Genomic DNA, 105588 nt, shown 5'->3' on the forward strand with positions numbered 1-105588 from the left:
ATTTTACTAACTCAGTGTGCATTTAAGGTTCAGTTAAACTTTTGAATACATTTTTGCACAGTAGGAGGGCTGTGGATTTTTGTCCCCCATCACTTGCATGGAAAATGCATCACAATGAATGTTTCATAGCTAGTATGAACAAGAGGAATAATTACTGGGGATTCTCTTAATATTGTGGCTATGACAAGTCAAAAGGCCTCTTACAGGAGATAGATAGGAAAAGAAATCAACAAGATTATCAGATTCTCTGTTCTCTGATGCTACAAAAATTAGTAACTACAGGCCAATATCAAACTTGCCATTTTTGGGGAAAATCATTGAAAGGGTTGTTTTCCAACAAATTCATGCTTTTATGATGCAAAACAATCTTTTTAACACATTTCAGTCTGGATTTCTGCCACACCACAGCACTGAGACTGTACTTATTAAAGTCTTAAACCATATACATCTGAACAATGATGCATGCAAATCCTCTGTCCTGGTATTACTGGATCTCAGTGCTGCATTTGACACAGTTGATCATAGCATACTACTCAATAGACTGGAAAGGTGGGTGGGACTCACTGGCACTGTGCTACAATGGTTCAAATCTTACTTACAAGATAGGGACTATTTTGTGTCAATTGATAACTATGAGTCTGAGCGAACCAAGATCACATGTGGGGTTCCTCAAGGGTCCATTCTCGGACTGCTTCTATTCAACATCTATATGCTACCCCTAGCTCAGATTATGGAACATTACAAAATCTCCTATCATACCTATGCAGATGACACACAACTGTATATTCCAGTGTCATCACATGACTACAGTCCCTTACTTTCATTGAGTAACTGTATTTGTCAAATCAATGAGTGGATGTGCCAGAACTTCCTCCAGCTAAATGCAGAAAAGACAGGTGATTATTTTTGGCCCCAAAAGTGAAAGGTCAGGTCACCTTGGCTCCATGTCATTGACAGCTACAAATCAAGCCAGAAATCTTGGTGTAATTATTGACTTGGACCTGAACTTTAACAACCATCTAAAGCTTATCACCAAATCTACTACCACCTGAAAAATATAGCTAGAATTAAGGGTTTTCCGGAGTCCTTAAAAATCCCAGGAAACTGGACGATATTACATCGGTCCTCAGATCACTACACTGGCTTCCTGTGAGTCAAAGGATAGATTTTAAAATCTTATTGCTGGTCTACAAAACACTGAACGGTCTTGGACCAACATACATGCTAGATCTATTAGTTCCGTACGCAGCATCCCGGCCCATCAGGTCATCTGGAACCGGGCTGTTGTGTGTCCCAAGAAAGAGAACCAAACAAAGTGAGACAGCATTTGGTTAATATGCTCTTCATCTGTGGAACAAACTTCCTGTAGATCTGAGGTCTGCTCAAACTGTCAGCTCCTTTAAATCAGGGCTAAAAACGTTATTGTTTATTGCAGCGTTCTCTTAAATTCAATACCTACTTGCTGGTTTTTATTGCTCCTGTTTTTTGTTTTTTTTACTTTAAACCTTATCTGTTCTTATCCCATTTTTTACATATTTATCTACTTGTGTTTTATTCTTTCTTTTAACTTCTATCAATAGATCCTTTCTTTGCTCAAGAACAGAACAAGTGAGGCTTTTTCTTTTTTTCCCCCTAATAAATAATGTTTAAATGTTGCACTTTTTATAATGTGTTTCCAGCTTTTGTAAAGCACTTTGAATTACCCAGTGAATGAATTGTGCATTGAAGATGGCAGAAGTCCAATAAAAATAGTTAATTTGGCAAAAGATAATGGTGGTAATGCTGAATTACCTTGGATGGATTCCATTCTTCATTAAGACCCAGTGGGAGAGTAAATGACAAACAGAATCTATAATGTACAAGTTACAGCTACCCAAAGCTGCATTATTAGGCCTATACAACCTTCTGTGAACATCATTACTCAAGAACTCAGAGATTCAATAGAAGCTTCAAAGCTTTATTTAGAACCATGATCTGAAGCCTGGCTAACTTACCCATGATGGCCTGTTTGATGCTGGAGTGGACAGGTAGGATGTTTTTGTGGATCAGCTCCATAGGGCCTGGCCGGTGGGAGATCTTATCATTCAAACCGTCGGTTAGACGAGATCTCTTAAGCTGCAGCTGCTTGGCCTGCAGTGACGGCTCTGCTGATGTCTCTGGACATTAAGTGATGGAAAGATGTTTGATCAGTGTGCTATAGGGAATCTTTGGAAGTTATTTGTACGCTACGAAACACTCACCCTCCAGGATGTGCATCCTGATCAGTTCAGATCTCTCTGGACGACTTCTGATCTTTCGCTTGAGATAGTCCTCAGTCTGGAGATAAAGAGATAAAAAATGAGACACTATGAGACAAATGGTTGTCATTTTTTTCCAGTTCGGCTCATGATGTTTTTTAGTTTTCACCCAGTGTCTTCAGTCATCATACCCTTTTCTCTACCACATGATTGTTATAGTGTTAGCATGAGAATTTCATATGTTTGGACCTAGAGACAGAATGAACAGCTTGAACAGGCCAGTTTTGACTCTAGTGATTGATTTGAGGGTTGCATACTCACCCGTGCTCGTTCCAAACATCGTCTCTGCTCGTGGAAGCCAGCTGAACTTTTCAGTGCTTGAAGAATAAAGAGAGCAGAGTGAGAGTGAGAGTGAGAGAGAGAGAGAGAGAGAGAGAGAGAGAGAGAGAGAGAGAGAGAGAGAGAGAGAGAGAGAGAGAGAGAGAGAGAGAGAGAGAGAGAGAGAGAGAGAGAGAGAGAGAGAGAGAGAGAGAGAGAGAGAGAGAGAGAGAGAGAGAGAGAGAGAGGTATTAACATGGCTGTCTGTTGATTCATGCTACTGAGAGGAAATGGAGAGCAAAATGGCTTTGAATGGCTCTTTGCCTCTTCAATAGGTTTGAATAGGTTGACTGATGGTGAGGATTATTCCTCCTTATATTGCCAAATCTTTTCCTTTTTCAGTGTAGTAAATGCATGCTTGCACTGTACCAGCTCTCATGCTTATAAGCCATGACAGAATTAAATGCGTAATAGCCTGGGTAGTGGTCCCATAAAGAAGCTCTGTAGAAGGCCAAAAATCACAAGGTCAAGGGAGAAATCTAATGGGATGGACTCTAATGGGAGCCTATCTACAGCAGTGGAATTAATGGAATATCTTCAGCATTCACTGATTACTCAAGAAAGACTTTCAGTAGGCCTTTGAATATGCAAACACCCAGGGATTACTGGTACTGGAAACCTAAAAGCCCAAGGGTTGTCGTGACACCATACTGATATCACTACAGGCGTTAAGATTTCTCTTCTAATACATTATGACTAAAAACAAAAAAGAATGAACATGGACAATTTAAGAAGGGTGGAAAATTGCTGAGAATGATACATTTTCTTTTGAGTAACATAGAAGAAATGTCACTGTTCTGAGACACATACAGTAAGTACAGGTAATAAATTAAAAAGACTATTCAATATCAATTATCTCAATTACCCATTATACAATACAATACTTTGATACAGTAACTGTCCACTGGATAGCTGGACATTGTATTTTTAATGTAAAGCAGATGTTTATTTGATGACTATTCACAAGTTCCCATTAACGAGGCAAAAAAAAAGTAGGCTAAGCATTTTTTGCAAGTGGATTAAAGAGAGAACTGGTTATGCAAGTGGTGGTCAACACTCTCTGGGCCCTACTTGCGCCCCGTCCACAGTGGATGGTGGGCACAACCCATGTGTCTTTGTTAGTTTCAGACCAACAGAGTTCTCATTTTCTCACCCTGCACCTACATTGTCTAAATAGCAAATGCATTTGTACCAGTCTGTGCACTTCAGGTGTGTTGTTCGTTGCTAGTTTGAGGCCGTGGAAAGCGATTGCTTTGTTATTGTTATTTTAGGGGTGCATTATTAAGATTTGAACAGGCGAGTGCACAATGCGTGTACACTCTGCCTGCTACACACTCATACAAAAAATATAAATAAAAGTACATTGACATATTTAAAAATACATGTCATAACGGTAAGTCTTAATATTTATCAGAGGTAATTAATTGCAAAAAAAATGGATTAAATGAGAATGAGCCTTCCACTAGCTACTGTGTATGTTTGTTTGGGGGGGGGGGGGGGGTCATCACCTTGGAGAGTGCTGCTGCGGACAGTCTTCACAACTGGATGAAAGGTTGACATGATTAAAACCGTTTCTGAACAATATTTAACGCATCATTTTGAGATGACATTGACCAGGTTTACATACTTTCAACAATTAAAACCCTGCTGAGTTTACCTGTTACTCCATGACTGAACAAAACCTTTTTAAAGAGAACCAAAACTGTAATTAAAAGATGAATAAATTAATCCAAAGTGCCACGGCGTCTGTGTGGTGCAGCTGCATGCACGGTGACCTGATGGGAGGAGACACGTGAAAATACAGCACAAAGCGAGTTGTTGGTGTTTTTTGTGGAAAATGGGTCTCAGAACTGCAACGTCTGCATCTGGAGGAAAGATGCTCCGCTGACACTTAGTGACTTCATCAGCAAGAAAAGCATCTGAACATCTGTGGTTAAAAAAATCTGTATTAATCTGTTAATGAATGTTTGGAGCAGCTGATGACACCAGGCTGCTACAGTAGAACCACACACACCTTTACACTCATCAGACCGGTCAGTTATATCTTCATATTCTTCCTTTTTATTAAATATCGAGTTAGCAGCTCATCAACTAACTTTCTTTTCAGCAAAAGTAGCTCATGTTTTATTCTTGAAACCGATTGCTTGACAAGTGCGCCATTATACTAACAATGCGCCAAAGTGTAAGAAAACGTGGATCTGGACACGCCCTAAAGGCACTTGCGCCACATGCTTTACACCATGCGCTGAATGAAAGTAGAAATTTAAAGTTGGTATGCAAATCACTTTGTGGTCTTGTTTTTTGTTTTGTTTTCAATGCATCTACGCCTCTGACATGGCTGATCATTCACCATCACAAAGGGAAAACACTAGCGCAAAAATGTTCTATATTAAAGTTCATGAAGACTGCTATACCATGTGTGAAGTTACAATAATAATGTTTGTTAAAAGTATCCTCGTGGGTTGCAATGTACAGTATATTATAAAGTTATAACGTAGTTTTTATCCTTTTGCATATTATATTGTTGAATATTTATGCATGCAGATAAAATTATAGTTAAATAAAGTTCTAAACAACTAACATAAGATGACAATTTCAGACAGCCACCTACACAAATGCAGAAAGTACACGTTGCTATATGCTATGTGGTAATTAAAGGATAGGTTCACACTTTTTCAAATCTTACTGTAATTATACGTCCTGTTCATACTGGCCATTAAGAGATGCCTTTATAATGCACTTTCAATGTAAGCAATGGGGGACAAATTCAGAGCCCTACTGTATTTAAAAAATGTATCTGAAGCTACTGTAATATGAAGCTTCAGCAGTCCAAATGAGTCAAATGAAGTCCATATGTTTCAAAGTTACTGACTTTATAGGGCCAAATTTCCTCTTCTTTTATTGTCCTTCCACTACAGCTCAACAGGGAAACACTGTTGAGAAAAAAAGAGGAACATTTTTACTAACTGTAATGGCAGAAGATATCAACTTTATTTGACTAACTCAGACAGCGGAAGCTTCATATTATCTTCAGATAAACTTTTAATACTTTTTTGCTCAAAATGAGAGCTGCAGATTTGGATCCCAATCACTTGTAAGTGCATTATAACAGGATCATCTAATGGTCAGTATGAAAAGGAAGAATGATTACAGCAAGAAAAACAATTGGGTACATTGTTTTAAGATAGACTTGAAAATTTGTGAACCTGTTCAGTGATTCTGAATGCTTTTGGCTCTCTGCTGGCACATTGGAACTGAGAAGATACCGCGTTTCCACGATGGATGTAAACATCTTCAAATTAAGATTGAGTGTCAGCACTTTAATTACATACTCACAGTTTCATTTCAAATCCAATGTGCCTGAGCTAACACCAGAGAAAATGTGTCGCTGTCCTAATACTTTCTGACTGCACTGTACATACACACACACACACACACCAGTGGTGTGACTGGATTAGCAACCCTTGGGCGACACTGCTGGTACCTGCTCAAGCCTCAGTTCACGTCGCTGAGCACTGTCACACTGCTGGTACACACTCACTCTTGCACACCCTCAGGACATCAACCCTCTTAGACCTCTCACCCATCCACTGGGGGGTTATGTGGCCTCCTTTAGGGTGTATGAACCTGCCTGTCAGTCAGCTACATGGGAAATGAGCGGTGGGATGGAGGGAAGGATGGATGGATGAGCACAGAGTTTTGAGAAAGGGGACAGTGAAAGGGATAGAAACAGATAGGAAAAAGATGAAGAATCAGAAAACGGATGGAGGGAGGATGGGGTAAAAGAGATAAATGGGGAGAGGCAGCTGAAAAAAAAATGGAACAACAGACCGAAGGGCAAATGAAGAGGGGAAATCGAGAGTTGTGGGGTGAGGTCAGAGAGAAAAGACCCCATTATGTGCATGAGTGGCTGCATCATGGCTTCTTGCCACCCTGCAAAAGCTAACCAACATTCCCAGTTTTTAAACTCTGAGAGCACAGAGCAGCATCACTTCTTCTGGCAATGGCTGTCTTTTTATGTTCAGTGTACTGCTGACTAGGCTTTGTTTTTCTTTGTGTGTTAACAGATTGGCTTGTGCTCAAGAGACTCTGTATTTTGCTTTACTACTCCACAGGTCAGCCGTTTAAACTGGCTGATATATCTCACGATGGAACAACAAAACAACAAGACAATTAGAGGGAACATTCAAAAATGTAATTTACTGATGTATTAGCTGATGTTTTCTCTTCTTGTTTTTTGTTTTTGCTGCTGTCTCTCAATCTGTTGTTTTGGGTGCAGTTTTTTTCTGCACCCAAATTAACTTTTTTGTCTTCTTCTTCTTTTTTTTTTGTCTGGACAGACCCAGGTCAGTCCTGAGCTCTGGATGTAGCGGTTGTGTCTGCTGCAGCACACAACGCTAAACTGCCACAAACCCAGTTAGCACCAGGTGCAGTTAGCATTAGCAGCCTGAACGTGGCCTATCTCATGTTACATATTAACATTTTGGCTTTCATATTTTAAGCAGTCACAGGTACTTAAGTCACTAATAATAACATTAATTATTGCCAACAACTGTGCTAACTGTGTAATTAAACTTAGCAAGCTAGCTAGCGTTTCTATTTTCACGCTTTCCATTAAGTTCATATGTTTTTAAGATGAACCCTTTTCTTTTTCTCTGAATTTAGGGCCAATAATACAGAAAACTATACACATAAGCCTGCACAAAATATAAAAAATGTGAATAATTCATTTCTGACTTATAATTCTATGGCCACAATTTCTCAACCTCAAGAAAGAGCTTCAGTAGTCATAAAATGACCAAAATATCCCTGCTGTCGCCAAAACATGCCAAGAGTTTATTGTCAGTACAGACCACTGATGTAGCCTTATCAAAAGTAACAAGTCTATTAGAGTTGCTTTAGTAGAGTGCAGCTCCACCTCCACCAGCTAAGTAGCAACACATATAATAATACAGTATTTAAGCACAACTCATACTGTACATGGTTGAATTGCATCAGTAAAGCTAACAGCTGCTACTGATCAAAATTTTGCAGAAATGTTTGTCCCCATTTGAAAATAGCAGAGACTTTTAAATTATCACCGTATAAACTTGCTAACATTAAATAAATGTGTGACTAAAGCTAAATGGCTTTGCATGTCTTAGTTTTAACTATGTCTGCAAGGGGGGCAGGGGCAACAAAAAATTGCAAAATATGCTTAGCGCAAATGAATCAGCTGAGTTTCACTGCATGTAACTACCAGCTTTGTGTCATTCTGATCTTTATTTGGAGAAGGCTTCACTAGTGCATTAAGGTTTAGCTTGGCAAAAAGCACATTTACTGAACTGAGAAACTCTTAATTTACTCCTTTATCTCTTAGTGCATTTGTGAATGTGTGTGTTTTTTTATGTTTAAAAAAAAACAAGTGTTCAGTTTGTATCTAGAGCATGCAGCACTTTAGAAAGAGTATAAATAGCATGATATGTAAAGTATCACACTGTGGGCTTATTATAGAGCTGTGTTAAATGAACACACCCTATCACACGCCACGGACTACAGCGACCTAATGTGCAGCCACAGACACACACAAACACACACATATTAATGACTGGAATCAGCAAATTTTCATTAATAATGAAATAAAATAAAATAAAATAAAATAACCAAATAGAAAGAGTGGTGTAGTGCCATAGAATAGTCTGAACATGCCAGGAGCTAAGATCTGCACTAAGCAGGCATTTGACAGATTATTTATGTTGGTGGGATTGTGTAAGGAAACAGAAAGCAAGATATAAAGACACACAGAGCAAAAGGCAGGTGGACAGTAGGCAGAGAAACACAAACTCCACCACTGCAAAGCGAGGTGTCTGTGAGACTGTCGACACAGAACTAAAGAGGGGGGTCTCCTCTGTTGTCTGATTTGTTTATGAAAGAGACAAAGATGATGTGGTACTTTGATGACTTTGAAAAGGAGATGAAAATGGACGATGAAATAGAGGTTGAAGAAAGGCGAAATGTCAAGGAGAGGTTTCTGTTAAAAGAACTCACTGCCAAAAAGAGCAACTAGGAGAAAAATGAATAGGTAAAGGGAATGAAAAGACAATCTAATATAGAGAAAGAGGTTAAGACTGTCAATGAGAGCAGAAATGGGAAAATAGAGGAATGAGGAAGCATGTGGCTGAAAGTAAAGGAAAAGAGGAAGAAATTTGATGATAAGACACTCAAGAAACATTAGTGTATGACAATGGTCATGTGACCAATGTGGGAAGCTGAAATGTTACTTTTAACCACCTACAACCTACTACTTGTTCAAACAAATGATCAATTACATCATGACAACAATCATCACACCACAGTTTTTAACAGTTGCATTCCCTTTTAAACCACATAACCCTTACAATGCAATATATTTTTATATTATTATATGAATCCCTATTCATCATATTAATCATATTTGCCTCTGTTATTAATATCTCACCTGTTCCTTAGAAACATAGAGTGTATTTCCTTTAATACAGGGCTTGCTCTCTGCCCAGGCTTTAAGGGACATTCTATAATCCCTCTAAACACTGCAGGAGATATGACACTGGAATGAAACAAGTGCCTAATAAAGCAACAAGCCTTTGGTTAAAAGGCATTGAGAGGCATGGGCTAATTGGATGAAACCAAGCAAAAACGACACATTTGATCTTCGAACCTAGCCAGTTTCTACAAAGCAGCGGAGGGGAAGAAACACATGTCAAGACAGACGAGAGCTGTGATAACGCTAACTGCTCTGGTCACACTCAGCCTGATTGCAGCTAGACCATGGTGTCTCTCCCACCCACACACACACACACACACACACATATATATGCTCACTCTGCAGATAATACAAAACTGAGTGGCAGTTTGTCCTCTAATTGTTAACAATGGCACATTTTAATTCACGTCTTTCCATTTTAAACTAGCTCTCCAGCTCATTATTAATGCTCTGTCTGTCTACAAAGATAAGAATTGGTTGTTGAATTAAAAATGTTATTTATAGTAAAGAGGAAATAATATGAGTGTGTATTTGTGATGCAGAACACAATATATCCCTGCAACAGCTGGATGAATGCAAAAAATAGTGAGTAGTGTAAATAGTTTTTAGGCAGCTTATTCAAGCATTTATAACTTGCTGACCCAGAGTAAATAATAGCAGATATGACGCACAGCACAACAGTCTTCCTGTGTGACAAATGTGTGAAAGAATTGAAATAAACTGTGAGATGTTTATGAGATTAACCGTTAAAGGCAGAGTATAACTTTCAGTATTATTGAAAATCGGTTGAACTAGTGTACTTACATGAGCTGCACCAAGCTTACAAAGACACTCTATTAAAAAGAAATGTAGGTTTGTACAATCAGCATCACCACATGCTGCTATTAATACACGTGTAGCATCAAGGTGATGTCTAATAATGAAAGTGACAATTTAAACAGTGTACTTGAAAACACAGAAAAGTGTTTTATTGAATGGATCAAATATAAGATGTAAATTAAAGCCTCTAAACTTTTTTTTGTGGAGGGAAAAAAATCTCAATCAGATAAAAAGCAGTTAACGGATGTACACGTTGGCAGTTGAGGTATGACCTTGATTCACCTAACCTTGAAGACTGAAACTGCTGTCTGTCAGGAGATGATGCCACCGTCTTAACCTCAATCCAAATCACTTCAGAAACTGTCTGCTGTGCAGCAAGTCATAATGAAGCTAAAAGGACCTGAGAGATTCTCACAGGGGCCAGCTGAATGAAAAACCTCAGCGTGAAGCAAATGACAGGCTACACTCTGTTGCCAGTTTATTTAGGTTCACCAAGCTAAAAACAACTAATGGAGCTGAACAGAACAACCCTGCAACCCTTCAAGCTTCAGTAAAGTAAAAATGTCAAACACTTTCTGCTTCCAGCTTCTCAAATGTGAAGATTTGATGGTTTTATTTATCATACATGATAGTTAACTGAATATCTTAAAGTTTGTGGACTGTTTGTTCAAATGAGTAGAGTAAACCACTGTAACCATAATTACATATGACTTACTTTACAGTACAGTATATAAGATCTGTTTTTAACTTATAATCGCATCATTGTCTTCAAATGAATAAAAAAAAATAGCCATGAATGAATGGACAGGCCTTGCCAGCTAATACATATCACAAGCCATGTGACACATAAACCAACATAAGGCTAACATTGTGAGCAATTTAAGTGTCTGTGGCCCCTGAAAGAATTTTAAACTTTTTGTACAGGAACCAAGATTTTTCTCAAAAATGTAGTGCTATCTACTTACGAGGCATTATCCCCTGGTTGACCAACTCTTCTCTGCTCCTCCTCTGTTGTAGCTTGAGCTGGAGAACTGAACACCAAGACAGAAACAGACAAAAACAAGAATGAATGGAGGGCATTACCAAACCGGCAATACATCATCGCAGCCACGGAAAACCACGTAAGTTGTGACATTACTCATAAAATTACATGCAAGTTTAAAAAAATAAAGTCAATACGGCTGCAATAGATGCAATTAGTAATGGTATGTTTCTCTGAAGAGAGGTTTCCATCTACCCTGTTAGCTGCTGATGATCAAACTGTGGTCCTCTCTGAGAAAATGTACAACGTTTATCTCACACAGTACAAAAGGAAAGGAAACACACATGCAGACACAGACACATCAACAACTTCCTGCTTCAACTGTTTGATTAAAAAGCAGCACACACATTTTACCGCTACAGTCATCTCATTACCACAGAGACATAGAACGTGTGTGAGAGAGAAAGAGAGAGAAAGGAAAGAGAGCTTCATGCATGTTTTGTAACTTTGTGATGATGTATTTTTCTCCAGACTAAATGTATCATAAAACGAAGATACCCAGCTTCACATTTTCTCAGGACAAAAAATGTCTGTATTGAAAAGTTGGACGACTTATATTCCAAGATGAAAATGTGAATTGGCAGGAAATGATCAGCAGCTCTACTGAATCTGGGTGATATAATTAATATTAAAGTGCAACAAAATAATGGAACTGAAAACGTTTTTGGTAGAGGCTTCTTTTTCACACAGTCTGCCCAGCCACAGACAGCTTTAGCTCACACCTTACAACTACAGCGTGTTGGCCGAGGTGTTGCATAGCAGGTTATAATATGTTCTATGTTATACGTGATGACAATTACAATAATAAGGTCATACTTAGAATAAAGCATATTGACCTCAACGACAGTGTACATTATATGCTGGATGCACACAGTTAATGATTATATTCAACTACAGAACAACTACAGAAATATACCGAACTTATTCTACACATTGAGGATGGTTGTCTGGTGAGCAAGAGTGTTGAAATCACTTTAAAGTGATTATACCATGAATGCAGCATGCGCTTTGTGTGGGACTGAACGAAATCTGGATTTGCCTCTTAATTTAACCCAGATCCTGTTTGAATCTAAAACTTCCTCTCTTGAGCCTCTCATCTACTTTTTCCAACTTCTCTCTGGTCCATTTCCCCAGTGACGTTACCCCTGATCTACCAAACTACAGTATGACTGTCTTTCTTTTCTATTTTCTGTCTCTTTTTGCATCAACTAAAAACAAGCAAGCTCTGTCATTCGTTGCTCCCTTTGTCGTGCCCTTGAATTGGCACTCCGAAAACACTGGCAGGAAATGAGAGCGCTCATCTTTCTCATGCATCTGCCCCTGTTGTTACACTTTATTGCTTATCTCAAGTCTACATACGCACTAAATTCTACATACTCATTTTTGTAATTACTGTTTTTTCCACTACAGTACATTTTCTGTCGCCCAAGTTAAATAATGAGAGTGGGCTCCATGCAGACAGTCTTTATGTGTGTCCTACAGTAGTCTGAGATTAAAAAAAACATTCATATTCCTTTGATTTCTGTGACGAGGACGCGACTGACGCAGGATGGTGCAGTTTCTCCCCTTGGCAGCAGGAAATATTTAACTGGCTCCTGCAGGCAAACATGGGCAGACTAACAAAACAAACACTAACTCAGATACTCATTACAAGCATGCATAATATTTGCACACAAACATACACATGAGTGCATATTAAATGTGTGCAAATACAAGCACGCAGTTTAAAACCTACCCTTACAGCTGCATAGTGTGAATACACATACAGGATCATGAAACAAGCCCACGCACGCTCTGCATTCACAGTCTCACACACACACACACACACACACACACACACATACACACACAAAACACTTCTTTTCGAGGCAGATGATTTGTGCCAAGAGTTGACAGGCAAGTGATGCAATGTGCTGATACAGAATCTATTCTGGGAAAGTGTGCTCATTGCTCAAATGCCACTACATAACAGCAAGTGTACCATCACTTAAATAACAGTTTAATGCAGACTAAGAGCAATTCAATCATCACACACACTACACATGACTACATTAAAGAGGATTCTTAAATTTCCTATACACAAGGGAGTACAAGTCGTAACTATAAAACTACTATGAAGGCAGCTCACATTATGCTGATAGGAGGTTTTGTAATTTCAAAAACAATAATACATTGCATTTTCAGTAGGACCACAGTCTAAAAATTATACACACTTGCACTGATACTGAGACTGACATCACAACATACTGAGTCAAATAGCTGTATTAAGTGTTTGTGACGATTGACTAATCTAGTATTGTGTACCTTTTTTTTTTAAAATTTTTATAATTTATACCTATGTATGTATTTGTTACATTTTGTTTTACAAAGTTAGGAAAGCAATGTCTAAGTCAAGCCTGATTTTTGCCTTACACATAACAGAATGATCCCAGTCTCTTCCACACAGTGTTTGGAAGTGTTTTTCTTTAGACCCGTTTGTCTTTTATGTAGCAATTTTGTTAATCAAAGACAAATCTTTCTTATAGGAGACAATAAAAGTAATCCTGACAAAAGTTAAAAACTAACAAACAGGGATGTGATGGACATGTACAGAGCAGTATTCAGTAGGCTATAGGATTGACAAACTTGGCTAACTGCTATGCAATTTAACATGAAACATCTGCTGCACCACAGTTTGCATTGATGGTTAATTAGTTTAAGCATCATTAGAAATGAGGGGAAAAGAGACGGGGAACAAAATAAAAGAAGCATCCCTGCCAAACACAAACCAGGGATGTTGAAATTATGGCTTAAACCCCAGGCTGACAGGGTGCCCTAATTGATGTCCATTTTAATTGTAATAAATATCTTTTCAATTTTCAACTCTCCATTCTTCCTCACAGACTTTTTTGGCCCATCACGTCTCAATGGATAACTTATATTTTTGTTTATCTCTCGTCTTCTGGGAGAAACATGAGGAGCAAAACCTGGCGATATCATTATCAACTTTTTAAAAAACAGATTCAATTGCTTTTATCTAATTTGGTTTAGACATTGACTGGAATATGTTAATATCTGCTTTATTTCTCTGTGATCACATTATTTAAATATTTTTTATATTTTTTACAAATAAAACCACTATTCCTTTTCTGCTTGTTTCTGCATTGCTAGTTTTGGCCAGTAGAACAACACTATTGTGTACTCTTTCTTTCTGCCCCTAACCTGTGGTCCTCCCCTCTCCCCTCTCCCCTCTCCCCCTTCAGTTTTCTATTTGTGTCCATGTTGTAACTGCTAGGAGTGCAATGCGTCTGGAGAGCCAGCTTTAAAAGCTACATTACTGTAAATTACCAACACACACACACACACACACACACACACACACACACACACACACACACACACACACACACACACACACACACACACACACACGGATGTAGTAAAGACAGTGGAGCTGCACTTGGGGAAAAGAAAAGAGTTCAGTCACCATGTTATCTCATGTTACACAATAATGTCTCTTTAAATGTTATTTTAAATAAAATCGTAGTCACATAGAAATGAAAATCTATTACAAAAAACTAATCTAAACAAAGCCACAGGCTATAAAAAGATTTAAGGCTTAATTTACATTTTTAAAAATCTTAATGCTCTTGAAATATTATTTTTAGAAGTTGATTCAATCAATGTCAATGCAATTTTTGACTTCTCTGGAAGTCTCTTGAAGTTCGCAGAGCTTGCCCTTTCCTAAATCAGTCCAAACTGCTCTCTGTCCAGCTACTTTGGTCCAAGGCCCATGTCGTTGCAGTCAACAGGTTGTTGGGTTCATGTGCTCAAGGCATTAGTGTGCTATGCCCAGGCTGGCTGAGACCCAACTGTAACCCAGCCACTAGTACAATATTTGATCCACTTTACACCTCAGCACAGAAAATACACCTTAATGACACTCAGAGGGAGGCCACACACCTAAATGAATTACTGCAGGTTGTAATATACTGGTTTTGGGGTTTTTTAATTGACAGAAACCTGCAAGTAATGCATGAGCGTACACTTACTGCCATCAATTGCTGCATTTTTGTTCCACTTTAAGTGTAATTATTTCGAAGAATTAAACCAACTAGTCACAACCATTTTAAAAGTATTACATAATATAAATGTTGGACGGTTACAAGCACTGACACACAACAGGTATCCCACCTTGTCGGAGACTCTGACAGGCCTGGCGCTCTAATTCAAATCGTATGGCTCTCTCATCCATGTTGCTGCTGATTGGCTGAGGCCTGAAAGTGACAGGATCAATGCGGACAAAAGGCAGGTGTTCCAGCATGGTGAGTGCGATCCAGCTAAGAAATTATTCTGAATGGGACATCCACAAAGAGAAACAATGAGAAAAGGAAGCAGGCGATTGGTTACAGCTTAGTCCAGGCGTTGGTTTTACGCAGCAGTCGCAAGTCTGTACATCCATGAAACAGAGCAATTGAATCCTTTGTGACAAAAGTCAGTTGCTGGACATAGTTGTAAGTGAAAAAAAGGAAAATTATTCTTCAAAGCAAAGAAAAATATGGGAGGAAGTGCTCTGCAAAAAACAAGCCCTTCTTTTCAAAAAGTCCTTGATTAGATTCAATAAAACAACTCTTCAGTCTGCTCTATAATGTATCATAGAAATAAAATTAAAAGGCAACATCTAAATGCAAAAGCTATCAGAACTACTTCACAGCTTTAGAAGAGCTTCTCCTGTATTTGCTGCAGCTACAGGACTGACTAAGACGCGTGCATGGTCGTGTGTGTGTGTGTCAAGTGTCGTGAATCCGTGATCAGGCAGTCTGTCACAGCTGTTGCTGTACTCAGTCATTCAGCAGTTGACAGACACAAACAGGCACACACTAGCGTACAGGCAGAGCCCCTTACCTCCTCACCAAATTCCTCTCACTTAGCACTTCTGATCTGAGCTCAGTGTGGTGTCAGTGATATGCACCTGTGTGAGCACCTCTCTGCCGTCAAACCCCCAAACTTAAAATCATTACACAGACATGCACTAAAACACCTGCTGCTGCTCTGCATGTCTGCCATCTTCACTTTTTCGGTTTTTCAGCCCATCTGTCTGACATTTATGTTTTTAAATGTTCTTACTAACCATGTTCAAGCAAGTGTATTGAAAATCAGAAGGATAACTTGTTTAGTACAGTTTAGATGTAACACTCTTGTTACAACTTGCGCAGCACCAAACATTGTCAGATCAACTGAAATGCAGATCTTGACCCCTTGAGCCTCTGTCAAGTAAACAACAGGAAGCTATTCCAAAAGGAACAGTTTTTTGGATGTACAGGAATGTTGACATTTGATAGGCCGCAGCTACTCATGCATGACAAGCTTAGCATAAGAGTGTGCTGAGGGCAAGCTGCTCTTACTCAAGAGTCATGTGCTCTTCAGAGGGTAAAACTTGACAAGGACCATAGATAAGTCAATCGTGCTCAACTAAACCTTTTGAAATCTGATGACAAGAGAACAATCAGCAACAGATATTCTAATGAATGCAGTCAGGCTGACGTTTCCAAATTGTCACACAAATGAAAGTACAGTGAAAACTGAACTGCATCACAGTGGATGGAATTTTAACAGGTTGACTCCTAATAGTATCAACCAAATCCACAGTAAATTGGGGTTAGTTTTTTAAGCATTAAATCTTGATCTTGCATGTGATACAATTTTTTAGGATTTATACTCTATAAACTGTCTTTCCTTCTTGACTGCCTTCGTCTCTCACTGCCTTTAAGTCAGTATAAAGCACCTGTTCGCTTCCATTGACAGTTTCATTCATCTCCATTATTAAAGCCCTGTCCCAGGTGACATCAGATAATATGATGTGACATTAAAAGATGAGAGAGGGCCCTTTCAAGGTGAAAAAACAAAGCGCCCTTTCCTCATCTGTCACTTAGCATTATAATGAACCAATGGTGCTTGTCATGTTCACATTACGATGATGAAAAAAATATGTAGCGACGGCAGTGATTCAAAAACAAAGATAAAGAAAGCGCCAAGTTTATACATTTGTGACTCTATTACAGACAGCAAGCATAAAGGACTGTTTTGCTGAGCTGTTTCACACAAATAATGTTCTGTGTATCTATATGTTTATGTTATATATGCAGGATGATGTGTCTGTGTGTGCGGTTTTGTAACTGAGGGTGTTAATATGCAAGATGTGGTGTCCCCAGGCAATGAACTCCTCAGTCTGACAAGAGAGGGGAAAACGAATCAGGACTCTGATCCGCCATTACTTCAGATAAGGCCCCAACCAAAACGCTGGCAGGGATAATCCTGCTTTGCTGTGTGTGTGTGTAGGTGTGTGCGGTTGTTTAGTCTCAATATGTGTGACAATGTGTTTAACTCGTATGCACACTGGTGTGACTGTTTAATTCATCTAAAAGCAAGAGTAAAACTGCATTTAAAAATGCTTCATCGTTGTTTTAATCTAAGTCCATTGAAGTCTCTAAAGTGTGTCTACTGAATAACAGTGTGTCCTCCTATCAGTGATAAATACTGAGAGAAAAGCCACCAAATTGCTAAGGGCTCCAAGTGGGCCGTAAATCTCTTTCTCTCCCACACAGAGAGCTTGAGGTTTGTCTATCAGGAAAGGCAGATGTTAAACAGTGTTTATTAATAAACTGAAAGAGATCTCAGAGTAGTGGTTTGGAGAGGTGAAGTGTTAAAAGTGATGTATTTGTTTGAGAGCTGGACTTCCATGTTGCCATCTGTTTTCTTCAGGAGTGCTTGTGGAGGTAAAAGTGGGATTTTGTATCTGTACAATTACTTGAAGATCTCTGTAAATGCTATAGCATTTGATTAAAACAAATCTCAACTGAGGGATATCTGTCCAAGCTGAGCAGGCTCCATTTCTTGGTTGCGATGTGGCTAAAAGTTATTATGAAAGTTGATATGCGGCCTTGTGGAATCTCCAGGTCAAGAATAAACTCTCAAGCTCAAAAATTATTTGGGTGCCACTCACTTCAAGATTCACCCGGCCATTCATCTAAATCCTATCTAAATCTAGGAAATTGGTTTAAGTCTGCAGCCATGCTAGCACTAATTTAAGCTAAATGCTAATGTCACAACGTCAACATGCTCACAATTACAACACCAAGATGCTGATGTTTAGTAGGTATCATTTTTACCATGTTCACAATGATAGCTGCGATAGTTTTAGCATGCTAACATTTGCTAATCAGCAATACACACCAAGAACAGCTGAGGCTTGTGGAAATGTCATTAGTGCCAGATATTAAAAGTCCTACGTACTGGTGATGTTTTGACCTGATTATAACACCTGATGAAAAGTCAGAGTATTGCCAAAGTTATTACAATCTATCCGGAGAGGGACATAAATGTGTGTACCAGATTTCATGTCAATGAGACCATCCAGACATTTCAGTCTGGACCAAAGCAGTGGAGCATCCCTGTAGCATACTGCTACTAGTATGGCTAGTATGTTTAAGATATCCATAAAGCCCGTAATATATAGAAACTGTAAAGACCAGACGTTACTTTTAGTCAATGAACCTGATACAAAGCAGATTCAATGAAAACAATTTATAGCGTTTTGTGCCTAGACACTGTGAGACCTGTGTGCTTGGCCCTCTGAGCATTACAGCATGTCTGGCTAAGATGTTCTGTTACAGTATGTCACCAAGAGGACATTATGAGATTTGTGGTCAAAAGTCATTGCCAAAAGCAGTGGCCACATGTAAACTGTGTGTGTGTGTGCGTGTGCGTGTGCGTGCCTGAGTGTGTGTGTGTGTGTGTGTGTGTGTGTGTGTGTGTGTGTGTGTGTGTGTGTGTGTGTGTGTGTGTGTGTGTGTATTTAAAACAGAACCCCAACAACCCTCTTAAAGTAAAACTAAATTAAGGCATGACTCTTAGTCTGCAGTGCACAGAGGAATGGTCCCACCTACAAGACATCAACATAATACTACTGGATGCACAAGCGTCCTTTATGAGGCCATGGATTTGGTTCTCAATAGTTTCATCGTTGATTTGATATCATTTTAGCCATAAATTGTTTAATGGGTGAAAATTTAAATGTACTCTTATCTATAAATATTACAGGAGTAACTAAACTCTGACTATGAAATTTGTTATTTTCATATTTCCCACTGTTATTAATTCCTTGGAAGACATGTTCACCTCATCTACAGTTTCATCACCTTTACTCTTCCTGAGACAAGACAAAGCTGTAAACAAGTGTCAAATTAACTCCTAACTCCTCGTCTCCCTGGTGGAGTTGTCATTCATGTTATTACAACGGACTGTCCAATAAACAAATTACTACTGTCTATTAAGTTACTGTGATTTGTAATATTGAGATATACTGAGATGTCTAATATTTTATGTACTCTGTGCTGCTTACTGCTTTGTGTAAATTATCAAATCAGATGGTCCATTAACTTTTAAGAGGAAGGGCACACTGTATATTATATATCCTGCTTTTGCTCTGTATCTTTTCTCCGCTGACTCTAGGCTTGCACCCTATCCGCCCAACCTGATGCAACTGATTAAATCAGATGCCTATTTTTCAAACCACTCTATTCCCCACACTCCACTTTATATCAGTCTATCTCAAATATATCTTTCTTTTCAATTTTTTTCAAGCAGGCCACCGAGGAATGATACAGTCCAAAATGAAAATATAGTTATTAAGTATTGATCCACATGTCAGTCAAACTGACATCTGTATGAAAACCAGGGACAGAATGAGTTATGTCCATCTCAGTTTTTCTTCAAACTGTGGAAAATAATAGAAGCACATTTTGACAGCTATAAAAGGTGCATCAAATGTCTGTGTGTTTTATGGCAATAAAGAGTGTTGTAAATGGAGCTTAAACGTTTATGAGGTTGATAATTATTCTGTGTTTTTCCACAAACCCCTAACTAATTTAAGATTGAACTCTTCCTTTGACCTTATATTTAATTTTATTCTTCCATACTGCCCCCAACTTCTTCAGCCAATACCTTTTCTTCATTGTAAATCACCCCACCCCCGACCCCTCCTCTGATATTACATCTCTCTTTCCTCTTAACCTCTGTACTCTCTTCCACTGGTTTAAATAGCAAGACCAGCTGGTCACATCGCTATATCCAGAACCTCTTTATCTGTGCACAGTGGGGCTAAGGTTCCTCATAAAAAGGGTCCCCTTACACACACACACACACACACACACACACACACACACACACACACACACACACACACACACACACACACACACACACACACACACACACACCACGGAAAAGTTATTCAGGACTAATTAATGGGGTTTATGGGGATCTAAAACTAATGGTCTTATAATGGGCTAATTCTCATTTGTGTCTATGATACAAAAATGCTGGTTGTAGTACTTGTTTTGGCCAGAAGGTGGGCACATGCGCTATTTTTGAGAAGGGGGACTACTCTGTGTTTTCCTGTCTCAAACACTGGGTAACTTTCCCACGTTTCAGATTACTGCGTCAGCTGTGTACTGTAGCACATACTGTATGTTCCTATTGCACGCCTGAAAGAAGAAAAGAAAAAAAAGAAAAAACAAAATAACTTCTCTTCTATCTGGATCTCTCTGTATACATTAAATATTTATTTATACTAAAGACTTTAATTGGTCAAATGCTTGTGCACCACTGAAGGAGAAAAAAAACAGAAATAGTGCTGTAAATATCACTAAGACTCTTAAATTTTACTCATCTACATTCAAAAAATAAAAACTGATAATAAAGGTTTTAAGAGAATGGTTTAATTAGTCTTCGTGTGAAAGGATCATTTATGTGAAATGATCCATGTGAAAGGATCATTCATGCTCAACCGACAAAATCAGTCAAATGGGAAGTGGTTTTATTTGCATGCTTCATCAAAGCATCTTAGCACATGATAACTGGGCTATGTTTTGCAAACAGAAATACACACACAATTTGTCACCATTAATGCCAATGTTGGGTAAATCTTAAATGTTATCTGTACATGCAAACAAAACACATGCAAATCCAGCTAAATGTCTCTAGCTAGCGGAGTCTACGTTTCAACTGTGAAAAAGAACCATGGCTGTTATTTTAGGACCATCACTTGTGTTGAGTTACAGCAATCATGCCAGACCAATGCACATGTATACTGCATGTGCTGTTGCAATATGCAATATAGAGTATGTGTTGATTAGCTAGGTGGAGGGATGCATTGCTGTATCCAAGTCTTACAGTAGTTTTTCAAATCCTACTCGTAGACACTTAAAGCCATACACAATCATAAACAATAGCAATGTATTTGCACTACTCTTTGCAACAGTATCAAAAGAAAAAAATGAGGGACTTGGTTGCAGTTGGTTGCAGGCCTCTTATGCTGGACAGTGACTCTGAGTGTGTGGAAAAGTTTCAGAAATAGTGAAGTGTTCCTTTAAGAACCTCAACTAATAAGCATTATATTTATACTACCACACAAACTCAGACACAAGCCTTGGTGTTTGGGTCAAGTACTTTGCTGTTTTACCACCATTTCAACATGTGCACACTGAAATATGGTTTGTGAATATAACCTGTTTCTCTCAGTGGTTCAAGCCTGTGTGCGTGTGCCTGTGTGTGCTCTGTTTACAATGAGGTAATGCGAAGGGAAACCTAGTATGTCTGAAATGTAAACTCAGCTTGTAGCTCTAAAGATACTGGAAAAAATGACACACCCTCTCTTCCTCTAGAAACATTTGCTTGACAAGTTACTCATCTGAGTTTGCTAATAAATACAAAGAAAAAAGCCCATAATCATGCACAACAGACCAAATCAGTCAAATGAGGAGTGGTTTTATTTGCTTCATCAAAGCATCTTAACACATGATAACTGGGTTATCAGTAAGTTGCTGTGTTTTCTGTGCCATTTAAAGGACACTTTTATCAAACATCTTACATATGATTAAGTAAAAGCATTTAAATGTTGTTCTTGTGCACAAAATGGCACTTACCATTGTTCCTCTCTCTAATTGGCAGCAGGTTTGGGGCAGGATGCAGGGACAAATCTTGCAGATCATTGGTCACAGCTTCACTCTGAAAGCTGGTGATGGAGGCATCAGCATCTGGTCTCTGTGATGAAAAATACAGCCCAATCTCTTAATGCCTCATAAGTACGCACTGTCTTAACACTTCATATGAAAGCTTTATTTCACAGTTAGAAGTGCCTCCTGGGTTTTGTTTACCGTATATGGTGATGCTGATTCTCTGAGTCTTTTTGTCTGAGATCCCTGCTCAGAACCCTGTAAGGCGGGAGATGTCAAGCCTATAAGATATGATAAGAAATGTGTTCCTGTGTGCTCTATAAAACTAGGCCAAACAGAGAGGTTATAGCTCTCAGCCTGGGGCATATCATGTTACAGGTTGAAGCCAGCTCACAAGTGTTTAGAATAAAAAAAAAAAAACACAGAAAGACATTCTCTCTTGTGAGTCTCTTATTTAATTGCCACTACAGTCTCTGTGGTGACAAGGGAGAAAGGATGGTATATGGACCTTGGAAAGTGAGGAAATACATAAAAAAAGGAAGATGAAGGACCAATTGTCACATTTCATCTTGTTTAGGATTCTCTGGTCTTTTCTCAAATCAAAAGGTTAATGAGTAAATTAGGAACATCAGATCTTCCCTGCTGTTTGTATGTCTCCAGTAACTGAAGCACTATCATTCATCAGATCTTACCATTGGTGCAAATCTTTGTTTCAAAGCCAAATGTAACACAAACTAAGCTACTTGTACCCCACAGCATAAAGCTTAGTAGACCCCATGTAGTCCTGCCTCCCTGAATCTGCAGCTCTTTCTGTATCTAGCCTCTCCTTCCCCTCCTTTTACCACAGCTCTGACACATACACAGGTCCGTCCCTCTATCTCACTCTCTCTCTCAGTCTAAATGACTCATTCTTAGCTATATGAGCCTGTAGTTAACAGTGAAGACATAACATAGGTAACCAACACCCTGGTGTCCCTTACACAGATAATGTTATGCCACTATGTCGTTATGGCAACTCCCCATAAACAGGGAGAGATGCTGGAACAGTGAGGCTGATGAGCTGCTGTGTAAAATAAATAAATAAATAAATAAATCAACTCCACAAAAACCAACACATTACATAATAAACCATGCACATGCACAAACACACATGATGAAGTGAACAGTGGTGTGGATATGGTCATAATAAAGTACTACAATGAAACTGATCATTACAACAGATGCATAGAAGAAACAAAAACACAATGTTCTTCTTGAAAAAGTCTTGTAAAAGTAGAGAAAGCTCAAATGGTTGGTTTATCATTTTAATACAAGATTGTGAAAGTAATATTACTGCTTTTACTTTGTAACGTGTGTTGAAAGGAATGATCTTTTTGATTATCTTAAGAGGCTCACTGCTTACTACTCATCCTGGCTTATGTCCAAATATTTTTGGGATGAGCAAAACATGGCAAGATGTCAAGAGTCACTTATGGCTTGGGGCCTTCACTTTCCTGTGTCTTGGGAGATGTATAACTCTTGTGTCAACATACATGTACACATACTCTCAACATACTGTACATGTGTATGCAGTTGTATGTCTGTATGTAGTTATTTGGCATTGGCTGTTATCATATAAGCTGATCATTTCTTTATTCCTTCAGAAACTATAGTAGCTACATTTGTTCTTTGCTCACTGAGATGAGCGGATGCCACCCTGTGTATGCTCTATCTCTTGTGTTTTGTGTATTATTTCATACATGTGTGACGGCCCTGGGCCTCTATGGTAGAGGGGATGGTCTGCCTTGCCTGTTACTCCTGTGTTTCTCTCTTCCCCTAGATGGTCTGGTCCCTCCCTCCTCATCAAGTGATTGAGATCACCTGTTGGGAGCCTTTTTAAATCCTGGCGTGCCAAGATGTCACTCTCTCACTCTCTGGCCCTCCTGGAAGGCTGGTGCCTTTCAGGCTCCTTATGTTTAGTTTAGTTTGTTTTATTGCGTTAAGAAGTAGCCTTGGTTCATGTTATTTCGATGTTAAAATTATTGTTTGATTCATTTTTGTTAACTTTAATAAATTACTTTCATTTGAGCTCTTGCCGTGTGGTCCTCCCTGCTTTGTTGTGCTCTTAAACGAGCTGGGCATAACAAGTGGGGGCTCGTCTAGTTAGAACCTGGGAAATGTTATAGTTTCTGATAAGTTTGAGCATTTGGCTTTGGTTGGGAGGCCCACCGGAGTAGTTCTTTTGTTTAGATGGAACAGGTAGAGTTTGAAACTTTGCTTTAGTTTTTCATGGTGTTAAACTGCATGTGATCGGTGTAGCCAAGAGACTGGTAAGTTTGGGTTATGCGGTGCATAGCTGTGGGATGGTTGTAGCTGAGTAGCTGGGCTATTTTTCTGTCTGGCAGGAGCATTTTCTTGTGTCCCCCAGGTAGGCTGTAGCAGCAGTTATCTCACAAGGAGAAGCTGTTGGTTTGTTGTTTTCAGGGCTGTTTGTTATTTTTGTGTGTTGTCCGCGCGGCTGGCAGCATTTGGCTCGGGAGCACCCCTAAGTATTGGCTGGGGGCAATCTGCCTTCCCCAATACAGACGGTTTGTAGGTGCATAAATACCCACCGCCAGTACACACATGAAGACTAGGGAGCAGTTAGTAAGTTTGGGCTAGGCAGTTAGGAGGGGGCGCTCCTATCACTCATCATCCCTGCGGTTGTGTGCTGTGTGACTCAGGCTGCCTTGTGGTTGCTTTTTGAATAGGTTCAGGTATTTAACTGGATGTATTTTTGATAGGGTTAATGATGGACACTGACCATAGTAATCCGTTGGTCTCTGAGTTTTTGGAAAGACCAGCTCGCAGTACATTAGCTCAGTTTAGAAAGTCAGATCTACTTGAGTTGGCTACATTGTTGGGATGGTCAAAAACTGATCAGGTGCCACGGAAGGTAGAGCTAAGGGACATCGTGGAAGGGTTAGCGGTGTCGGCCAAGCTTTTGACGGTGGTTCAGGTTCCAGTGGCTCCATCAGTTTCTGAGCTTTTTGGTGGGACTTTGTCTTTTGACCAGTATATGCAGTTGGAGAGGGAAAAGGCAAACAGGGAGAAAGCGAGACTACAGTTTGAATTGGAACATGAGAAGATCAGAGCTGAAGTGGCCTTGGAAAGGGAGAGATTGCAGGTTGAGCAATTGAAGCTAGCGCTGATAAGGGACGGTAAAGCACAGGAATCGTTGTGGACTGGAGGAAGAAGTGAGTCTGCAGGGGGGCGTAGTGGTTTGGATATTGCTGAGAGCTTGCGTATTCTCCCGAAGTTCGATGAGAAAGACCCAGATACATTTTTTGCATTGTTTGAGCGGGTGGCAGATGGTAGAGGATGGCCAGATAGTCACAGGACTCTTATGTTGCAGTGTGTTTTCACTGGCAAGGCCCAGAGAGTTTTTTCTGCCCTTAGTTCGGCTGAAGGTGGCGATTATGCTACAGTTAAAGGGGCGGTTCTGAAGGCGTATGAATTAGTTCCTGAGGCGTATAGGCAGAGATTTCGAAATTGGAAGAAAGGGGACAAGCAAACACACATTGAATTTGTGCAGGATATTTTGGCCCATTTCTCTCGCTGGTGTTCTGCCTCTGGGGTGGACAATTATGTGGATCTCTGTGACTTGATTGTGTTGGAACAATTTAAGAGTTCTTTGCCGGCTCATCTTGCTACATACATCAATGAAAGGAAGGTCAAAACAGCATCGGCAGCGGCAGTTCTTGCTGACGAGTATGTTTTAACACATACTGGTGGCTCAGGTTTTGGTCGGGCCCACAGAAATGAGCAGCAGAGGGATGATTTCAGGGGTAGGCCTAGTAGGAATCTAGGGGTTGCCCAAGAACCAGTTCATCCATCAGTGAGGCATGTTCCAGGAACAAATGGGAGGTTTGATCCAGCTAGGGTTTGCCATGTATGTAAAAACAAGGGACACTGGAAAGGGGAGTGTCCAATCAGTAAGACAGGACAGACATCAGCAGATTCTAGTGTATATGTTAAGTCTGCTGGACTTGTCCTCTGCACAAAATATTGAGTCTGAGTCGGGTTTTCCTGGAGCAAATTCTTCATCTAAAAGTGTTGAGATGTATGCACCATTTGTTTCAGAGGGCTTTGTGTCCTTGGATGGGAAAGACAAGACCCCTGTTAAGATTCTGCGAGACACTGGGGCTACTGAGAGTCTCATTGTGGAGGGCATTTTGCCTTTTTCAACCGGTACTGCTACTGGAAGTAAAGCTCCGGTAGTTGGGGTGGGGTTGATTCCACTGTTGGTTCCGGTGCATCATTTTCATTTTTTCTCAGATCTTGTTTGTGGAGAGGTAGATATGGGTGTGCGTCCCCAGTTGCCAATCCAAGGAATAGACATTATTCTGGGGAACGACTTGGCTGGTGCAAGGGTCTGGAAAGATGGTCCGCCCCTAGTGTATGTGAGTTCACCCTCTCAGGTGTCTGGAAAGCCGGATGATTGTGCTAGGCAGTATCCTAAGGTTTTTTCTCCCTGTGCAGTGACACGGGCAAGAAGTAAAGCTACGCTAGCGCAGACACAAGGGTCTGAACAGATTCAGTTTTCTCAGGCAGGGGATTCTGAGAAAAAGGGAGTCTTGCCTTCTGTCAGCAGTCACAAATTGGGGTCTGTGAGGCCATTAGCCACATTTGAGGTGGTGCCTGCAGAGGATTTTGATGTTCCATCAGAGCCTATTCTTACAGGGAGACTCAACAATTCTGCATATTTGAACTGTTTGGACAGTCAGTTGAGTTATTTGTCGGATACTCAGCAGTTAGATGTGGTGCAGTTGTTGCATTCTCACTTGTCTCTCTTCTCAGATACTCCCTCAGTTACCAACCTGATTGAGCATGACATAGAAGTAGGGGATGCTCGGCCTGTTAGCCAACGTCCTTACCGGATGCCTGTAGGGAAGCGTCAGCGGATGGAGAAGGAGGTAGAGTACATGTTACAACATGGAATAGCTGAGCCAGCATGCTCCAGCTGGGCTTCTCCATGCCTGTTGGCAGATAAGGCAGATGGGTCTGATAGATTTTGCACAGATTTCAGAAAGGTAAATGCTGTCACCAAACCTGATGTCTATCCAATGCCTCGTATGGAGGACTGCATCGATCAGGTGGGGGGTGCAAAATTTGTGACTAAGCTGGACCTTTTGAAGGGGTATTGGCAGGTGCCATTGACAGCTAGGGCTAAGGAAATTTCATCATTCATCACACCCTGGGGGTTGTTCTCATATTCTGTAATGCCTTTTGGGCTGAGAAATGCCCCAGCAACATTTCAGCGCCTTATGAACAGGGTTTTGGCTGGTTTGTCTGGGTGTGCAGCATATTTGGATGATGTGGTGGTGTTCAGTGACACCTGGGAGGCCCATGTTCAACGTTTGCAGGCAGTGTTTGACAGGTTGGTTGAAGCAAATTTGACTGTGAACTTGACAAAGTGTGAATTTGCAAAAGCGACAGTGACATATCTGGGTAAGGTGGTAGGCCAAGGGGTAGTTCGTCCTGTGCAGGCTAAGGTGGAGGCGATCGCTAAATATCCTGCACCAACATCCAAAAAGGAACTGATGCGGTTCCTAGGGCTGGTAGGGTATTATCGCAGTTTTTGCTGCAATTTCTCCACTGTAGTGGCTCCAATGACGAACCTCTTGAGAAAAAATACTCCATTTATCTGGTCTCCATACTGTCAAGTGGCTTTCACGGGTGTGAAGAAACTGATTTGTTCTGCTCCTGTCCTTACAGCTCCAGTGTTTGACAGACCTTTTAAGGTACAGGCGGATGCAAGCAACATTGGTGCTGGGGCTGTTCTCCTGCAGGAAGGGGTGGGGGGAATTGAACATCCAGTTTGCTTCTTTTCACGTAAGTTTAATCGTCACCAGTTGAATTATTCAGTTATTGAAAAGGAGACATTGGCATTGATTTGGGCACTAAAATTTTTTGAAGTTTATGTTGGTCCATCATTGCCGGTGACAGTTTATACAGATCATAACCCTTTGACTTTTCTGTCTACTATGCAGAATGGTAACCAGAGGCTTATGCGCTGGTTGCTATTTCTCCAGCCATATACATTGCAGGTATGTCATGTGAAAGGTCGGGATAATGTGATGGCTGACGCATTGTCTCGAGCTCCTGTTTGATGTACCGAAGACCTTTTTCAGTAGGGGTCTTCGTTTTATGGGGGGGGGTGTGACGGCCCTGGGCCTCTATGGTAGAGGGGATGGTCTGCCTTGCCTGTTACTCCTGTGTTTCTCTCTTCCCCTAGATGGTCTGGTCCCTCCCTCCTCATCAAGTGATTGAGATCACCTGTTGGGAGCCTTTTTAAATCCTGGCGTGCCAAGATGTCACTCTCTCACTCTCTGGCCCTCCTGGAAGGCTGGTGCCTTTCAGGCTCCTTATGTTTAGTTTAGTTTGTTTTATTGCGTTAAGAAGTAGCCTTGGTTCATGTTATTTCGATGTTAAAATTATTGTTTGATTCATTTTTGTTAACTTTAATAAATTACTTTCATTTGAGCTCTTGCCGTGTGGTCCTCCCTGCTTTGTTGTGCTCTTAAACGAGCTGGGCATAACACATGTGATTAGTATTTTCAGACAATTTCCATGACAGTGACCTGACCTTTATATTCAAATTATATTTTAACACAAATTAGTTGTTTTAACTTAATATGTTACAATACGACATTTACATGTCTAAATACTAAGCATCATGTATTAGACAATACTGAGTACAGCTCTAATTCAGTACATCTACCGACAAGGTCATTAAATAATGCTAATTGAATTAAATGATAAAAGCTATACCAATACAAAAAGCTTTTCCAACCCACTCTCCCCCTAGAAAGTATTGTTTAGGCTTTACAACAATTTTTGCTGAGTTCATGCATTTTTTACTATACGTCCCAATATGATTTACTGCTGAGTGCATCACATAATTAAAAGACTGATCCTCAATATTGGTGCCATACAAAATAATATGTGTAAGATGAGAACATCAGGAAATCATCCATTTTGACATGTTAACATATTATTTTTTTATAAATACCTTCAACAGACAAGATATATCCAGAAACCATCAACCACCTATCAATTGCTCCACCATACCCTACTTCTTTCTCCTTGAAACAAAGACAAAAGGGACAAAGGCTGTTTTCATGTTCATGATCTGTGGCTGACTCATTCTGAAACACTCTTTCCCTTGTACAGATCTGACAAGACTGGACTGTCATTTTTTCCATTGTAAGGATATAAATATATTTAAATTGAAATCACAACTCCATCTCCCAGCTACAGGCAGTACAAACATTACATAATATCACTGACTATAATGTAAAGTTGCTGTGTAGCACCATTAAGACATTCTAACAGTACAGGTTATTTTTGTAATTTTCATGGCCTTTTCTGTTGATTTCAGAAAACACTGACCTCTGGCATGGTCTGCAGGCACTACCACAACATTTGTGAACTACAACTAATAAATCAAATTTTCCCTTCCTGAAGTAGCCCCAAACAGGTTTATGGTTATGTCTGCGGATATGGCAACTGATATGAGCTCTACTCTGCTCTTTGCTCTTCTTGATTCACAAACACATCTGCCTAAATGTGTTTGAGAGTCTGGCTTATAAGAAGTGGCTCTGTTTCTGAAACCCTCTGAGAGTGGCTCACTGCATCAGGCTAATTGAAAAGTCAAAAATCACTAAAGCAAGGACTGGGGGGGTGTTGTGCATTTAAGTGTTCCTGCAGACTTTCACCAGTCTTCCTGACACAAAGATTAGTGCCAGTGACACTGGCGAGTATGCCAGCAGAACTTCTTCTCAGGTGGTTGAATAGCTTCAGAAACTCCCTCCTACAACACCTCTCCGATGTCAGATATGGGAAGCTGTGTGAGACAGTTTCTGTAACTTCTGACATCTGACAGTCATATCTTTTTCACAATGACTTTTCACACATATGATCGGTCAGCTGTGCAGAGGCGAGAAATTAGCTGAATAGAAACTTCTCAGGTCCTCTTTTTTCATTCTTGACACAACTATTTGTGTCGCTGTTCATGTGAACAAGTACAACACTATAAATACCAGTGGTTCAGCCAGACCACTTGCTAAGCCCGTACCAAGTCCCATAGCAAATGTAGCAGTGACACCTTCAGTCCTCAGTCTGTGTCTACACAGGGTGTGTTCAGGTACAGTATTGAGTGTAGGTCACCCATATTTTGGTAAAGCTCAGAGCTCAAAACACTACTCTTCTTACACATGTAAAACAGAGGAAAATTGACTAAAGTGTAAAAAAACCCCTGCTGGTTGCGATTACACTCCTATGGCAAAGACTGATGCTGCTCTCCCCCATAAAACTGCAGCTACATATTTTTTATACAGATAGAGCAAACATGATATTATGTGTTAATCAGTGAGCTTTAGTCGTGCTAGTGAGAAGACTTTTTTTTTAATCTTTTAGCAGAACCATGAAGCTGTTTCCCCCTGCTTTGAGTTTTCATGCAAAGGTAAGCTAACTATCTCCGGGACAAGACAGTGAAATCAGCAGTTAAGTATATTTCAAAGTGTTCTTTATTAAAACTCACAATGTATCAAACCTGCCTGTTAGAACTGCTTTCAAAAGAAAGGAGAATTAATATTAAATATTAGCCTTCATCAGGGTCATCACCTGATGAATAGTAAAAAAAAATGTCTTCATCATGGAGGATGGAAGTGACCCTGAAAGACATTTGGTCAGTAAAGCATGATGAAATTTAAAAAATAAAATAAAATAAAATATAAATCAGTCCATTTCACACATTTCAACAGACTGAACTGTTCATCCAGGCGACAAGAACATGACTTCTAAAAAGAGTCCATCAGCCCTGGACCCCGAGAAGTTGGCCAGGCAGCTGAGCAACCACCAGATAAAGAATGAGGCTCTGGGATTATAGGTTGAGGTGATGAAGACTCATGTCCAAACTGCAGAGCAACACATCACCTGTCAGGAGGAAAAAAACACTGAGCTCTCCACCAGGCTGGAGAAAATAAATCTCTGTGGAAACAGGTGGAGCTTTTAACCACCAAGCTCCAGGATGAGAGGGGCGAGAGACTAACTGATCTGATCTGCTTCAGACAGAGAGGGCCACCCATCAGGATGGACAGACCTCCACCAACCTTGAGCTTGCCACTCAGCTCCAGGCTGAAAGAGAGGCAAGCCAGGCCCTGCAAGTAGAAACTGCCAAGCTCAAAGAAGAGCTGAAGGGGCAGAAGTACAAGGCCCTAGACAGGCTGTCTATCTCCTTTTAGAAAAGGAAATCTCTTAGGAGAATTTACCAAGGGTAAAAAAAGAAGAACTCAGTGTGGAAAAGAATCCACCACTTCCTCAATTTAAGGAGGAAAAGGAAAGAGAGTCTAAATCTATCAACCGCAGTAGCTCAGCCCCCTCTCTCCATACTTAATGTTCAAGAGCAGTTGAAAATAAAACAGCCCGCTGTGTTTGCTTTTTTGATCCAGTGTTTCAAGTAGGTGGACAGTTAAACATTAAAGACACTGAGAAATTGGCTAAGATCTACAACCAGAGCTTCATATTGAAATCCATATTTACTAAACAAAATCTACAGCGAATAAACTGACGTTTTAGTCAAATAGGCTATCTGATACAGATTTTCTTAAATAAATAAAATGTCAAGTTCGAGTTCCACACATAACTTATACAGTAGATATAGATATTTATTTTGCCAGTATTTCACTTAGAGTAGGCAACAAAAGTGGTTAACTGCAGGTTAAAAATAAATAAATAAAGATAATGATCATCTTAATGATAATGATCACAGATTAATTAGTAGCCCTGTATAGTTAACTATCACAGTAGAAACACCACACTGAGGGATTTTCCCTCTTTTCTGAGAACAGGCTGACAAAAGCGACACTGCCTTAATTCATGTATCCTGTAACGCATATACTGTATTTAAAAAAATTAAACCTCTTTTCTTTCTTTGCCCTCAAAGCTACCACTAGATGGCGAAAGAATCCGGCACCGCGGTGTCTGCAGGGGGAACCAATGTTTCTGTCGTACAGGAGGTGGTCATTAATAATGACGGACCAATATGGCGGCCAAACAGACTTCAAAACAAGTGGGAGGTGTAGCTAAAACGTGTTATTAACCTCTAGTTTGGTGGATTTTAAATGTAATAAAGTCCATATTAAATATAACGCCTATGAAATGCATTCAGTCGAGTACAGTAATAGGAAACAGATGTAAACGAGTGCTACCTTAAACGCAGCTTTCTATTGAGAGTCTCTGGACACACGTCAGTAAAGTTGTTTAGTTCATTATTATATCATTATGTGGGGTGAGATTGAACCTCCTGTTAAAACACAGCCCAGGTTGTCTGAGAGGGATGAGCAGAGAAGATTACCAGAAGACACGGTGACACCGGCACAAGAACACAGCCCCGCAGACTGTCAGCAGCTCCCGCAACACACCAAGCAGCTCCCGCAAGAGACCCAGCAGCTCCCGCCAGAGACCCAGGTGAGACCACCAGCATGAACTACATTCAGTCTTACTAAGCACTCATTTAGTTTTCCTTAAGAGGGTTTTTGAAGGTAGAAGTCTTAGATTTGTTCACAGAAGTATGCAATGTTTTTTTCTAGCTTGTCACTGTCAGTAATGTTTTTATGTGATTTTGGCAAAACATCTTTGGGAAATCTCCAGTTTCATTGTTCCGGATCTCTGACTTTAAATGAATTGCCCATTAATTCATATTAGTCATTTTTAATTGGTTAGTCTATTTATGCAATCATTCATTGTTTTGCTGCGTATCCACATGCAGGTCATGATGAATTAGTAATCATTTATATTATTGGGAATGATTGTTATACTGCCACAAAGTAATGCGAAAAATATGAAGTGAGTTTAAATAAAATGACATTTCTTTCACCTTGCGTTTTGGTAAACAATTCTAGCCCTCATCATCATAATGTTTTTTTATTGATATCTTTCATACTTAGGCCATGTAATCAATATTAAATTGCATTCTTTTTGGTATTAAAATGTCTTTAAAAGTCCTACATTTATTTTGTTGAAATATGCAAAAAACTCTTTATTTATATACCACATTTCATTACAGGTATGTGCCCCTATCATATAATGCAAATACCTGCCAGCTACACTCTGTTATTGTCATCATTCTGTTTACACCGACTGTGTTTCTGCTTATCTTGCATGCACCAGGCTGTGTCCCGTTCCGTGACTGACATGTTGGAAACCATAGTGCTGAGTGGAAGCCTAGTGAAGAGCCAGCAGATCGGAGATGCTGAACTGACCCCAGAGGAGTGCAGAAAGGAGCTGCTGAATCAGTTCAGGAGCAAACCGCTGGTGTTCCTGGAGAGGTACCATGTATGTGTACACAGCCCAATGTGTGCATGTGTCCCACACGTCCTTATATAAACACTGGTACATTAGGTGCATCAAATTATACATTCACATACACTGATTCAATTAAAAGTATAAAACAACCACTTTTGGATACTTGTGTACTGCTAAGGCAGTGAGGTTTAATGTATCAGAGGGGTTACATATAGTAAAGCCTATGTGCTGCCCTATCTGCCCCTATCAGAGATACGACTCGGAAATTAAGACTGGCTCTTAAACATTTTCTCATAGTGCTTGACTTCATACACACATGTTAAATGGTCCCTTAGTGATTCCTTACATTTTTGGGATTTGTAGTAAGCTCCCTAGAATAAGTTGTAACTTGTTGCATTCAGCAGGTATAGAGAGCAGTAATGACAGTTAATGGGCACACTACATGTCAACAAGTCATTCCAACTCTTCCTCCATTTCCAGGCCTGCCTGAAAACCCAGCATCTGTCAGAATTTACCCACGTCAGCTCAGACCCACGTGCTCAGTACTACAGCAAAGTGATACAGAGACGAGCTGCAGGATGCACCAACAGGACCAGGGTCCGAAACCATCGCTACGCTGCCCTCAGGGCCCTGCAGAATGGTAGGGGCTTTGATTTTCAGCAGCATCAAAAAATATACACCCAGTGTATTGATTCATCTCAGTTAAGACATTTTTAGCAAAGGAATGAATTTGAACCAAGCTACAGAGTGTTGGTTTTATCTGATGAGGTACATATCACCTGTAAAATGAATTTGTCCACTACACACAAAAAAAGCTTTGCTGTTGACTTTTTCTTATGTCATTTAAATGTGAAATATTGACTTAAGACCTGTGCCTGTGTAACTTAGCTAATTTCTGCCCATTTTCTCAATACACCAATCACTGGTCTTGAAATACAAGAATTGCACCCAACTTGTGATTCCTCTGTTCTTCATGCACTGTCTCCTTTCCCAGAGGGTCAGTATTTCAGTGAGGAACAGATGCGTATGAGGGAGCCACTGCTATATGAACAGTATATCGGCCAATACCTGACAGATGAGGAGGTGAGAAGAGAAGTTGCAGTGCTAGTGTTGCCATACACAAGGATATACAGTAATTTTCATGCATAACTAAATAGTTGAGTTTAGATGGTTTTAAACACAGTTTCTAAATGCTTTCATTAATGTTTTAGGTGCTGGAGCGCTCCCAGGAGGCCATGATGGACGGTGCACAAGGGGGACCAGGAGCACCCGGGGGAGGCACAGGAGGGCTCGCACACCTCCTCCTCAACTCCTACCAGGAGCGTCTCATCCAGGATCGCCTGCAGGAGGAACAGGAGAGAGAAGAGTGCACACAGGAGGAGGAGGATGAGGAAGATGAAGGTGAAGCTTAAGTCATAAGATATAAGACAGGAAATGCACAAAACACCAACTATGAGTGTGAAAACATGCCTGTGGATTTAGTTTCTGTGTTCTTGCTCAGGTAGAAAGACAAAGAAGAAAACTAGTTGTGTTTTTGTTCTCCCTCAGCTGTTTTACTACTTCTCTCTCTGCTCTACTCACCAGCCTGTCTTTCTGTTTTTCCGCTGCAGATAACACAGTCCAGGAGAAGGCATGCGAGCCAACCTCTGAGGAGAAGGCTCTGCTCAGGGAGGAGTTCATCAGTCAGATGCACCAGCGCTTCCTTGATGGCAAAGACAAGGATTTCAACTACAGGTCAGCCACACCACCACTGATCAGACATTCAGTCTGGTTGCATTAGAGTTTAGAAGATTAGATCTAGCTCTAGATAAAACCATTCCCCCTTAACCCTAACATACCGTTCTGGTCAAATTTGACCCGCTTTGAAAAAATTCAATACATTTAAATCATTATTGCTATGTTATATTTCCATGTCTTAGGTAAAATAGGACATGATATTTGTGTGATAGTAGGTGTTGTGTCTCCAAAAATGAGTGGTTTAAAACCTAAAAAATACACTCTTTCTGCTCTTTGAAACATTAATCAAGGTTTGATCACCCATGTAGTGATCAGTCAGATCGGCTATTGATGTTTTCTAAACAGATCTGTGGTTCAAAATTTGGTATAGACACTTTTTATGAGGGGAATCTTAGACCAGGTCAAAACTGACCCAGAACATACTACGAGGGTGTAGAGTATGAACAGTATGTAAGGGTTAAGTATTGCTACATAAACATCTACTTAATCCTGATGGAGACATTTTGGACTTTAAATTAAGAAAAAAAAGATTTAAGAAGAAGACTATGAAGACTTATTTCATATTTTACGGAAAATGCAGCAGAAAGTTATTTGACAGTAAATTACCACTGTGTGAGCAGGCTTGGTGGAAATGTTATTGTTGTGACAATAAAGAGATTTTGGTGCTGAATTTATAAGCTCATAAGCACAAATAAAAGCCTGTTTAAACACTTTGTACAGTAACTTCATTTATAGCTGTAGTGTAGTGGTAATTTAGTCATTAAGACACAAAGTAATGAAGAGATAGTATAGTAGCTAACTAACAGTGAAATGTGTGTGTGTTTTTTATAGTGAGGTGGATGATAACCCAGACTACGACAACCTGGACATAGTCAACAGAGATGCGGAGGAAAAATATTTTGATGAAGATGATGAGGAGGAGGAAGAAGAAGAAGAAAACATGATAGAATAGTTGCTGTTGTAATAGTAATAACTATTTAACAGTTTCTGCTCTGAGGGAACTGTGAATAAAAATGTACAAAATAATATGTATTCTTTTTTTTAAAGTTACATCTGAATGTTTAACAGCTGGTAATAAATATTGTTTTGTGTTTTTTTTTGCAATTTGTATGACTCTGATCTTCTTTCACCAATCATACAGAAACAGAACAGTCTCTACATTCTGCCTTGTATACACAGTGTAGCGCTTAACCTTAGAAATACAACAGCAGTACACAGAAAATATTGAGCTGAGGAAGTGCATCAACTTCATTATTTGGTATATTCATTTGTATAACAAGACGCACCAAGTCATGTAGTGCAGCATATAGATCAAAATATATATGTAGTGGCATTCACATCGATTTCTGAGTATCCCAATTATTAATGTAAAAACATTTTATTATCTTATTGCAGGAAATTACCATATGGGCTACTTTTAAAGTAAAGTTCACAGCTATCTCAACCTGTTTTTTAAAATTAAATTTTAGGCATTGTTTGCGAGTTACACCCGGCCTGGCAGTGTAAAAAAGTTACTGGGAAATAGTGTTCATTCAGGCGAAGGAATGCACATTTCAGAGAAGGGTGTGTTGGGATTGCATGCTAGAAACGCACCATTTAAAAACATGTCAAATTTATTTAAAACTCACCACCAAAATTTGATCTTGAGCAGTTTATAGTAAGTAGATTGCTCTGCCACTGTGGTAGAGCCAGACACAGGGAATTTTTTTAAGTTGACAATAATAATAATTGCTTGCTGTTAAAATATGTTACAGTGCAATGATTTCATTGTTTATATCTCCTAATTTTCAGGGCATAGTATTCTTCTTGTAACTTCAAGACTTTCAACTGCATTTTTATTTTCTTTTTCTTCAGCTGATCAAGGTCCATCGCATCCAGATCACAGTCAGCGGAGGGCCCAGAGCATGGTCCCTCCAACACATATGATAATTGGACTGTTTGGCAACACCTGTGGAAGAAAAAAAGCCTTTTATGGTCGTGCAGGTAAATTAAGCATTTTTTAAAATCTTAATAAAATCATCATGAGACTACCTTTCCACTTGCTCCAGCTCTTCTAATTGTGCTGCATTATGGCCAGAGATGATGACATCTGTACGTCCTGAGTTCTCACTTGTGCACTTAACCAGCACACTCGCAGGTATAATGGATGGGTCAACACCTGTATAGAAAAATGTATATGTGAAATGCCTTTAAATTTTTACACAAACAATTAGGCAAACAATGTTTCCTATGAAACAGAACATACAATATTAAACCAATGTCTACAAAAGTCACATGAAACTGCTGATTTCTTACTCATCGCCTCCACGCTTTCTTCTTTAAAACCTCCTATGAGTGATGTGTTTGCATCGCTGATATTTTCATTTGCAATGGCTTGACCGCTGTCTTCAGATTTTGGCATGTCAAGATGGTCATTATTTGCACTGTCGCAGTCTTCAAAACATTCTGACAGCGATCTCTGCATTGCAAGCCCCACTGCTCTTTTCCTCCATTCTTCTTCCTTCTCTCCACAATGCCCTGCGTCCAACTCTCCGACTTCTGGTCCCTGCAAGTTGTCTTTGCAGAAGGCAAAATGTCAAATACATAAAAATATGTTTTGCATATTCCGGAAATCTTAAACCATTGTACTATTAGAGGAAGTGTTTGCTCCTAACCTTTGTCAGCAGGTTTGATATCTAACGATGGGGGAGCTGATGGTGAAGAATTCACAGCTTCAGTTTTGATTTCTCTCTGTTCATCTTCTTCACTATCATTACTTAGTAAGACATGCTCACTGAACTCCTCTCCATTTTCTTCCTTAATACCTCCAATGACAGGTGGGTCTGACATCTGCATGGGCAGAGAAGTGAGAAGTGTTTGGAGGCATATTAGAAGGGATTATGTACACAAAGAAAGGACACAATTTTGGAATGATAGATTCTTTAACTTTAAATTTCTCTCAATCTTACCTCTGGCAACCTCTTGACGAGAACTTGCAGTATCGTTTGCAATGCACTTTTTTTCGCAGCTGAAATGATCGATTTTGTTTCACTCTCTGAAAGAAGAGAATCAATATTCATACATCCACATGAGACGCAAAGTAGCCTAACATGCCATCAATTTAAATAATAGTTTTTCTGCAGATGAAGGTCCCTATCGGAAAAATCACCTTCACTGTCGTTATCAGCATTAGCAGGAATATCCTTTTCCATTTTATCTTTCTCTTCTACAACCTCTCCTCCATTTTCATCCCCTACCCTTTCTTCCTCCTCTTCCTCCTGTGTATCATGTGCCAATTCCTCACTGCCTGGATCCAGGTCTTCATCTTTAACATGATCTTCCACAGTTTCTTCAGCAGTTTGTAGGCTTATTTCTGACTCTTTGATAGGAATATATATTTGAAGTTGTTAATTACTTCTATGCATTGAATAATTGGGCACTATTAAGTTGGCATGCACTATTTAATGTTATTTTAATTCAAATGTTGCTTTAAGTTACAGTTTGTAAGTTGTAAGAAAGTGTACACAAACCTTCAGAAGAGCTCTCTGATTCACTATCTGATGACAGGATTCGCCTACGCTGGAAGAATAAAGATAAAATACTCTTCACTGTCAAAGTTGTATGAATATGTTTCAGAAAATCCGTATCACAATGTATTCTGAAGTTCAGTTACCTTTGCAGTCTCATTTCCTCTCTTTTTATATCCCTTAGTGGTTAAGAAACCTTGCTGTGAAGTAAGTAGTATGATTTAGTGCTTGGTCAGACTTTCTTAAATAAAGGGTTGCATAAAAGCATAAAAGACTTAAAAAATAATCTACCTCAAACCAAAACTGCAGAGGCTTATTTCCAAGGAAAATACTTGTTTTCCATTTTTTACTTGGGCCTTTCCCCCCAAAGTCCTCAAAGGCAGGCGGAGCAAACTGACCACCCTCAGACTCAATACACTCTTCACCTAAACAGAGCGCCCCGATACAGCAGCACAAATTAGAAATAAAAGGGGGGAATTACTAAAGAACAATCAAATGAAAACAAACTATATGTTGAGTGAACTCATCTACAGTACGTCAAATACAGGTTTTTGCTTACCTCTGCTCAGCTTGTTGACATCCATGATGCCCTTTTTAGTTCCACAGGTTACAGGCAAGAATCCTAGATTAAGCACACATTGACATAAATGGCACACAGGAGTTGGACACATAGGTGACATTTAGCAAAATGTTTGACTGTGACATGTCAAGGACAATGTTTTGTAGGGAATTTAATAACATAAATATTACACTCACTTTTTTCTTGTGTCGTGTAGGTGGGGGTGTACTGGGTGGATGGGCCTGGCTGCTCATTATCCTCCTGCACTTCCTCCTCTTCTTCCTCCTCCACATATTCATAGTCATCTTCATTATATCTGATTCTCTTTGTAAACCTTTGGCTAGATCGCCTGTCCCTATCTTGTTCTTCCTCTGAAAAGAGTCCTGAGCGAGTTCTTTTTCTCTCCATTCAGTATTTCCAAATAAATGAAAAAACACCTGAATTCTCTGAGCAGCTTTTGTTTAAGCTCTTGCATTCATACCTGCAGAAAAGGTGAAGATATAAATATTTTTGTTTTCACTTAATTTTCCTGACAATACAGGTTTCCTCCTTTGCAAAGTCATTTATAGTTTCCTAAACAGATGCCCTCACAGTTGCATGGCAATGTATATCCAAAGAGTTTATATGTTCAAAAGCCCAGTCACTTTTAACACACAACCTCACTCAAAAATGTCTGCCACAGTGCTTATAAGGTGCAACATTTATATTGTACACTACATATTTCACCTAACATATTTCAGTGACATTTTTTTAATCAATGTGTATTGCTTTTTGTATGTCTACAATTTTAATAAAGAGCAGTGGTTTACAAAGTCTTTATATTTTTATATTTAAATTGACAGTGTTGGTACAACAGTTTAATTATACAGATTGTGGTTCCTAGTGGAGGAGAATAAAACATAAACCCAACCGATAAACTGCCTCAGGGCTTTAAGTCGACGTGCCAGATATTACACACCCTTTGGTTTTTCTTGTTACTTCTTGTCATTTGTTTTGACATGAAAAGGGAAGTAAGAAACATAGCTTCCCAGTTTCAAGACAAGCAAAAATTCGCTCGCAGAAACTTTGCAAGTTTTTGTAAATCACACCCACATTTTTCAAAGAGAATTATGAACTATACAGTGTAAGCATAGTCATCCCACATAGGCGCAGTCTTCCACTGTTGACCAACCCAATGAAAAATATCTTTCCATTTTCATCAGACATTAAAACGTATTTTCGCAAAGCCTCCCTCCGCTTTCTAATGACAGCAAATGGATCTATTCTTGCTGTCGTAAGCGGGTCGGGCAAGTCTCTCTTAACCCAAAAAAACAAACAAAAAAAAACCCGCGAGAGGAGACGGAAGTGTGCTGCTGCTGCCCTACAGTCCCAGTCAGTGATAAAGTAGATCTCCTTATACAAATCAGCTCACTCATCTTGTCAACTGTCCGATCAGTATTGTGACGTGTGTATGTTAATGTGTAATGTGACTAATTAATGCTTTATCACTACTCCTAACGTTTTAACCCTTAATGCCACATAAAGCAAACAATTTGGAATTATTTTCCCACATCTGATGTGAAAACAGATGATATGTAACCTATCGTACAGTAACACTCACTCCTTTTTTGTCAGCAATTATAAGAACAACTTAAATCCATCATTTATGTGTGGCTGCTATTGATTGACATCTTTTTTTTTTAAAAATGTATAAAAAATTCTAACGGCAAACATATCAGCAAAAACTTGTTCATCTATACATCAAGTCTGTCTGTTTATGTGCAACTGTTTCACAAAACTGCAGTACAAACAGCTAAGCGACTTTACATTTGTTGTTAAAAAATCACCATAATAATGACAGATACAATCTCAAAGCAGTGTCTTACCTATGCTGCATAGGAAATGAAACAGAAACTCAGCTCCAGACACTCCCACAAACTTCACTTAGTAAACACCCACAGTAAATTTCAGTCATTTGAAGCTCTACCCAGCATGTCATCGCGCCAAAGCTGCCAACAGGGGGCGATCCAATGTGAAAATCACTCAGATCAGACACTGAAGAGATGAAAAAAATAAATAAATACTGCCAGTTAGACAACATTAACGTTTCCTTTCTTTCTTTCTGCTGGTTTTATGTTTTTTATGCTGATGGTTTATGTTTCATTGTCCTTTTATGATTGGTGACATCACAGTTAAAAATACATTATTGCAAATTGCTACAAAAGTACTACAAAATAGTCATAAACCTACTAAAAATATCTGCTTTAGTGAATCTTTTTTTTTTAATCATAAAACTGTATTAAATTCCACTTCAAAGCACCATGTAACACATTATTATTTTTACAGTTTTGTTACATGAGTGAATTCAGGAGAAAACTATAAAATCTTTTTTCTAAATTTTGACAGATAGATTTCAGAAAACAATTTTGTCCAAACAAATTCTTTAAAATAAAATTAATTACATTAATTGAACTTCTATTATAGACTTCTACTACTACTACTAAGATGGTCATCACTGGTATTACAACCCAACCTATCATTGCGTTCAAGACGACTGCGAGGAACATGAACAAACCAGCCAACATTTCAGGTTCTCATGTGTCTTCTCTGCAGCCAGTCTTGCCTTTTTCTTCTTTGCTCTCCACAGCTTCCTCTTCTCCTTCTTCAGATCTTCCCCCTGAATCTCTCCTGCAGCTGTCTCTCCTTGTGCCTGATCTCATCTCTCTCTACCAGGATGCTCTCCTGACTTTCCCTGATCATACTGTCCTCTATGGGGTACAGCTTCATCTTGTAATGTTCCCCAGCATTCAGGGCCAATGCATTCTGAACAACACATTTTGATAAGCTGAAACGCTTTGACCTTCTTCAGAAAAATGAAACATAACAAATTTGCTACACCGATCTTACGTGATAATATGTAAGGTACAAAGTACAAACCATGGTAAGAAAATAAAAGAATCACTGCTGTACAAAGATATTCCAGAAGATCTCACTACATATTTTTCTCAAATGGTTATAGTGGAAATTTTCTTTTCTTTCAGATAAAAGTTTGATATTGTCTGAATCTTTTCAGTTGCATCCCTGACTATGCTGGATTGAGCAAAGTTATTAAATTGCATGTGAAGTCCTACAGAATGGATCTATCTTTCCAGTAGGCCTATAATTATAAATCCTGTGCATACTGGTTTTTTTGTACACTGGGTCAAATATCTGGCTCAGAGTTGTCAAAGATAGCCCTACATTCTCAGAAGGACTCATATTTACTTATACTGATTAGAAAGGAAGTAAAAGCATCTGAATGCAAAAAAAAATCCTATGTCAGTCACATTTGTCCAGCATGCTTTTTTATCCTTTAACTTTATTGAAGACCTTTGAGATCTTGTTTGCAAGTTAGACCTGGCATGGCAGTGTTAAGTAGGCAGGAAAAACACAATGTCAAAGTTCTTTAAAACTTACTATCAGAGTTTATAGTAAATAGATTGCTCTGCCTTCCACTGTGAGAGAGGCAGACACAGATGGAAATGATGACGATAAAGTTGACAATAATATGGCTGCCCTTAATAACAAAACTCTGGGTGTGAATTAGTCAACTTTACAATTAGGTTACAGTGACATGCTTTCATTGTTTACATTTATTTATTTGCAAGGTGTAGTATTCCTCTTTTAACTTTAAGACTTTCAACTGCATTTTTATTTTCTCTTTCTTTAGCTGATCAATGTCCATTGTATTCAGATTACAGTCAGCGGAGGACCCAGAGGCTGGACCCTCCAACACGTCTGAGACTCGGTTTGTTTGGTGACACCTGTGGAAGAAAAAAGAAAAAATCCTTTTATGCCCGTGCAGGTAAATTTAGCTTTTTTCCCCCCAAATTACATCATTGCCAGGCTACCTTTTCCCTTGCTCCATCTCTTGTAATTGTGCCGCGTTATGGCCAGAGGTGGCAACATCTGTGTGCCCTGCGTTCTCACTTACACGCTTAACCAGAAAAACTGAAAGAACAGGATCAACATTCATACATCCACAAAGAAACACTTAGTAGCCTTACATGTCATCAGTTTAAATAAAAAGGTTCCTATCAGAAACGTCACCTTCAAAAACACTGTAGTCACTTTTGTTACTATCATCAGTAGAAATATCCTCATCTTCAATTTCTCCCTTTTCCATTTTATCTTCCTCTTCTAAATCCTCTCCTCCATATTCTTCTGATATCCTTTCTTCCTCCTCCTCATCCTTGCTCTCTGGTGCCGATTCTTCACTGCCTGGATCCAAGTCTTCATCTTTCTCAGTTTCTTCAGCAGATTGTAGGCTTATTTGTGACTCTTTGAAAGGAATATATATTTGAAGTTGTTAATTACTACTTGATATTTCTACGCATTGAATAAATATCAAATGGACACTATTAAGTTGGCATACACTATATCTTTAATGTTATTTTAATTCAAATGCTGTTTTACGTTACAGTTAGATGTTGTAAGAAAGTGCACACAAACCTTCAGAAGGGCACTCTGATTCACTATCTGATGACAAGATATTCTTATGCTGGAAGAATAAAGATAAAATACTCTTTACTGTTAAAACTATAAGAATATGTTTCAAAAAATCCATATCACAATGTATTCTGAAGTTCAGTTACCTTTGCAGTCCCATTTCCTCTCCTTTTATATCCCTTAGTGGTTAAGAAACCTTTCTGTGAAGTAAGTTGTGGTATTTAATGTTTGGTCAGACTTTCTTAAATAAAGGAATGTACACCATGCATAAAAGATCTTACCTCAAACCAAAACTGCAGAGGCTTATTTTTATAGAAAATACTTATTTTCCATTTTTTATTCGAGCCTTTCCCCCCCAAACTCTCAAAGGCAGGCGGAGCAAACCAATGACCCTCAGACTCAATACATGCCTCACCTAAACAGAGCACCCCGATACAGCAGCATAAATTAGAAACAAAAAGAGGGAAATTACTAATGAACCATCAAATGAAAAAAATGTATGTTGAGTGAACTCATCTACAGTACAAATAGAACATTTTTGCTTACCTCTCTCTAGCCTTTCTACATCCAGTATGCCCTTTTTGTTCCCACAGATTACAGGCAAGAGTCCTAGATTAAGCACACATTGACATTTTGGCACACAGGAATTGGACACATAAGTGACATTTAGCAAAATTTCTGACTGTGACATTTCAATTGGACAATATTTTGTAAGGAATTCAATAACATAAACATTACACTCACTTTTTTTGTGCGTCCTCTTGTTGTAGGTGTTCTGGGTGGATGGGCCTGGCTGTTCTTTTTCTTCCTGCACTTCCTCCCCTTCACCCTCTTCCTCCTCCTCATCATCTTCAATACGTCTGATTCTCTTTCTAATCCTTTGGCTAGATATCCTGTCCCTATCTTCTTCTTCTTCTTCTGAAAAGAGTCTTAAGCGAGTTCTTTTCCTCTCCATTCGGTATTTCCAAATAAATGAATAAACAGCTGAATTCTTGGAGCAGCTTTTAGCTAAACTGTTGCATTCATACCTATTGTAAGCCCTTCTCACCTGAACAATCTTTAAAAAAAAAACCCAGAGAAATAGCACAACATTATTGACCTAAAAAGCATCCTCCATTTTCTTCTCTACCTGGTAGGTACAGGGGGAAAAAATCTTCATGCCGAGATTCAGGTTCAGTTTGACACTGGTGCTTCAGGTTTGGCCCTGAGGAAAACAAGTGGCACCATTAGTGGGTGGGAAGCCAGTAAGGGACCCTGTCCATGTGGTGTTTTGCACTGAATCCCTCAAGTTACAAAATTTAAAACTTGGCTTGACTTGGGGTCATGTATTTTTCCCTTTATAAATCACAGTCCACCTGGAAATGTGTATATGTAGATCAGTCTCATATCATTCCCACATTCAACCATAAATGGTAAATGCAAAAGTATTCATGAATATTGACGTACACTTTTTTCTTTCGCCGTACCAATCAGTTTCTTTGTCATTAGACACCTGACCAATCACGGTTGAGAGTCAGCAAATTAGCCCTCTCACTTCCCAGCTAAAATAATTTGATGTCATCTGGGATTTCTACTACCAATGATGATAATTTCATCAGTTAGTTAACATGGTTGAGGTGAAAAATAATCAATCGAAAGACTGTAAATATCAGGAAAAGGCAAACTGGTCTTTCCTGAATCCTGCCACCTGCCACATCCTGGCATAGGCATGGGTCAGAGTTTGCATACAGGTGCTCACATTCTCCCATCGTTTGTCTTTATAGATCAGAACTTTTGCATAAGAAGTGGTGCCACCTGAAACCTCTTTCAAGCCCTGATTTGTGTGTATGCAATGGTTATAAATTACTGTAGGTTGTTTTTTGCAACTTTATTATATATACTTTTTATATTTTTGTATCTAAACTGAGGGCGTGTCGGTACAACAGTTTAATTATATAGATTCCTGTGGTTCCTAGCAGAGGAGATTAACATGAACCTCCCAAACTAGTATCCAGAATATAAACTGCTTCTGTGCTTTAAGTCAACATGCCAGATATTGGTCACACCCTTTGGTTGACATGTTATTTCTTGTCATTTGTTTTGACAAGAAAAGTGAACATAGCATTACACCCCCCAGTTTCCTTATAACTTTTGGACATTGCCCTTAATGCAGCTTACAGCGAACAATGTGGAATTATTTTCCCACATCTGATGTGAAATAGATTTTATGTATTGTACTGCAACACTTTTCTTTTTGTCAACAATAAAGTTATGTAACAACTTAAATCCATCATTTATTTGTGGCTGCTATTGATTGACATCTATTTTAATTACAGGAAACAGATCAGTAAAAACACAGCACCTGTTCAACTGTACATCAATTCAGTCTGTTTAATATGTGCAACTGTTTCTCAAAACTGCAGTACAAACAGCTAAGCGATTAAAATAGATTTGTTGTTCAAAAATTACCATGATAATAACAGATACAATCTCGAAGCAGTGTCCTACCTGTGCTGCATAAGAAATGAAACAGAAACTGAGCTGCAGACACTCCCACAATCTTAAAAACTCTGGCAGTGAAAATCACTGCCATAGTTGAGCAATAATTTCAATTCAGAGAGGTTGCCTTTCTTTCTTTTGGTTCTGTTTTTTTATGCTGCTGATTTATATTTTATCTTTCTTTTATGATAGGTGACAGTTCCGACACGTTATTGTAAATTGCTACAAAAATATAACAAAATAGTTCATAGACCTACTAAGAAGCTCTGCTTGAGTAAATCTTATTCTTAAATCTTATCATCATAAAACAGTATTAAACTCCACTTCAAAGCACAGTGAATCTCAGTACTATTTTTTTTTACTGTTTTGTTACATGAGTGGATTCAGTGTTAATCAGAACAAAGCTACAAACTTTTTTATACATTTTGACAGGTTTAAAACAAACATTTTCCAAACAAATTCTTTGAAATTAAATTAATCACATTATCTATTATAGACTTGAGGAATACATGACTAATTACTAATAATGCATCACTATCTCAACACATATCTACTGAGTTTTCTTGCTAGACATCCATGGTATTTTTTCTGAAATAGTTGGAAAGACATTTACGTAAATAAACACAAAGATGATCATCACTGGTATTGCAGCCCAACCTATCACTGAGCTCAACATGACTCCAAAGAGGAACATCAAGAAGACATCTAGCAGTTTCAAGTTAAACTTCTCTGCAGCCAGTCTTGCCTTTTTCTCCTCTGCTCTCCACAGCTTCCTCTTCTCCTTCTTCAGTTCTTCCCCCTGGAATCTCTCCTGCAGCTGTCTCTCCTTGCACCTGATCTCCTCATCTCTCTCTTTCAGGGTACACTCCTGTCTTTCCCTGATCTCCCTCTCCTTTTTAGGGTACAGCTTTGACTTGTAATGTTCCCCTGCATTCAGGGCCACCAGAGTCTGGATCTTTGCAATAAAGCTTGTCACCTGATCCTGTTCCTCCGGTTCATTGTTGTTGAAGACATGGAAGCCACCGCTACACTTGCGTATGAAGTTGCGGAGGTTTTCTTCGCTCTCAGTGATGACGTCGTTTATCGTCTTTCCCTCCAAACGATCCCCATGAGTGAAAAGCACAATGGTGTAGTCCCACACTCTTGGCCCAAATTTGCTTTCAATCAGGCTGTTGGTATCTTCGTCTTCCTGAGTCATCCTTCCAATAGGGATCACTAACACAAAGACGTGAGGACCTGGATCCTGGAGTTTGACAGACTGCAGAATTTCTCGAACTATTTCCTCCTTCTTGCGGTCTGTCTCAAAAAACCCTGGAGTGTCAATAACATCGATGTGCACATCCCCAACTTTTCCAATCCCCATTTCACAGTACTGAGTGACTCTCTTCAGACTCATGTCTGATTTAAACACCTTTTTTCCCAGCATGGTGTTCCCACTCGAGCTCTTGCCTGCCCCGCTCTTCCCTAGAAGCATGATCCTCAGGGGCTTTTTTACCTCTGTAATTTCAACAAATACAAAACACAATAGGTTTGTTCTTAGTCATCAGCCTAGTATTACCCCACAGCTTTATTCACTTGTACAAAATGAGCCACACTTATTATGTCGTCACATTGTCACCAATGCATTACATCTTAGTTTTTCAACATTTATTGCTGATGTTAATATAGAACTGCAAGTAACAATTATTTTCATTATCGATCATTTGTCTGTTATTTTCTTTATGAACCACACCTCAACTACCTTTAAATGTATTACTCATATACTTTACCACATGTAAGCATTTTATTTTTAGAAAAAATACTATCACTAAAATGGTAGCTGTATTAGGCCTACATGTTGTTTATACAATGATTTCAATTAAACATAGCACAAAAAGTAAGGACATTTGTGTTTGGTAGATTATTTCTTTGTTGTAACAATGCTTCTTGGCAATAAATCTTATACCATTGGAAAGCCTGTTTATTTCCCTTTTAAATGGTGCCACATTTGTAAGGAATATGCATTTGTGGGATGAGCAGCAGAGCTGAGTATGTGGGTTGCGCCCATGAAAAATTTGGCAAATCTTCTCTGCCAATATCCAACAGCGTATACTGCTATTGACTCTTATTTGGTGTTTTTTGGTGGATTGGATGACTGAAGTCTGAAGAAACAAGACATATTCGCAATTTAAAAATGTATTCATTTAACAAACAGGAGCCTTAGTTGTGTGTGGAAGAACCATACACAGCCACAACAGCCTGGCACCTACCTCCTAATGCAAGTTAGTCACCTGCCTGGTCACACATTGCTGTGGGATGGCATCCCAAATTCTGGAAGTAGTCTCTGATAAACCCTGCTCTGTGGGGGCGAGCGTTGTCATCTTGGAGGATAGAGTTTGGTCCCAGACTGTGGAGATATGGGATTGCCACTGGTTGCAGAATCTCATCTCAATATCTCTCTGCATTGAGATTGCCTCCAATGATGATAAGCCTTGTTTTTCCAGTGTGGGAGATGCTGCCCCTTACCACCACACTGCCTCCACCAAAGAAGGCAGAGAAGATTTGCCAAATTTTTCATGGGTGCAACCCACATACTCAGCTCTGCTGTTCATCCCACAAATGCATGTTCCTTACAAATGAGGCACCATTTAAAAGGGAAATAAACAGGCTTTCCAACGGTATAAGATGTATTGCCAAGAAGCATTGTTACAACAAAGAAATGATCTACCAAACACAAATGTCCTTACTTTTTGTGCTACGTTTATGTTAAAGAGTATCTGCATTTATCATCATATTAGTCTGATTAGTTGTTAATTAGCAGCACTGTCTTTGATGGAGTTGCATTGACACAAGTATGCTGCTTTGTAGCTACGTATTGAGATAGATTATAAATTAGTTTAATAATTTTTATGATATGTATGCCTTTTGTCAACTTTTCATTATTCTAATCATATGTGCTATTTCAAAAATGATTGATTTTGTATTTCTCTAGCCGATATGTGGTGTTGATATGGCTGCTAGACATATGTGACACATAGGATATTTATATGTAATTGCCCTCTTACTTATATGCGTTAATTTACATGTATGCAGTTTTTCTAGTATGTTTACAGACACCTTCTATTCAATTTCAAACATTTCTATTTTGCCAGTTAACACCTGAACCAGGAAAGCCACTGAGGAACAACCAAATAACTATTGTGTTTTTTCATTTATTCTTTCAGTTGGGTAAATGTCATATAAGCATATAGTTTGTCAGTAAGGAAGGCTTTCTGTTTTGTGTACTGTCATGTATTTTATCATTTGTTAGCAGTATTTGCTCAAATGGTATTTTGAATTATAACTAGGTTGTGGTTACGATGAGTGGCTATTGCCAAATTACAACTGTCAAAACGTCGAAGAGAGTTAGATGTAACATTTGCCTAATTCCACTGGTATATATATGTAAAATTTAATTTTGGAGGTTTTTATAGCTTATGTTTTCTTTTTTGTGTAGTGCAACAGTTAATAGAACACGTTAGAGCCAGAGCTCAAACAAGTGATTAGTAGTTGCCAAGGCAACCGGGCAACTCACAGGTAATGAAAGAGATTATATTATTAATGTAATTGTGACTGAAGGTATAAGGTGTTGTACATAATGACAAAGAATGAGCAATTTCAATGCCTTTAGACACAATTGATGTTTTTTTTATTAGCCTACTGATTATTTATAAGCCTACTGTCATAACACACCGTTTTATGTTTGTCTGCACGAGGAGGACCTGGAAAACTCAGATTCTACTCTGAGGACAAGGTGCATATTGTCATCCAGAGAAAGACTCCTGATAGTCCTGTCTATCGGACACTAAGGTCACAGCTGAAAATTAGAAAAGCAGTAAGAGAGTGCTCCATCATAACCTTTTCTCACCCTGTGACAACTTACCTGTGGAAGATGCAGCAGTCCCTGACATGCATACTAAAAAGAAAAGAAAGAGCCAATCAAATAGACAGACAAACACAACCTCCTTCAAAAAAGAGAAGGCAGACCAAAGTGAAAGTGACTCAGAGTGTGACTATATACTCAGATAGGCTACCCCTTGCATAGTAGTAACACAGTCACCCTGAGAGAAGAGAAGTTTTGTGATACTGTAAGCTATTGGTTAAAATTAGAAATATCTCATGAATTCATAGTTACCATATTTGCAAATGTTGACATTTTCCTATAATGCTGTGATTTTCATATTACAGTACATTGTTATTGTTTATATTGTTCCAGCTAAGTTCAGTTGGCAGTAAACATCCAACCAGTAAAGCCATTACGGATCAGTTAGCAAGTTAAAAATGTGATTCATGATCATGTGACCAAGTTTTATCTCACAAAACAGAAGAGCTTATGTTCAAGAACTGCAATAGTTTACTTACAGTATAGATAGGAATTTTTGTTACTAATAAGTCCAGAAGGTGTTTTAAAGCAGCTGAAAAACGACACCTTAACCAAAAGAGTTAAGACTAAAAATGTCAGTTTCTTACCTTCATCGCGCTCTTCCTCCTTTACTGCTGGCATGTTGTCAGAGTTCATGGCAGAGGCAGATCAAGCTCAGCACTGTAGGCCTATCGCGTCAGACTTTACAGAGGTTTTTTGGAGACAGCTGACTTGTACTCACTCACAGTGTAGTTATTGGTAACTTTTGATCGCACGATAGGAAATCTAGTTGTTCGTGTCAGTCGTGTTTCCAGCTTTCTTCCTGCTTTACAAGGAAAGTGAAACCATGAAGAAGAAAACGTTTCTGGTTTTAAAGGTCAAAGGTTTGAAAAATGTTTGAGTACAACATATTATGCAACAAAACTTTTTCTCTGTTTGCATACAGATGATTTCTGGCTTCATTCATTGCAGTGAATTATTACGTTTGCACAAATTTCACCGCGAGACAGTGTTTGAGTTTTTTTTTTAGTATTAAAAGGTCACATCGCAGATGAAAACCACATAAGTAGCAGTAATAGTAGTAGTTTAAGTTTCGAATGAGTACCTTCTTTAGATGTAGATTGAATGCATTATGGGCTACAGAACAGGTATTATGAATAACTCAGCTGACCAAAAAACATTTAGTAGATGACACCATCTAGTGGCCAAAATATTTTACTGCTATTGGTACAGCGGACCACAATATCTAAAGACCATAGCAGGGTTTGCTTTGAAAATTAAGGCAAACTTACCTCATGAAAGATACAGTATATAATAGTAATACTGTTGCAGACATATTAGATCATTTGTACTTTATTATGAAATATTAGATCTTCTAGTCTCTAGAAATGCTTGGTAAACATGGAAGTTTAAGTTTCTTACACAACAAGGTTATTGAAATAATCTCTGTACTATTGTAGTTATGTTTTAGAGTTTTTCCCTTAATCCTGTGGTCGTTTCAAGAAAAATATTTTTAACTGAGCACTGGATAAAAATAATTTTATTGGATGTTAGTGCTGCAAAGTAATCAATGAAGATGTAAAATATGTAATAATATGCCCCATTGGGGCAGTTCATATGATTTTATTTATTCCCATTATGTTCAAAAGAGTAAAAACCCTTTTCAGAAGCACTGCGGCTTGTAAAAACGGAACAAGATATAACATTTAGGCTGGTCACCACATGTCAGGAGTGTTCATAATCACAATCTCAGGATGGGAGAATGGTTTAAAAGGCCCTGCTTTCTAGTCTACATCATTTCCGATCTGCCAGTCTCTGCAGGAGGGCAATGACTGTATCCTGTTTGGATGAGAGCAGCTCCAGGGCTGTGGCTATCCTGCCAAGGGACTCTGCCATCCGCACCTCCCTCCTCTCACGCCTCTTTTCTCTGGCTTCAACCCGGCGGCGAGTTACTCGATCTAGGTAGGATTGCTCCTCCTGTCGCTTCAAAATCTCCTGGAACAACGTGGGGCTGCTGTGCTCCTCATTTCCTTTCTGGTTCTGTACTTCTGTTCCTGTCATGGTTGTTGAAGATAATGAGGTGGAATTTGAAGATGTGAGACAGGAGGGTGTAGGGGGGAAAGAGGAGGAGAGACCAAGGAGATTCTGGGTGTTGCTAAGGCGAAAGGGTACAACACCTGATGAGAAGGATGGAGCTTTATGGCTTACGAAGCGGGATGTGTTAAGGTCCGTGTTACAGGTTGGCCCAAGAGAAGGGGAAGTTGAGGCTGTTTCTGTAAAACAAGGTGAGGAGATAAAAGAGGGAGATGGCACAATGGTGGCTGGATGAATACTGGTTGTAACAATGTCACTGTTCAGGACAATCAGGGGCTTTATCTCTGGAGCATTTGTTGGGCTAATGGTCGCCGTAGACATTGAGGTTATGGCAGAAGCATTACTGATGATCTGACCACTGGCAGCTACCTGACCCATTGATTCCACACCAGCTGTCGTGGCAAAGTCACCATTACGGCGGATGATAGTGGTGGACTGTGGGACTTGTGGTTTTGCAGCGATCTTTGCCAAGGGACCAGGCAGTGCAGAGACAGAACTGCCACCTTTGGTTCTTTTGTTGTTGGTAATCTGAGTGCCAACAGTGTCACAAAGGGTGGCATCCATCAACTAGCATGAGAAAAGACAGAAACAAAGAGGTGGAAAAAGACCATAAATTATTAAGTTATTTCAGCCTAAGAGTGCTTCTGACTGTAAACAAACTTTAAATCCAAGTTCTATTATTCTGTAAATTGCTTTGTATCCCATGTTTTACAGATAGTCATTCATTTTCAACTTGTAAAACTATTTATGTAGTTTGTCCTAAGAGCTATGAGACTTACTAATTACATTTCTCTTTTACCATATGTACACCTGACAAAACTTCAAGAAATATTTATATCTTTCTAGAGCTGTAAACACAGTCTGTACATATCGTGTAGGCAGAGTATGTAAGAAAATCGGAGGGACAGGGGCTTTCACAATGGAAAGAAGAAAGTATTATTTCGCCAGTTGGAGGATAATTCAGACTAATTTCAACTTCATCTTATGGAAAAACATCTTTCAGTTTGGTTTTCTGGACCAGAACGTAGACCTGATCCAGTTCAATTTCCTGAGCAAGTAGCGAGTTCAAATTATTTATAACATATGTGTATGATGTGTTTCTTTTTTATTCAACCTTGGTTGGAGATTACCACTGCAGGAGAAAAGGAATGCAAGGAAGCATTCAAGGAAGCACCCATCCTGTCCCCTCGTTTCTTACTTCCTACCATTACACTCACATCAAAGAACTCCCAGGTCGTTTTAGCATGTCCAGTCTCACGGCTGCGGTCTTTCACCCTCTTGTACGTGACAATGAGGTTGTTCCACTTGCGACGTATCTTTTCAACAGGAAGCGCATGCCCCTTGGAGGCCATCTCCTCCTGGACGCTCTGGAAGAGCTGTGACCGTTCCCGAGTCTCATACAGGCCCCAGCGGCGACCGACAGCCTCAATCAGACACAGAACAGCTTTGGAAGAGAAATCAGAACCAGAGGGGAGCGTCTTCTCTGAAGGAGCAGGTGGCATCGCTGAAGCTGGGAGAAGGCACAGATGACATAGATTGAAAAAATATATGCATCTTAAAATTTTCTGTAGGGTTGCTTGGGTTTGAAAGAGAGCTCTAAGAAAGAAAAACGTATGAAACATATCATAATTTCTTTCCAAATTATACTTTGAGCTCCCTCCATGCTGTTGAAAATGTAAAACAGAGGAAATCAATTTATGGCATTTTTAGGATCTAAAAGCAGTCAATTAATGTTTTCAATGCCACAAAATTGAATTTGTTTAAGTTAAGTGTAATATACTGTAAAATCTTTCGGAAGTCTGTCAGTGCTGATACGTTTATTAACAAAACTAAAGTTATTTGTATTAGAAAATCACTTCTTACATAGATTTCTATCTGTCATGCGCCTAAAGTAAAGTAAATCTGCAGATGTTCTGGTTCAAGATGACACTAAACTTTTCTATGAATGTCAGTTGTTGAGACATGACAAAGGCCAAAATGTGTCCTGCAACAGACTAGGCAAGCTTTGTTTTTAGCCTAGCTGATTGCCATAAGTTTTTTCGAGATTCATATCGCAAAAGGGTGCAAATCACAATGCAACCCACTCTCAAGGTACGGAAATTTAGTACCGAAAACATGGCAACAAGGCATGATTGTTTGTCCCCACAAGATTCCAAACTGAAGCAGTTGTGGTCCCTACCTGCCATAGAGTGAAGAGCCAGCATTCAATTGTATAAAACACTACAGTCAATGGCATTATCAAATAGGCTTTTCAAAAAGTGTGAATCCTCACAACCATGGGAGGTCTTTGAGCATACAGACATAAATGTGCACAACAAACATTAGACTGATGATGCACTGGTATATAGGATTAGCTGCAGACAGATACACACAGAGACACACAACCAAATGTATGATCCAGGCTTACACCCGACAGAGATAGCTATTTACCTGGAGCTATCTTCAGGTATGTTTTTCCATCCCCTGATGTGGTGAAGAAACGGTCAGTGCTCACAGGATCTGATGATGAAACAGATCAAAGACACATGATAGATCAACTGCTTCATAATTGCAACTTATGTTATAGTCAGATATTTTAAATTATATCAGAAATTAGGCTTTCAAAAGTCGGCAATTTATTCTATTGTACACTTTAAACCAACCAAACAAACAAAAAACAAGAGATGATTACACTCACACAGCAGTACAGGAGTAGTTGTGGTGGCTGCTTGCAGCTCTGTGTCACCCAGCACCTCTGCAGTCTGATCCACTCCTCCTCCTCTGCATGCGGTATCACCGCAGGGCGCAGGCGACTCCTGACTGCCCAAAACCAGCGCAGATGCATTTTCATCGACCGCTTCAGTTTTCACGTGCATTGTTGCGACGTCGCAGCTGCCTCCTGGTTGATCTTCCTCCATGGTTGACACAGAAGCAAAAAAAATAAGCCAAATGGAGGAAAGACAGAGAGAGAGAGAAAGAGAGAGACAGATTTGGCTGCGCAGGCGTTGAATTGGGGGAAAGTTTGGAGATCGCGGATGTCAATCGGTGATGCCGAGTTCAGCCCCGGTACTCACTGCTTAAGTCATCATCCCCACACGTCAGGTTACTTCATGTGCGTGATGGACACACACCACCTCCTGTACGTTTTTCATGAGGGGCATAGAAATGGCTGCGCTGTCCACCTCAGCCGACGGATGCGCATGGCGGCTGCGCAGCTCTCAGCACAGATTTGCTGCGGGCGACTGTGGCAGTGACGTCAGCAGACAGCACATACAGTGCACACATGTCACATGTTACATTTACTGAACATTAAAGCCTAAAAACGAGACCATCTTCAGGATGCATCTCCATGCAGCTGCTCTCAGAAGTGTTAAAGAATCTGAAGGCCTTTGGTCCACATTTGATGTAAAAAAAAACCCTCCAAAAAAACAACAAAAAAAACATTCACCTCATTTTGTTTGTGTTCGTCCGTGTATTCAAAAAAACATTCAACAGATACTAATCTTATGTTTTTTATTTACATTGGAACGTTCATCAATATGCCAAGGCTGTTGTAAAATATCAAAGCAAACTGTTTTATTCCATCAGACATAAATAAGTAACAACAGACCAACAAGATCACAAGCAGTTCTTTAAGTACCATAAACATGGAAATCAAAAATGATTTTGTTATATACCTGTACAATGATAGCAAACTATTCTATTAGTCTAGTTTGATATTTTGCATGATGTAAATGGATTAGTCATAGCCTGCATAGTCTTCCTTTTCTAATACTTATTCTGTTTCCATTTTCTGATACCTACATTCATAACACATACAGTCTGAAACTCACATGGTGGTGCATCATGAAAATATATCAATATATTATACTGAAGACTACATATATTAGGCAACATACATTTAAATGAATTTAACTTTTCCTTACTGCAAAACACTTCTTACAAAACTTCAGATATTAAACTTATTTTTAATACAATGCATTGTGTCTGCCATACAAATACTGTAACTCTTGTACTGCGGAAAAATGCTGAAATATTAAATCTTATTTTTGTTTGTCAAACACTTTATCAAAGAAAAACTGTATTCTTAGTGTGTACACAAACTAAACAAGGGAAGTATTCTTTTAATCTATCTAGCACTCATATTATATTGAAATGTGATCATCCCAAACTGACATTTCCACTGTTGATGACACGTGACATTAACATCAGATATACCCTAAACTGTACTTCAAACTATACCATTTCTGAAAGCAACTTAAGGAGAAACTAGTCTTGCACATCAAAGTCTGTTTACAGGTTTTGAGGAGAATTACTTAATATGTGAAAAGTTTTATAAAAACCTCATATGGCTCCAGAGGGAGCTGTGCAAAGTAAGAAATATGTTGTTGCTTGAAGAATATAAATTTGAAAATGTAAAAAAAAATCTAATCTTGTGGAGTTAGACAGAAGTGAGGTTAGTATACTGCTGCATAATTGTGTGTGCCAAAAACAAAACAAACACACAAAAATACTAAACTAAGGACCAATTTCTAAATTGACTTTTGTTACTAAAACCCAGAGTCCATATAACACTTAAAAGCCCCGAAGGGACATCAAATTTATGAAAAACTTTAATCAGGCTTCAGGCAGCCACCACAGCACTGAGAGTGTGCTTTTAAGGGTAAAAAATGATCTTTTAAGCACTGCAGACAAAGGTGAACACTCCATCCTCATATTGTTGGACTTGTCTGTAGCCCTAACACAGCTGACCACAGTATACTGACAGAGAGACTCAAGCACTGGGTTGGAACATCTGGGACAGCCATGAAGTGGTTCAACTCCTACTCACCTTACAAAAGATGCTTTGTTCTTATTGATGAATATATTTCACCTTCAACCTCTGTACATTTTAGAGTCCCCCAGAGGTCCATACTTGGACCAATTCTGTTCTCATTCCATATGCTCCTACTTGGTTACATTAAGTGGAGACATCCGATCCCATTTTTATGCAGACAGACATGCAGATGTGTACACTGGCATGACAATCCCACTAGCATTTCAACCTTAAGAAACTGTTGAGCCGATATAAAAGATTGGATATCTGCTAACTTTCTGCAACTAAATCCCAACAACAGACAAAAAAAACAAAAATTCCTATCAAAGGCTGACCATCAACAAATCCAGTCATCACTTTGTCCACTCTGCAAATATATTAAGCCCTCTGCAGAAACCTCAGTGTGATGCTGAACTGCGACCTCAACTTTGAAAAACGTATCAGCAAAGTCATCTGGACTTGATTCTACCATATCAGGAACATTGCCCTGCAATGGTCTCTTAACTGGCATAAATCAGAAAAACTGTACAAAATGCAGTCGCCAGACTTCTAAGGCAGACCAAAAGAAGAGACAATATTAATCACATGTCTATTACAACTCCTACTATTTATATTTACAATTTACAATTTCCCAGTATCAGTATGCTGATTCGTGAAGCTGAAAACTGTTCATAACTCAGCATCTTCATGGATGCTGAATGCATTCTTAAATTCCCTGTCAAATAGCTCCTTCAGTCTGACGCCAACGGCAAGGAATTCAGCATTGTCCTGCAAGAGAACATAATAGTCCTTGTCAATATAGTATTTTGTAAAACTAAATCTAGTTCTCTATCTGTTGATGCACACCAATGCAGAAATTATGAATACTCTCAACCCTGCCTATCATCCAGAGACACTGTTTCTTACTTTGTTGTACGAGGCACAGTTGGTGAAAATGAGCTCGACGTCGGACACAAATTCTCCAACACTCTGGTAGTGGTTCCTCTGGAGTTTGTCTGCTACATTGCCCAGCCACATTGGAGTTTTGATCAGAGAGGTGTAGTCTCCCAACTGTGAGCGTTAAAGAAATGAGTGAACAGTTCCGTCAGTCGTCACAGATTATAAGGTGCATTTCATTTTGTGTAAATGAATTAATTGGTACTAGTTTTAATGATTAGAAAGACAGTGAACACGTCCATAGGAACAGCAGAGAATAAGACTTACATAGAGGCTTGGGTTTGTGGCAAATGTCTGTTCCTCATCAGCGCTGTACAGAGAGAGGAGGAGATACTGGCATTCCTATTGATGTGGAATAAAAAAAGGGATGAGTGCCGGCGGTGTGAAAATTACAGACAGACATTACTGTAAGGTTGACAGACCTAAAGACAGAGATGAACCAACAAGTTGTTACACACTCTACTCACCAGCATGTGTGAGGATATTTGGTGGGTCATGACTGCATTCCTTTCCAACTCACTGGAGTAACGCCACTGTTGATTCCTTCTGAATACACAGAACGTACACACCCATGGTGCATCATCCCTGCACACACACACACACACACACACACACACACACACACACACACACACACACACACACACACACACACACACACACACACACATCAGATCATGGTCACCTTTGGAGACATTACATAGCCTTACATTCATTTTCTGGAGACTTACCCTAACCTTAACCACTCATCCAAAAATCAGCTTTTTCCTAATTTAGGACATGGCTTTTGACCCCAATGAACTAGTCTTAAGAAATGTGTCCCAAAAAGTAGCCAATGACACACATGTAGTCAGTTGTCAATTGGACTAGAGTAAGATGAGTATTTAGCTTGCAATTTATTAAGTCCCAACATCTGTGTGCAAATATATTAGTGTAACATCATCAAGTTGATATGGTGAACGTTTTGGCTTATTTACTCATCCAGCGGACACAGAACCACATTAGCATTGATCTAAAATCATGTTTCTGGTGCATGCAATATTCAATTTCCTTTTAGCTCTTAGGGAAATATCTGCTTATTTATCTGCTGAATATTCCCCTATTTCCACCAGCTAGTTGCTAACTTTGTCTGTGGTTTGGAGCTGGGTAGGTAGTGTGCACTGATAAAAGAGTCTGATGAGAGCAGTGAGAATGAACCAAAACATTAAAGTTCTGAGCCATGAAACCAAAACAGTGATCTAAAAGATATTAAATTGCTATGCAGAGCTGAGGGCAGCTGTAGAGTTGTGTTAGTTTTTCCTGTTGGTTCATCAGTACGAACAATACCTTTTACATTACACATGGTCATTGATAAATTGTTTATATAAATATTTTTTTAGTGGAGCTTTAAATTACTATTTCACCAGAGAAAAGTATCATAGCTTATTACAGTGTCTCCTGTTTTTAATAGTACACTGTAGATTCACAGCGCTTTAAAATGATGATAAAAAACTCTTTAAATCATGATAAAATAGCTGAAGCAATAGACATATGACAAAAAATCAGCCAATACAAAAAGGAGAGACAAAAATCCTCAAAACAACAAACAAAATGAATATTATATGACCTGGTGGGCTCCTATTCTAATCAAAACTTACTCCAAAATGGTGTCTTCAACATGAGGCAGGTGACATTCCTGGTGGAAGGAGCGAGGGCATTCATCACACTCCACCAGCTTTTCTTCTCCTTCCGTTTTACAGATACAACAGTCATCATCGTTTCTCTGATTATCCTGCCAGGACATACATGAGAACAACTTTCCTTATAAGACAGTGCTACGCCACTGAGATAAAAAGTTTCCTTGTTTATTAAAATCTAACTTGATTATATTTTTACACCCCAGAAGGGGCAGACTTGTACCGTACACTGTGAAAGACACAGGTTTTGCACTATTCAACAGCACTGAGCAGCATTTCAAATAGCCATTGCATTGTTCATGCAGAATAAATATGAATGTAGAGTGAGGAAATTCTATTCTAACAGATCAACAAACTTACCAGATCATTAGGGTCTCGACTGCATAGTTTGCAAGTACACAGCAGTGAGTGGATCTTCAAGATTTTTGCCTAGAACAGACACATTAACAGTTTATTCCTCTTTGTGTCATAATTGAGGTATTTTTCGTTTAAAAATGCATGTAGCTCTGTTTTTAGAACATTATCCCTTTAGTTGACCCAACCTATGACTGCACTTCCTTCTGCTCTCTATCATCATCTCTTTAAAAAAATTTCTGTAAATAAACCTCAGAATTTATGTCTTTCGCCAATTCTGTTTGAAGATTTGTCTGTTCTATATCATTCAACTTCATCTGGTAACTGAGATTCACAGTGGCTTCTGAAGGCAATGTTGGGATGCAGCTTACTGTACATTTGGTCAAAGTGTTGTCGTGAAAGTGTGGATTTACACACACACTGACTGCTGTAGAAAACAAATTCAATTTCAGTGCATTTGGTCCTATGACTTCATTGGTATGATTAAATGACAGATGTCACTTTTAAATAGAATTATTCCCTCCCTCTCTACGCTAATGCTAGGAACCCCTTGACCCTTGAATTGACTTTAATGGCAACACAAACACACATGTTGTAACACAACCCTGACCATAGTTACCTCTATGAGGACACTGAGTGGTTTGCCTTCCCACAGGACGTCTTTCCTCCAGGAGGCATCTTTCTCAGTCAAAACCTCCCTCATGAACTCCTCTGGGTTCATCCAGCTCGTCTCAGTACGAATACTCTTCCCACAAGTCCCTGGAGAGGAAAGCAAGTTTAGAGGAGATTCATTTTGTTGTGTTGCAGGATATCTCACATCTTTAAACTGACTGTTAACCAGAATTACAAGTCTGTAATAGAAAAGAAAAATGCATATTAAACAGGATTTACAGTAGAGATAACTATATTCAGCTCTTTTGTATAGTTACCTGATGCAAATCTTTTTTTGTGTAATGTCCCAACTAGAGCTCCGCAAGTCACTTTGAACACCGTCTGACCGCTGCTGGTTTGTGGCTCCTCTTCCGTCTCTCCTTCTTCATCTGTAGTCGACGCATGTAGAGAATTTGATGAACAAAGTCTATTCTTAATAACATGGATGTATTTCAACCTAGAATATCACTTTGTATAAACCAGCACCTGTGACATCTGGGGAACTTTCTCTCTCGCTTAGTGATTCCCGATCCTCCTCGTCTTCATCTTCTTCCCCATTAATCACTACAAAAAATGAGGAGGTGAAAGGCTATCTTACATTTCTTTCACATATCAATGCTTTCTCCCACATTAGCACTTACAGTAACAGTAAGAGGTACTTGTGGAATGCAGTGCTCAAGCTATCGAAAAATTGCCAGTCTTGCCCAAAATCAGTGTTTTGAACTAAAACAACAAACCTGTGATGGCCGTATTAGATGGGAACAGTGATCTCTTGGACTAGGAGGAAGAAAATTGAGGATACAATTCAGACAGGAATCAAAAGGAGTCAGAATTTGTTCATGTATTTTTGCCACATTTCTATCTCACCTTTTTACAGCCTCCTTTGTAGCGCACTGATTTCAGGTGACCATCCTACAGTCAAAAAAACAAACAAAAAAAACCCAGAAGAAAATTAAAATAATTTTCACAGCAAATGGTGTGAAGTTATCTAACAAGGAACAAATATTAAAGTAAATGAAACTGTCACATAATCTTGTTTCATGTATAATCCAAAAATCTCATGCACAAACCTGTATAAGTTTTAGTAGGGGGGTGTCGCTACATCGGATGCTCAACTTCCAGTTCTTGTAGTTCTTCTTCCCTGCAAGTCTCTCAAATTCAGTCGGAGTATACCACTTTCTGTTGACCACAATGCTCTTCTCCCCTGAAACATTTAACAGATTGGCAAATCAAACAACTTTATCACACACAGGAAGATATAGAAAAAGATAAAGATAAAAGTAGAACTGCAACAATTAGTCGATTATTGGATTAGTTGTTTTGATAATTGATTCATCGTTTTGATTCATTTTTTTAAGAAAAAATGTCTAAATTATCTAATTCTAGCTTCTCAAATGTGAATATTTTCTGGCTTCTTAAGTTTTCCATGACAGTAAACTGAATATCTTCAGGTTGTGGACTGCTGGTTGGGACAAAACAAAACATCTGACAAAGTCATCTTAGACTTTGGGAAACAGTGATTGACATTTTTCTGACAATTTTAGACATTCAGTTTTACTTTACTTATCTGACCTTTAGCCAGTCTGTCTTTGTTCAGCATCCCCTTCTGCACTCCACAGGTCACAGGCAGCTGAGACTTATAGATGGCCCAGGTCCAAATGTCGCTCTTCTCTCCTTTCTTTAGTGGGGAAGCTGGAAAAAAGGCTTTTTGAGTCATTTGTCCCAAATAAGAAACACTTCTTCATTCCTCCACTGAGACAGCTTCTGATTCAAACATTCTGCTCATTTATTGTCTGTTTTTGCCACAAGGCGTAACCAGTGAATCTGTTGCATCTGTTAGACTGTATAACAAACTCAACTAAGACAGCAACTTTTATGTTATATACAGTCATGTTATTATAAGTAAAGCAGTGAAAGATGACTTACAGAAGATTATTTTCTTGGACTTTTTATTATGACTTGGAGTCAGCTGAGAAGATGGGCCGGGCTGCTCCTCCTCCAAATCACACCCGCTCCTCCTTCTTTGTTTCCTCTTCTTTTTCGCTGAGCTTGCTTGCTTCTCTTCTCCCTCTTCATCCTCTGAAGTCCCCTTCCTTTTCCTCTCATCTGTCTCTTCCTGTTCCACCTTCTCAGGCAGTTGTGTGTAAAAATGGAAGGATCCTGCCATAGAATTAAATCCAAGGATAGTGTTGATATCATAGAGAAAAGAGACAAACAGCTGTTGTATAGGTTGTAATCAATGAAAGAATAATGAGAGGACAGCTCTTATTTTGAGGCAACATAAACACAGCAAGTATAATCATACCATCCATGAGGCTTTTGCGCAGCTCTCGCAGGATGGGGTACTGGTTCATGATGGTGTCCTTGAAGACACACCTCCAAAACACATAAATGTGCTCAGATCGCTCCTTTTCCAACCAGTCCAGAATGTCATAAAGGCCTTTCTTCATGTTGTCTTTGCTCTTCATACGACTCACTTTCTGTAAATATGCAAGTATAGGACTATTAGCGCAGTGTACAGTATCATTTAACATTCATGATGCTAAGTGCAAGGAAAGGTGGTCTATTGATATTTGGTGCAAACCTAAATTACGAACATGTTTCATGAAAAACAACCAGAGTGTAGACTAGAGTCTTGTGAATTGAACCAAAAGTCAAAGACCTCTGTGTAAATAATTACATCCAGGTATAGTGCTATTAGCTACAGAAACAAGCAGGTTTAATGGTCTCAATGAAAGGAAAATACTTTGTTAGAACGTTTATGTGAGATTGAAAGTGAAGTCTGTTTTATGTTTTGCTGTGTAAAATGTCCATATCTGAAGAGTTCTTCTTGATGGAAGATTACTAATGTAATCATCCATCACATAACATAAATAGGCTCACTTCAGACTTTTATGTCTTGATTAATACACTATAAGCACGTAAACTTGTGGACTGGATTATGGTGAGACTGATTGGTTGAACTTCTGGCTCAGTGTCACTTATTATTGCAGCTATTCTAAATTTCATTATATGAAAGTTAGACGATTTATTGAGAATTGTGGTATGAGAAAACCTGGATCAGTGAGATCATCTGTAACTTGATGAACTTGGTTGATTGTTCAGCTCTATTGCAGATATCTTAAGGAGACGTGAATCAATATTAGATATAGTTTGCAGTCAATAATCAATTTACAGAGAATATAAGGAAATTATCGATCATATTTTTAAAAGGTTCAATATTACTTCATGATTTTGTAAGCATGATAGCTTACAAATCATGAAGTAATATTGAACCTTCCTTGGCTGAGACTGGGGCAAACACTGTGTGTGTACAAAGCTCATGTTTGCCATCTTTGTGGTGAGTAGATTATGAATATACTGTATTTATTTTGGAGTGAGCTATTCTTTTAAACAGCAGGCTGGTATGACTGTGTTTTCATCATAGTGAAATACATGCATCTGGACAATTGTTTTTAGATAAATGTTGTACATTAAAGAAAGACAGATGCTATGTACCGCGAAAACCGGTGTATAAGTCGCACACCGTTGTATAAGACGCAGTCTATTTTCGTGGTGTCATGCTGGGAAAAACGCTTTTCTAAGACTGGTTTCTTTGAATGCAGCAGTAGCTATTCATTTATAAACATATATGTTTATACTCCAAAACTTTTTCAATTTACTTTGATTTGAATCACAATCAAAGCACACATATCACACCTGAAACAGTGTATCTGGTTGATGGTTAATGGTCTAGTAATTATTTGCTTAACTGAACTGGACTGGTATTTATAAACTCAGCCCGGGTTTGGGCTAGGCTATGAGTTTCAATTAAACCTTTCAAAAGCACACAGTAACTTTACATATTTGATAAAGTGTGTTGCTGTATGCTTACTCAAGTCCTAAAAACTCTTCATCAGAGCTGTCGCTGTGCACAAATATTGCGCCTGAGTCATTATAAGGCTCACTCTCTTTGGACTCTGTGTCAGTCCCAGAGTCAAACAAAGTATCATGCTCTGTTCCGTCCAGTGGAAGAACAGTTAATGAATCTTTTAGGCTTCAGATCTGTGCTCATACTGTGTGTCACTGCCACAGTGCAATAAGAGATGCTCATCAGTGCCCTTGCATATCATACTTCAACATCTACTGCTGTCCCGAACCAGTGTCTGAAAAACTTCTCCGCCAGTAAACCTGCCTGGTTTAAGGTGCGTCTTATAAACCAGTTTTTACAGTAATTCATAGGATATTGGCAAGTCTGGATCACCAATTGTTGAAATGAACAATATTCACATAGTTTCTTTCACAGATTTTATAGGTTTTTCTGTGGGGAGATGGAATAAAGCAATTTTAAGAACTTTAAATAAGTAAATGAGCTTTTTGTGGAAAAAACATTTCGGGGATAACATTTTTTTGAAAGCAGAGAATCTTGTGTGTCTTAAAACGAATCTAGAGAGATCTTTATGGTTAAAATGGTGTCATTTACCCTGATACATTATCTGTTAATGAATGAAGGTACTAAAGGTCACTAAGACTGAACTTTTGAGAGCAGACTTGCTACAGTATTACACAATTAATTAGAGACAGATAGATATGAAACTAATTTATATTTATTGTTTGTGCACTATAGGCTTCAAATGTCCACATCACATTTATGCAAGTTGATCATTGGATCAACTGACTGGCTTTCCAACTATTTGTGATGTCACAAACCATGCTAATAGGCCCACCACTTTAAATGATTCATTGATTATCAGAACATTTGCAGGTTACTTTTCTGTTTATTAAATAAGTGAAGCCGCTCCACCACAAACTAATTTATGATTCATTCATATTATCATATCAAATTAAATTAACTACTAAATACAAAATGTACAAAGAGTGGGGAAAACAATGGAGTCAATTGGGCCCTGAGCTCAAGTTTCGCCCTGGGGCTCCCTTGTTGGTTAATACGGCCCTGGCTTTATATGGGTTTCTAATATCCACAACTGTGGTTTATACAATGAGTATAAACAAAATTACAGCTGAATGCATAAACGTTCATAGGATTTAATTAATCAGTCTTGTTACCAACACTAGTCCACACATTTAGGAAATCAGAAGACCGTGTACCGCAGTTCCGCGTTTCGCGCCAGCGCGCGCAGTTCATTCAATCAGAATCACACAGAGGAAGTGAAGGTGTGTGAAGTGGGTAGTAACAAATGCGCAATGTTTACACTTCTGTAGCTCACCTTATAACTGTCCTCCGGAATCAGGTTGTGATCCCGGAGCTGGTTGAGAAAGATGTGCGGGTTCTCCATGCATGACATTTCGGTTTTATTACAGTGGAAAAACCGCAGCAGTTCATCAGCCTCCAGGAAATCCATCGGATCCATCAGTAAGTCTAGAAACCACAACTGCTCCAAATGGCCACTAGATGTAACATAAAAATGTGGCACAAAATAAACAGCTCCAGAGTAGCCCCCTCCTCGGTTATACCATGCATAAACTGACCTGGTCAGCAGGACAGGCTCATACAGTGTAACGAAGCCTGAGCACTAAAAAGCACCAGAAAGTTTACGCTGTTATGTCAGAAATGAAACATGAAAAGCGGAATATGTGGGAAGTAGGCGGAAGTCCCTCCATAAAAGATCAGAGATATTGTTATGTGACTGCCCACTAAGTTCCTGCTCTTAGTGACGTTTGGAAAGTGAAACTGATTTATTTTTCTGTTAGGAAGGCGCAGTACTGCTCAGTGGCTGCAGGGGGCGAAACTGCTTCTGAAGCCTGCATCCACAGACGACTGACTGGGATCAGAACATGATTATTACATGAATGGCTATTTCATATTTGACATTATTAAAATATTTGACATTTATAAAATATTATGTAGATTACATAAAAGCCTTTATTTTAGAGAATACCTGAACATTAACAGTAAACAAACAAAACTGTCTGTACTGGTGGTACATATTATGGTTATTAGAAAATAAAATAAATAAATAAAAAGAGTAAAATAACAATATTGTAAAAAGTAACACATATCAATAATGTATCACCAGTCCATATGAAATGTATGAAAACACAAATAAATCAAAGTTATTTTTTTCTTTAATTAATTAACCTTTTGAAAGTATTATTTAAGGTTTCGAACCCTAGCACCTTCTGACCACCATTGTTTGTTTTTTTTTATCCTGCATTGCATTCATGGCGAAATGTTTTTTAGTGAAATGCCTCCACAACTGTTGGCTGGATTCTAATAGAAATCCACAATCCCTTCTGAATGAATGAAAAAATCTGAATACTTTGGTAGAGCCATAATCAGATCAATATTTTAACCTGTCCAATAATTGATTTATGACCAAATACTTGCAAAACTACGTTCCCATCATCTTATGTTTAAAGCTAGTTTGTAAATATTAGCATGTCAACACACCAAACTAAGATGGTGAATATCACACCATGCATGGCTATAGACCTTTTTTCTTGCTTCAATAAGGCTAATCGCTCATAATCACTACAAGTTTAGGTCTCCCTGAGATGATGAAAACAAGCATACTTTATCAGAGACCATGGTATGTTGTGTGTATTTGTTTAAATCTTCTATGTCTGCTTTTTATGAATTGTTTTAATTGGTTTATTTCATAAACACAGCCAATTTAATACATAGGTAAAGATAGACAATAATGATGCGCAGAAGCAACATGTGAAGAAATGTTTATTAATATGCACTGTCCCTGACAAATTAACTAATAAAATACCTGTGTCTGTGTCTCTACTGATCTGTCTATGTGTGTATTTGTAAGTTGTCTGTTTATTTGTTAATCCTCCTTTCCTTTACTTCTTTTCTCTTTTTAGCTGAAGTTAAATCTGCTGAACGTGGTGGTCGAGGGTCCCCCGGCTGTGCGGGTTTTCCAAACCAACTGACTTTTGCCGGTTCTTTGTGCATGGAGAGCTGTCATTGGCTCCGCAGCATAAGCCAGGTGGTAACTACATTGTATGGAGGATGGAGGCTGAGTCGCTGAGTGGCTACCACCACTTCCTGCCTTTGTTTTTTGATGGATTATGTGAGACGATTCATTTGTATGAGTTGTACTCTGGAGATGGCATTGAATACAGCCATTGAATACAGCCAGTGGAAGAGAGAGAACATTGGTGACCTGATCCTTGAGAGTCTTGAGTGTTTGAGTGCTATGGAGAGAAGGACGTTTTCATTAACATCAAATACACAGTGGGGATGTATTAGTCCTGCATAATGAATTGAGGAAGCTTTCAGATCCATGAGTCACAGACTACAAATTTTTCTCACTGGATTGAATAAATTGTAGGATTTTGAACAATTATAAGTACATGTTTTCAAATATTAAATCTTACTAATTTAACAGATTGTAGCTAATATCTTTAAAGGTTTATCTTTTAACAATACTAATTTGTTGTTATACACTAAAATGGGTCTTAGTCACTACAACAATTACTTACTCTCCATATTGACCCTGAAGCTATTCTTTCATATTCATGTTCATTCATCTTGATATATTATCTTTTTATGACTGAAGTTAATCACTAAGACTTCTGAAAGCAGACTTGCCACGATGTTACAAAATTGGTAAGAGACAGATACATGTGAAATATTTATGATTTATTGTACTTTTTTTTCTAAGTTAAGCTCTTGATCATATTCTTTATCATATCCCTCCATGTCATTGTAAATAACATCTTTGTGGTGACGCTGACACATCTGCACCACCTGCAGGACGGTTGCTAGGCGTCGGTCCAGAGCAGAGAGGTGAAGTTCAGAGAGGAGCGGGGCCACGCCTGCTAGAGGATCCTGGGCCAGGGACTCCCGCATGACATCACTCAGGCGGAAGCCCGGGAGGGACAAAAGATGCAAACGGAAGAGAGTGGAGCGACGGATCCTACGAAGGTGACACCAACATAAACCAAAATAAGTTTCTTTTTGTTAATTGTAAGCACTGCAATATTAAGTGAATTAAATGTTTTCTTTAGTACACCTTGCAACTTTATCCACTCCTGAATGAAATGGAATACTTTCTTACAATTTATTTCACCAATGCTTCACTTTTAAGTGTTCAAGACACTCAATTTTACCTGCAACACTGTTGCAAGGGAGCCAGAATAGACGGCTCATCCCGAGAGTGACGCCCAAATCTGGAAAATGTTTTAGACAACATGTCAGTCATGAGAAAGTAACAAATAATAAAGACAATTACTGACACACAAGTGAAAAATAAAACAGATGTTGTCTTGGCTGACACACAAAGATTGTAGACCCTGAACTGAAATGAGTTGAAATATGTTCATAGTACTCACGCCCGTCCGTTATCCAAATGCAGCAGGAAAGTCTCATTGCCGAACTTCTCAAATGTTTCATAGTGGTGTCTATCCATGTTGCCTTTGAATGAAAAGCATTCATGTTTCATGCAAATAAAAATGTTGATTATTAACTCATAATACCATCCTGAGTGCTTTCACATGCTGTTCATATTATTAAAGGTGTTTCAAGAGTTGATGCTTGCTACACAATGTGCTGAGGTTAGCTACAATATCAGGATCAACCTTATGTAGATGGCGGATGGCAGCTTTGTCAAAATTACAGCTGAACAGCACACTAAAATATTGTTTCTGAAAACATTTGAGGAAATAAGCAATGCACTATTAGAATCTTGATCCACATGTTATCAGCACTAAGAATGCCATGTATTGAATTTAGGATATTCAAATTTCAAATGGTACTGACTCATGAGGAAGTCCAGTATAGCCATGTCTATGAGATCCACCAGTCTGGTGCCATGGTTGTAAGGAAGTGTCTGCTTCACTGTGTCACAGTAGGTCGGGTCTTTCTCCCACCTGGGAATAACAGTACAGTTAAATAAATTAAAAGAAAGTAGATCTTGATGTCATAAATTATTTGGAATTGAATTTCACTCAAATAAACATCAAGCTATAGTAAATATTTTTGGTTTCAGTGTTTGGCTTTTTTGCCCCTTGGCTCAGTGTATTCAACAGTCTGGCTGGCCTTGTTGATAAGTTTGAGTTTTAGAAGTTGGTTATCCACTCAGCTATCTTGTGAGGCTTTTGCTAAATATTCATACTAGTACTATAGTGGTTAAAGTTAAAGCTTTCCATTAAATAGGCTGCAGATACTTTGTATATACAGTATCTAAGGAATGTACACTATTTGTCAGTGTCTGTTGGTCCAAGTTAAGTCAATTTAATTTACATAGCCAAATGTTACAAATCACAAATATGCCTCACAAAACTGTCAAGGAAATTATTCTAAATTTCTTCAGGAATTAACATGTATTTTTATTATTGCTATTTATATTTATTATCTACTCTACCTACCGAGCCTGATACAGTAAAAGCAAATACATGATCAATTGTAATTTGCCAAGATTCTGAAATAACAGTGATATAGTTGATGTAATCCTGTACGTCACCTGGAACAGATCCCCCCCATCCCTGGGGGTCCCAGGATCAGTACCTTGGACAGCAATTGCGACTTCATTCATGCCAAGTGTTCTGAAAAGCCACTGGAGCTAAACAGGAAAGCTCAAGGGTGTTGTGGCTGCAGACTGATCTATGGGTAGTCTTCTGCCTTTGTCATTTTTAATATATTACTTAAACCAACTTTTACCTTCACTGTTTATTCATTGTGATTCACAAGCCATCTGATAGATAGTCATAATAACCCCTGTATGTATTGTTGACAATATTTATCATGCTAATATTAACAGTAGAACACCTCTAATAGGTCTGACAGACAGACAAGAAAGAAAGAGACTTAGACAGAGCCTTATTTATCTGACAGACTAAGACACTGAGAGTGTACACACTGTGCCAACTTGGTGCGACTGTAGGATCGTCTCCATGGCGACCTCCAGGATCTGCGGGGAGCAAGGGTGAGGTCAGGTAGCATGGCCGCCAGGGATACCTCCAGTGCATGTGGCTGACCGCACACTGGATTCTCTGTTGAACAGTAGTACTCGCACTGGCCGTAGAAACACACGTTCCCCACTAGAGGGAGTCAGAAGTCAGGGTTTGCCTTCAGTAGTAAGGTGGTTTGCATTGACAATATACAGTACATGCTCATGCCTGGTCTATGCAGGCCTGACACAAGCATACCAGGGGAAGTGAAGAAGGTCCTAGACAGCCGGTGGTCAGTGGTAATCTCTCTGATCTCTGTGGTGACATCGATGAGTCGTCCGACTACTGGAGGGATCCTGTTAAAACCCAGCAACCTTAAACACAGAACAAGAAAGAGAGATGAGAACAGAGCAAACATTAACAAGAGCAGCGTGTATAATTCTAGTGCTAATTAATCACACCATATCCCTGTGAGACAAGCAGCGTGATAGCTTTGCAGATGAATGAGTGTCAGACAAGTGACAGAATGGTTACAGAATGATCTGTCTACCCACCAGCACACCTGCTGCCTGCGGACGGGGTGTTTAAACAGTCTGTACCTGTCAAGGTGAAACGCAGAGATCTCTGCATTGTGTCTTTCAAAGTCTGAGAAGTAGAAGAGGTTTGCATCTGTTTCTGCATCTCTGGATTGTCTGTTCAACACAAACACACACACATACACACTGAAAAAAGGAAACAGCACAGGAGCAACACTAACACTTTCAGTTAGCTTGACTGTAAGACAATGGGCCAGATGCAAGAATATGTTCGTATTTTTCTTCTTAAATCTGTCGTACTTTTCTCGTGAGGTGGAATTTACGAGTGAGCCACGTCGGATTCACCAAACACTCGTATCACCAGGAAACAGTCGTAAATGACCTTCGTAAACATGAAGAATCCCACCTGTTCTAAATGAACGCTCGTTCCCGAGAATAGTAAATTAACATGAATGACGCCCCCAAAATACCATATAAGGTCAGACGACCGGCAGGTTGTGGAGAAGCTCCATTCATGAAAATGGCACTAAAGACTAAGAATAAGAACTTTACGAGCTCTCAGACTGAGGCCCCGCTCTTAGAAATAGATCAACAGAAACACATATTATTATTTAGTGTTAGTGGTGGAATTAAAGGTCCTGAGCAAGACAAAGAATGAGGAAAAATTACCCGTGCTGTGAACGCTGTCTCAGCTGTTGCGCGCAGCATCACAGAAATAAAAACAAAAATGACTGAGCATGAATTATGCCAGAGGATGTCATCAGCCAGGGAGTTAAACTATTACTCCGATAAGCAATATTTCAATTAAATGAATAACAGTTATTAATAAATAGTCAGTTTATATTGTGGAAAAGTAACTGTGGAAAAGTAACTGTGGACAAGTCGCTTTGTAGTTTCGGCCGCTAATATTTATATTGTACGCTTGCATTATATCATAGTTTCAATTGTCAATGTAAATGACTGATATATCTACCTACATTGTTAAATAGCCTACTTCTTTATACTAAATAGCCTAATTATGTTACAAACAGAGTAATGTCATCATGATTATGGATTCAGAAGTGCAATTTAATGAACGGGACATAGTATACACTTTCCCCCCCTTCTCTACATCCCCTGTAGTTCACACCCATTACTCAGGGGTCTCTAAAATACTGACAATATAATAATCGCTCAGCCTGCGGATCGACATTATTCATTTCTCTGTTAAGTGGTAGTCAGCATACAGTGATGTTAAAAAGAAAATCCAAGTCAGTTGATTCTGAAGCTCAACTGCTGATGTTACACCTGCTGCCGGATTGCTGTCAGCACAGACCTGCTAACACCCGGGATGACAACGCAGGGCAAGCCGGCAGAAGAAGTTGGAGATGAGGGTACCCGTGTGGAGGTGTTATGTGTTCATTAAGTGATTATCATATCTTGCTTATAGTATATGATGTCAACCCCCCCCCCGGAAAAAAATGTAGTTCCCCCAAAAGACATGATATCGTTGGCACACTGCCATTAGACAATTAGACAGTAACAGTCGTGTTTTATTGCTTTGGAGGACTGCAGGTTGGTTGTGCGTGAGAGGTACGACAGGTCTGCATCACTTGTAAATTTTGTTCGTACCTAAGAGAAAATCCAAAATACGAGGAAAATGGTGAATGCGGCAAATCCTCGTAAATCACTCGTACGCATGGTTTAAGATCGAATCTGTGCGTACGAGTGGTTCTTGCATCTGGCCCATTCTATTTAAGGACAGCGTGGTCTTACTTCATGGGTTTGAGCAGAGCTTGTCCGTGGTTTGAGAACGATATGAGCAGTTTGAGCTGGGTACCTCCTGTCTTCTGAACTGAAAGATATGCATAAAGTGCATATAAAAATAATTAGAAATGGACAAGTATACTGTTTGTATTATTCACTGTAGCGTATTACACCTGTTTGTCCACTTGGTGGCCCATAACATAGTTAAACAACACTAGACCATCCATTTTGTACATTACTGCAATAAGTCTGGGATAAAATACTTTCTGAAATGGATTTACAGAAAAAATATTTTGTTATCTTGGAGGTCTCTTTGGGGGATGTTTGGTAGCAATTTTGCCCCTATAATTCATAAGAAAGGCAATCTGTGTATCATGAGCTAGTTTTGAAAGTAATCATCCTTTTTACACTTACTTTCATCTAAGTAAGTGTAATCCACCTCACCCTCACTTCAAATCAAAGAATGTGTTCTTTCAAGTATATGAGTTCAATTCAAGGTCCCAGTCTGCTGGAAAAAAGGGCTGCTTTGGTTGTTGCATGCCGAGCTTGGAGGAGCAAGTTCAGTAAACATTTCAAAATACAGTATATGAGACATAGATGAGATGCTGAGTCATAACCAGTTTGTCTCTTTATTTATTTATGATGTGATGATGAAGATGATGATGATGACGATGATGATGATGGAAAATGTAGCGGAATTTAAATGTATAAAGATATATAAATTGTGTTAAACGTGATAAAGAAAGGGATGACACAGCAACCAAAAAATCAGCCTGTAGCTGAGATTAGTGCTTAATCTGCACCGTATAATACAAATCTCAATACATTATTCATTATGCGGTTTGCTGAGAGATGGGGACAGGGTGTCTGAGGATAAGCAAATACAAAATGTGCGTGAGGTGATGCAAGTAGTGTGTGTTTATGTATGTGTATGAGAGATAATGCAAGTTTGTGGGCGGATTATGTTTAACACCCTACAACAAAAGGTCATATGTGCTGCAGATTAAAGATACAATTATCTGGCTGACAACATTTTTTTTAGGAACGTCTACAAATGTGCCAGCTGTTTAGAATTATAATTGTATTTTGTGTTTAGGAGTTGGTGTCTTGTGTGTATGTGTGAACAAATGTGTGTGCGTGTGTGCAGTGCTTCATTTGCCTCCAAGGAGGAATTGCTCTTTCCATATGTTTTGTACCATAAATTGTACAAAAACATGGTCCAGTCAAGTACAGTGTAATTCAAAGCAGTAGGCTACACCATCTCAACACAAACTACAGCCTCATTAACACTACAAGCTTCAGAAAAATAATATTTATAGTGCAGGGCCTGTAATGTCCACACACATGCACAATCAATTTATGACCCGCATACCTCTTCTATGTTTCATTTTCCACTTTCTTCACATTAACTTTGCGACAAAGAGGATTTGTGGGTCATCATCATTGTGTTGAAGCCTCTTCCTGGGTTTATGCTTCCATTCTGTGTAAATGTGCTTTGTGATATTAGTGTGTTTGAATTTTATATATTTTTTCTATACATAATATTTAAAGTTAATCCTAGCTCCAATGGGACCATCAAGGGTAAAGATTAGGTCAGTTCATACATTTAAATTTGGTGTATTAAGCGATGCAGTCCTATGGAGCGAACAGCTGCATTATATCTGTTTGGCCTTAAAGCTGCATTTTGGGACTTTTGTCTCCAATCTTAGGCAGTGAGAGTAATTATAAAAACACTGTCAACACATGCTTACATCATAGGCTCCCCCGTAGCCTCCTCCGTTGCTACTGTTGCAACTGTAAAATGGTGGATAAATTGCTTTGAGCGTGACACAACCCCCCGCAAAATAACAAATTTCACACAGCCAGAGAGTGAATATCCTACCTGACCTGAGATTTTAAAACTCTGTATACTATGAAATACAGAGAGTGGTGATAGGCTTAATCAGCATTGTGTGAATTTGTTTGGCAAGGGCTTTAATGTAACTGACGTGTAGCTACATTTATATGTATAAGTTCTTCACTGCAGCAGTTTACGCAGTGGTTATGGGTTGTTAGACTCCACTCCATAACACATTCCCTGATATGTGGCTCCTCAGACTGCCTTCATCACATCATTGTAAACATGGTGCAGAGTATAGATCCAGGTTTGAAATGTTAATGACTGAATTTGTTAATGACAGGGGGGTGCAGGTTTTGCCAGAGCATAGATAATGTATAAAGAGTCACATCTGCACTCTGTAATATGTTTTCAAATATGCTGTACACAGGTGTGCCAGTGAGAAGCAATTTTGCCCAGCTTACACTTCAGTGTGTATTTTAGGAACAGAGTGATCAAAAGAAGAGAAATTAAATCATTTGTAACCCTCTTCCTTCTTCAGTGCAACTTCCTCTAATGTCTCATTTCTGTCTAACATTTCCCTAGCCCTGTCCTCCCACCTCTTAGCCCACCCCCTCCTCCTTACTCACCAGCACTGAGGATATGCTGTGTTGCCAGATAGTGAGTCAGTTGGGCCAGGTTGGGGTCCTTCCTGTTGTACAGCTCCCTGCGAGAGATGCCCAGGTGGAACCGGAGCCAGGGAGGGTGGGTTTCCACATTGCTGGTCCAATCGACTTTGTCATAACCCTCTTCCTGACTGGCACTCTGCCTTTAGGAGAGGAAGTGAGGTGATAAATATGCAGAACCGGCCAACGAGGATTACTGTCAAACTGAGTTTGTTACATGGGGCTACAAATATAAATGCAATGCAGGGCTAACATTTGTAATGAAGATTAAGCAACACATCACATTACATTCATGATAGAATTATATCCCCAAGGGTTATCTTTAGTAATGAGACTGTGGAGCAACAATAGTTTATAGTACAATACAGTCCAGTTGTGAAATTGTGAAACACGTCTATTGTCAGGCTAGCAGCTCAGTGAGGCTGTATGTAGGCACAACAATGCTTAAAGTTAAACTCCAATGTTAGCATGCTATCATGTTCACAATGACACAATCTTAGTTCAATTTGTTAGCATACTAACACTTGCAGGAACACACTCCACACAAAGTAAAGATGAGGTTGAGGGAATGTTGTTAGTTTTGCAGGCACTGCACAGACACACAGACAATTCAAAATTGGATGATAAATGAAAAGTCAAAGGATCTCCAAAGTGATTATATATTAAATTGAGGAGAACATGATTATCTACCAAATTTCATGGCAATCCATCCAGTACTTGTTGAGAGATTTTAAAAACTAAATCTCAACCTCATGATGGTGCTGTTGGAAAAGTTGGAAGATCACCAAAGTTTGTAGGATTCATGGGGACCGTGAATGTCTGCAATTGCAATCAATTCAATAAATGTTAAAACATTTCAGTCTGGAGCAATGTGGTGGACTGACTAACAGACCGACATTGCTATCCCTGGAGCCACATGGCTAACATAGCATTAAGAGAGTTGTGTCATGATCTCATTTGTTTTTGAACAGGAACATCTTAAACTCTTGGGCCTTGTAAAGGGTTATTTATTTAGAAGCCAATGTTAATGAATAACCATCAAGAATTAACACAGATGCATAACAGTGGACACAATTTCTCCATCTGTTTCATTATCATACTGCCACCTGTTCCACTCACCACTGACTGTCATTGGTAATACTGTCTTCTTTCTCCTCCTCCTCACTCCCTGTTTCCCTTGCATCTTCGTGTGTCTTCACCCTCAGTAGCCAATCATCTTCTTGCAGAAGTTCTGGGTGTGGCAGGTTGTACAGAGGATGTTCGAAAAGTGCCTCTAGCTTAGAACGACCATTCACTTTTTGGATCAGTTTTCCATCTCCAATGAGTTTCTTCTCTCTCTCAGTGGTGCCACTGAGGGAGTCTCTCTCTTTATGGTGTAAAACAACATTAAGCTTGTGATGTTCTTCATTTTGGGGGCTTGTTGGCAGTTTATGTGAAGAGGAGGCAGCCAGAGAAGAGGAGGTGTTTGACTGATGGCGCTGGGTGTCTGTTCTCGGAGTGGAGGAGGAGGAAGAAGAAGAGGTGGGAAGGAAACAGGCTGTCTGGAGGACAGAGAGACAAAACAATGCCAGAAGGAGGTGGAGAGCCAGGGACAGAAACGCCAGACCAAGATAGATGGAGCGAGTGGATCGACCCAGGTACTGTCTCACCATGCTGGAAGACAGAAAGGGTACAACAGGGGGAGACATTACAAATCCAAACAGACCATGGAACCCTGTCAAACCCTTCGGATTATGATGAAATATTTTCCACTCGTTGCATTCCACAAAATAAGAAAAACAGCAGATAAAAAAGAGCCTTCACTTTGATGTACCAGAACACACAGAGATACTCAAAGATCACAGCCAATCGATATTATAAAGAGGCCTGAAAACCGAAAACTGATAATCGATTAAAACCAAAAATTTACTGGTTCCAGCTTCTCAAATATAATATTTCCTTGGGTCACATAGATGCTTTATATCTGGAATCAACACCTATTCAGTATTTAAGTATTTAAATTAGCTGAAATTAAATTTATATACAGTAGAGTAAAGATATTTAGACACAATATTTGGTATTACCACACCACTGCATACTTTTACTACTATATGACACAGTCTTGTGATTTTTTTTTGTTGAATAAAAGAGTAACAAATCAATGGGTAAAGGAATAGTTTGACATTTTGGGAGACATTTGCTTCCTTGCTCAAAGTTAGATGCGACGATTAATCCATACAAAAACTGTAAAAAGGACACTAACAGGAAGTTAAGTGCTTTTGTCAAGCAGGAACAGAAACTCCAGGAAGTGACTCTGCATAGCTAAGAACTATTCTGTGTCAATTTATGAGCTTTAGAGGTGTTGCCATTGAGGAGAGAAAGGCTAGCTGGTCACCCCTGTCCCCAGACTTTGTGCTAAGGTAACCACATTAACACTGTTACCTTATTATGACCCCATACTACCATTACATACCACTATTACTATTCAGTAGCTGTTTGATGATCATCAGGATGAAGTTGAACACCTGCTTTAGTCTATTCCTTACCAAACATAATTGAGACTTTATGGGATGTTTAGGAACACAAAGGACATTTCTACCTTATTTATTTTTCATTAAACTGAAGGAAGAATGAACAATATCCTACACACCCCAACTACAGCTTTTGAGGGCACAGAGTTGCACTGCGCAGTATTATCTACAGTACATAGATTATGTAATGTATCGTGAGATACTACTTTTATTCTTGGCTAAGCTTGTTCTCTTTGCGCACGCACAGAAATTACACAATCAAGCAAACATTTTGAGGAATAAACTGATTAGTTTAGACAGGTGGATGGACACAGAAACAGGCACACACATACAGTACATAGGTTCACACTCCATTAAGTAAGAAACTGTCAGATAATCATTTACATCAAATGTTCCAAAAAAGAAAAGCTCACTGAAGAAAATCAATACATTATTGAACAACTTGCTGCTCCCATATTCCCTGTGTGGACTAGCAGGCCGGAGGAATTACTTACATCTCTTTCCCTTCAAGACCTTTTTTCTTCTCCCCTGCTCTCTATTCCGTTCCCCTTCCTCTGTTAATGAGAGAGATATTCAGAGATGGATAGCATTTCTACCACAGATTGCCTTTGTGTGTGTGTGTGTGTGTGTGTGTGTGTGTGTGTGTGTGTGTGTGTGTGTGTGTGTGTGTGTGTGTGTGTGTGTGTGTTTGCTGTCATGCGGTCACTGCAATCCAAACAGAAGTGAGAGGACTGGCATGTTGCGATTGCAGTGACCTGTGTCTGCCTGACCCACAGAGGTAAATGGCAATATACTGCCAAATGATCTTTTAGTCTGCCTGGATCAATGCAGAGTGGGTGAAACTAAACAGCACTGCTGTACAGAGGGCTAACACAATATTATTGACACAATATGTGGGATCATGTTAACAACAAATAACTTGTAATGAACTAATTTGTCCCTCTTTAATTTCTTGTCCTTACAGCAATTATTGACACCAATCTCTTGGTAAACATGAAGCGACTAAAACCAACCAACCAGATAGCTAAGTTCTGCATTGCTTTTATTGACTGTGTTTATTAATTATGTATAGTTTTATTGTTTTTAATTGATCCTGCTCCTGTAAAGCATCTTTGAGTATTGTCAAAAGCGCTCCACAAATAAAATGTATTATATCATTAATATCATTATTAGAAAGACAGGGAATAAAGGAAAAAGCTTGCTCTGTCCAAAGGTGACAAAATCTGCAACACTTCTAAATCTCACTTTAACACCTCATGTCTCTTTGACACGAGTCATTTTCAGGCTTCAAGTAAATATGTAGATTAAAACAAATGAGATACAATGTGTTTATGAGCTTGGGCAGGTTTTGTCACCCTCATTTAGAGCCAGTCAGCTGTTTCTTATTTCCAGTCTTTGTTCTAAGCTAAGCTAACCAGTCACTCGTGGCAGCTTATTAAAGATGAGACACAAGAGGGGTTTCCATCCTCTCATCTAACTCCCAGTAAGAAAGTGAGTGAGCTCATTTTCTAAATTGTCGAGCTGTTCCTTTAACCCCATAGTCTCCACATTTGTTATTTTCTGCATCATTTGGCTCTTGCTGTAGTCCCTCCTCTAGATCAACAGTTTCTCTCTCAATTTAATTCAGATCAGTTCTGCCTCTGGTTTTTTGAATGGAGATGTGATTTGTATTCATTCTGTGAAATTAAGGAGACTCCTTTTTTAATGAAGCACAGAGTTTTGCTTGAACACTCATTGAAAATGTGGCAGATATCAAGATTAGGCGGTCGGTTCCTTTTTTTAAATAAAAATATGAATCCTCGCAGCATATTATTGCATGGTGCATATGCATGCACACACAGAGAAACATGCAGAGTAATGAATTCATATTCTAAAGGAGCACAGATTAAATTAAATATTCATGTCTCACTGTCTCTCTTTTTGTCTTTCTTTGAACGTGCCCCCCCCCCCCCACACACCCCCACATCCCTCCACTCCCACAACCCTTTTTTAATATAAAACCATCAATTGTATCTCTTGCTGTCACATTAAATCCTTCTCTCTGACTTTCAGTATGCCCCTCTGAGGGTTGAAAAATAGTTTAAAATAGATAAATTAAAAAAAAAAAATTGAATTCTGCTAATTAGCAAACTATATGTTTCTGTTAATTAGCTAACTTAGCTTTGAGAAAGAATGTATAATGTATGTTTCAGCAGGTCCCAGCAGAATTGGCCAGTGCCCTGCAGCAATATTCTGTGTTATTATATGCAGGTCTATGAGAGTTTCATTAATTGTAAACAACTGTTATATATCACAAATTAGATCACAATATAAACACTGACACACAGAATGAATCATTTACTAGACACTCAGTGCCATTCATTGTCGTGAATTGAGAAAAATGCATGACAGATGAATGATTCTTTTCTTTATTAATTGTTGTGTTTCTTCATTCATTCTCTAAAACATCTAAAGAACTGTGTAAAATATCCATCAAAGTTTCCTAAAATGCAAGCTGACATTTTAAATTGCCTGGTTTGGTAGATCAACAGTCCAAAACCAAAAGATATTCAGTTGTCTAAAACATAAAATGAAGAGACGCAGCAAAGCCTCTTAAACAACTGGCTGGATAAAAACAGAACAAAATGGACCTTGACACTAGTCCCTTGGGACAATCTCGGAACCCATCAGCTATTGTCTGATGACAATTGCCTCTGGGGGAAATGTCTAATGTTTCGGGGCATCTGTATAGTTGCTGGCTACACTGGGTAACCCAGCTAAGACTTCCTCTTGCTAAAGTAAACTGTAAGCCAAGCAGTTTTTTTATTTCTTTTATTACACCAGTTGAACATTTTTCCACACAATACTACACTAACATGGATGCTTTTTGTAGGTGTTTTAGGTCCAGACAACATTTCTGGCAATGTGTTCTGCCGCTCTCACTCCTCAAATGGACTGTTTACCCGTACAGAAAAATGCATTCATATGCAGATGTCTGTTTATAGAGATTAACCTTGGGATGGCTGGCAGTGCTATCCAAGATCATTTAAGAGGCCTTAATTGCTAATGGCTTCAAAAGTTTGGAAATAAATGAAAGACTGCCTTTAATACTGACAAATGATGTGTGAGTGGAGCACACACAAGACACAGGCATTATGACAGCTCATAATGAAATCCATACAGTATAACTAACTGTTATTCAATGAGATCTTATGAATCTCTGTCTTTCAACAGCCACCAACAGAAAAGATTGCATTTTAAAGCTTGTCTCATCAGTGAAGGCACAGTCCTACATCCAGTGATTCTGGTCTCTCAGAGCTCTGATCTTATTACAGGATGCCTGGAAATCAAATATAATAACATACTTTGAATTTGTGTTGCTTTCAATTTATTTACAGCCCGTCTCCCATCTTTATTGCATTTCTTTCTCTCATTCACACACATAAAACACACTGAAACCCTCACATTCAAACAGCGAAAACATCCTTCAAAGCTTTGAAGCCTCATTTCCCTCACAGCAGTTGCAGCTTAATGTAGGTTGCTTGGAAACAACCCAGAATTTGGCACCTAATTGGAGCGTGCATGTGTTTTATCCACCAGGCAGGCAGACAGCGACTCTGTTGTGCAAACTCAGAATAATAAGACAAAGTGAATTCAAGATTACATCTGGCACTTTGGAGGGAGAACTTGCAACAGAGGAGCTATTGGATCATGTGGAGGAATGACCGATGAAAGCCTTAGAGATGAATACTTATGCTTGCATGTGTGCTCGAGTTGCGTGTGCTTGTTAATGTATTAGAGAGTGTGTTGCAGAGTCCAATATGTGCGTCAAATTTGTCTCCCCACGTATTAATGTTGTTGTGTGTGTGAGCAAAAACAGCTTAAGTGGCCTTATGAGAACCCAAGGGTGCAGGGTTTTTTTTTAGTTGTGTGCATGAGTGTTGAATACAAAGGGAGTGGAGTGTTTAATCATGTGTCAGCCGATGTTTGAAGTGCTGGAGGCACTGTATGATCTCTCTTACTCTCTGGTCTTCTTTCTCTTTGTGTTTAACTTACTGTGTGTGTCTGTGTGTGTGTGTCTGTGTGTATGTGTGTGTGTGTGTGTGTGTGTGTGTGTGTGTGTGTGTGTGTGTGTGTGTGTGTGTGTGTGTGTGTGTGTGTGTGTGTTTGTGTGTGTGTGTGTGTGTGTGTGTGTGTGTGTGTGTGTGTGTGTGTGTGTGTGTGTGTGTGTGTGTGTGTGTGTGTGTGTGTCATGTGTCATGTGTCGGTTGGTTTCTGATGTGATGAAGCACTCCCCTCCACCCCTCTTTTTTTACTGGTCTTCCTACTCTTCATCTCTCACTCAGTCACTATTTATCTCTCTCTCACCTGCTCTGTCTTCCACCTCTTCTCTCTTTCCGCCTACTCACACTCACCACCGCAGCCCCTCCCTCTCCCTGCCCTCCACCACCTCTTTCTCTCTCTCTAAGCTCAGAGGCCCGGAGTCTTTGAAAGCATTGAATCCTGTGGCTCCGGCTGCTGCTGCTGTTACACTCCCAGTATGGATGGGCATTGAATATTTCATCTGGGGAGAGAGGAAGGGAGAGAGAGAGAGGGAGAGGAGAGAGAGAGAGAGGGAGAGAGAGAGAGGAGAGAGAGAGAGAGAGAGAGGAGAGAGAGAGAGAGAGAGAGAGAGAGAAGAGAGAGAGAGAGAGAGAGAGAGAGAGAGAGGAGAGAGAGAGAGAGAGAGAGGAGAGAGAGAGAGAGAGAGGGAGAGTGGGGGTTAGAGGTTGATGGGGATCGAAAGAGATGGAACAAGAGGATGTCATGGAGCAAATCAGGTGGGAGCAATAGGTACAAATGAAGACAAAAAATGGAGCAAATGCAAATGTAGAAGAGAGGGAAAATAAGAGGACACAAACAGGGGAGAGAGCGAGAGAGGGGAGAGCAATGGAGGGGAGGAGAGGTAAGATAGATGTTGGAGACCATGAGGAGGAAACTCGCATGGAATACAAAGTAGAGTTAAAGCAACAATGTGTTTGCAACAGTTTATTTGGAGAGGTGCACGCCACACACACACACACACACACACACACACACACACACACACACACACAACACACACACACACACACACACACACACACACACACACACACACACACAACAACTCACCAAAACACCTGTGCAAGTGGAAAATCATATAAACCCTCTGCAATCCAGCAATCTTATATTCCCAGTAGAGTCATTCTAATTTTCACTGTGTTCATATCCTCATGCCATCCATCTTTCATAACTGCTGGTGCATCTCTCTCTCTCCTCCTCTCTCTCTCTCTCTCTCTCTCTCTCCTCTCTCTCTCTCTCTCTCTCTCTCTCTCTCTCTCTCTCTCTCTCTCATCCATTCCAAGGTGACAGCTTTTGGAGAATCTAATCTTGCATCTCTCCACATGGGACAATCTGTCATGAGATACAGCTATATGAGTGGATCTGTGTATGCACGTTATTGTGAGAGGTAGTGAAGGGCAATTAAGAATGCTGTGAAAAAGGAGGGAAGGGAAGAATGAATGAAACTATGAAAATCATTCTGCTTTAGGGGGATGGTGAGACAAAGTGACACAGCATTTTATAATAGCTTTACAAGTTATGCACATGTAAAAACTAATTGTTTACTACAAATAAGATTCTGTTAGATATCTGATGAGATATTTCAGTTATTAATGTGTAAACAACTAACACATTTTCATAAATACTAGTGTAGTCTGCTGCTCAACATAGGGTTAATTTTAGTTTATAGTTTTGGAGGAATGTGAGTGCAATTTAGTATTACACTTGGAAACTGTTTTTTAAAGAGCATGGGTCAAAATTGAAGCAGCAGAGGTTGAGATATTCTAACATTTAGCATTTACATGTCCAACAGAACAAAGGGCTTAAGTCAAATAAGTCTGACCTCAAAGAACCCTGAATCCTAGACTTCCCATAATGCAACCTAGTAGCATCTTTCATCTGACTTTCTCTGCCTAATAAATGCACACATCTTTCAAATGCCACACCGGTGTGTGACACCCAAATGATATAGTTATACATACACATATTTGAAGTCTAAAGATGAAACACATAATCTTGGATGATGCAATCAGGGTTATTTCCACAAATGTAAAAACACTCTACAGAGCCACAGAAAATATTCTCCAGCCTTTTTCACAGACTGTGCAATATTTGATAATACATACGATGAGTAAAATCTTTATCATAAAATGTATCTAAAGTAGAAAAAATGCCTGCAAGCTGACAGCACAGTGAAGTGTTAAATTGTTTCCGAAAAGTTTGTTATTGGAAAGGATTCCATTGTGCTGTACTGGTCCACGTGTTATTGTTTCTTCACTTTAAGTTTAGCATTCAGTACTGCAGCTCTTTTTACCCCTATTTTTAGGTACTGTATGTTCTTGTTTTCTTGTCTTTTAAAGCATTTTTATTCCTGGTATTTTACTATTTCTGCCTGTCGATTTTATTCACTAATCTGAAATTCATTCCATTTTTTTTTTTTATTATCGTTTTATGTGTAACTCTCTCAGCATTTGATCATCTTAGCTTTTTAATCAAGCACTTTGTAATATCGGTACAACTATTATATTAAAGATTAATAAATTAACTTTAATACTTTTTTTCTGTAAAATAATCCAAGTAGCACCATGTTGCATAATGAAAAATTCTAGTGAAATGCAGTACCTTTGTCCCTGATCTGTGCTGCTTTATCTTTGCAGGTGATTGTTAACATTATTTGTCTTGTCCTTGCCATGCTTATATAAACCTGCAGTATAGTAAATGTCCTCTTACAGTGCTCCATCTATTCCATTCTATTATATTCTGGCTTGAATTGAAATTAATGAAAAATTCAAGCTCTGCAGTTGTTTCTCCAACTGCAGAGCACTGTTCTTTAGGTGATAGAAACAGCAAGATCATCTCTACAGAGCCATGGAAAAGGTCAGAGGTCATCTCAGCTTACACACAGAGCCTCAGGTGGTCTGTGATGAAGCAATAAGTATTTGAAGTGAATTGCTTACAGCAGCATAGTGGTACACTTAGCATGAGTACAGTGACACTGGAACTAGCAGAACCCTCTGCAAGTAATGTTGTTTTTTTCTACCTCTGCTTGTTTATTGTCTTGCTCATTTCACCAAACCTGCTACGGCTCCACCAGTCCCCTGACAAGTGATGAAGGAAAGAACACCTCGGCTTCCTCACTTTCAACACCATCCTAGGAATTTGATGACAGCTTCTCACAGGTTTTACTCTGCAAAAATGAAACAGTGTTTTGGTTGGAATAAAAACTGTAAATCAGCAAAGTAAGAGACTTAGAAGACCGCAGGACGTGAAATGTATAAGGGACCATGTGGCTGATGAGTCAGAGTTGCACCAGTTTCGTGCTGTTAATACATGCCTGTGATTCTTAATTGATGAGTTTTATTTAGAGTGATTGTGTGGTGGATTTGGAGAATCCATTAGTCATGAAGACGTAGGTTGCGGGTCTTTTTTCTTGACTACAATTTTTAAATACTGAGGAGAAGAGAGCTTGAAGGAGTCATTTTATGAAGCTAAGGTTGTCAGCAAAAAGCCAAAATTGCAAAGTGTGTGTGTGCGTGTGTGTGTGTGTGTGTCTGTGTGTTTCTTTCCACCCAACAGTAAATTGATTTCCAGCAGATGGCATGAAAAGCCCTCAGAGGACACGAGTGTGTGCTCGCTCAGAAAATATTTGGAGGACAAAACACAGAGCTGGATACATTTTTAAACAGGTCTGTTCAGACACACACACATACGCACACCTTGAAATACAGCATGGAGGGTCTCTGAGTGCAGACACACACATTTATATTTTAGTTGAGGTGATAAAATAGACTCCACAACTCCACAATGGCTGCTCTGTGTTGTCCTGTACATAACACTGACATCAATAACACATTTTGTTGATGGTAGGAAATGTGTGTCAAATCTGACATGACAAACAGATCTGATTTGGTTTTTTGTCCCTAGTTTAATTTTTTTTTTTTTAATCTTCTTTGTTTTTTTTCATACTTTGCTTGTATGAAATAGGACAGTTTAACTGGCATGTGTTCACTGCATTTCTCATCCTTCATCATCCAACATTCGCACACTAGTCTCATCTTCTCACTCCCCCTCTGATTTTCTGACAGTCATTTGTCTTCAAATACAATTTTATTTCTTCCCTTCTTTTCACAATGTTCAGAATACAGAAGCAAGGCAATACATGTACTGTATCTAATTACAAATAATAAAGGAAATTCAGTCTAGGTTGTGAATACAGATGCTAAGATTGATGGACAAAATGTATCACCACAAAACAAAATACTTGATAGCTTATTGCCTGGAGACACAAACATTGGTCATTTTAGTTCAAAAGCCAAATAAAAAGACACAAGTGCTCAAGCTTAAGGGAACACTGAAAAAAATACAATGCACAGAGAGCAAACCATTCAGGATGTGTTTTATAAATAAATGAAGGTACAAAGTGGATTATTAGTTACAGGCCAAGAGCCAGGCAAGGTGCACTCACACACACACACACACACATGCAAAATCTTGACAACTGAGCTCTGAATTGAATCACAGGCTGCAATAATTATCATGCATCTCCTCACCCCATCACAGTGAAACTGGAAGGCGTGAGAGACAAAAGGGAGAGGACATGTAATAAGACAGAGAGAGGGAGAGGAAAATGTCAGGGAGCGAATACATTAGTGTGGAAATACCTGAATAATGTGAAGAATAGTTTTGGGTGTTGGAAGTCACGAGGAGTGGCACAGCCTTCAGGAGCAATTAAGGTTCAATATTTTGTCCAAGGACATTTCAGCAAGCATTACTGGAGGAGCAATGGATTGAACCTCCAACCTTCCAATTAGTCCATGATCTGCTCTACCTCCTGAGCCACACCTGCTCCTGGTCTCCATGTTAAAGTCCAACTGAAATCATATTTAAGTATAACTCTTTTCAATCAAAAGTTATGTCTTTTTTATTATAAGGAAAACATGTATTTGGGGAAAAATCTGAAATATCCTTTTATTGGTTTGTAAGTAACATATTTAACAATAATAGCAATATGTCATGTAGGCATGTAGACAAGACTATTTCTTAAGATTAAAGTACAATATTAAATTGTATTGTCAAAGTTAAATGATGTTAGCCACATAAGCTACGTTAACTGTTGTTAACTAGCTAGTGTTAACATTACTGTTGGCTTAAAGCTTGCCGCGGTGAAGCATCTCCATTTCCTCTAATAAATAGCACCAAAAAAAAGAAAATGTGGCTCCATTTCTACTAGCTGTGTTCCAATGATCAACTACAGCTGTCAAGGTTGCTAGGCAATGCAAAATAGAAAATCCTCTGTAGTCTCATTTAACAATGCTCGGTTCAGCCTTTGCGGTCTACGGGGGATGTAGGGGTTTTTGTAGACTGCACGTGAATTGTGACATGTGCTACCTTATATTGGGGTCATGTTTATCATGTTCACAAGAGGAGTCCATATGAATGCGCCGCCTGTCCTAAATGGATAGTAAGTTAATATATTGTATTTTTAGTCATTTCAAGTTTTTCTTAGTAATTTTATAATACACACAGTGAGTTTCTAGCTACACTCAGTAACTTTTGTCACCTCATTTCTTGTTCCTCCACATGGCATCTAATTACAGAACGATGGGTCTTTTGGCAAACATGTTGCCTAGAAGCGGTCCTCTCAGCACTTGGACACGTGTATCGTGTACATCACTTCCCATTTTAACCACAAGCTCACGAGTTCCATTTGAAGGGTCCAACAGATCTTGTCTTCTGTTTTCATGAGCCATTTTATAAAGATGTTACATGTTTCATCTGTATGCTAATCTTTTCTGTTTCTTTCTCAGTTGACTTAATATTATCATTCCAGAATTAAGACTACTGAATTATTTTTTAACAACACAATACATGAAACCAAACAGGAAACAAGCAGCGGCATTACACCAAGTATCAGGAACCTGTGTGATTTTCAGATTAAACCATTGAGAGATGAAACAAACCAACACTGATTTCTTTATTACTAAATAAGCCATTTGGGGTACAGTTTTGGTGTGGGTGTATATTTTTATACACCCACACCAAATCACATAAGTGACCTCAGAGGAAACAAAACCAACCCCTTTAGCAGTATAACAAGGATGCTTTGCCAACACAGTTACACAAGGCCACCCACCTGTCTTTGAAAGAATATTGTATTAACAAAGCGGAGGAGAACAAGTGTGGGAGGGAGGAATATGAGATGCAAAGTGGGTGACAAATACGGAGGAAGAGCAAAGCCTGTTCCTGTCCAGATGGAGACTCAGTGGGGATTTTGGACCATCTCTCTGTGTGTGGATGTGTGTGGATGAAGAGTAACAATTCTAGTTACTCTGCCATGTGGAGGCTGAGTGGGTGGATCACCTACTCTGGTTCAACTGGGAAAGTGATGAGTAGGTGGATTTAAGGATTTTGATAGAAAGCAGTTACTGTGATGACAGTATAATGTCAAAATGTTTTGTTGATGTCAATACCATCACCTAAATGTTATAATCCTCATGAAATCAAACCCCATTTTAAGTACTAATAATGGTCAGCCTTTCTTTTTTCTGTAATTACCTCTCTGTTTAATAGTTTTTATTGTTAGTGGTGGAGTCTGACAGTACCTCACAGGATCTCACCACAGGAAGCGATGCAACATTTCATCATCCTCACCGTTTAGTGTTAACACTCTGTGTCAGAGCTGTATCACGTTACTTGCTAATGCTAAATGAACATTTCCTACTGCTGCTAGATAATAAAACCCGGGTAGGCTTACATTGTGAAGCAGTGACAATAAGAATTCTGGCTTTTATGGTGTGTTTTTTCAGAACTTGTACAGCAGTTTAAGCCCTTGCAGTATAAAGTAAATCCCCTACATATAAAAAGAGTTTTGCAGTTGCAATCCCCCCCCTGCAAAAAAAGGAAGCCAAAAAACAAAAAAAACAAAAACATACTTCTTAATTTCCAGTGGGGCAGTTCATTCAATATTTACTAGGGCTATAAATGAAAAGCAGCCCCATAAAGTCAAATCCCAGCGGAGCAACACTTCATTTTGTGATCAACAGACACTTCCTGGAGCTGCTCATTTGTCAAAGAGAGGAATGCTGCTTCAAGGCTGAATATGTGCTTGAGCTTTTAAAACCCAAATGAGCTCCATGTGGGAACAACACAGCTTTGCATCAGAAAAAGTCTAATCTTCAGAAAGGAGTGAATACATTTGGTCTTTTGGGGAAGCAGTCATTGAATTCAAGACAATCAGAAGAGAGCAAATGCATAGCAAATTTTTTATCTTTTGGCATAAATTGATTTTTGCTGTGTAACAGCCTGAGATAAACCAGGTTAGGGCAGTTGAGAGTTCATTTAATATGCTGCAAATTCTGTTTGTTGGTCCTCCCATTCCATGGATTATATGGGATTACAATCTGTTCATTCCTAGATGGAACATTATGGATTAGGTAGGAGCTGGTAATCCAACAGGGAATATCGTCTTGTTGTGGATATGAGTTGAATTCTAAAGATGGTTGGCCTGGTGGTCATAGAGGTTTCTGCAAAGCCCAGAGGTCACAGGTTAAATCCAGCATATTCATCTATGTATGATCCTGCAGGCTGCCACTCTTCTCTGGCTGTCTGTCACTCTGAAAACATTATGTTTCCATAAGAAAAGCAAATACACCAAGTCCTAAACTTGATGCTAAAACAACAGAGAATAGATTTGATCTGATGTGTAAAATTGACACATTGAATTTGTGTTTCCTCCTACATCTTTTCCATTTGCAGCTTCTGAGAAAACCAGAGTGCCGAGAAAGAAATTAACTCGCAATAGCCTGCCAAAAGCAGTTAGAAACTGGCTGTGACAGCATGGTAAATCTACAGTACTGTGGCAGGTGTGAGACACATATAGCAAATATAAGAAATAAGCCCTGCCCCATTCCAATTTGTCTTTCAAGCAGTAAGATATTGTACAGCCGTGATACTTGAAGTATATTGGGATTACAGCATCAGGTACCTCTTCAGTTTACACATACCTGCTGGTGGCTCCATCACTAAAACAAATGTTTATAGGCAAACATTTCTCACATTTTATTTAGAATTCTACACAACATTATAAAGTTATAATAAAAAAATATTATATTGCCTCTTAAATTATATTCTAAAAATAGTTCCAGTATTTTTGAGTTTCAAGATCCTGCCCAGATTTAAAAATACTATTATTATATCTGTGTCTGATATGGGGTTTTTCACAAAAAGCTTGGCATATCCTTCTTCTCCCTCAATGGAAAATCCAGAAACTTAAAAATGTGCAAATATTGTTCATGTCATAATATGAACTACTGGACACAAGATGTCCCCCACTTTTTTGAAAGTCCATTTTCAGTGTACAGGCACTGGAGGCATTCAAGTCTGTCTGTGTTTGGCTAAGTTGCATACTGGATCATGATTGGCTCAAGACTAGCTGTGATCAAAATCATACTCATATAGTAGGTACCTGTACATGACTTGATTTTTGATTTGATTTAACTTTTTTGTCAGAATATTTGTCTGAAATTTGTCTTGTGTCCCGAGGCTGTTTCACATACATAACAAAACACATTTAACCAAAATTTAAGGTGAGAGACTTTCCCTCTTAAGAAGTGTCAAACTCTGCACATCATTTACATCATTCTGCACAGTGAGGGATAAACATTCAAGTAACAATAGCCTAAACAATTTCTGGGAGATGGAGACGTTACTATTTCACACAAATTCAACATTGTCTCAGTGAAGTGACATTTTTATGTACAGCATGGAAGCTTTTGTTTTTTTTTCCTTTTAAATGGCTTACTGAAGGTGAATATTGAAATGGAGTGACAGTGCAAATGGGTTTAATGTTATGTTCTAACTCATCAGCAAGTGTAAGCAGTTTCTCACACACAGCAGGCTACACAGTAACACGCTTAACAGGATTTGACTTGGTTTAGATCTAAGTTGTGTGACAGTGGCCAGCTGACTGTGAATGTCTGGCACGAGTAGGAGGGTCGGTGATGGACTTAAGTTGTAAGTCCATTACTAAAAGAGAGGATTGCATGAACAAATGACGCTCAGTCTTGTCTTATCTACTGGGGCAGTTGAACAGATTTACACATACTAATTAGGGATTACACATATTGCCCTTTTGTTCTGCACCATTCACTGCTGTACATTATCTCTTAGTTGCTGTATCCAATGGTTTGGTATTTCTTGCCTTTTCACATCACTCGCTTAATGACTTTTCAGATCACCAACAGAGAGTGTAAGCACACAGGCTGAAGAGAAAAATCAAGATTTAAAAAATCATGTTGCTTGACTTGTGTCTTGAGGCAGAGAAGCATAGATAAAGTAATTTGCTTTTAAATCCCTATGCAAAGCTTTTTTGTTTTTACACTCTTCCCTCTCTTCAATTTTTGCACACAATTCCCCATCTGTAAAAATTATAGATTTATGATGACAAACTTGAAATGTCAGGGTTTTGTGCAGTGTAAGCTTCTCTATTTTTTGTGTTAAGAGTAGAACTGTGTCTTGGCTGAAGACATTTTGGAAAAATAGGACATGAAGAATGCAGGGATTGAATAAAGTGCAGGTGACAATTGAGAAGGAGCAGAGGAGGATGTGGGTTATGAAGAAAACATGCCTCTGAGAGGAGGAGGGAGAGGGGAAGTGAGAAGATGAGAGGAGTGTGAGAATGGAGGAAGACAGAGAGGTGGCACATGAATGCCAAGTGAGAATTAAACGTGTCTATTTTTATATACAAAAGGGAGACGTGGAACTTTTACAGTAATTGCAAACAGGGATAGATAAAAACATAAACGCAAGTACAATTGTAATAGTAATCCAGTCTAATAAAATAGACCTAGGATTATCAGTGCTGTCAATTTTTGGGTCATATGAGTGGCAAAAGAGTGAGTGGTGGATGAGAGGTAGAAACTTTAATATTACTTAAATACCTTAAGTCACCAAAAGACAACGCCACCTAGGGAATTTCACTCTAGAAACTGTTAAATATTACCATACCAACAACAAAATGCACAGGTTTGTTTTACTAATGAGAGAGAATGTGGTTCCAGTTTAAAGAAATTAAGTTACTTTATTACAAAAATGGAAGATTCTTAAAAACCATAAAACATCACTCACACTAGGTTTAAAAGAGAAAACTAAGGGACCTTATCAGTACTGAGGCTTACCAGTGGTGGGACATGAGTCAGAGGGGGGGTGCGAGGAGTCCCAAAGGAATAACATAAATCACCCCAATCACCCCTGACAATCCCACACGCACTCAGTTGGTACCCACTTTTCGGGCAACACTGTCAAGGTGCTTAATTTTGCTCATTTTTCAATCAGCCCATCCCCCTGGCTCATTTGAGAACGTTTTGGGACAATCTGACACCCTTCGTTGTTTTGCCCATTTTTTGTAACCTGTGCGCCTTACGGGTCTTGTCCCCACCTCTTTGACAACACTGCTGAGGTGCTTAATTTAGTGCATTTTTCAATCTGACTGCCCCCCGGCTCATTTTAGCAAGTTTTGAGAAATTCCACCACCCCTGTTTTGCCTGTTTTTTGGTTACATGCACATCTTACACATTTCAGCAGTATTTGGGCCTTCTACCCACTTTTTGGGTAACACCCCAGTGGTGCTTAATTTTGCTCATTTTTCAATCAGCCAACCCCGCCCCACCCTCTGTCGTTTTGCCCATATTTTGATAACCCATGCCTTACTCGCGTTTTACCTATTTTTTGGCCTTGTACCAACCTTTCGTGTGTGTGTGTGTGTGTGTGTGTGTGTGTGTGTGTGTGTGTGTGTGTGTGTGTGTGTGTGTGTCTTGGTGTCCTTGGATAAAGGAGCAGCTGGCATCTTTATAATCTTAATTCACTGCACTTTTTCCTGATGCCAATAGAGTGTCAGTTCAGAGGTTTTATAAAAAGACTCACATTCTTTACATCTGAAAATTAGGAATTTAATTTTAAAGATTTGACATTTGAACACAGCACATGTGCAGAACAATACAACACCAAACAAGACATAGACATACAGTATAAATACTCACAATAACAAATAAATAGACATATACCAATGCATACAGTGAAAATTAAAAAAACATAATTGGCATGTAAGAAAAGACAAACATTCCAGATAGAGATAAAAAGCTTAGTTTTCATTTCGATTAATCATAAACAGAATAATGCCACAACACTATCAAATAGCCCAAAAAAGCCCTAACATGAGCTGAACACACACCAGGCATATTATTCATAATAACACTGCAGACTTAGAGGCATCATCAAAGACACTATTAGGCACAACAAGATGATTTTGACCTGATTTAGCATCAGTTTTGGCGGCACTGTACAGATGTTTCCAGTCCTGTGTTTTCAAATGTTTTATAAAACCTCTTATAATACTCTTGAAACTTCTTGAAAATTCACCAGGGACAGAAAGGCTGATGCTTAATTAGCTGGAAATATCTTGCAATGTGAATTTTCCATCAGGATAAGTTAGATGATTTGTTTACATGGGTACAAATACCCTGGCAGGCACTTTCCACTTTTATATGCTGGGGAGAGCCAGTATTTCAGAAAAATTGAAATTAACAACATCTGTCTTTAACATCATGTGTCATATAACAGTAGAGAATAACTGTCCAAAGGATTTTGAAGTACAAACATGGTCAGAGGTTGATTTTCAGAAACATATTGGATGCAACAAGGTGTGTTACAAACATACAGCACAACTCATGCATGGAATGTACATAGGTTGAAAGACTTGGAGGTTGCAGGTTGTTACACCACGTTACTGAGTGGCTGAATGTATAAAATTACAAAGATGAAACAGCATCAGTAGTATAGTAGTAATCAGTATCTAAAAATAACAGTGAATTGTGTAAATTTAAAATATATGAATGTTGCTTTAAAGCACTTTAAAGCCAAAGGTTTCCTTGAACAGACCACATACTTTGACCTTCTTAAATTCACACAGAATAGATACAAATGGGACAAAGGTTTGGCAGGAAGTGTGTAGAATGCATCTAAAAAAGAAGATTGTGTGAAATGTGGAAAAAGGACTGTGTTAAGTGAACCTCTGGCCTTGATGAACAAAAAAAAATCCCCCTACAAGTCTAAGATGTGGGAGGCACTGTCCACTTTTGTGAAACACAGTGCAGTGGCAAGACAAGTACAGTATGTGGATATATCATGCAGAGGTGAAAACAATGTAGCATCACTCCATAAAAGCTCCTCAAAATGTAACCATTTCTTTTCTCCTGTCCTCCCTCTTTCCTTTGTCTTTCATCATCTATTCCTTGCTGCCATCAACTACTTAATATTCATCCTAACCCTTTCTTCATCTCATCTCATTCATTCATCTCACCTTGGCTCCCAAACTGCAGAGCTGTCACAGCCCTTAATTAACTTCACTCTGGCCCTGCTGTACTCATGGACGGCTTTCAGCTGGCTTGATACAACTTCTGGCAGCCATATACAGTAGGAGGTCAACAGCTCTTAAGCTACAACAGCTGTTAACATCTTTTTGAATTACTCACAACTTGGATGAATAAATAATCAATGTTAATACGTGAGGTTTTTAACTGTGAACTGACAATATCCCTAATCATATCTCATCAGTATAAGGGTTAATGGCCAGTTGAACACATTTTCTCATTAGTTAATAGCTAGTACAGGGTTCAACTGTTGGTGAGTAGTTTGATGTTAACATTTACATTAGATGATTTTTTTCAATTAGACTGCTAGTTGGTTTGCTAACAAAGCAGAGAGTAGGAGCTGGACCAATGACAATATAGTTTACTGTGGCCTTAATCTTAAAACAACTTGATCACACTGTTCTACTACTCCTAAAGTACATGTTAACATACATAATGCGAACTACAGTAAACCCATACTACAGCTATATTAATGAGGAATCGCATCTTGTATTGCACAATTTTCCAGTGGGCCTCCATAATGGCACTGGCTGTGGTTGCTAGAAGCTTATTGAAGTAACTGCAAAGCCTCTACTCCTGTCATATATTCTTCATTTTCCTTTTGTCTTACACACTTGTTAGTCCATGCCACACAAAGCTGTCCAGTAATACCAGGTTCATGGAACTTCTGTTTTATTCCCCCCCCCAACCCCCACTCCCTTCACTTCTTTTTCCTTCATTGATTTTTCTCCTTCAGTCACTGAGAGCTTCGGCTGTGTTTACTACAAGGCTCCCCTGGGTCCTTGGTGGCTCCACCGTAAACCTCAACTCCGCTCTCAGTCCAGGGGGCCACATTGCCCTGGGTTACTTTGCCACAACGTGCCAAGCTGGCCACCTGGCTAGAAGGCAGCACCCGGTCCCAGAGACCCACCTGGGACAACTCTCCAACCAAGGCTTGGGATGAGTCAAAACCTCCACCCAGGGAATCCTGGAGAAAAAGAAGAGTGCTGTTAGATGGATAACAGAAAGATGATCAGGGATAACGACTCAAAAACAAAAGCACTTCCATATATGTGCACGGTCAGCTAGGGCTGTTTTGCTGACTTGGGCAAGACTGTGGGTTTGCTTTTGGGAAGATGAAAGAGATGTGGTGAAGGATGACCAGTATAAACACAGGACTACAAAACAAAGAGGTCACATAGGAGAGGGTCTTTTGGCTATGGACAGATGTCTCAAAGGCTATTCCCCTTTTGGTTCTGACCATTGTTGCCTTTGTAACTAAACTATGTACACATACACCTCAGTGACCCACTACCTCAACACTTTAGGTAGCAGTTTTCTCCAAACTAAATTGAATTTACAGATTTACTGTTTTATGGCTCTCAGTCTTTCATACTTTCCTTTACAACTCATGAAGAAATAGACGCACAGCTGCAGCAGGGTAAACTATTATTTGCTTGCAATACTATAGTCAACAGTAGCACACCAAATTTAATTTCTTTTGGAGTATCCTACCCATCTTATGCCTGCCTCTAATCTGTTAAAACGCCAGTCATTCATTCAGTCTGTAGCTCACTCTTTCATGCATTCACCTGCTCCTGCCCCAGTACGAGGACTCCTCCAGGTCTGATGAGATGTCCAGCTGCCAGTGCATGGCCGTCGCCCCTCAGCTTTCCCCCCTGGTAGGCTTGCCAGGCTCCTCCTTTCTGGCTCCAGCTGACACAGATGTGCTGCCAGCTTCCTCTGGAGAGGTTCAGAGGCAACTGCGCCACCTACAGTAAACAAGGGAAGGAGCAGCTCAGATAAAGTAGATGATAGTAATTTGCTGTTTCTGAATGACAGACATTTGAAGGTAGACATGTCATCTGGCAACCGGATACTGTACCTTTGCATGATAGTAGTGCAGCTGTACACAGCAGTATTTTTTGTCATCCATTTATACAGCATTCTTCAGTCCCAAAGACATTCTGCTGCCTCCAAGGACACTCAACTTTTCCCTTCAGGCATCTATTACCATAATGCCTTTACTGAATTATATCTTAAGCCACTGCACTGCACTACACAACTCTGCGAGGCTGACAAGGTGGTTCCTTAATTTGTCATTTAAACACATGCATGAGGCTATTTAGCTTGTCGCAATTTCATTTGATTTGTTCAACATATTTTTGTATGCTAATAAAGTGCAGCTTTTCCTCCATAATAGAATTTCAAAAAGTCAGTGAGCCTTGTTAAAAGATATGCACACCGGTCGCTTTTGAGATTAGTGCAGCAGAATTTAGATCCATTCTCTTTTTTACCAAAAGAAAACTTTTAAATGGTGAAAGATTTTTGGGAATGCATAAAGTCATTCTAACAAGTTCCTAATTTTAATCTTTCTTTGGTACCATTACATCTAATACGTCTAATATTACATCCGTAATATCACAGTAACACAAACACAGTGACAAATTACAGATGATTGTGTATAGATAATAGGGCTCCACTTTTTTTTTAAGCCAAAGTATTGCATTTAATATATTTATGTACATCTTACTAGCAATAACTGACATATTGAGCAATTTCGTTGGTAATATGCTCAATATATTGCACATTTGTTGTTAATATGTAGTTATTAATTGCAAATGTAAATATGTACAATAGCCAGTGCTTGTATTGATGGAGTCTCTTTAATAGTTGAGTATAGTAATGCAACAATTTAGGAATTTAATTCAAATAATATGAAATATGACCCCTAGGCCATGATATAAATGCCCTTGGGAAAATCAGTTGCACACAAGCAGTGGACAGTTTGGTGCAGATACACAGTAGCCTCTTGTTTGACACATACCTTGTCATTGATGAGCAGCTCAGTGGGGGTATGCAGGCCTTGCAGCAGCACCAGTTCATTTGGTTGGTCGGGAACTGCATACGACAGGGGCGTACCAATGCCTCCTTCTGCAGGCCGTAGCCACAGGCAGATGGTGAAGGCCCGCAGCTTTGGGATGGGGTGTTTCAAAACAGCATACATGTAGTTTGTCCGAGTTGGGAAAGACAGTCTGTAGCCCTCTGGGAAAGAATGCCCTGAGACACCTGGAGAAAATGGAGAGAGACCATAAATAAGGAAACAAAAGGCAGAAGGTAATAGAGAATGCAAGGGTAAATCAATGTGATCTGGCATGAAGATCAAACAGATTTCCTGCTTTTCTTATCTATCTACTTTATTCACATTAAATCAATATTTTTGTATTGGCATGCATTCTATAGTCTGACCTTTTTCGCTTTACATATGTTAAACATGTCTTGATTTGATTGAACAGTAACATAAAAATAAAACATCTGAGGTAATCTGTTCCTTAGTGACTTTAGTTGTCATGTAAGTCAATCACATTCACTTATCATTTCTCTCATCATTTTATAAAGCTCTTTTGTTGTACACTTGTGTATGTTTGTAAACATTCTCTAATGACAGCTTTATTTTTTCTTCTCTCTTAATACCTACCATCCTCTAACACTGAGATTCGGTGGTGTAGTTTATTGATGCCCTGGTTGATTTCATGTCTGTGTGCCTCTGTTTCTAGCCTCAGGGCTTTTCTCTCTTTCTCAAGCATCTCCACCTTCCTCTCCAGCTCCCCCTCCAAGTCTTCCATCCTCCAGGGCCTCTCGGCACCAGCTCTGTACCCAGGATCAGCCAACTTTTCTGGGTTGCCAGACATCCCGCCTTCCTCTGGCGCTCCTGAGGTACTGCTATCCGTCTGGTTGTGAGGAAATGGGCCAATGTCTGACTGCAGAGAAGGAAGACCAAACTGGTTCAGAGTGTGTATGGTAAATACTGTAAAGTACTCTCTCCACTTGCTATGCACTACACTGTGGTATGAAAACACCATCATATTAGCTATAGCAGTGGTTCTCATGATTATATAGTGGTTTCCTGCCTATAAGAGAAGCAAAATTCTTCAACCCAGTAAATAATTGATTCCTCTGAAACAATACATGACACCTGGGGATACATCTAGTAGCTGATTTAATAAGGTTTCAATATTCCTTGGTTAATGTAATGCTTTTCCATATACTTGGTGGGTATTCAATTAGTCAGTCTGGCCAAAGAATTAAATATCTCAAAAGCTAATGGATTGGATTGCTATTCATGGTCCCCAAAGGATACATCTTAACAACAATTAACAACAATTACTTTTTCTCTATCACCACCAGCAAGTTGCCATTTTTGGTTCAGAGTGAAATGCTTTGACAAATATGTGATAGTTATAACATGTTGTACAAAATTAATCATTTTGTGATCCCCAGACTTCTCCTTTAGTGCCACCATGAAGTTGAGAGTTGGTGGTTTTGAGACAACTAAGGACAGTTCTGTGAAATTTGCAACAGATTATTAAGGTCAATAATTTCTAACAACTCTGGTGAGCCCTTAACCTTTCTACTGTTATGATAATCTGAACAGTTGGCTTTGGCTCATCACACATGCCCATAAATGGCTGTCCCTTCCATAGCATCTGTTGCTTAGGTTTTTCCAAGGCTTGTTTGTGTTGTTCCCTCTCATATTTTGGATCAGATTTTGGTTCCAAAAATCCATTACTTAAAATGTCAATTTCTCAGATGCATACATCCATGATGTATGCATCTGAGAAATTGACATTTTAAGTAATGGATGAGAAAAAGTTTAAAGTTAAATCCCACTACTAGTTCCATGGTTTGTTCCTGAGGCGCAGCTTCTAACAGCTGGCCAATCCGAACAGAGTGGGTTCATCAGGAGGTGGGCCTTACAAAGACAAGCTAATTAGCATTTATCCCCCATTTAAGACAGAGACTTAACTGAGGGTCAGTATGAGTTAAATAAAGAGATTATTTAGATCATTTAACATCTGTATGTCAACAGTGTCACTGTGAACATGTTAGCAGGATGTTAGCATTTAGTTACCTATGTACAACCACACATAGTCTTGTTTCCTTCATACTGAATCTCAAAGCATACCATTACTTAGCTACTTGATTGAGCATTAGCATTAATACACTGGATGATATGTTAGCTAGGTTGAATGCACTTTAAAGAACTTGAAGGTAGACATGTCATAATTTCCCAGTTTTGGGTCTGAACAAATCAAGCACAGTCATCTCATGTCTAAAGGAATATTTTCTCAAGTAAGCGTAACATAACAAATAATTGAAAGTCAGAGAGACTGCCAAGAGTATGAACTACTTCAGTAAACAACAAATTGCTAGACTCTGCGGCATAATGGCTCACTAATGAAAAAAAAACACCCAACCACAAAGGAAGAGATGTGTCTTGACTCTGAAGGTTTCTAAAAACCTACGTGAGCCAGTATATTCACCAAGTATATCTTTTTACAGCAACTGAAATACACAGAGACCAAAAGGGAATTGATATAAAAAATACAAACAGTGCACTCTGAGCAACACAGTGTGCACTGTTCTTACCTGTGTTGTATAAGCTGTTACAAAAAAACTCAAGCTACAGTATAGGGGCAGCTAGGGCATGACTTTTACATTGATAACCAATATGAGAAAAGGTGACATTCTGACATGATAGCAAATGTAGAATTGGAGATACGTTTGTGTGAGCCCAGCTAATTTAAGTAAACTAACATGTTTACAATAGTGTTTGTATATTTAAACATTATACAATAATATTGGCAGGTGTTGATTTTGGTCCCAAAAAGAAATACACAATTTATGGAAATTCCAATATAATCCTCAGTCTATCCATTTTAAAATGTATCTTTTACTAATCCAAGTCACTATATTCCTACGAAAAAAATTATCTGGAAAAGGTACATTTTGTGCTTAAATAGACAAGAAAATTCCCAAACATTCCTGATGTTTTTTCATTATATTCCACTTGTTAAGTATACAGTGTAGGATGTGTTATTTTCTTGAAGCACAAATAATGTGTCCATTGAAAACACCTTATTATGATGCATCTGATGAAAACATACAGTACTTATTCTAATGAAGCAGCTGAAATCACAAACACTCCTCCTGTCATGAATAGTAGAGCAGATGGACTCAAATGCAAAAAAAAGAATGTAAGGGAAACTGAGCAGAACAAACTGCACCAAAACAGAGGATCCAACAGCGATTGAACAAAAAACCAAAACTTAAATGCACAAGGGGTGATTACAAACAAGACACAGGTAAAGCACATGAAGGCAGGAAATCACAGGAAATACAGACAACACACACAACATACACCTTTCCAAATAAAACGGAGTAAAACACAAACAGAAAGTTCAGGTAGGATGTCACACCTCATAATGATAGTTGATCTATCCTCAAATATTTCATTTCTGTTATTGAGGCTGGGGTTAGGCTCTGAGGCAGATATTTACATGTGCAGATGTCAAGCGTTTTCTAGTGAGAAAACTATCCAAACTGCAATATTCATGAGTACCCGAATGTGTACAAAAGAAATCAAAAATCGTGTATGTACAGACATTATTACTGTTCTTATGTCATCAAATATAATGTTACATTTTAAATGCTATTTGCGTTTTTTGTAGCTATAAAACGTTATGCTTTTATGATGCTCTGATTAGAACTTTAGCTAATTTGTGTTTGCCTGTTCAGGTGCTTAATACATATCTTACTTTATTTCAGGACAATTGCTATTTGTATATATTTAAGGGATATATACTGTGCCAGCTCCATAGCGCCACCTACTGGATACAATAGCGCCCCCTAGAAAATTAAAAAATTTGAGCCCCTTGACTCAGATTGACATAGACAAACGAAATGCATATATATTATGTAAAGATGCACAAAAAAGTCTCTTGGACCCATACCCTAACTCTAACAGGAAGTCGGCCATTTTTAATCTAATTTGCGATTTAGGCGATTTACACGCCACATACTTTAATGAATTCCTCCTACAGATTTAATCCAACTGACTTCATATCCACTCTGTGTCATCTCAAGACCGTGAAGATGCGTTGTGTCAAATTTTGATGCTTCGGGGCGGGGGAGCGAGGGCCCGATCATTGCTGCTTGCAGCTTTAATTAATGTTATAATTAAAGATGCATAAATGTCACATTTTCAGAGCCCATATGATCACTGAAAATACAACTAAAGAAACTGCAAAAGAAAATGTGCATCTTTACTTTAGCAATCATAAAATTACATTTTTTTTATTTTTTTTAAATGTACTCACCGAGCAATAAATTCTACTTTTACAAAGCTCAGACATTTTCAGTTTTTGTTGGCATTGTCAGAAAGGTGATCATTTTTTCCTTTATGTTTATAATCGAGGTCATAGTGGATGGCCCTGGAGCACAGCAGTACTCCAGTAACACCATACGCTTCGTAAAAGTAGAATTTATGGCACAGCTGTTGTGTTGGATTGTGCAAGTGTTCTTAATACAGTTCTCTGTGATTGTAAGTCAGCATAGGCTTGAAGAGATTGCTCCTCATTTTAACTGGTGTATTGCAAACACAGCTATTAATCAGATAAAACACATTGTGGTGGATCACTGCATTGGAGCTGGATCAGCCGGATATTACAGAGAGCTTACCACCACTGTAACTGGTCAAGCTGTGATCAAAAACTGTAGTAACACTGCTAGAAATGGAAAACCATTCACTGCACATTCACACCACTTGTTTATCATGTCGGATCTGATGTTACTGCTTCTTCTGAAATATCAAGCAACAGGCAAAAGGAAGGTAACAGGAAATAGAGTGAAGCTACAGTAGTATGTGATTTGGATACTAATGAGTGATGTTGCCTGAATGCTCTCCTTACAAGTGAAGAGAGGTGGTGACTGTGAGGGTTCTAGTTTTAGAAAAAATATGTGAACATGTAGGGACTGGGGCTGGTGGATGATAAGCAAAACAATCTGAGTTGACCACATCCCAGAGGTAAGCTTAGGAACTAAATAATCTAACACAGTTATTTGACCTGACTAGTATTCCCAGATGGGTGCTCTTCTTGTAAATTCACCAGCACACATGATCTCATGTAAGCATCACAGTGCTACTGAAGTAGGACATGTACCTACTGTACATAGAATCGAAATCCATTCTTGAAAAGACAAAAAATCACATTCAGCCCATTTTTCATCTGATGGTGGAAATATGGAAAATGACATGAAGAAAATGACCCGTACAGGCATGTCCTACATAAACTACTCTTGAGTGAGGACTACTAACCTGTGCTTTCAACAAATATAGGCAACTCATAAATTATTTATGGTTTTTCTTTTTCCAAAAATGAGGTTATACATCATCGGATTGTGGTCAGATAAGAGCACGTTTCATGTTACTCTGCTGTATTTTCTGCTCCACCTCCATCTCCTCCTGCTGTTGCTGCTGCTTTTTCTCCTCCCCCTTTATCCTTATCCTCAGCTCTCTTCTCCATCCTTTGCCTTTCTCTCCATCTCTGTTTTTTTCTCATTTATATTTCAATCACTTTTCTTGGTATGATATATTAGGCACCTACTGTATGCACCCAAAACAATTAACTAATGTATTATTTAAAATACTAACACATGATTACCTATAATTACACAAAATCACTAAATGTGGATGTTATCAGCAATTAACATCCATTATAATATAAATTAAATCACACTATCCATGTCATTGATTATATTGTAAGAAAGTGGAAGATTGCCAGTATCTACAAAGCCTTTTAGACAACTCACCTGTTCTCATTCAAAATGAAGACCTTTACTTAAACCACTCTACATGCCCAGATATCAGAGTGGACTAGACGGAACAAGGGACTAATTTAGCCATAGATTTAAGGCATTTTTTTTTTTTAAAGCAAGCTGCGTAGTTGGAAGTAGGCTATAACCTTTAGTTCAAAGCAGTTATCAGACCAAGGAACACAATCCGGATTTAATCTAATTGGGAGATCCTTCTTTGTCTTTAAAATTAATTCATGTGGGACTAAGGAGTGCTCCTTGGGATTAATTACGCGTGTCGTGTATTGTTGTAGTTTAATGCAGTGGCTGATTTATGTGGAGGGGATGCTGTTCTTCACACTTTGCCTACCTCCAGTTTCTCTATGCGGTCTTTGAGCTGGGTGATAGCCTGCTCCAGTTCATCCACAGCCCTGACGGTGAGAAAGTGGACACTGTCAGAGGTCGACCCCGGGCTATCCCGCACCATGATCCTCTCCAGGTGCTTCTCATCTGCCGTGCCTTTGCCCCCCCTCAGTCCCGCAGCGCTTCCTCGTCTGTCCGGGATGCTGCTTTGGCCGTCCAGCCCCTTTTCACACTCGGATAGTTTCCCCGTTAGCTCTCTGATGGTCCGCTGGTCTGTTAATATTTGGTCCTTCTGCTGCAGAACTGTCTGCCGGAGGTCCTCCGCGGTGGTGCGGAGAAAACCCCAATCTTCGCCTGCGTACAGCGACGGGTCGTCCGCTTGTTGCTGAAAGTTTTTCGGGTTGCACTCACCAGCTGGGATCGGCGTGCAGATGAGTCGACTGACCGTTGGGTCATGCCCAGAGAGTCCGGTGACCCCGTCCAGCCCACCAAGCCCGATGTTAAAGGTTGGCGCCTGTGATGCGGGCGTTTCAGAACCATGGAGAGCGCCCAAAGATCCGGCCCGAGCCACCGAGCCCCCAGCAGCCGGGGTTTGCGCCGCGGCGTCCGTATACAGCGAGTGGTTGTCGGTTGCTGGTTGCTGCTGTGCCGCGGCCGTCTTGGAGGCTCCGGTGTGGACGGCCGCGATGATGCAGATTACCGCTCCGATGAAGGCCACCATCCCGGCGGCCAAGATGATAACAATGAACTTCAGGGTGGCGGCGGGGGCGATCGATTATTAGAAAAATCTAATAATAACACTATGGGTGCGCAAGAAACTAAAAAGCTCCAAAACAGCAAAAGTATAAAATTACTTTCATAAATTGCAGAAAAATAGCTGTTTACTTTCCCCAACAAGAACAGGCGATTAGAAATTGAGAGTTCTGCACCATAATTGAGTGATCATGGAGTCAACACAAAACATCAGAAGCAGTCTGTTACACCTCCTCCTCCTCCTCCTCCTCCTATGCAGCGCGCATGTCCTCGGTATTCGGGCAAAATCCAGCCTGTTAATAACCTAGTAAGGCAGAGTGAGGGGGAGAGAGATGGATGGAGACAACCTTTTATAGGCGAGAGACAAAACGAAGTTAGACAACACATAGGACTTCTCTACGCAGTCTGATGGCCAACCTTTAGTTCATTTCGTGCCTTCCTCTTGTAGCCTACCTAGAGCTAACTTTTCCAGCAATGTTTGAAATTATATTTGTTATGTATTAATCTGGGATAAGAACATTCCACATGTCCTTCTGATTGTCTATATGTTGCAGTATGACCTACAGTCGATGCTGTGCCTCAGAGAATATGTTATCTTTTTCTCATAAATAATGGGTTGTTGGTATGAAAAAAGGTGCACAAACATGCCATTTTGACTTTATTTTGCCTCCAATTTTGATTGAAGATGCAGTCCGGAACTAGAGCTTTCCTGCATGCATAGCCAACCGTATTACATCAGAAAATTACTTTTCCCCCTTCCTCTCGGCTTAATATTTTCCAGCTCAGCAACACATTACAGGCATACTGTAATATGATGTGTGGATGGCTATAAGTCAGCCTCAAGGCTCTACAGCAGCATAGATGACAGAATGATGGCCCTGGTTGGGATATGTGTGTGTGTGTGTGTGTGTGTGTGTGTGTGTGTGTGTGTGGGGGGGGGGGGGGGGGGGGGGGGGGGGGGGGGGGGGGTTATTAGCGAATGTCAATAAACCCTGGATACCAAGCCAAGTAAAAATACATGTAAATCTCTCTCTCTCTCTCTCTCTCTCTCTCTCTCTCTCTGTCTCTCTCTCTCTGTCTCTCTCTCTCTCTCACACACACACACACACACACACACACACACACACACACACACACACACACACACACACACACACACACACACACACACATGCACACAAATGTGAAGGACTCTCGTGTGTTTAAAAGTAGTGTGTGATATGTGTTCTCACACAAGTAATAAAGGGGATTTAAGCTAATACTTCTCGCAGTCACAGCTGCTAAAGCTCTAATTTAAGATGGGTGAGGAGGGGTGGAGGGAGCATCCAACATGTCTGCAGCAGAAAATAGCTCTCAGTCTTCACTGAAGCACACACTAGAATAGTAAGTAAGTAAGAGATTGCTAAGTTTGCCTTTAGAGACTGGGACCAGAGCAGAGGAAAAAGTACAAAACAATGACTTCTCAAAGGGTGATGGCTGAGCATATTTGTATTCAATGGAAAAAACTACATGTCACAAGTGGCTTTTTCCGCTGTGAATGCCTTTTTCAGCAGTAGTGTGAGTTCTTGTTGTTGTTGTCTTGAGTTATTTATCACTGTACTGGTGTTAATGCTGACTGTAATGTTTGTAGATTTAAATTGTTGTTATTTCAGTATTTTAGGTGAAAGTGTAAACACTAGCATTTACTTTACATGAATGCATCTGAGGTTTAAAGCATATACAATTTAATTTCTTCACTCAGTGGTAGTTTATTGGAATTAAATGATTGTTCAACACTGCAGCACAGCTCATGCTCAGTCCAC

At 39.2% G+C, this 105588-nt stretch overlaps 8 protein-coding genes across 10 annotated transcripts in view; 1 reads left to right on the forward strand and 7 right to left on the reverse strand.

Moving 5' to 3' along the window:
• Positions 1 to 10959, reverse strand: part of LOC134000023 (myocardin-related transcription factor A-like) — a 21741-nt gene extending 10782 nt beyond the window's left edge. The window contains exons 1-4 of the mRNA XM_062439332.1: positions 10902 to 10959; positions 2559 to 2614; positions 2241 to 2316; positions 1995 to 2156 (exon numbers count right to left, since the gene is read on the reverse strand). Coding sequence (XP_062295316.1) covers positions 1995 to 2156; positions 2241 to 2316; positions 2559 to 2614; positions 10902 to 10908 — 301 coding nt within the window. The 5' untranslated portion in view covers positions 10909 to 10959. The remainder of the gene's footprint in view (positions 1 to 1994; positions 2157 to 2240; positions 2317 to 2558; positions 2615 to 10901) is intronic.
• A 21095-nt stretch (positions 10960 to 32054) lies between these two features.
• ccdc97 (coiled-coil domain containing 97) lies at positions 32055 to 36141 on the forward strand. Its single transcript, XM_062438083.1, has 7 exons — positions 32055 to 32463; positions 33166 to 33330; positions 33781 to 33940; positions 34295 to 34383; positions 34512 to 34701; positions 34911 to 35034; positions 35869 to 36141. Exons 1-7 carry the CDS (start codon positions 32278 to 32280, stop codon positions 35987 to 35989), a joined length of 1035 nt encoding a protein of 344 aa, XP_062294067.1. The 5' UTR covers positions 32055 to 32277; the 3' UTR covers positions 35990 to 36141.
• A 129-nt stretch (positions 36142 to 36270) lies between these two features.
• Positions 36271 to 41202, reverse strand: LOC133998997 (cilia- and flagella-associated protein 251-like). Of its 2 annotated transcripts, XM_062438081.1 has the most exons (12): positions 40968 to 41202; positions 39300 to 39583; positions 39103 to 39165; positions 38835 to 38968; positions 38690 to 38743; positions 38547 to 38595; positions 38186 to 38395; positions 37986 to 38071; positions 37692 to 37866; positions 37333 to 37593; positions 37069 to 37195; positions 36271 to 36985 (listed from the first exon to the last, which is right to left on the reverse strand). In XM_062438081.1, exons 2-12 carry the CDS (start codon positions 39508 to 39510, stop codon positions 36802 to 36804), a joined length of 1554 nt encoding a protein of 517 aa, XP_062294065.1. In that variant the 5' UTR covers positions 39511 to 39583; positions 40968 to 41202; the 3' UTR covers positions 36271 to 36801. The 2 variants fall into 2 exon arrangements, with proteins under 2 accessions (XP_062294065.1, XP_062294066.1); XM_062438082.1 differs by lacking the exon at positions 38186 to 38395 and having other exon boundaries at positions 40968 to 41201.
• A 4723-nt stretch (positions 41203 to 45925) lies between these two features.
• Positions 45926 to 50569, reverse strand: LOC134000024 (GTPase IMAP family member 7-like). Its single transcript, XM_062439333.1, has 3 exons — positions 50536 to 50569; positions 49949 to 49981; positions 45926 to 47544 (listed from the first exon to the last, which is right to left on the reverse strand). The coding sequence occupies exons 1-3, from the start codon at positions 50567 to 50569 to the stop codon at positions 46598 to 46600; spliced, it is 1014 nt and encodes a 337-aa protein (XP_062295317.1). The 3' UTR covers positions 45926 to 46597.
• Positions 50570 to 51570: 1001 nt separating this feature from the next.
• On the reverse strand, positions 51571 to 55170 carry LOC133998999 (uncharacterized). 2 transcript variants are annotated; one of them, XM_062438085.1, is made up of 5 exons: positions 55075 to 55170; positions 54699 to 54994; positions 54452 to 54520; positions 53239 to 53531; positions 51571 to 52588 (listed from the first exon to the last, which is right to left on the reverse strand). In XM_062438085.1, exons 2-5 carry the CDS (start codon positions 54916 to 54918, stop codon positions 51722 to 51724), a joined length of 1449 nt encoding a protein of 482 aa, XP_062294069.1. In that variant the 5' UTR covers positions 54919 to 54994; positions 55075 to 55170; the 3' UTR covers positions 51571 to 51721. The 2 variants fall into 2 exon arrangements, with proteins under 2 accessions (XP_062294069.1, XP_062294068.1); XM_062438084.1 differs by having other exon boundaries at positions 54699 to 55154.
• A 391-nt stretch (positions 55171 to 55561) lies between these two features.
• On the reverse strand, positions 55562 to 66012 carry sp100.1 (SP110 nuclear antigen, tandem duplicate 1). Its single transcript, XM_062438086.1, has 16 exons — positions 65641 to 66012; positions 62739 to 62913; positions 62360 to 62593; positions 62006 to 62125; positions 61504 to 61637; positions 61301 to 61345; positions 61171 to 61210; positions 60920 to 60997; positions 60712 to 60822; positions 60402 to 60541; positions 59789 to 59857; positions 59390 to 59523; positions 58220 to 58337; positions 58020 to 58094; positions 57723 to 57866; positions 55562 to 57584 (listed from the first exon to the last, which is right to left on the reverse strand). The coding sequence occupies exons 1-16, from the start codon at positions 65782 to 65784 to the stop codon at positions 57486 to 57488; spliced, it is 1860 nt and encodes a 619-aa protein (XP_062294070.1). The 5' UTR covers positions 65785 to 66012; the 3' UTR covers positions 55562 to 57485.
• Positions 66013 to 68027: 2015 nt separating this feature from the next.
• On the reverse strand, positions 68028 to 78220 carry LOC134000025 (extracellular serine/threonine protein kinase FAM20C-like). The gene is made up of 11 exons (XM_062439334.1): positions 78065 to 78220; positions 76180 to 76713; positions 75025 to 75203; positions 72568 to 72646; positions 70876 to 70968; positions 70535 to 70650; positions 70246 to 70426; positions 69147 to 69256; positions 68720 to 68801; positions 68498 to 68557; positions 68028 to 68304 (listed from the first exon to the last, which is right to left on the reverse strand). The coding sequence occupies exons 2-11, from the start codon at positions 76710 to 76712 to the stop codon at positions 68028 to 68030; spliced, it is 1710 nt and encodes a 569-aa protein (XP_062295318.1). The 5' UTR covers position 76713; positions 78065 to 78220.
• A 16573-nt stretch (positions 78221 to 94793) lies between these two features.
• Positions 94794 to 103781, reverse strand: cbx6b (chromobox homolog 6b). The gene is made up of 5 exons (XM_062439212.1): positions 103041 to 103781; positions 97515 to 97797; positions 96864 to 97105; positions 95629 to 95808; positions 94794 to 95024 (listed from the first exon to the last, which is right to left on the reverse strand). Exons 1-5 carry the CDS (start codon positions 103752 to 103754, stop codon positions 94794 to 94796), a joined length of 1650 nt encoding a protein of 549 aa, XP_062295196.1. The 5' UTR covers positions 103755 to 103781.
• Positions 103782 to 105588: the final 1807 nt, after the last annotated feature.

The sequence above is a fragment of the Scomber scombrus genome, chromosome 18 (genome assembly GCF_963691925.1).
Source record: "Scomber scombrus chromosome 18, fScoSco1.1, whole genome shotgun sequence".
NCBI lineage: Eukaryota > Metazoa > Chordata > Actinopteri > Scombriformes > Scombridae > Scomber > Scomber scombrus.

What these genes read in the sequence shown, in the direction of transcription:
- ccdc97 (XM_062438083.1), top strand. Translation starts at nt 32,278, where the DNA reads ATGTGGGGTGAGATTGAACCTCCTGTTAAAACACAGCCCAGGTTGTCT. An exon ending in CCTCAGGGCCCTGCAGAATG is followed by an intron (nt 33,941 to 34,294) that starts GTAGGGGCTTTG and finishes CTCCTTTCCCAG; the next exon opens with AGGGTCAGTATTTCAGTGAG. An exon ending in AATACCTGACAGATGAGGAG is followed by an intron (nt 34,384 to 34,511) that starts GTGAGAAGAGAA and finishes TTAATGTTTTAG; the next exon opens with GTGCTGGAGCGCTCCCAGGA.
- LOC133998997 (XM_062438081.1), bottom strand. Translation starts at nt 39,510, where the DNA reads ATGGAGAGAAAAAGAACTCGCTCAGGACTCTTTTCAGAGGAAGAACAA. An exon ending in CTACACGACACAAGAAAAAA is followed by an intron (nt 39,166 to 39,299) that starts GTGAGTGTAATA and finishes TGCTTAATCTAG; the next exon opens with GATTCTTGCCTGTAACCTGT. An exon ending in GAGGAAATGAGACTGCAAAG is followed by an intron (nt 38,596 to 38,689) that starts GTAACTGAACTT and finishes TTATTCTTCCAG; the next exon opens with CGTAGGCGAATCCTGTCATC.
- LOC134000024 (XM_062439333.1), bottom strand. Translation starts at nt 50,569, where the DNA reads ATGCCAGCAGTAAAGGAGGAAGAGCGCGATGAAG. An exon ending in GGAGGAAGAGCGCGATGAAG is followed by an intron (nt 49,982 to 50,535) that starts GTAAGAAACTGA and finishes TTTTCTTTTTAG; the next exon opens with TATGCATGTCAGGGACTGCT. An exon ending in GACTGCTGCATCTTCCACAG is followed by an intron (nt 47,545 to 49,948) that starts GTAAGTTGTCAC and finishes TTGAAATTACAG; the next exon opens with AGGTAAAAAAGCCCCTGAGG.
- LOC133998999 (XM_062438085.1), bottom strand. Translation starts at nt 54,918, where the DNA reads ATGGAGGAAGATCAACCAGGAGGCAGCTGCGACGTCGCAACAATGCAC. An exon ending in ATACCTGAAGATAGCTCCAG is followed by an intron (nt 53,532 to 54,451) that starts GTAAATAGCTAT and finishes GCCTTCTCCCAG; the next exon opens with CTTCAGCGATGCCACCTGCT. An exon ending in CGACCTGGGAGTTCTTTGAT is followed by an intron (nt 52,589 to 53,238) that starts GTGAGTGTAATG and finishes TTCTCATGCTAG; the next exon opens with TTGATGGATGCCACCCTTTG.
- sp100.1 (XM_062438086.1), bottom strand. Translation starts at nt 65,784, where the DNA reads ATGGATCCGATGGATTTCCTGGAGGCTGATGAACTGCTGCGGTTTTTC. An exon ending in AAGTTCCCCAGATGTCACAG is followed by an intron (nt 60,823 to 60,919) that starts GTGCTGGTTTAT and finishes CGTCGACTACAG; the next exon opens with ATGAAGAAGGAGAGACGGAA. An exon ending in AAATATCCTCACACATGCTG is followed by an intron (nt 58,095 to 58,219) that starts GTGAGTAGAGTG and finishes CCACATCAATAG; the next exon opens with GAATGCCAGTATCTCCTCCT.
- LOC134000025 (XM_062439334.1), bottom strand. Translation starts at nt 76,712, where the DNA reads ATGGTGAGACAGTACCTGGGTCGATCCACTCGCTCCATCTATCTTGGT. An exon ending in GCTCTGCTCAAACCCATGAA is followed by an intron (nt 70,969 to 72,567) that starts GTAAGACCACGC and finishes TGTGTTGAACAG; the next exon opens with ACAATCCAGAGATGCAGAAA. An exon ending in TATACTGGACTTCCTCATGA is followed by an intron (nt 68,802 to 69,146) that starts GTCAGTACCATT and finishes TTTCATTCAAAG; the next exon opens with GCAACATGGATAGACACCAC.
- cbx6b (XM_062439212.1), bottom strand. Translation starts at nt 103,754, where the DNA reads ATGGTGGCCTTCATCGGAGCGGTAATCTGCATCATCGCGGCCGTCCAC. An exon ending in AATCTCAGTGTTAGAGGATG is followed by an intron (nt 97,106 to 97,514) that starts GTAGGTATTAAG and finishes CATTTTCTCCAG; the next exon opens with GTGTCTCAGGGCATTCTTTC. An exon ending in TCGTACTGGGGCAGGAGCAG is followed by an intron (nt 95,025 to 95,628) that starts GTGAATGCATGA and finishes CTTTTTCTCCAG; the next exon opens with GATTCCCTGGGTGGAGGTTT.